Source organism: Dromiciops gliroides, chromosome 1, assembly GCF_019393635.1.
Source record: "Dromiciops gliroides isolate mDroGli1 chromosome 1, mDroGli1.pri, whole genome shotgun sequence".
NCBI lineage: Eukaryota > Metazoa > Chordata > Mammalia > Microbiotheria > Microbiotheriidae > Dromiciops > Dromiciops gliroides.
The window spans coordinates 437,457,880-437,602,058 of record NC_057861.1 but is presented as its reverse complement, the minus strand read 5'-3'; the positions used below and the strand labels follow the sequence as shown (position 1 = coordinate 437,602,058).

Genomic DNA, 144,179 nt, shown 5'->3' with positions numbered 1-144,179 from the left:
AAAACTGTTCATATCCTCTGACCATTTATCAATTGTAAAATAATTCTTATTTTTATAAATTTTATTCAATTCCCTATATATTTGAGAAATTAGACTTATAAGAAAGACTTGCTGTAAAATTCTGCCCCCTCCCCACCCCACCAGTTTTCTGCTTTCCTTCTAATTTTGGTTACATTGGTTTGTTTGTGCAAAACCCTTCTAATGTCATGTAATCAAAAATATAATTTTTACTTCCTAAATCCTTTCTATCTCATTTGTTTATAAGCTATTTCCTTATCCATATATCTAACAGGTAAATTTTTTCCATGCTCCCCTAATTTGCTTATAATAATCACCCTTTATGTCTAAATAATTTACTAATTTTGATCTTATTTTGGTATATGATAGAAGATGAAAGAGACTTTTTAAAGAACCACCATAATAAAATTCATTTGGAGGAATAAAAGATCCAATATGGGGACTTCTAACCTGGGGTCCAAGAAATTAAAAAAATTTTTTTATAACTATTTTACTATAATTGGCTTCCTTTGTAATTCTATGCATTTTATTCTATTATATTTAAAGGAATTCTTTTAAGAAAAAGGATATGTAGATTTCACCAGATTGACAAAGGGGTCCATGACACAAAAATGGTTAAGAACTCCTGATTCATAATATGAAGGAAACTAATATTAAAAGTTAGGAATGAAGGGGAAAAACTACTTTTACACTTCAAACTATATCATATAGCAATATTCAGTAAAACTATTTGGTACTGGTTAAAAAACCCCAGAAAAGTTGAAAATACTATACAAGAAAGAATTAGAAACCAAAAAACAAGTTATCTAGGAAAAAATGTTCTTTTTGGCAAGAAATGATGGGAAAACAAAAAAGTAGGCAGAAATTGGGTTTAGATATGCATCTTATGCCATTTACTACATACAATCAATTCAAAATAGATATGTGATCTGAATATTAAGGATCATTCCCTTAAAAAACAACAAGAAGACCAAATCTTATACTTTTGCATAGGGGGTGAATCCTTAACTAAACAAAGGATAGAGGCAATTGCAAAAGAAAAAGAAATAATGTTGACTATGTGAAATTGAGAAACTTCTACATAAACAAAATAAATGCAATGACTATAAAAAGGGAAGTGGTCAACTGGGAAAAATCTTTGTATCAAATATCTTTGATAAATGTCTAATTTTCAAAATATATAGATAATTAAGAGAAAGATATAAGATCAGAAGCTATTCCTTAATAGATAAGTGGTCAAAGAATATGAATAAACAGTTCCCAAAACAATTGAAAACTATTCATAATCATATAAAAGAATGTTTCAAATCACTAATTCAAAGAAATGTGAATCAAAATAACTGAGATTTCAGCTTACACCTAGCAAATTAGCAATATGAAAATAGTGTTGAAGGAGTTATGAAAAGATGGACACACAAATTGATGGAGCTGTGAATTTATTTAATCATTTTGGAAAGCAAACTGGAATTATTCTTGGAGAGTGACTGAAATGTCCATAACTTTTGATGAATAGATTTCTCTGCTAGATGTGTATCCCAAGGGAGGATAATAGTAAAAAGAAAGGCCTTACCTACTCTATATCTTAATATGCAAGGCAGCACTTTTTGTAGTAACAAAGAAATGGAGAAAAAGTTGAAGCCCATTTGCTGAGGAAAGACCAAACGATTTGTATATTAATTTAATGGAATATTATTGTTCTCTAATGAGTAATAAATATGATGCAAAGTGAAATAAGCAGAACTGTGAAAAAATATGCAAAATGACTACAACAATATAAATGTAAAGGACCACAATAAAAATAAAATAATAGAAACCAAATACTATGAAATTATAATGATCAAGCTTGATCTCCAGGAAGAGATATGAAAATGCTTGCTTCTTTGTGTGTGTGTGTGTGTGTGTGTGTGTGTGTGTGTGTGTGTGTATGTGTGAAGTTTGTGGAATATTACACCTAAGATCATACTTTTTCTACATTTTTATTAATTTGACTTATTTTCATCAATAGTCACATAAAAATGCTCTAAATCATTATTCATTATAGAAATGTAAATTAAAATAACCTTGGGATACTACCCACCTCACATCTATCAGATTGGCTAACATAACAGAAAAGGAAAATGACAAATGTTGGAGAGGATGTGGAAAAATAGGGACACCAATGCACTGTTGGTGTTGTTAGCTGGTCTAAGCATGCAGGAAAACAATTTGGAATTATGCCTAAAGTGCTATAAAATTATGCATGCCCTTTGACCCAGAAATAAGCAGCAGTAGGTTTATATATCAAAGAAAGAAAAAATACCTATATGTACAAAAATATTTATAGCAGCTCTTTTTTGTGGTTGCAAAGAATTGGAAAATTAGGGGATGACCATCCTTGGTGGAATGGCTGAACAAGTTCTGGTATATGATTGTGAAGGAATACTATTGTGCTATAAGAAATGATGAGCAGGATTGTTTCAGAAAAAACAGGGAAATCCTACATGAATTGACCCAAACCAAAGTGAGCAGAACTAGGAGAACACTGTACACAGTAAGAGTAATATTGTAATGATCAACTTAGCTACTCTGATCAATACAGTGATCCAAGACAATTCCAAAGAACTCATGATGAAAAATGCTATCCACTTCCAGAGAGAGAGAACTGATGAACCGAGTGCAGATTGAATCATGCTTTTTATACTTTATTTTTTCTTGTTTTTATGTGTGTTTTCTTTTATAACATGGCTAATATGAAAATATGTTTTACATGACTTCACATGTATAATCAATATATTGCTTGCTTTCTTGAGGAATTGCAGAGAGGCAGGAGGGAGGGAGAGTATGTGGAACTGAAAATTTTAAAAATGAATGTTAAAAAATTTTAAATTGTAGTTGGGAAATATTTAATGAAATAATATATATGTATATAATTAAATTTTTACTTAGCTTTGTTTCTTCCTGCTTTTTTTCTTTCTTTTTTTTTTTTTTTGCATGAAGCCTAATCAAAAAGTATTCCCTATTGATGCTGAGGTTCTACAAATGTTAGCAGAAGTGTTGCATTACTAGTCTTACTGAGCATCAAAATATTGAAAAATCTCTTTAGTGAAACCACTACAAAGAAAAGGAGATTATCCTAACTACCATGTCTGGAAAATAAGGAGTTTATATTGCCAGGTAGTCAATCAATATGTATATTATGAGAAAGTGTTTTCTAAATGCCAGTTATTATTTCTGGTTCTCTATTCCTCCCTCTCCCTCCTCCCTACCTTTCTTTCCATATACTATTCTCTGTCTCCCCCTCTCTTCTCTCCTCTCCTCTCCTCTCCTTTTTCTCTCCCTCTCCCTCTCTCCTTCCCTCCCCCCCACCTTCTCTTCTCTGTCCCTGTTCTCCCTCCCCTTTCTTTTCCCTAGCCCCTTTCCAAAAAGAAATCTCCACCAGCAGTTGGTTTGACCTAACCTGAAGTAACATCCATGCTGGACTGTGACACTCTGTACGATAACCTTGAGGACATTAACTAATTAGTTCATCCATGAAACCTGATGCCACTTTTCAAAGGTAGCTATGGTTACACCCATGTCCTGCTAGGAGATGAAACACACAGAGGCTGAAGAGAAGGTAAGGCCCTAAAAGCCTATAAATCCTGCCCCAGCTTTGCCAAATATCTTATTCCTCAATGCCCCAGTTTTTGGTTTTCATCCTGTGAACCTGAGCAGTGGTGCTGGCCTGTTGTGAAGGGATAAAGAAAGTTAGAACCTGGAGAAACCTGAGAAATCATCTATTCCTACTTCTTTTACAGGGAAAGAAACTGCAGCAACATCAGCAACTTCCCAAGCTTCACACTGCTAGTTATTGGTAGAGTGCTGGCTGGTCTTTTGGATCCCAGACAAGGGCTTTTTCCTCATCACCGTGTTTCCTCCCAGAATAAAGAACCTAAATAATGTAAAAAACATGTTACAAACATGTGATACTATAGAAAAGCTTAATTGGCATGTCAAGGCTTCCCAACCACTCCATGTTGGAGCAGGAAGCAGTTGATTCAAGGGGATGGACCCATGATTTCATTGATAAAAGGGACTCCTAGTGAAGAAACTTTCTTTACCAATACATGTCTTCACCATCTCATCAATTCATAGTCTTCTAGAGTTGCCTGAAGGCCCTAAGAAGTTAAGGATTTATTGTTCGGGGGTCCTAGAGACAGGAAGTATCAGAAGCAGACCTTGAACTCTCTTCTTCCTGATTCTGAAATGGGCTTTCAGTCCAATAAGAAACATTGACTCTCCAGCTGGTATTACTATCAGCATTACTCTTATTGGGAGCCCACTCAAATGCCAGGTACCTTATTGTCATTCCCCAAATTTGCCCCTGAGACTCCTTCCACAGACTCTTGCTACACCCTGCCTCCCTCTCCCCCATCAGGCCCACCCATACCATGCACAGCAATCTCTGCTTGGCTTGGCTTGAATTCTGGTACAAGATCAGAGATTTCTTTCATCATCTATTTAAGAGGGGAGCCAATAAAGATCTTTGATTCAAAGGATGTGACTCTATCACTTTCTCTGACATATAAATGGTATTCATCCAACGCTTCCTACAGCAAACCACACTGGGGCAACCTGACAAGGCTGCAGATGGACAGACGCTTTCCCCTGCATTGTTCTATAAACACAACCTAACCCCTGGGGGAAAGAAGAGAAATCTTTTGCTTCCACTTCCCCTTTGTTTGTTTGAAGGATCAAGAGAACACAGTTCCATTTTCAACAAAATTTAAAAAGGAAAATCATGAAAAGAGCCAACCATCTCCTTATTTTTTTCTTAATATATTGTTGCATCTAGTGAAGCGGAAATGGTGAGAGCTACTGATACTGAAGCCGCCTGGGACTCAAGGCGGTCCCTCCCCAGCTATCAAACAGGCATGTCTTCCTCCGCATACAGAACGAGTTTGTCATGTGTCTGGAAGTTGCTTTTGACTCTGTTCTGTTTCATAAGATAAAACACCAGAGCTTTGGCCTGGACTTTCACCTGGGGGCCTCCTGTGCATGGGCATTTTTAGCGTGAGGGCATTGGGGAAGGCAGGAGGGGTCCTGTGCACTGAAATTAGAGGACCTACATTCCAATTCTGACTCTGCTGTTTGCTACCAAGGTAATTTTGGGTAAACCAATTAACTACACCGAGCCTCATCTGTAAATTGATCTCTGAGATTGCTTCCAGTTTACTAAAGGTCCAGAGACAGGAAGTCATTAGCCGTGTTCTTGCTGGCCTCTGCCTACTTAGGGTGAACTTTGACCCACTCAAGGGCAGAGACCTTTCCTCTAATACTTCTTTTCAAGGCAGCTAAGTAGGGCAGTAGATAGAGCACCGGTTCTGAAGACTGAGGACCTGAGTTCCACTCTTAGCCTCAGGCACTTATTAGCTGCGTGCCCCTGGGCAAGTCATTTAACCCCAATGGCTAACCCAAACAAAAGTATTTTTTTGTTCCTTTCTTTCTTCCTACATTGTGTGATTCACTGAGAAGAACACTGAAACTTAGAGAGAGGAAAGATATGAGTACAAATCCTGCCTCAGTAGCTGCGTGACCACAGTCAAGTAAGTTATTTAAGATTTTGGTAGTTTCTTCATCTGTGAAATGGGGGTGATAATACGCGTAGGACATAGCTCAGAGAGTTGGTGTGAGCATGAAAAGAAATGATCTTTGTAAACCTTAAAGTGTTTTATGAACGTCAGTGTTTACTATTCAGTTTAGTAAGCCTGCGACATTTACTCATTAAGTGCCTTGCTACATCATCGTTATTTTTATCATCACCATGTTCTTACTGACTTTGGGGAGCTATCACATTACTGCAGTGACGTCTCATTCATATCCTCTTCTTTGTGCTCATTGTGCAGTCTGCCCCCAATTCCTGGAATGTCTTCTCTCTCAGCCTCTGCCTGCTCAGGTGCCCCATGTCCTCTTTCCTGAATCACCCAGCTAAAAGTGATCCCTTTCTCCTCAAAGGTTCCTAGATCCCTTTGTCTGGCACTCTCCAGTGTCTCTATCATATCTTACCCTCAGCCAGAACTGATTGTTAAATTTTCAATGTGAGCAATTGCAACTTGGAAATAGACAAACTACAAATCAATAATTTGATCGAGTTATCATTTTTTTTTGATTGTCCAAACTCCTGACAGTCTTAGAGAAAATGTTAATAAAGCAAATTAAAATGAAAGTGTGTCATTCATACATTGGCCCCCCAAGCCAGCTGTTAAATATTTACCAGCCCACCCTTGCCTACTTTGTATCATAATTGATATTCATTCACAGGGGTCAGGATGGCAGAATGAAAAGCACATTGGATTTGTGTCAAGACATATGTTCTAATTCCATCCCTACCTGTGTGACTTGGGCAAGTCTGAGTCTCCATTTCCTCATGTGTAAAATTAGGGGTTGGACTAGAAGATCTCTGAATTTCCTTCCAACTCTAAATCCTATGATGACGTTTGTCTTTCATTCTTGATGAAGACCATGACATGGAGAGGTGATGTCATGACTTTCAGTGAATTGGATTTAAGTGAGGGAAGGCTGTGCAAAGTCACCAATCTTACTCTCTCCTCCAAAGCCATCTGGGTCCACTGGCAAGATATACATCAGAAAGACTGGAGATGGCCCCTGATGGTTAAGGAAATTGGGGTTAAGTGACTTGTCCAGGGTCACACAGCGATTTTGTCTGAGGTGAGATTTGAACTCAAATCCTTCCAACTTCATGACCACTTAGTTGCCTCAAATCCTATAATATGTTGTATCCACCTGCTAGACCAAGGAATCTTCCCCCCACCCTTTTCAATATACAAAAAAAAAAAAAATTAAAGAAGCTTATACAAGAAACAGTGAGTTGCTATGTTGTTTATCTTTTAAGAAACAAGTATATGTTACATGTAACAGGGTAGTAACAGAATTGCTCCATTTCTTTCTTTCTTTTCTACCTTTTTGTTTCCTTTTGTGAATTTAGAAAAAAAAGTTTTAAGATAGAATTTTTTTGTTACATATCTATCACTACTTACCAATCTCCACTTCCCTTCCCTTCCACCTCCCACTCCTACCTTTGAAAACCAATCAACACATTATCCCAGTCTGAGGCCACCTATCTCACTTCTGAATCTCTAAGTGGTTACCTCTTTGTCAAGAGGTGGGAGAAATGATTCATCATCAGTCTTTTGATGTCATTATTATTTTCTGCTTTGATCAGAGTTCTAAGGGGTTTTTTTGTTTGGCAATTGGGGTTAAGTGACTTGCCCAGGGTCACACAGCTAGTAAGTGTTAAGTGTCTGAGGCCAGATTTGAACTCAGGTACTCCTGACTCCAGGGCCGGCGCTCTATCCACTACACCACCTAGCTGCCCCTAGTTCTAAGGTTTTAAAAATTACTTTTCTTAATATGACTTTTGTTGTTGTTGTTGCATAAATTGTTTTCCTGGTGCTGCTTGCTTCAATCTGCATCAGCTTATACAAATCTTTTCATCTTTTTCTGAATCAGTTATATGCATCATGTTATGGTACAATACCTTATGTTATGGTACCTCTCCCTTTACATTAATATATCCCAATTTGTTTGCTTTTTGTTGAGTCATTTTTTCAGTTGTGTCTGACCCTTTGTTGCCTCATTTGGGGTTTTCTTGGCAGAGATACTGGAGTAGTTTGCCATTTCCTTTTCCAGCTCATTTTACAGATGAGGGCACTGAGGCAACTTGCCTGGGGTCATACAGCTAGAAAGGCATCTGAGGTCATACTTGCACTCAGATCCTCCTTACTGGGCCACCAAGCTATCCCCTTTCCATTACCTTTTTTTTTTTTTTTTTTGGTGAGGCAATTGGGATTAAGTGACTTGCCCAGGGTCACACAGCTAGTAAGTTGTCAAGTGTCTGAGGCCGGATTTGAACTCAGGTCCTCCTGACTCCAGGGCCAGTGCTCTATCCACTGCGCCACCTAGCTGCCCCTCCATTACCTTTCCAGTAGATGTCCTCTCCCAAAGATGGCAGAGATTGACTAAACATTCTCTTAAAATCCTTTTTAGTGGTATCACTCCACATATAATAAAACTTAATTATCTACTGGATCATCTAAGAACCCAGGTATGCACAAAAATCGCCTCCGAACCCAATAAAAACAGTTGTCATAAAGTTCAGGCATTTTACTCATACAAACAGGACATACTTCACTTAATTTTACACACAGTAGTACTCTGGTTTTGACACTGGGCAAGTCACTTAACCTCATTGCCTCAAAAAAGGTAGGAGAAAGAGTGCTAAATCCCATTAAATTATAAACTACTTGAGGGCAGGGGACTTTTTGCCTCTTTTGATATCCTCGGGGCTTAGCACAATACTTATAACTTTTCAGTACCTCAATTACCAAGCCTACAAAATGGAAATAATAATGCTTATGCTATGTATGCACCTCACAGGGTTATTATGAAGGAAAGTACTTAGCAAACTTTGGGATATTATGTAAATATGAATTGTTATTATAATAGGTTTTCCTTCTGTACGTTTGGATAACAAGTCAGATGAACCAAAGAATGTAAAAACTAGAAGTGACTCCAAAGACTGTTTATTCCAACCCTCCCATTTTACACAAAAGAATGAGGTCAGGGGCAGCTAGGTGGCGCAGTGGATAGAACACCGGCCCTGGAGTCAGGAGGACCTGAGTTCAAATCCGGCCTCAGACACTTAACACTTACTAGCTGTGTGACCCTGGGCAAGTCACTTAACCCCAATTGCCTCACTAAAAAAAAAAAAACCAAAACAAAGAATGAGGTCAAATGAGCTTGAGTGACTTGCCCAAGGTTGCATAGCTATGATGTGGTAGAATCAGAATTAAAGTCTACATCTTTTAATTTTTTTGTGTGTGGGGAAATGAGGGTAAAGTGACTTGCCCAGGTTCACACAGCTAGTGAGTGTCAAGTGTCTGAGGCCAGATTTGTTGAACTCAGGTCCTCCTGAATCCAGGGCTGGTGCTTTATTCACTGAGCCATCTAGCTGCCCCCCTATCTTTTAATTCTTGATCTAGTATCTTTCCCCTCTCCCATAGCTGTATACTATCCTATCATTAGGTGGTACAGTGGACAGAGTGGAGTCAGGAAGACGTGAATTCAAATACAGCCTCAGACATTTACTAGCTGTGTGACCCTGGGCAAGTCACTTAACCCCAATTGCCTCACCAAAAAAACCCAAAACCAAAAAACCAAAAAACCAACCAAACAAACAAAAATAAAATGAATTAGAGAAGGAAAAGGCAAGCCAGTCCAGAAACCCAAAAAAGGAGTCACAAAAAGTCAGATATGACTCAAAAAACTACTAAACAACAATAAAAATCCTATTATTAGCAATTTGTACCTCCTTAGGTGGGAGAAATGGCAATACAAGAACACTCTGCTAGAGAGACGTTTGAATGCTAATCTTTTTTTTTTTTTTTTTTTTTTTTTTTGGTGAGGCAATTGGGGTTAAGTGACTTGCCCAGAGTCACACAGCTAGTAAGTGTTAACTGTCTGAGGCCGGATTTGAACTCAGGTCCTCTTGACTCCAGGACTGGCGCTCTATCCACTGTGCCACCTAGCTGCCCCTGAATGCTAATCTAAGATACACTTTCAGTATCCTTGGGACAATTTTGCATGGAGTGCATCCATAACGGACAAGAGCCTCAATCTCTCCTAGATTTTGCTTCCTACTCTTCCTTCCAATTTTAAGTCCTTAAGTCAAATCAACAAGCAGTTACTAACTGTGTTCTATATGTCACACATTGTACAAAGTGCTGGATTCCAAGAGAGGCGAGAATAGCCATTGACCTCAAGGAACTCCCTGTCTAATGGTATACACTATATACGAACAACCTTGTACAAATAGGAGATACAAAGAATAAAATGGAGGTCACTTGGTGGTGGTGGTGGTGGGGAGGCATTAAGATTAAGGAGGATTGGGAAGGGATTCCTGTATAATGGGAGATTTTTGTTGGGACTTGAAGGGATCCAGGGAGGCCAGGAGGTAGAGATGAGAACTGAGAGCACCAGTGAAAATGCCCTCAGGTTATCCTTCTCCGGGACCTCAGGCTGTCTTGCAATTTTACCCAGCAGCTTCCTTTGACCCCTAAGAGTCTTTGGGGGAGGGGGGGGGGCGCGATGAGGGTTAAGTGACTTGCCCAGGGTCACACAGCTACTAAGTGTCAAGTGTCTGAGGCCGAATTTGAACTCAGGTCCTCCTGAATCCAGGGCCAGTGCTCTATTCACTGTGCCATCTAGTTGCCCCTGACCCCTAAGAGTCTTGACCCAGGCTTTGATCCCAGGGGTAATGACCAGTGTTATCTTCTTTACTCCTCGTGGAGGTCTTCATGGCTCCAAGTGCTTGGGCGTCTTTCCCTTGATCTTGACCAATTTTCATCTGTGTTTGCCTGAATATACTTCTGGTTTTCTTTCTTGGGGAGGTTGGGGTTCTTTACCTCTGGTTCTCAGTTGTGGCCTCTTCAACAAATACCTGCTGCTGGTGTACATCACATTAGCTTCTTCCAGCATCCATAATCAGGATGCCTGTTTTGATCCCATATGCCCTGCTGGGATACCCTCCTAATTAATATTCCCAATATGAAAGATCCTTCCATCTCTCACCTTGTGCACAGAGCACACATGACTGACCTACCTAGGCCCAAGGAATGGCCATTTCTTTCCTGGATCAAATTACAAGCTCTACCCACTTCCCCATTGTCTCTTTGATAACTCAGATCTCTAGGTAGCACTGTGTTATACATAGAGTAAGGAGAAGCTGAGTTCAAATCTTGCCCCAGATGCATACCAGCTATGTGACCCTACGTAAGTCACTTACCCTCTGATTACTTCAGTTCTTCAACTATAAAATGGGGATAACAACAGCACCTCCCTCACAGGGTCATTGTAAAGGTCAAATGAGACAAATTTTAAAGCCCAATATAAATGCTAGCTATTATTATTTTTAAAAATTTTATTATTATTTTTTAATGTACTGGACATATACCTATATGGAAAAAGGAGGGGTGGAGCAGCTAGGTGGTACAGTGGATAGATCACTGGCCCTGGATTCAGGAGTACCTGAGTTCAAATCCGGCCTCAGACACTTGACACTTACTAGCTGTGTGACCCTGGGCAAGTCACTTGACCCCAATTGCCTCACAAAAAAAAAAAAAAGAAAGAAAGAAAGAAAAGGGAGTGGTAAGAAAAGACTTGGTTTTTCCATAATGCCATGGGAACGAGACACTGCTACAAAAGGGCACATGTCCTCATAATGGCCAGGGACTGTAGCATGGGCTCTGAGAGGAGAGGAGCAGGGATTTCTGGGAGCAAGAAGGGAAGTTATGGATCAGGACAGGAGAGCATGCTGGAGAATCATGCAATAGACATTTAAACATAAAAGCAGAGGTAGCAGCTGCTGGGTATCATGGCCAAGCAGATCCAGGGCCAAGCAGATAGGCCAGTGCTGCCATTTAGAAGTCAAGAAGCTGCCGGATTGGCCGATGACAAAGATAGACAGATTGGCTGCTTGGACAGCTCAGGTGAGGAAGAGAGTCTAAACCTAGGTAAGCATGGCACGAGGACATAAATGATGACTTCACTGAAGTTTCCAGTTCTATTTCTGCTTCTGAGACTTCCCCTATGAGTGTTGTGAGTTTGTTCAGAGGAAGGAGTTTTGTTGTTGTTGTTTAGTCGTTTCAGTAGTATCTGACTCTTCATGACCCCATTTGGAGTTTTCTTGGCAGAGATACAGGAGTGGTTTGCCATTTCCTTCTCCAGCTCATTTTACAGGTGAGGAAACTGAGGCAAACAGGGTTAAACGACTTGCCCAGGGTCACACAGCTAGGAAGTGTCTGAGGCCATGAAGACTTTTCTTGCTGACTCCAGGTCCAACATGCCACTTAGCTACCTTGGAGGAAGGAGAGTGACCCTCTGGGAAGGGAGAAGGGAAGGTCCTTGGAGGTGAGAGCCACATCTGTATTTCTGTGCTTAGTAATCAATGGGCTTTATATTAAAAATGTTTACTGATAGCCTTGGATGCTTAGAAAACACCAGACATGAGACCAATACAATGTTCTTGCAGAGAGAACATCTGGGGAGGGCTGAAAATGAGCCGTGGGGATTCTCAGTATTAACTCATCTCAAACCTAGCCCATGTGTCCTTAATCTGTACATTGGTTACATAAACATCAAAACTATGTAACACCTAATTCCCTACAGGAAAAAAAAGTAGAGGATAATTTTGTCCCTGTCAAATTGAATGTCTTCAGCCCAGCCAGCCAGCCCAATTCTGAGTGTTTTGGGTGGATGAGCACAGCTCCCAGGTGTTGCTGGAAAGCAACAGGGGCAAAAATTGAAAGTAAAAAAAAGTTTCCCACAAAAGAGAGGTATCTTTGTAGTAGCTAAAGAGCATGCCTTGAAGCCAGGAAGAACTCGGTTTAAGTCTTCCCTCTGACACATAGTGTCCGTTTGACCCTGGGCAAGTCTCTTAACCTCTCAGTGGTCCAGGCAACTTTCTAAGATTACAAGTTACAGAGAAGGTGCCGACATAAATTGAAGGAACTTTCTCCCCTGAGGCAGTGGTGTCCTGTAGCCTGTTTGGACAGGCTCATGGGATTGTCAAATTTTCCTTGTGAGCACTTATACCTTGGAAATTGGCAAATGCTACAAATCAGGGTTTGATTTTTTGTTTGGTTGATTGTGTAGATTTAAGAGGATGATGGAGAAAATGTTTAAAAATGCAGATTAAATTGAAAAGTGTGTCACATGTGGGGCAGTTAGGTAGTGGATACAGCACTGGCCCTGGAGCCAGGAGGAGCTGAATTCAAATCTGGTCTCAGACCCTTACTAGCTGTGTGACTCTGAGCAAGTCATTTAACTCCAATTATCTAAAAAAAGTGTTATATGTACACCCCCCCAAAAAAAAACAAAAACCCAATTGTTAAACATTTACCAGCACACCCTTGCCTGAGAGCTCCTTATATATCAATGAATGCACAACTCTAGTCCCTATCCTTTCCTCTAAAAAGGAAATCTCTAGTCTGGACTGGATTGGGAGACCTGTGATACATTGAAGAGGGAAATAACTCCTCCAGATATGAAAAAACTCTTCACTTTCTCCCCCTGTGCTAAAATAGAATACTCTTAGCTTTTTCCCCCTTGCCTTTGCCTGAGGGTACTATGCCAAAAAAAAAAAAATGTTGTGCTCTGCTACTGAGCTAAAGAACAAAAAGAGGCATGGGAGCAGCTGAAAGAGACCCCTCCAAAAACTAGCCGAAAGCAGCAGGAAATGATGAGACTCAAGGGCTGTCTCTGCTACAGGAATTTCATGTTTGAAAATGGAAGAGATGCACCAGCCCTGGAATCAGGAGTACCTGAGTTCAAATCTGGCCTCAGACACTTAACACTAGCTGTGTGACCCTGGGCAAGTCACTTAACCCCAATTGCCTCACTAAAAAAAAAAAATGGAAGAGATTCAGGATCTGTTCTGCGTGATTGTTGGGGACAAACGGTTGCTTATTCTAGAGTTTCTGTTGGTGTTTTTAAATCCTTTCAACAAAATTTTCACCTGCAAAATCATGAATTGTATGCTCACAAGTGGGAACATGATATCAGTGATGCAGGGTGGAGATATCACCAGTTCTTCTGGGTGGAGACACATATGGAAAGCCAAGAGAGGGGAAAAAATCACCCCCCCCCCAAGCTATATCCCCCATTCATCTCTGATACACCCTTTGTAAATCTCCTTTCCTTCATTAGAATGTGAGTAAGCACTTTGAGGACAGAGGACAGAGGTTTTGTTTTTGTCTTTGTATCTCTAGCACCTGGAATGCCAAAGGTCATTAGATAAAGGATGGTTTGTGAACAATTAGAAAGTGAAGTAGTAATCATCAAAAGTCAGCATGATTTCTTCAGGTCAGATCATGCCAATCTAACCTGCTTTCCATTTTTGGACACAGTTACAAGACGGGCAGATGAGGCAAATGTTGGCATACTCCTATTTCACTAAGTACTTGCCAAAATCTCTCCTGTTATACTTAAGAATAAAATGGAGAACTGTTCCTATTTTCCCTTATACCTCCCAACCTGGAACCAATAAGGTTCCTGGTTTTACATTGGGCAGAAACAAATAGGGGCTGCATTTGTTTACCTATAATCTTCTTGCCCACTTGACCCAAGAGGAAAGCACCTGAGAGAGGACTTTCCCAGACTAAAATGTAAGCATTTTTCCATTAAGGGTTATTCATTCTACTCATTGCATTTGTAGCCCCATTGACTAGCACAGTGTCTGGCATATATTATTGACTTACTAAATATTAGTTGGTTGACTGATTGATTGGTCAACCCAAAACGGTAGCAGCCAGGCCAGTGTTGGAGCAGGTTGTATTATAGAGGAACACATAGACAAAATTTCACCTTGTATCCATCATATTGACAAAGATGACCAAAGATGAAAATGGAAAATGGTGAGGTCTGTGGGAAATCAGACACACTAATGCACCATTTGTGGAGCTGTGAATTAGTACAGCTATTATGGAAAACAATTTGTATTACACTAGAAAAATCTCTAAACTGCATATATCCTTTGACCAAGTGATAAGAGGTCAAAGACAATCAATAAATAGAGGTCATATAGACAAAAATATTTATAACAGCTTTTTCTATGCTAGCAAAGAATTGTAAACAGTAAAGAGAGGTCAAACATAAAAAAACTATTTATAGCAGCACTTTTGTGGTAGCAAAGAAATAGAATCAAAGAATATGTCCATCAGTTGGAAAATGGCTGAAGCATCATGATACCCAAAAGCAACAAAATATCATTGGGCCTTAAGACATGATGAATATGAAGAATTTGGGGGAATTTATTAGGATTTATATGATCTGATACATGGCAAAAATTAAGAGAACAATTTACATGATTTTCCCAATAATATAAAAAATGACAATGTTGGAAGACATCAGAACTCTGATTAATTCAGTAATTATGACTTTCATAAAGTAGCTTTCATGAAACATGGCTCCCTCCCCTAGTGAAGTGATATTGGACTATAGAGCTAAAATGAAGCAAATGATGTTAGATCTGGCCAATGAGTTCATTGGTTTTCCCCTTAGTTGTACTTTATTGTGAGGGAAGTGTCTCTTGTCAGTGTGTGTGGTAGGGAGAGACATTGGGGATTGATAATCCTTTAAAGTACATTGATGAAGAATTTGTGGTTAAATTTTTTCAAACACATGCTACATGTGTGTTTTGTCAATGTGGCCTATAGTAGGGAATATCTATAAAGATTATTTCTTAACTTTAGCCTCCTGTGTAGACAAAGTGGGATTTTAAATTTTACTTGTCAGTGTGAACTCAAAACCTGATCTTCTAGCCAGAGAAGGGAAATTTGTGGTATAGCGTCAGTCTTGGGCATTGTGTAAAAAGCAACCCCAAGTTTGAAGATCTGCTTCTCCTCATACTTGTGCTCCAAACACTTATTTAAGATTTTTGCATTGATATTCATTAGGGAAATTGGTTTGTAATTTTCTTTCTCTGTTTTGGCTCTGCCTGGTTTAGGTATCAACACCATATTTATGTCATAAAAGGGATTTAGTAGAACTCCCTCTTCACCCATTTTTCCAAATAGTTTGTATAGTATTGGAATTAATTGTTCTTTAAATGTTTGGTAGAATTCAACTTGTAAACCCATCTGGCCCTGGAGATTTTTTCTTAGGGAGTTAATTGATGACTTGTTCAATTTCTTTTTCTAAAATGGGCCTTTTTAAGGATTTTATTTTCTCTTCAGTTAACCTGGGGAATTGATATTTTCGTAAATATTCAACCATTTCATTTAGATTGTCAAATTTATTGACATACAGTTGGGCAAAATAGCTCCTAATTATTGCTTTAATTTCCACTTCATTGGTGGTGAAATTACTCCTTTTGATACTGGCATTTTGGTTTTCTTCTTTCTTTTTTTTAATCAAATTAACCAAAGGTTTCTCTATTTTATTGTTTTTTTTTCATAAAATCAACTCTAAGTTTTATTGATTAATTCTATAGTTTTCTTGCTTTCAATTATATTAATTTTTCCTTTGATTTTCAGGATTTCTAATTTAGTATTTAACTGGGGATTTTAAATTTGTTCTTTTTCTAGCTTTTTTTAGTTGTATGCCCAATTCATTGATCTCCTCTTTCTCTTTTTTATTGATGTAAGCCTTTAGAGATATAAAATTTCCCCTAAGCACTGCCTTGGCTACATCATTGTCTCATTATTGTCATTCTCTTGGATGAAGTTATTGATTTTTCCTATGATTTGTTGTTTGACCCACTCATTCTTTAGGATGAGATTGTTTAGTTTCCAATTAATTTTCAGTCTACCTTTCCATGGCTCTTTATTACATGTAATTTTTATTGCATCACGATCTGAGAAAGATGCATTTACTATTTCTGCCTTTCCACATTTGACTGGGAGGTTTTTGTGCCCTAATACATGGTCAGTTTTTGAGTATGTGCCATGTACTGCTGAGAAAAGGCATATTCCTTTCTATCCCCATTCAGTTTTCTCCAGGTATCTATCATATCTAACTTTTCTAATATTCTATTCATCTCTTTAACTTCTTATTTATTTTGTGGTTAGATTTATCTAATTCTGAGAGGGGAAGGTTCAGATCCCCAACTAGTATAGTTTTGCTGTCTATTTTCTCTTGTAATTCATTTAACTTCTCTCATAAGAATTTGGTTGCTATACCACTTGGTGCATACATGTTTAGTATTGGTATTACTTCATTATTTATTATACCTTTTAGCAAGATCTAGTTTCCTTCCTTATCTCTTTTAATTAGATCTATTTTTGCTTTTGCTTTGTCTGAGATAAGAATTGCTACCCCTGCTTTTTTGAGGTCAGCTAAAGCATAATATATTCTGCTCCAACCTTTTACCTTTAATCTGTGTGTATCTCTCTGTTTCAAATGTGTTTCTTGTAAACAACATATTGTAGGATGCTGATTTTTAATCCGCTCTGCTTTTCCACTTCTGTTTTATACAAGAGTTCATCCCATTCACATTCACAGTTAAGATGATTAACTGTTTATTTCCCTCCATCCTCTTTTCCCCTTTGTACTCTTTTTTCCCCACCCTATTCCTCTTGACCAGTGTTTTGCTTCTGACCACTACCTCCCTCAATATGCCCTCCCTTTTATCAGCTGCCCTTCCTTTTCTTGCCTCTTCCCACCCCCCACCTCTGCCCTCCCCTCCCCTCTATCAATACCACCCTTCCCCCCCCCCACCCCTTTTGTTTCCTTAAAGAGTAAGCTAAGTTCCTTTATACAAATGGGAGTGTATTTTATTCCCTCCCTGAATCAAATCTGATGAGAGTAAGGTTGAAATAATGCTCACCCCTACCTTCTTTCCCTCTATTGTAATGGGTTCTTTTTGTGCCTCTTCATATGATGTAATTAACCCCATTTCACCTCCCCTTTCATCTCCTCTCCCTAGTCTTCTTTTATTCTGCCCCTTAAGTTTCTTTATATCATCACATCAAAGTCAATTTAATAACAATACCTTAACAGAAATACAGATCCCATGAGTTAAAAGTATTATCCTCCCTCATAGGGATGCAAGCAGTTTAACCTCATTGAACAAACTTCCCTCACCCCCCCCCATTGTTTGCCTCTATATATCTCTTGAATCTTGTATTTGGAGATCAAATTTTCTGTTCGGGTCTGGTCTTTTTCTCAGGAAGCCTTGGAAGTCCCCTAGTTCATTGAATATCCATCTTTTCTTCTGAAATAGAATGATCAGTTTTTCTGGGTAGTTGATCCTGGGTTGTAATCCAAGCTCCTTTGCCTTCCTGTATATCATATTCCAAGCTTTGCAATCCTTTAATGTTGAAGCTGCCAGGTCCTGTGCAATCCTGACTATGGCTCCATGGTATTCAAATGGTTTCTTTCTGGCTGCTTAGAGCATTTTGTCCTTCACCTGATAATTCTGGAGTTTGGCTATGATATTCCTTGAAGTGTTCCTTTTCGGGTCTCTTTTAGGAGGTGTTTGGTGGATTCTGTCAATGATGATTTTATCCTCTGATTCTATAATTTCTGGGCAGTTCTCCTTAATAATTTCCTGGAATATGGTGTCTAGACTCTTTTCTTGATCATGGCTTTCAGGTAGTCCAACAATTCTCAGATTATCTTTCCTGGATCTATTTTCCAGGTCAATTGTTTTTCCAATGAGGTATTTTACATTTTCTTCTATTTTTTCAGTCTTTTGATTCTGCTTGACAGATTCTTCGTGTCTCATGGAGTTATTAGCTTCCATCTGTTCAATTTTAATTTTTAAGGCATTATTTTCCTCAGTAAGTTTTTGCACCTCTTTTTCCATTTGACCAATTTTTTCTCCCATTTGGCCAATTGTATTTTTTAAGGAATTGTTTTCCTCAATCAATTTTTGTGCTTCTTTTTACAATGTAACTCATTTCTCTCATTTCTTTTTTCATTTTTTCTTCTACCTCTCTCATTTGGTTTTTAAAAGCCTTTTTGAGCTCTTCAAAGAAGGCTTTTTGGTCTTGAGACAAGATCATCTTCCCACTTGAGTCTCCACTTATAGGCATTTTGACACTCATCGGAGTTTGAGTTTTGGTCTTCCCTTTCACCATAGAAGCTGTCAATGGTAAGGGTCCTTTTTTGTTTCTTGCTCATGTTGTAGCCTATTTTTAAACTTATAAAGTTGAAGTCTGCTCCTGGGGTACAGGGGTCACTGTTGTGAGCTTCTTACTGCTCTCAGCTGCCCCCCTCTCAGATGTGTTGAATTGCAGCAGTGTCAAGCTGCCCGCTGAGCCACCATCCCCTTTCACCCAGGTGAGACAGACCTTTCCTGAAGTCTTCTAAATTATCTCAAGTAGGAGGATTGTGTCTCTCTGTCTTTTTGTAGGTTCTATAGTTCCAGAATCTGTTTAGAGGCTTGATTTAATGTTGTTTTTGAGGGAAACATGGGAAAACTCAGGCAACTTCCTGGCTTCTCTCTGCCATCTACTGCTCCAAACACTTATACAGTGTTTTGTTTTGTTTTGTTTTTGTTTTTTGTTTTGCAGGGCAATGAGGGTTAAGTGATTTGCCCAGGGTCACACAGCTAGTACAAATCAAGTGTCTGAGGCCGGATTTGAACTCTGGTCCTCCTGAACCCAGGGCTGGTGCTTTATCCACTGCACCACCTAGGTGCCCCTGAGATCTGCTTCTCTAGAAGCAACTAGGTGTCACAGTCAATAGAGTGCTGAGCCTGGATTCAGAAACAGCTGAATTCAAACTGGCTTCAGACACTTATAGCAGTATGATTCTGGGCAAGCTATTTAACCTTCATCTGCCTTAGTTTCCTCAAATTTGAAAGGTGGATAATAATAGTACCTATCTCCCAGGGTTGTTGTAAAGATAAAATAAGATAATAATTGTAAAGGACATGACAGGTGCTTAATAAATCCTTCCTTCTTTCCTTCTGGAATGATAAAGAGTTCCCCAGAAGTATAGCTCTTGGAGAGAGAAGAGTGTTGCCTCTAGTAGGAGTCAAAATCAAATAGGAGGGGACAGCTAGGTGGCACAGTGGATAAAACACTGGCCCTGGTTTCAGGAGGACCTGAGTTCAAATCCAGCCTCAGACACTTGACACTTACAAGCTGTGTGACCCTGGGTAAGTCACTTAACCCTCACTGCCCTGCAAAAAAATAAATCAAATAGGAGGAGCCTCACAGGCCACATGTTGACTTGGAAAACCACAAAATAACATTATATGGGTTGTATTGTATTTTTATTTATTTGGTTAAATATTTCCCAATTAAGTTTGACTCCTCTGGCTTAGAAGACACATCAAGCTAGAGGAGAATTAATGGGTTACAATATAGATTACAGAATACCTGTATTTTGCTCTACACTATTACTTAGAGTTATTCAGACAGTGCAGGTCCAATAGGAAGGATGGTTCTTGTCCAGAAGTGTGTTTTCCTTCCAGAGAAGGCTCCAATCATATAAAATAGACTGCACACCTAGGAGGAACTCTATAGCAGCCAGGATAGATCTAGGGATTCATTGTATTGGTAGGACATTTTTCGGCTGGCAAACTTAATTTCAGTTCATTTCTGAGGGGAGTCCAGAGGATTCTAAGATCTTAGTAGAAAACTAAGGCCCAACAGAGGAAGAGCCTGTTGATTGAACAAGGAAGAGAATCCTATTGATTACTCATAAGCTATTCTGAGTGTTTTCTGTATCTATTTATGGTCTTCTATGAGTCCTTTGCACTTTCTGAGTTGTCTTTGTGGGAGAAGAATAGGTATAATGGTAAATAAAAATAGAATATAGAAATAATATATAAAAATAAAGGTGAATGCTTAAACACTAATGCATAAGGTAAATGTAAGGCTCTTGTTACACACAATTGCTGAAACCTAGATATGAGTCATACATAAGCTATATATGAAGATTTCCCAGAGTAAATTCTTGAATAGGGGCAAAATAAGCTAAGAAAATGCCAGTCTTTTGGAGCCATCCCTGAATTAAGACCCAGTTTATGTGAGACAAAAGTCTTGTGGGTTGGGGGAGAATAACTGGACCAAAGTTTACACATGGAGAGCATGCTTTTTCAAGTTAATAAATGGTAAAAAGTTTGAAAGGGAAGAAGCTAGGTGGTGCAGTGGATAAAGCACTGGCCCTGGATTCAGGAGAACCTGAGTTCAAATCCAGCCTCAGACACTTGACACTTACTAGCTGTGTGACCCTGGGCAAGTCATTTAACCCTCATTGCCCTGCAAAACAAAACAAACAACAAAAGAAATAAAGAAATGAAAAAATAAAAATTAAAAAAAGTTTGAAAGGATAGGCAATGTATTGGATGATATGCCTGAATCCAAAAGGACTTTGGCAGACTAGAATAAAGGGCCAAATCAATTAATGTGAAATTTGATAGGCACAAATGGGTTCAAAAAATCAATTTCACAAGTTCAGAATGGGCAAGATTTGATCAGAAAATACTTACTCAAAAAGATCTGGTGGAGGAAAGAGCAAGGAGGTTTAGTGAATGATATTCTCAATAAGAATCAATACTATGTCACACATCCCCAAAAGCTGATGTTATCCTACTTTGCTATGAGAAACACAGATAGGGCCACTCTATGGCTAAGTGGTATTGTCAGAGGGTCGGACTTGGAGTCAGTTCAAACTTGACCTCAGACACTTTATTAGTTGTGTGACCCTGGGCAAATAAGCTAATCTCTCTCAGTCTTATGTTTCCTCTTATGTAAAATGGGGATAATAATTGCACCTAATCCCCAGGGTTGCTATTAGAATAAAACAAGATGACATGTGTACGGTGCTTTGCAAACACTATATTTGAAGCACTATGTAAACACTGGCTGTTGTTATCAATCTCTCTGGGCCTCAGTTTCATCATTTGTAAAAATAGGGGGTTAGTCTAGATGGCCTAAATCTATGGTCCTTTCTGCTTCTGGATCTTTATCTTCCTTAGTTTTTCTTTTCAGTCTTTCTTTTCTGGATAACACTTCTCACTGAAGAGCAAGAAGAGACTTTCTTCTATCTCCAGCTCAGCTGAAACACACTGTTGTCTATGAAGAGTTGAGGAGAAAAAAGATATCCCCAAACATTTCATGAAACTTCAAAGCCATTGCCATACCTCCTTAATATTCCTGTTGTTGTTTGCCCTTCATTGTTGAAGAGGACCAATGATATCATGGTGTTGGGGTAAAGGTACAGTGTGTTTGGCCGTGGCTGATCAGTCCAATGTGAATTCGGAAGCTTGGGCACAAGTAGTCCATTAGAATATTTGGGATGGAGATGTAACTGGATTTGTGTAGCTCATGTGTCATTTAAGTCACTGTGATTCTGATTTGCTCATAGGGCACAGCACCTTCTTTGTTGTGGGCACATCATGCAGGTGGTCCTGTTCCAGCATCTCCCATGTCTCATAATTGACTAAAGTTCTTCAGAGAGTGCTAGAACTTTAAGCTGAGTAGATACACAAAGGGATTTGAACAGGATTTCTCTGAAAAACATATCTACACTGAGACTACAGTTGATCAGATGAACAGACAATTGGAACACAAATTGAGCATTTCCAAACTTTGGGGGGGGGTAGGGCAATGAGGATTAAGTGACTTGGCCAGGGTCACACAGCTATTAAGTGTCAAGTGTCTGAGGCCAGACTTGAATTCAGGACCTCCTGAATCCAGGGCCAGTGCTTTATCCACTGCACCACCCAACTGCCATCCAACCTTTCTTTTTGCATAGACAGTTGAAAGCAAGCTTGTAGAAGATAGAGCCAAGATGGTGGAGGAGAGGTAGCAGCTCACTTGAACTCTCCTAACATTTCCCTTCAAGCAGCTTCAAAATAATGTCTCAAATTGAATTCTGGAGTGGAAGACAAAATGTTGAGACATTTTTTCCAGCCTAAGACAACTTAGGAGGTTTGCAGGAGAAGTCTGTGACACTGGGGTGGAGGCTGACCTGGAGCACACACAACAGAAACAGCATGAGTGGACCTTGGAGGTGGCCACAACAACAGCAGCAGCTTTGGGAGCTCTCAGTCCAGAGACACTAAGGGGATCAGAGAAGTGGTCAGAAAAAAATGACAGGAAATGTTTTGCTGGCACTGTGTGCAGAGCCTTGCACTGTCTGGCAACTTTGTTGTCCATATGCAGATTTTGGTCTCTGTTCTGGATCTCAGTTACAAGGCAGAGAGGAACACTAATATTTGCACTTGCAGGAGAGCAGACCTTACTCCCTGCTGCCCATCCCTCCAAGATAACAGGACAGACCAAGAGAGTAGTGATCACACCTCTCCCCAGCTCACACCACCTTGGAAGTACTATATATTTGCAGACCCTCACAATGAATTCTGAAAACAGTAGCACAAAAAAGCCTGAAGCTTGGGACAATGTCTCCCCACCCCTGGGTGAGCAGAGCCCAACTTTAATACAAAGTTCAAAGTCAAGAAACAGGCTGAAAAAAAGAGCAAACAACAACAAAACCACCACCATAAAAAGCTACAAATGTGACATGGAAGACCAAGACACAAACTCAGAAGACAATGACATGGACATAGCCTCAAAGGGGGAGGAAACATGCTAATTAAACCCAAGCCCAACAAGAATTCCTGAAGTGTTTTTGTTTTTTGGGGGGGCACTGAGGGTTAAGGGACTTGCCCAGGGTCACACAGCTAGTAAATGTCAAGTATCTGAGGCTGGATTTGAACTCAGGTCCTCCCGCATCCAGGGCCAGTGCTTTATCCACTGCACCACCCAGCTGCCCTCTAGAATTCCTGAAGTGTTAAAGAAAGAGATAAGAGTGATAGAGGAAAAATTGGGAAAGAAATGAGAGTGATGCAAGGAAATTATGAAAAGAGAATTAACAACTTGGTAAAAGAGGCACAGAAAATACTGAAGAAAATAACACCTTAAAAAACAAAATTGGCTTAATGATAAAAGAGGCAGAAAAAATTCACTGAAGAAAAGAATTCCTTAAAAAACAGAACAGGCCAGGGCAGCTAGGTAGCACAGTGGATAAAGCACCAGCCCTGGATTCAGGAGGACCCGAGTTCATATCCAGCCTCAGATACTTGACACTTACTAGCTATGTGATCCTGGGCAAGTCACTTAACCCTCATTGCCCTGCAAAAAATCCCCCCCAAACAAACAAACAAAAACAGAATAGGTCAAATGGAAAAAAATAGGTTGAAAAAAATTACTGAAGGAAATAATTTCTTTTCAGTTCTGGACTTTGGCATGGTGGGGGATTTCACATGGGCTGCTAGGAAAGGAAGGTTTTTTTCTCTCTGGCTATACTGAATAGATCTAAGCTAGGTTTTTCCATGCTATAAGGAATCTGTTTTCCTCTCTCACTCTCTTCACTAGCTTCTAATACACTTTAATAAATATTTCAAAGGCTAAACTCTTGCTAAAGCTTCTAATTTAAGGTGACCACTCATTAGATTTTAAACATCACAGCTAGAAATTTAGACCTTACAGAAGAAAACAAGATAGAGGGAAATATACAGTTAATCATAACTGTGAATGGGAAGAACTCACTCATAAAATGGAAACAGCTAGAATAGGTTAGAAACCAGAATCCAAGAAGATGTTGCTACAAAAGAGATTCAACTGAAGAAGAAAGACATATACAACACACAGAGTTAAAATAATAGGCTGGAGCAGAATCTATTAAGCTTTATCTGAAATAAAAAAGGCAGGGGGTAGCAATCATGATCTCAGAAAAAGCAAAAGCAAAAATAGACCTAATTACAAGAGATCATTAGGGAAACTACATTTTGATAAAAGGTACCGTAGACAATGAAATAGTACCAATTTTTTTTTTTACAGCAAGATTCTCAGAAAAAGGCCTTATTTGTCAAATACATAGGGAACTGAGCCAAATTTATAAAAATAAGTACTATTGCCCAAATGATATAGTCCAGGGATATAAAGTCATTTTTCTAAAGAAAAAAATCAAAGCTATCAAGTCATATTCAAAATGCTCTAAATCACTATTGATTAGAGAAGTGCAAATTAAAACAACTCTGAGGTACCACCTCATATCTATCAGATCAACTAATATGACAGAAAAGAAAATAGTGGAATTGTGAATTGGTCTAACCATTCAGGAGAACAATTTGGAACTATGCCTGAAGGGCTATAAAACTGTGTATACCCTTTGACCCAGCAATACCACTACTAGGTCTGTATTACAAAGAAATCAAAGAAAAGAGAAAAGAACATATTTGTACAAATATATTTATAGTAGCTCTTTTTGTGATGGTAAAGAATTAGAAATCAAAGGGATGTTCATCAGTTTGGGAGAATGGCTGAAAAAGTTGTGATATATGATTGTGATGGGATTTTATCATACCATGAGAAATGGTAAGGGGGTGGTTTCAGAAAAACATGACAAGACCTATATGAACTGATGCAAAGTGAAGCGAGAAGAACCAGGATTTCATTGTGCATAGTAATAGCAATGTTGTGATGATGATCAACTGTAAAAGACTTGGTTACTCTAATGCAATGATCCAAGACAATTCGAAAGGACTCATGATAAAAAATGTGTAATGACTGGAATGTCGCCACCTGCTGGAGACTGACTGTAGCAAAGCTCCACCATGAGGAGAATGTCTCTGAGGGCAAGCCATGTGGTCAAGGTCCTTAGCGTCAGGAAGTGACGTTTGCTCATGGGTACTGTCTATCAGGGCTACCAGCCAATCAACTTGAGGAGCCTCTCATTTCTGGGAGGAGAACACGAAGTAGGAAGCGATGCTGGCAGAGGAGTTCTGTCTTTTTTGGTTCCTGACCTCACCATGGTGGGTCGGATGATAGGGTCTCTTAGAAATAGTTAGATTTTTACCTTTCTCTTTGATCCTAATGCTCTTTAACAAATACTTAAACATTTAAATACTCTTGCTAAAGCTTATAATTTATTGGTGACCACTCATTAGATTTTAGATAGTTTAGCTAGAATTTTAGCCCTTACAAATGCCATCCGCCTCCAGAGAGAGGACTGATGAACTCTGAGTGCAAATTGAAGTATAATTTTCTCACTTTATTTTTCCTGCTTTTTCTGAGAGATGCCTAATATGGATATATGCTTTGCATGATTTCACATGTATAATGGGTATAATATTGCTTGCCTTCTCAGTTGGTGGGGAAGAAGGTGGGAGGGAGAGAATTCTGAACTCAAAAAAAAATTTTAAATATTAAAAATAATAAAATTTAAAAGTATCCCTAAACTAGGGGTTCAGATATACAGATCCTTAAATACAAAGCATAATCCACCCCCCCCCCACACACACAAAGGTAAACTTGGAAATGGATGGGACCTGAGGGTAGGAATGAAATGCTTATACAAGTCTTTTCATTGAAGAAGTTTACCTATTTAAGAAGAACAAACTAAGTTTTTAAGGAAGTCTTTATTTGCTTAAATTAACAAAATACAGGCTGCATGTTATTTTCAGGTAAAACTGCTTTAGCAGTAAGGCAGGAAGTTAAATATCCACAACTTGGGTTATACTGTACACTTGGCTTCTTTCTTTTAAATAGCAAACTGGCATTCTGTACATCGACATTTGGTGCAGTGTTTTCCAAATGTGCTATGAATGTTAGCTCTGTTATGTTCTATTCCTGCTTAGCAAAAAATTGTCATTCCAAACATGTTAATATCTTATTAAATACCTGCTTAGCTTAATATGGTGTGTGCATAATGCTTTTCTCCTACCTGCAGACCTACACACTTAGACCTTTTACACTCAAGAGTCAGTGCCACTGTGGAGGATGCAGCTAGTGACATATTGAGCCTCAGTTTCATAGCTGGGGGAGAGGAAGTAAAGAAGGACAGAAGTAGAGTTGACAAAAGGGATGAATGACAGATGTGTCATTCATTTGATTAATATTTGATCCCAACTATGTAATGGAAATGGAAAGTTTATACTAATGACCTACCTTCAAAATGTTATTAGGTAATGTTACTTTGTTGGCATGCTCCTTGAAGCCCCAACTGGAAATTCTAGAGTAGTGGCATCAAACTCAGGGGCTGCTAGGTGGCACAGTAGATAAGAGTGCTGGTCTTGGCGTCAGGAAGAACTGAGTTCAAATCCAGTCTTAGATTGGAAATATTTAACAAAATATTTACTTACTAGCTATGTGACCCTGGGAAAGTCACTTAACTTCTATTTGCCTCAGTTTCCTCATCTGTAAAATGAGGATAATAATAGCACCTGTCTCCCAGGGTTGTTGTGAGGATCAAATGAGATAATTGTAAAGCACTCAACACAATGGCTAGTATACAGTTAGTGCTATATATTATTATTAAATAGAAAAAGAGCCACCAAACTGTACATAAGGATCCCTGTAGGTGGCATATTGATTTGGAAAACCACTTATTAACACCTATGTTTTACTGTATTTTTTTCATCTTGTTAAATATTTCCCAATTACATTTTAATCTGGTTCCTGCTGCCCAGGCTTCATGTTTGACATCTCTGACCTACAGTATTTATCATCTACAATGGTTTCTGAGAATTGATGTCAAGTTCCCTAAATTGGGAACTCTGGTTATATTCCTTTGGTACCTAAAAATGGTTTTCTTGATGAACTCTTAAATTTTCATTCCAATGTTGGGTGGTCCATTGGAATGAGATGGCGAACACCAGGACATATGGCAAACCAAATGCCAGGGGGAAAGCATTATATTCTAGGACATCCTGAAGCACCTATATCATGGACATGACTCAATGTGCAGCCTGTGGTGGTCCAAAATCTAATCTTATTTTAGATTCAATTAATCCTTTTGAAGCCTTAGATCAGACACCAAATCATTGGCAAAAATGAACACAGCCCACAATATACTTGATTTCTAGTACCAAGTTTTTTTAACAACTACTTCTATAACTACTCTGTTCATATAAAAATTAGTCTAACTGTCAATAATCACTTCTAATTATCACTGTGTTGGTTGGAAATATCTACTAGTCTTTACTACTCACGCTTCTGGCTAGGATTTTTCAAAGGTAATATTTTTAAAAGGAACCACTAAGTTTATCGTCCTACTTCCAAACTCAAATATTTCGAATAAAAACATGAGGAGGGGCATTCACATGGAAGTCATATGCTCACTTAAGCCCCATCACTGTTGTCAGGTTTTTAGATCTGACTTGATAATTAGCGCCATGGGGGCTACACTAGGAATATGCTTGTGGGTCAAGTTTATGACAGCTTTCCATTGAATCCATTTAGCCTATACCCAATGCCCTCATATTCCATATTTCTGTAGCCATCATTCTCCAGCTGGTTGGAAATCAAAGAAAGGCATTTTTGTTCTGACATTAATACCAGTGAAATGGTTGATATGGTCAACAAACTGTGACCTGAAGGAAGAGAAAGGGAGGAAGTAAAATATTACATGAACTACTTAGGCCAATTGGTGCCAAACCCTGCTTCTTGGCTGATGGGAAATTTTGTTGTTGGTTGTTGTTTTGGGTTTTTTTTGAAGGGCTAGGCTTCTGTTATAAAGTGGTCCATTCTACTTTGTGCCTCTACCAGATTTCTGTTCTCTATGACTGTGGAATTTACTTCTGGAATTACAGAGGAGGAAGGTGTAGCCTACAGCTTGTGGCCGTATACTATGATTGGCTCCTGGCACCGTGATGAGCTGAAGGGATGTTGGTTCATTGAAATTTACAAGTCTGCCACAGGAAATCCTACCCAAAGGGATTTAGCCATCATGAGAAGAATGCATCTTGGGTCCAATTGCTTTGATCATTCCTTTTTGTGAAGAGTTTTCATAATGATGTGTCATCTCAATGAATTACTGTTCTTTCCTATGTTTTAGAACCATCCCCTCTCACTTAGGAATAGTCAGTGGGATGAGCAATAGGGTGATGTGGAAGACAGAAGGATGCTGGGCAGAATTGACCCCAGCCTTAGTATGTGAATGTGGAAGGCACTTGTTTGGATGTGGGAAATGCCCTGGCATCACAGGAACCTGAACCAATCTCCTGGGAGATCAGCAAAGAAGAAATACATTTTTCAAATATTTGGCATTAACTTACAAAGGTAACCGTAATGATGGTGTCTTGAGGTCAGCATATTTTCCTAGAGGCTTCGAGTGGAATTGTGGGCATAGTGTCCAGTTAGAAATCATCACCCTTAAGGTGGATCTTGCATTTTTTTCAATACAATTAAATGAAAACAGACACCACAAGCATCTTCTTATACAAAAAAAAGTGTATGTATGCACACACCTCTACATGTATATCAATATATAGATGTGTTATGTATGTACATATTCTAGCAATGATTAAAGCAAAGTAGACACATAATAGGAAACCTGTTTCTTTTTTGATGAGAAGGAGCCAAATCACTCATGCTGATGACTTGGCTCTTTAGAGGTCAGGGGGCAAGTGTTTCTTGTCCTACAGGGCAAGGGTTCCAAAGCCAGGTGAATAATACTATAATATTTCATCTGTGTTAGGCTTCTCTGTTCATTGCTGTAAAATCCCCAAAAGTCAGAGCTTAAATTTCAAGGGAGGACAACTTTCCCAGTTCCAGGCCTGAATTGACTGAAGCCTGAATAAGTTACTGCTCCCCTAGCAAAATGCATTCTTTCCCTACTGCTTCTGTTAGCATAAAGCTTAGGTGTGGTGATGGGCACATTTCTCAAAATCCTCTGATCACAGGATTGAGTGCTAGGAGGGGCCTTAGAGATCATCCAGTACACCACCTTTATTTTACAGGTGAGACAACAAAGACTCTTCTAGGGCGACCGACTCAAGTGACCAAGGCTGGGACTAGAATCTAGGATTGCTAAACTTCATAGCTGGTGCTCTTTGCTGTTATTCACATTGCATGTTTGGCTGGAGATCTAGAACACGTGGCTTATTATTAGATAGCCATGAAGATTTTATCTCCAGTCTTTTCCCAACAAAAGTGAGCTGGGGCAGAGCATTAGTATGTATAGTTAGGAATTTATTTGGGTCTTCCCCCCCCCCCAATCCAACTTCTCAGACACTGGACAATATAGAAAGTCTTATCTTAGATCATCTCACCCTTACAGCAACATCTTGGGAACATTCAGGTCCCATGACTAATTTTTGAGTTATCAGTCATTTCTGGTATGTATGGGAAGCTTTTAAAAGAATTATTAAATGCTATTGTCATATATGTACTTAATGATATTTTAGTCCATTTGGGGGGGAAAATATTTTCTTGAGATCTAATATGTCTATTTGTTACTAAATCATCATTAGTATGTTAATACCTGAAGAACTTTTGCTATTTGGCAACTAGAAAGAGAGGGCATGGGTGTGATGCACATAGAAAGAGGAAAACAAAATCTCTGTAACCAACTAACTGAGAATCCACTTGCAATTAAATATCCATGGGAATATTACATTGTTCTAATAGTAGGGATTATAATAACACTGAAGGAAGACTCCAGACTGTGCTATTGCCATTAAAGGGCCAACAGACTCCCCCTCGAGGCATTTACTTTGCCTTAAATTGTTCTTCCTGATTGGGTTCGATCATCTTTTTAAGGAGCTGCCCAAATGGGCAGTCCCCAGCAAATTACAGTTCCCGCTGAAAGCTGCATCTGAGGCCTGGCTTCTCATTTTCCAAAGGTAATTTCGAAGCTGTCCATTCAGATACCTAAAAGCATCGCTTGTTTTTCCATTTTCCTCTCCAGTAATTCTTTTAAACTCTCATTCCTGTGCTTAAAGTAAAGATAATCAGAAAAAGAAGGCTCGAGCCTGCTCCTCTGAAAAGCCCTGAAGCTGCGGAGCTTGTCTTTGCATGCAAAGTCCCTCTCCCGGCTTCCTTCTGCACCGTCACCGTCACCGTCACCATCACTGTCTTTCCCCTTTTCCTCCAAGGCTTCGTTCCCAGTGTCTTCCTTCTCCTCACCATAGGATTCTTGCAGAGTTTTCATCACTTGCTCAGTCTTTCTAGACAGGTCCTGGGGGGTGTACAGGGGCTTGTCCTGCCGGTACCCCCCAGGGCTGTATTGCTGGGGCTCATAGCAGGGGTCTTCCTCCTCCTCTTCAGGACATGAGCTGCCCTTGGCACTCTCTCCATCAGAGTGAAAGGGGGTTCCTTTCTCCCGAGGTTTCTGAGAAAGGTCAAAAGGCTCTTCTTGCTCCAAGCTCAACACCCCTACTGTCTGGGATAGGGCCATCCTTCCTCTTCCAAAACCTAATGAAAATAAGAAAGAATTGAAGTGTAACATAACTCAAGAGGCAGACAGAGCAGTTGAAAATAGGGCATTCTAGGGGGCAGCTAGGTGGCTCAGTGGATAAAGCACTGGCCCTGGATTCAGGAGGACCTGAGTTCAAATCCGGCCTCAGAGACTTGACACTTACCAGATGTGTGACCCTGGGCAAGTCATTTAACCCGCATTGCCCCGCAAAACAAAACAAAAAAAGAAAAGAAAATAGGGCATTCTGATGTCTTCCTTCCTTTCTTTCAGAGATGGGAAGACTATGGGTGTGGAACATTGCATATACTGCCAGGCTCTTGGTTAGTTTTGCTGAACTGAGCTTTTATCTTCTTTAATACAAGGGATGTAGGGCAGGGAAGAAGGATGTATATGAAAATGAAGAGGATTAAAAGACAAAAGGTATTAAAATTTTTTTTAAAGAAACTGGAAGCATTCTTTTTGATGCCAGGTTTAAAAAATTTTTTTGAAAATGCAAAAAAGGACATGTCCTGACCTTCTATCAGAGTAGCTGGACTAAGACAGAGAGTAGTCAGCCTTTCCCAGGATGGTAGATTGAGAGCTAGACATCATCTAACCTGAACCCTCTATTAAGAGGTGAAATGATGTCCACCAGCCCAAGGTCACCTGGGTAAAGTAACAAAGCCAGGATCCTACTTAGACTTCCAGGTCACCTAAGGAGACACGTGTGACCTGACCAAATGTTTTCCCTTGACAGTCCACCCCAATGCCTCAAGGGAAGAGTCCTTTGGAGACCTATGCTTATTAATTAGGGGCAAGACACCAGCTAGCTAAAACATTGTAGGGATATTATTTAGCCAAAAGCATGACCCAGAGAGAAGGGACACAGGGAAGGTAGAATCTGCTGGGGAAGAGATAAGGGAACATCAGGAATACAGAATGTTGTCTAGATTTGATAGAATGCCATGGGAGGTGAAGGAATTGTTTACTGGCATTTTAGGTGGAGCATTAAATGGAGTATTAAGATGTCCACTAGGAATGGAGTTGTTTGTCCTTCATTCTCAAAGACCATGACATCAAGAGGTGATGTCATAACTTGCAGTGAATTGGATTTAAGTAAAAGTCACCAACCTCCCTCTCTCCTCCAGAGCCATCTGGGTTCAGTGGCAATCAGGACAACTGGAGATGGCCCTGGATGTTTGAGGCAATCAGGGTTAAGTGACTTGCCCAAGGTCACACAGTTATGTAAGTAGCAAGAGTCTGAAGTCCAATTTGAGCTCATGTCCTCCTAACTCCAGGGCCAGTGCTGTTTCCTAGCTTCCCCAAGGAATGGAGAAGTACAGAAATGTTGCCTATGTTTCAGTTCTGTCAAAGTCCCATCAGACCATCCTGGTCATACCTTTGCCCTCTCAGAGCCATGATGAGGGGCATTTTCAGTTGAGTTTTTATTTGGGCTTTGAAAAGAAGAGTGTGGAAATATCACATTTTATAGACAAGAGCACTGGAATAACTGAAATCCCTTAAGAATAAATTGACAAAGCCAGTGCAAAACTGATATGCCTTATTTCTCTGGAAGTAAAAGCAAGCTATTGCATAGCACTTTATGTTGGAACATAAACTTAGAGTGAATTTTTATTATTAAATTATATTTTCAGAGGGTGGGTTAGTGAATCCACTCCCAGTTACTATGGTTGGCTCCATCATGGAATGTCTCTTTCTGAAGATGCCTTTCTGAAGTTATGAGGGAAAACAAGTGTTTGTTGTCTTTTTTAATTAAATATTAACACCTGTTTCAAAAGCCTCTCTTACTGAGGTTATACTTCCCCCCCCCCCCAGGGCAATGAAGGTTAAGTGACTTGCCCAGAGTCACACAGCTAGTAAGTGTCAAGTGTCTGAAGCTGAATTTGAACTCAGGTCCTCCTGAATCCAGGGCTGGTGCTTTATCCACTGCACCACCTAGCCAAATGGAATGCTTAGGATTTGGCAATTGTGGCTGGCAGTTTTTGAGAAATTGAGAAGAAAAAGTTACTATAGATGACTGGAGAGAAACTATGGAGAAGAAAACCAGAAAGAGGATGTAGAAAACTTCTTCCTTGGGAGAATTCTTAACTTATTTTTATGAAGAAGCATTATGACAATAATATGAGAAGTGAATCTAAACAGAAATTGTTAAGGGGATAGCTTGAGAGAAGCTCAATATGCTTTTTTCTGTCATAGCTGGAGATAAACTGGACAAGACAGAAAGAAGATAGATCTTTGTGAAACTATTGTAACCTTTATCTTGTAAAGAGGATGAAGAAGACTTGTAGGAAAAGACTAATTGTTTATACTTGAGGAACTTAATAATCTGGTATTATTGTATTTTTAGAAGTGAAGCTGTCTGTAGTTACAGAGATGGTTTGAGGTGATGCTGGCTGTGATCTTTCTCAGAGTTAAACTATTATAAATGATAATTTCTGGTTTTGTTCTTACTGATTTTATTGTAAATAAATCAAACACTGTAATCAGTAACTTTAATATGTATTAAATCCTAGGAAGCTAGTAGTTTTAAAAATTAAAATTTGGAGAACAATTAGAACATGACAGTTTTTTTTCCCCTCTTGAATTTTTCCAATTGTTTTTTTAATTGGCCTTCATATTTATGCCAGAAGTAATTCTTTACATTTCTAAAAGCCTATTTATTGAAGACAGATCTTCCCAGTCCTGACTTTCTTCCTGTCAGGGAGTCAGGTTTGACATCAACTGATCCATAATGTGTTTTAGCAATTATGACTCGACAAAATTTTTTAGTACTACTGTGATTTGAATACACAGAGGGTTATATTGCAGGAAAAGGAACCTCTAGGTGAAGTTTCTTTTCTTTATAGAAAAAGTTCCTGGAGTTTACCCAAAGAACAGAGGTTCCTTGAAGTCCTATGGATATTCAAAATCCTGAAAATAAACATTTCAGTACCATAGCCATAAACCTGGGGATTTGTGAGGTAAGAGAATCAAGAACTTTCCATTAGATCTGTTGTTAAGACTTAACCTTGGAGAAGTGCTTGTTCTATGAATAAGATCCATTTTGCCCAAGAATGGAGAAACATCTCTTGGATGTATTTTGCAAAAAATGGGCCAAGGAGATCTATCCAAAAATGGGAATGGGCTCCTTCCTGGCCCATGTGGTAGAGGATGGAAGAAGTAAACTTTTTTAAAAACTTTTTTCTTTTCATAACATTTTTTTGTTTTGTTTTAGCATTGATAGGGGAGGAAAGGAGGAAGGCAGAAGAGAATATTGGTTTTGTAATTTTTTTTCCTTTTGTAGGCATAGGCTTTTGTTTTGGGAGGATTATGGGCCCTGGTTACTCCATAAGTTGTCTGGGGAAGTCAAGGAACTTTTTCCTTGAAACCCCAGGAGTTTTCCCCTGAGGTCAAGGAGGCCTCTCCTTGAGTTCAACCAAGGACAGATACCCCCAAAAGAGATAAGCAGCACCAGATAGAACTGAGCAAGCTCCAGGACCACCACCCTATATTCCAATCCTCCTCACTACCTGGATGAGGTAATCCTGTTAGGTGTGACTATACCAGGAGAGGACACAGCAGACTGCTAGGACCCACCAGGATGAAGTTAATGCCCATCACCAGATTGCTCACGACCCATCATCAAACTACCCCAACCCACCACCCAATAAGGGACATTTTATCCACGCCATCTTAGCCCTATAAAAGGGCGTTCCCCAAGCTAGTCAGGGAGGAAAGCATTTTTTCTAAAACCTTCCTCCTGGCCAGTTTCTCTTGTACCCCAATAAACCTGTTCTTTTATTCCTAAATAGGACTTACTCAAGAGTTTAATTCTTTACAGAGGAATCCTAAGGACCCATGTGCTTTCTCCCCATATCATTTTGGCTCCCAATGTGGGGCCTGAGGATCTGAGTGTGGTTCAGATGTCTGGCTGAGCTTTTGGTGAGGGAGGGAGACCCAGGCTACCCGTCTGCTGTTGCGTGCAAAAGCTGACTATCTCTGCCTCTCTGTGACTCAAATGGGAGGCTGAGTCAGGTAGGAGAGGGAGAAAAGAAACCCAGAAGGGAGGTTCCTACCTCCAGGTTTTCTGTGCCAAGAGGAAAGAGGGAATTTCCTGTACCTTTCAACATTTGGGCACCAAAAATGTCATGGGGAAAATGGGGTAGGGGGTTAGGGATAGGGGTTTGGGTAGGGGTGGGGGTTTGGGGTCCTTAGTAATTCCTCTTTAAAGACTTACACCCTCTTACACAGAAAAGCAATTAGAATAAGATTTATTTCAGGTTTATTTCAGGGCTGAGGAAGGGAAGGGAAGGGAAACCATGAGAGAAATCCTTGGACTTCTCATGGGGAGAAAGGCATGGTACAGAGGTGGCTCTGAGATACCAATCTCCTCGAGCAGGAGACAGGCAGGTACTTTTATAGAGGACTGATGGGGGTGACCATCTGACTGTGGAAAGTTCCCTTAGTGAGGGAGGATCATCCCCCACTGGTGGTGGCTGGAGGAGTTGGGTGAGGGGTGGCTGCAGATCTCTCAAGCCATCTCCTCAGGACACAAAGGCAGCAGCCACACCTAATCTTATCTCCCCAGGGTTGAGGAAGACTAGAATGAAGGGTGGAGGTCCCGAAGCTAGCTCAGTCCGATCTGGTTCTACTTATCTCTTTAGGTATGTCTGTCCTTTGGTTTAGCTTCTCAAGGAGAAGGTTCCTTGATGTGCCCCAGAGAATTTCTGGGATAGTCTGGACCCATAACACTTTTGTTTATTTCAGTACGTGGAGTTTCAGGAGAATGATAGAGGGGAATGAAGAGGAAGTCCAAGCCCTTAAGTCATAAGAGGCCCACAGGGTTCAGGTGGTCCAGTTGTTACTGATTCAGTTGGTAAATGAGGCTAATTTGTTAGGATTATTTTTGAATACATATTCATTAGTGATGCTGATCTATAGTTGTCTGTCTTTCCTTTATCCTTCTTCCTTGGTTCAGGTATTAGGACTATACTTGTCTCATAATAGGAGTTTGGTAGAATGTTTTATTTTTCATGAGGGATAATTTGAATCTAATTTTAAAAAGGAGAGAGTGTATTTTTATTCCTATGACCTACAGTGCCCTAACTCAAAACTACTGCCCTCTACTCTAGAATGTTCTTAAATTCATTGCTGGAGATGTGATAGGTAAAAATAAAAATTAAATAAAACAAAAAACCTGTTTCTCTGTTTTGTTCCCTCACTTTCTATCAGGAAGGTAATAGAGAAATGGTGATACAGTGGAGACCAAATGGAAATAAAATCTGCCCTGAAATGTGGTTTAGCACAACATGTTTATATCAAATCCCAAACCTTTCTTCATTGTTAAATGGAGTTGATTTAGATGATTAACAAAGTTTCGATCAGTTCCAAATCATATAAAACTGAGTCAGTATCTACCTCATTTTTCCTCCTTTTTCCCTTCCACCCCTTCCCCCCTTCACCAGTCCCATACAATATGGCTGGAATTAGAATTATACTGGCATTCGAACAAACACCAACCCACAGCACTTTCACAATCGGATTCAACGGGGAATTCTTTAGCAGATTTAATAAACTCATTAAAGTGTGGGGCCCTCCTTCAAAGGAGATTGTGGAATCCTACAAAGTTTGAATCTTTTCAGCTCAGCCCCCAAAACCAATGGGCCTCCTAGAATTGTCTCTAGGCAATTAAAGCCTCTGGGGTTTTTTGTGTTTTGTCTTGTGGGGCATGTTTCTTATTTCAGATTCCATTTTCATTCACCATTTTCTGATGTTGCTTACTCTGATCTTTCACCAAAATAAAACCCCACTTTTGGCTGGGGGTGGGGGTGGGTCATAAGGTCATAGCTCTAGAATTGGAAAGGACCTTAAAGCTCACATGGTTCATCCTCCTCAGTTTACAAAGGAGGAAATCAATTTAACCCAGAGAGGGTAGGCCACTTGCCCAAGGTTACATAGCTAATCAAGGAATCTGAATTGAAGTCCTGTGACTCTAAATTCAAGGTTCTTTACACTGCCTCCCTAAGGAGAAAGTCTCTTAAAAGGAATCCTCAGTGGAAAAAAATAAATAATAGGATGCATCTGTTATCTTTCTGTGCTCTGGATTCCAGCTCAGTCATGGGGATCAGAAAAGCCTCCAAACAGCAGTGAGGGCTCACCTTGGGAGTGAAATCCTCTCTCCATGACTCCGTGTTTGACCTTCATGTGGCGGGTCAGATTCCCTTTCAAGGTGAACTTGCTGGGACAGTAGAGGCACTTGAAGGGTTTGCTGTCTGAGTGCAGGTGCATGTGGCCCATGAGATTATGCATTCGGTTAAACTCCTTCCCACACAGCTGTTTGGAAATAAGAGACAAAGTGCACACAAGTTACTCACAAGGGTCCCAGAGGAAAGCATCTCAAAATGAATGTATGCAGTATTTGGGGCCCCATATAAGGATGTGTCGCAGCCCCTACTGCTGCTGACTTGTTTTGAATCTTTAAACTCTGAACTGCTTCCAAGGAAAACGATGTTGTGGAAGTCCAGGGTGGGGTCAGATTCTGCCCACCTTCAGAGATGGAGCAGATAGGGGCACTGGGGTCAGATGCTCTTGGGTTGTTAGGTTTTGTTTTGTTTTGCTTTGTTTGGAGGTGGGGAGGGGGAGTTAACCATATGGTAAAAATCAAAGGACACCTAAATATCTTTCTGAATCAACAGCAGTCTTTGGGAGAAGAAGTAATTATGACTCAGGAAGTTCCAACTTGGAGTGTGTTTTCACTTTCAAAAATTGCAGGTGTTATTGGCGGACAAAGTCAGTCTTACTGATTTTTCAATCCAATACTTAATCAGTATCACTGCGAAATTTTTAAAAATGGAGAGAGACCAAAGGGCGAATCTTTTTTTTTATTACAGATTGGAAATCCTAGCGATGTCACCCCCAATTTGCCAAACATCCACACATACTGCTATTAGGATTTTTTTCTTTCTCATCTTTTTTTTCCAACTGAACAGTGGATTTGGACACAAGAGACATGGGTTCAAGTCTTGGTTACCCTCAAACCTAGGAGGCATCTCTTCATCTCTCTGGCTCATCTGTAGGATAATCGGGTTGAACTAGATCAGTGATGTCAAACTCAAATAAAAATGGAGTCCCCTGTCCATAGGGATCCCTGCCACCTCATACTGATTTAGAAAAAAACACATTAACATTATGTCCATTTTACTGTATTTTTATTTATTTTTTTGGTTAAATAATTAACAACTACATTTTAATCTGATTCAGGTATACCCAGTTGTTTGGGGGGCCAACTGCAAGTTTAACACCTCTGGAGTAGATGAACTCTAAGGTCCATTTCCGGTCTAAATCCTAAAATACTCTAATTGAATATAAGTGGGCAATAATTTGTAAAAACTTCTTGAAGGTCCTGTTTCCTACTTGTAGACTCCTGTGTCCAACAAATGTGGCTACATGGTAACTGCCCAGTAAAAACTTGCTGAGTGGACTTCTATCAGGCTCTGTCATTGATATAACTAGATTCCCCTTAGAATTCAATTTTCATTTTTGCTTCTGGACCCATCTATTCTGAAAGATACACAGACAGGGGTTGGACAATGAAAGGAGAGAACTGACACAGGTGCCTCCTGGGGTTAAGAACAATAGTTATCTTCAGTTTCTACTTCAAACAAAAAGCTTTGCTGTTGTTTTTTCTTTAGTTAAAAGGCTGTCCCTTGACTTCAGACTACAATGGTAATTAGTAAATAAAAGTATAATCTTGTTTTTTGTACCAGGAAGTCAAGCTCAGTCAACACTTTCTTATGGAAATGCCTGGGACCAAGGGATAAAACACTATTTAAATAATGAATGACTTTAGCTTTTGGAATTAAAGTATAATCAAAGAGATATCACAGATTTGCTTACTGTTGTCTCCACCTACCAAGTTACTGAGTTTGTCATTAGATTCGACTTCTGGACTCCAACTATCTTTCCAGGATAACTAACTACACATCATTCCCCGTCATGCTAAAGGGGCCAAACTGGCTACTGTCCACACAGGACTTTCCATCTCCTACCTGTGCCTTTGCATAAGCTGTCCACCAAGCTTGGAATTCATTCTCATCACTTCTCCCTCTGGGAATCCCTATTATCCTTCAAGGCTCCTGAGGCATGGAGTCTCTCCTGATTCCCCCAATTGTTAGTGCCTTCTCCCCCAATTACTAAATTTTATATTGATTTATCAGTGTACATGTTGCGTTTCTCTTTCCCCTGACCCATGGAAGGGATTTTTGTTTCTGTCTTTGAATACCCAGTCCTTTGCTCAACACCTGGAACAGAGTAGGCAATTAATGTTTGTTGAATGAATGGATGTGGCAACCTAGATATGAAAGTTGGCCTGTTTGCAGACCAGCATGCCTATCTACTTACAGGCACCATCAGCCTTGCCAAAAAAAGGGGAAAGTATTAAAGGTATTCAAAACTTGGAGGATAATAGGATTATTAATTTACAGCTAGAAAGGACCTCAAAAGCCAGATAGTCCAACTCCCAAGTTAACACCTGGGAGGCTACCACTTTCAGTGATTGTGTGGGACCCAAAATGGTCATGGTAGATTGGAATGATGAACTGAATCTGATAAGATGAAATATAAGAGGCATAAATATAAAATCTTACACTTAGTTTCAAAAACTCAAATTTATACAGGCAGGATGGGAATGGGGGGAGGCAGAGTCCACATGACAAAGAAGTATTGGACTGCAAGATCGAAATGAGCCCAAAGCATGACAGATGCTATTTTTAAAAGGCTAATTTGATCGTAGGTTACATTAATAGAAATGAAGCAAGAGAGAGAAAAATCCCCACTCTACCCTGTCTGTGTCAGAACATAGCAGGAGTACTATATTCAATTCTGGGTGCCTTTATTTAAGGAAAGACTTGGGGAGCAAGAGCCTATGCAGAGGATGATGACAAGAATGATAAAGGGTCATAACTGCATGTTGTACAAGGATCATCTAAGGCAGAGCCTCTTCACTTTTTTTGTATCATGGAGCCCTTGGACAGTCTGGGGAAACCTATAGCCTCCCTCACAGAATAATGTTTTTAAATATTTGAAGGAAATGCTCAGCTTTCAGTTAAAGGTTAATGAATATTAAAGATCTGATTTCTTCACCATCCAAGTTCATGAACTCCTTGAGATCTAACCATGGACTCAAGATGAAGAACTTCTGACCTTAAGGATAGGGAGATGGGGAGGTTTGGCCTAGAGAAGATTTGTAGGGGGTGGGGAGGAAGTGATAGCTGTCATGTGGAAGAGAAATTATATTTTTGTTGTTGTTCAGTCATTTTCAGTCCTGTTTGACTCTGTGACCCCATTTGGGGTTTTCTTGGCAAAGATACTGGAGTTGGTTTGCCATTTCCCTCTCCTGCTCATTTTACAAATGAGGAAACTGAGGCAAACAGGGTTAAGTGACTTGCCCAGGGTCACACAGTTAGTAAGTATCTAAGGCTGGATTTGAACTCATAAAAATTAGTTTTCTGGATTCCAAGCATCTAGCTGCCCTTTTTACTATAGGTAGCTAGATGGTATAGTGAATAGAGTGCTGGACCAGCAGGACTCAGGAAAACTTGAGTCCAAATCCTGCAGTAGACACTAGCTGTGTGATCCTTGGACAAATCCCTTAAGCACTACCTGCCTCAGTTTCCTCATCTGTAAAATGGGGATAATAATAACACATACCTCTCAGGGTTGTTGTAAGGATAAAATAAAATGTTTTAAAAGTGCTCTACAAACATTAAAGTACTATACAAATGCTTCTTCTTCATCATTATTATTAATAATATCTTCCCTTCCCAAAGAATTGAGTCATTTGAGAGTAGAGGGCAAGAGTTGCAGAAAGGCACATTTCCAATAAAAGGAGGGGAAAACCCCCTCCCTGACAAGGAAAAATGCAAAAGAAAAGTAGAATGGGCTGCCTCCGAGGGGACTGAGCTCCCCCAGCAGTGAAGCTCATCAGTCAGGGGCAGCATCATCGTAGAGGGCTATTAAGGTGTGGGTTAGACTCAGTAGCCTTTGAGATTCCTTTGAGTTCTGAAATTCTAATTCAGATTCGGATTGATTTTTTACTCTGATGAGCACTGAAATGTCAATACTCTTGGAAAAGGGTAGATTCGTGATCCAAACCTGAAGTTAACTGTGTGGGTGGGCCCAGAAACAGGAAATACAATGAGCAAAGGTATTTGTGAGACACTCATTCTCTTGAGAACAGTGATTTTGATGAGCTGGAGAAGCTGAGAAAGATTAGAAAATGAGTTTCTGTTTGGGGGGAGTAGGATATTCAGAGTTTTTTTGTCATCTGAGTGAAAAATCTTAGTGGTTTTTAAATGTCCATAAATTTTTCTACAATTTGGGTAGAGATGGCATATATACTATGTCTAAGAAAAGTGATGAAATTTCAGACATGCCTGTGTAGAAGGAAGGGAGAAAGTACAATGTATTTTGCAAGTAGGTACACTTGCAATCAAATCCCCACCAAATACCTCCCACCCCATACCATTTATTTTTAAGTATTAACTTTTTGGGGTGTGTGGGAGTGTGTGGGGGTGTGTGCGCGCGCGCACGCACGCCCAGGATCACACAGCTAGTGTCGGGTGTCTGAGGTCACATTTGAACTCAGGTCCTCCTGAATCCAGGGGCGGTGCTTTATCCACTGCACCACCTAGCTGCCTCAAGTATTAACTTTTTATGACGATTTGGTTATGGAAAGCTGAGGTCAAAAGACAGCATGGAGGGAAGCTAGGTGGTGCAGTGGATAAAGCACCAGCCCTGGATTCAGGAAGACCTGAGTTCAAATTCGGCCTCAGACACTTGACACTTAGTAGGTGTGTGACCCTGGGAAAGTCACTTAACCCTCATTGCCCGGGAAAAAAAAAAGAGCATGGGGGAGGGAAGGACAGAGACAGAGAGAGACACACAGAGACAGAGACAGAGAGAGAGAATATTCTGTCCAACCAGGACACTGGAAACCTCTCCAGTACCACTTGCATGAATACAAAACATTTGGTTACACTGCAGCTTGAGAAAGTAATAAACTAATAAACTATCATAGATAATCTATATCTTTCTACCTTAGATTAAGGAGTATGTGAATAGTAAGTCGGGGGAAAGAAAAACTAACATTTTTATTGATTAAGAATATCATCCCAGACTTAAATTTCAAATATAGACACTTGGGAATCAGGAAAACTCACCGTCTTGAGTTCAAATCCAGCCTCAGACACTAGCTGTGTGACCTTGAGTAAGTCACTTAACCCTGTTTGCCTCAGTTTCCTCATCTCTAAAATGAGCTGGAGAAGGAAATAGCAAACCACTCCAGTATCTTTGCCAAGAAAACCCCAAATGAGGGGCGGCTAGGTGGCATAGTGGATAAAGCACCAGCCCTCGATTCAGGAGTACCTGAGTTCAAATCCGGCCTCAGACACTTGACACTGTGTGACCCTGGGCAAGACACTTAACCTCCATTGCCCCCCCCCAAAAACAAAAAAAAAACCCAAAACCCAAATGGGGTCATGAAGAGTCAGACATGACTAAAAAATGACTGAACAATAACAACAAAGCCTGAACCTCTTAGGACACCCATTTTCTCTTTCATAAAGGAAGATCATTAGTACTCAGTGATATCTCACACCCTTCCAGCCCTAGTGTTTTATGTTTCTGTTAGTTTATGAAATTTGACCATCATGTAGAAGTTTTTTAATATTCCTTTAAAAAAGTCTAATGTACAAAAATAATAGCTATTAATACAGACACATTAACCTGGATATATAGTTCACAACATAAATTGTAATTGATTCCAGATAGGTCAAAGAAGTAGACATTTTTTAAAGTACACGTAAAAAAAACAGCCTCAAAGAAAACAGAATAGTATATCTATGTTGGAACAAGGAAATAAATTCTTAACTACTAAAAATATAGAGGATAATAGAGACAAAATAGATGAGTTAATTTAAATTATTCACTTATACATGCATACAAAAACATTTTTAAACCCCTTCTATATAATGAAATGCAATAAAACTAATATTCAAAAGAAAATAATAGAATGGGAAAAATATGGTAAACATAACTGACAAAAGCTCACTATCCAAAATACATAAAAATCTGATGCAAATACATGAGGTCAATACCCAGAGGACATGTGTCATATAGTTGAAGGAAATGAAGATTTTATATGCAATTAAATACTCATAGCAATTTATCACATGGAAAAATGCATGATCTCACTAGCAATGAGAGAAAAAAAACAAACTTACACAAACTTTTAATTTTTCCTAGATTTGTGATTTCATTGGTGTAAGGAGAAATGTTTCCAACACCAGAGGTTATATGACTTGTTCAGGGTCATATAGCCATTAAGTGTCAGGAGTAGTGCTTAGACTCAAGTCTTCCTGACCCCAAGCTTGACTTATCCACTATGCACATGTTGCCTCTCATCTCTAAACAATTAGCAAAAAGAAATAAAAAGTCATCTCCCAGTATTGCTAGAACATGGGGAGACATGCTCATTTCCACTAGCATTTTTTTCTGGAGATTAATCTTGCAATATAAGTCATATAATTGTCCATTCTTTAACCCAATAATTCTACTTCTACTTTGAGTAATTAACTTGAAGGCAATAACCCCAAAGTTGGGGGAGGGCAGAATAATTTACACAGAGATGTTCATTGTGACACTATCTGCAACCATGAAAAAATGAAACCACTCTAATATCCAACCATAGGATTAGGACAAAGCAAACTATGGTCTATTGATGGTATGGGATACTTGGCAGTGACTTAAAATGTTAAGAGATTAATACCTGGAAAGGCATGTAGTGAATAATATTAAGTGAAAGAACAGAATACAAGACAGTGTTTATGCAATAACTGTGACTGTATAAGAACATATGCATTACCCCAAGAGTGATCACAAGGAAAATTGGAATGCTACAAATAGCTCAAACTGAATGTTCAGTAGAATTTATGGTGGGATACTAATCCCTCAATTCCATGCAAATTAGTCTAGTTTATTTTTTACCCCTTAAGAAATCACTGACACCATCTTCAAGACTTAATTGGACTACAGGCCCTGGATTCAGGAGTACTGGAGTTCAAATCTGGCCTCAGACACTTGACACTTACTAGCTGTGTGACCCTGGGCAAGTCATTTAACCCCCATTGCCCCGCAAAAAAAAAAAAAAAAAAAGACTTAATTGGACTAGAGTGGGGGGCAGAGCCAAGATGGCAGAGGAGAGGCTGTGTGAGTCCCACAAGCTCCAAATAAACCCATCCACTTACTCTCAAATTATGCCATTTAAAAAGAAAAGAAAAGAAAAAGACTTAATTGGACTAAAGGCTCTGGCTATTGACGTTGTTTCCTGGATAGTCTGAGTACAAACAACCACTAGGAACCTCAGTGTGTCTCTGATGCTTGACTGGCAGACAATGACAGACAACCCAGAGGCAGGGGAACTTCAATCCACAGAAATGAATTCTGTTTCCTTGTTGCATATTCACATTGGATAGCTTTCTCTTGCTATGGCTTACAAATATATCTTATTTTCTTGATTGTTGAATGACTTACCAATTTCTCGTTTTGTTCCAATGTCAGACCTAAACAACCAGGGGACTGGCCTGAGTCAAGCAACAACCCCAAACAGGTCTTTTCTTAAAAAATTTATTAGAAATATTACTTTAAATAAGTCTTAGTTAAATTAGCCAAATGCCAGTGTATCATCAACCAAAAATTCTCTTAGCACTTTTGAAATACTGAAAAAAAAAAATCCAATAAAAATATTCTTCTGCTGGTGCTGGCAGAAGAACAGACGTTTAAAAAAATTCATCTTGTATCTTATTTTTTTTCCAGCAGGACTCTTCTCTCCCTCCTTTTTATGATAGGAGATGAAATATCCATGCTTATGTTCACTCAATCCCTTAGGCTCCTCTGCTGGACCATGCTAAGTATTATAATAATGTGTTAGCATCCAGGACAATCAGAACCAATTTTGGGTCTGTTGATGGGCACACTTCTAGTTTTTTTCCATGTGTCTGAAATGAATGTGTAAATGACTTGGAATAAATGATAGGCCACTAAAGGAAGCCAGTAACCTAGAGAAGTCTTTATTATCACCATTAGTATTGCAGGGAAGGGGTTGGTGCTTAGAACAGGGACCTCTGCCACTACTTAAAATGCAATTAGTGAAGATCATTTTCCATCTGGTTTGCTAAGGGAAACACTCATAGTATTTATAGGTGTTTGGCTCTTTTGTGGTGAAAAACCAAGTAATTCAGGGGGAAAAAGAGTCAGGCACGGCCAAATTCCCAAGAGCTACACCCCCCAAACCTGCACATTTCCAAAATCTGTGGCAAAATCCCATGAGTGACTGGTTTCCGCTGACCCTAGTCCCTATGCTTTCCACTAGTCTCTTTCTCCATCCCTCATCCCCCAAAGTGTGGTTCTCAAAAGTTTTACAATGTTTTCTTCCTCATGGCATTGTGCTATTCTTTGCAGTGCCCTTTATTGGAGATTCGTGAACCTGCAGTTGCAAGCATAAATTTCATACAATTCATGGCTCACTTAGCGAAACTCTGAATCTCCCATTGTCATTAGAGCATATGTACCTTGAGTCCAGGAGCCATCTCACATTGTTCTCCTGAGCCTCCTCACAGTGCAAGACTGAGAAATCTTGAATGACTACAGCATAACTCTCATTAGGACAAAGAATTATATACTTTTATATATAATTATATATAATAATATATATATATAAATTGTATACTAGAGGTACTTAGGGCAGCTCATTTGGTGCACCAGATAGGTCTTGTCTTCCTGACTCCAAAGCTGGTGCTCTAAGTTCAAATCAGACCCCAGACATTTACTAGTCATGTGACCCTGGACAAGTCACCTGTTTGCTTCAGTTTCCTCATCTGTAAGATGAGCTGGAGAAGGAAACGGCAAACCACTCCAGTATCATTGCCAAGAAAACTCCAAATGGAGTCATTGAGTTTGAAATGACTCAACAACAACAACACTAGAGCTATTATGGTATCTTAGCATTAAAAATCTAGAATTGGAAGGAACTTCAGAGGACATCTAGTCTAAACCTCTCATTTTATAGATGTGGGAATCTAGATGGAGAGAAGTAGTTTGTCTCTGGTTGCACAGGCAAGTCTCAGAGGCAGAATTTGAACTCAGGCCCTCCAATTCCAAAGTTGATGCTCTTTCCTCTATACCATAGTATCAGACAAACAGGAGGTGCTCTATATTTTCTGACTGGTTGAACACAGTAGGTGCATAAGAAACATCCGCTTATTGATAGGCATTATTTTTATTTATACTTTAAAATCTGAGCATTGTAGAGGCTCTCAGGAGGCATCCAGGCCCACCTCTACCTGACACTGAAAGTCCTGCATGAGATCTCTGACTAGAGGGTTGTCCAGACCCTGCTGGGCAAGGGCCAAATCTAGATAAACTTCCCTATGATACCCTGTGGCCAGTACACCCGCAAGAGGGAAAATAGGCATCTGCTTATTGAACTGTCCTTTAGACGGGAGTTCTCCCGTAATTTCTGGCTGGTGGCCTAAACCAATACAAAAATGTCACCTCTGAAAAGTAATCTAGGACTTCATATCAAAGGGATCTCTAATATTGTATCCATATATTCTTGGAATTAAAAAATTTTTTTTTTAATTTTTTGCGAGGCAGTTGGGGTTAAGTGACTTACCTAGGGTCACACAGCTAGAAGTATCAAGTGTCTGAGGCCAGATTTGAACTCAGGTCCTCCTGACTCCAGGGCCAGTGCTCTATCCACTGCACCACCTAGCTGCCCCACCTGGGATGTTTGGGTTTTTTTTCCCTTTGTATTTCTCCTCAGAAAAGTTGAACATACCCTGCCTCTATCCCCCTTTCTCCTCACAACCACCACCCTAATTCAAGCCCTTCTTCACCTCTCTCTCCTCTGGGACTATTGCATTAGCTTCCTAATTCATCTGGCTAACTCTAGTCTCTCCCCTCTCCAATCCATCCTCTACCCAGCTGCCGGAGTCATCTTTCCCCTACTCAGCTACCTCCAGGGGGTTCCATTGCCTTTTAGATGAAAAAGAAAAACTCAAAACTCTCCCATTTGGTATATTATTATTATTATTATTATTATTATTATTATTGATGAGGCAATTGGGGTTAAGTGACTTGCCCAGGGTCACACAGCTAGTAAGTGTTAAGTGTCTGAGGCCAGATTTGAACTCAGGTCCTCCTGACTCCAGGGCCAGTGCTCTATCCACTGAACCACCTAGCTGCTCCCCCCCCCTCCCAATTTGGTATTAAAAGGCCTTCACAGCCTGGTTCCAGCTTACCTGCCAAGGCATGTTATCTATTAGTCCCCTTCACACTCTCTTTGGTTCTACCATACTGGTCTTCTTGATATTCCTCTTACAGCACTCAAGCTCCTGTCTCTACTGTCTACCTTTGCAAAGGCTGTCTCCCATGCCTGGAAGGCCCTCCCTCCTCCAGTCCTCACCTCTTGGAATTCCAAGCTTCCTTCCAACATCACCTCCCACAGGAGGCCTTTCACCCTCTCCTCCCTCCTTCCCTCAGCTTCTAGTGCCTCCCCACCACAAATTATATTTTGCTTATTTTACATAAACTTATAGTTATATGTATTGCTTTCCCTGATCAAATATACGTTCCTTAAGAAAGGGACTCTTTTTTCTTAAACAAGATGACTAATATGCTGTTTTACATCATTGCACATGTATAACCTATATCTGATGACTTACCACCTCAGGGAGGGGGTGTCTAGGGGAGGAAGGGAAGGAGGGATAAAATTTAGAACTAAGAACTTTAAATAAAAATGTTTATTAAATGGCAATAAATAAATAAGGAAATGAACAAATGAATGAATGAATAGGAACTTTTAAAAAGGGACTCTTTCATCTTTGTTTTTGTAACCACAATACCTAGCACATTGACTAATTATTAAATATGAAAATTGCTTATTAAGTGATTGATTCCGATCCCCCCCACTCAAAAATCATAAGGTAAATCTTGTCAGTGGAAATGTAAAATCTAACTAACCAAGTCCCTTGCTGTTCCTTCAACAGTATCCTCTTGTATCTGTGGAGTCCCCTTAACACCTTTTTATGCACCTCTGCCCCTTCCCACAAAGTCCTTTGATCCTTCCACAGAAAGACCTAGCTTCTCTGCCTTCCCTGAATGACTGTTCAAGCCTACTGTCCACAGTGACAATATGTGGCATCTACAGGGGAATGATGCCTGTCACAGGGAGGTAACGGAAGAGATGACTCTTCTTATGAAGCATTAGGGAAGAGGAGGCAGAAGATGATGGTGCCTATTATTGAGAAAGTGCGGGGGTTGAGAGGTGAGCTGAAAGGAGTATAATAGCAGATGGGGAAGGAAGAGGGAGAGTGGGAGGAGCAGCAATGGAAGATCTATTCAACTGGGGAAAGCAGTCATGTGGGACAAACTTCTTTAGGAGGAGTGAGGCTGAGAGGTGCACAGCCCATGAATCACTAAGTCATCTGTAGCCCAGGCCTGATGAGATATTAAATTAGGGTGGATGTCGTGATTGCGACCAGGCTGGCTGCCTGACGGAGGAGAGCTGGAGGGTTTACTTCCCACAGAGTCAAGCAAATGGCTCACCGTTCTTGGCTTGGGTTCTCTGTCCCAGAATGCAGGCTGCTTTGAACCTCAGTTTCTCCATCCATACATTCTCTGCTGACTTATTCAAACGGAGTGGATCATCAGGATGTAGCATAGTAAACAGCTTTTCAGAGCTCTGAAGCATTTTGGTGAGCCAACCCGAGGGAATGGGCCACTAGGGTTAGCAGGGGGTGACAACGAAATCCCAAAGATGTACAGAAAAGGAGGGTGGTAGTCTAGAGATCATAGACCTGAATTCAATTCAATTCAAATACTCAAGTCACCAAATACCAACCAAGTGTCTGATAGGCACGAGGCTCTGCACTGGTGCTGGTCTCGGAGAAGGAGAGGAGTGATACCTTCCCGCAGGTGACAAAACATGGGATTCCTTATTCTTTATAGGTGGTGGTCCTGGCTTTCCTATCAATCAATTGATAAGCATACTACTATAGAAAGAATGTTGGGTTTGGAGTCAAAGGATTGGGGCTCAGATGCTGTGTCTGGCACTCAAATACCTATGTGATACTGGGGTTCAGTCGCTCATCTGAAAAATAGTGGGGCTGGATAAGATGTCTTCTAAGGTCCCTTCAGGGCAGCCAGGGGACACAGTGGATAGAGCGCTGGGCCTGAAGTCAAGAAGAGTCATCTTCCTGAGTTAAAATCCAGCCTCAGATACTTACTAGCTGTGTGACCTTGAGCAAGTCACTTAACCCTCTTTGCCTCAGTTTACTCATCTGTAAAATGAATTGGAAAAGGAAACGGCAAACCCCTTTGCCAAGAAAACCCCAAATGGGGTCACAGAGAATTGAAGAGGACTAAAGAACAACAACAAGGTTCCTGCCAACTCAAAATCCATGATCCTTTAAAGGGATAATCGCCAGAGCATTTATTCAATGTTTACCATGTGCCAGGCATGCAGGATATAAGAACAAAAGCCAAACATCCCTTGCCCTTAGAGAGCTTCCATTTCCATTATAATCTGCTACAATCTGCAAGGATCTTTGTCTCTTCTTCCAGATTAGGGAAAGCATCCTTTGGATGAGTGTCAAAATAGATTGAGAGTAACTAGGAGATGAATGAAGGTGAGTAAGTATTCCTTAGAAAGTGAAAGCCTGCCAGGGTATCAGTTAGGTGCAAACCAGAAAGGTATGTGAGTGTGCCCTGGGATTGGGTCAGGGAAATGGTGGAAACCGGGGTTATATCTTGGACTTCTAAGGGATCTAGTATGCTTCTCTCTCCAAAGAAGACTCCACATCTTCCCTTGTTCCAACACAATAGCTGTATGACTGTGGCCAAGTTTTGGTCTCCTCATTGTTAAAATCTCCCCTGCCCCATTTCCTTCTTTTGTACCTCCCTTTCTCCTGCATGATATAGGGTCTCAAATGATCCCCAATAGGATTTATCCCTAATTACAAAGCACAGTCTCCAAAAGAGAAGGCTGCTTCCTTGAGGGATGGGATGCAGAGTATCTATACAACTGTAGAAAAACATGTAGGCAGCCCAGTGAATAGAACACTGGACCTGGAGTCATGAAGACCTGAGGTTCAAATTCCTCAGATACTTCCCAGCTGTGTGACCCTGGGTGAGTCACTTCACCTCAGTTTTCTCATCTGTCAAATGGGGATCATACATCATAACACCTACCTCCCAGAGTTATTGTGAGGATCAAATAAAGACAGTATTTGTAAAGTGCCTTGCAAACTTTAAAGAGCTGTATAAATGCCAACTATTATATTTTTATATTGTTGTTGTTATCATTATTATTATTATCATTAAAATGGGAAGGCTGGAATTTCAGGGCCAGAAGGAAAACTGAAGGCCTACAACAGACTGCCTGCCAGATAGTTAAGTCCTTAACCTCTATTGGGATTGGAAGCCCTGTGTTTCCCTTCTCTGAGGGAAAAGGTCAAAGGCAGCTGCAGCAGCCTGCAGAGCTGGAGAAAGGCCCCTGCTGAGCTGACCTTCCCTTGCATTCTTCTCCCCCCCACACCTCCTTTTTAATAAGAAGGGTGTTCCTTTCCTCAAAGGGAGAGGGAGGGAGGGAGGGAGAGAGAGAGACTGTAAACTGTCCAAAAGGACCGTGAGAAAACAGGAAGCTTTGAAAAGTACAGAGAAAGCAAGATGAAATCTATTTGCAGGCGGGTCCCTGGGGACATGCGAGGCATTGTTAGGCAGGCAGTTCATACAGCTATATCCTTCCTTCTGTTGAGGAGGAATTTGGTGCCAAAAAGCTGCTATCTGGTCATTGCCTTAACCCCCTGACGACCAGCTCCAATCCTTGACCGTCTCGAGTCTCCTTCAGGGACGGGGTCACCGCCTGGAATAAGACCTTCAGAAAGTCCCCTGGCTGTTTTCTCCTTGAACGGTCCCCTGTCGGGGACATCCAAAGACCTAACCACTTGGTGCTGACCATGACAAGAAGCACACCCAAACCCTAAAGCTCACAGATCCGGCTGGGCCTGACCCCTGAGCCCCCCATGCACTCATGCGTTCATCCTCTAGTCTGGGTCTCTGTAGAGGCTGCAGATGACTTGGTGATTCATGACTTAAGCATCTCCCTTCTGGTTTCACCCATCTCAAAGGAGACTTTGTCCCGGAAATTCTGGATGGCTGCTTTTCCTGGACAGGTTTCCCAAAGACAGCAGCTGGTTCTTTGCTATTATGGAATGAAACGACTCCGAAGATAGCATCCAAATCAACCCCAGCATGCTTACGCAGAATCTGGGAAGCATATTCCTGAAACATGGCTCAAGACGACTTGCTCGTGTCCCTGGCTAATCTCCAAGTGACTCCAGCTAATAAGGACTGGAGAAGTAAAGCCAATGGCAAAAGAGCCCAAAGGGGCAATAATCTGTTTTCAGAAATAGAAAACAACAGTTATCCCATCAAAACTATTCCCTTCGATAATTTTCCATCCCATTGTTAATGCTGGATCCCACAGTGAGTGAGCTCCGCTGTGCGTCCTGAACAGCTGTTTCCACTGAGGACAGTACAAAATAGAAGAGGCTCATAGGAGCATAATTTAGAGCTGGAGAGGACCTTGGAAATCATTAACTCCTAACCCTTCCTTTACAAGATGGAGAAACGGAGGCTCAGAGCTCATAGGATCATAGATTTAGAACTAGAAGGGACCTACCCTAACCCCCTTCAGTCAAAGATGTGGAAATTGAGTCCCAAAGGTGTTAATTAACTTGCTCAAAATCATATGGTTACAGGGGGCAGCTAGGTGGTACAGTGGATAGAGCACTGGCCCTAGATTCAGGAAGACCTGAGTTCAAATCTGACCTCAGACACTTGACACTTAACTAGCTGTGTGACCCTGGGCAAGTCACTTAACCCCAATTGCCTCACCAAAAAGAAAAAAAAATCATATGGTTACCATTGGATTCAAATCTAGGTCCTCTGAGTCTGAATCCTGGGTTCTTTCTATTGCAATATGCATTTAGAGACAGATGGAGGGATTTAGGTCAGACACAAGGAAGCTCTTCATGGTGAGGGGCTTTAAAATCGATCATTCACATTTATCTAATGCTTCAACGTTAACAAAGTACTTATTTCATAAGACTCCTGTGAGGTAGGTAGCATGCATAGGATTTAAAATTTTTTATTTTCTAGTTTATGCAATAAAAAAGCATTTCTATAACATAGTATAATTGAAAAAGATGATTGTACATGAAACTGCCAATCTATTATGTACAACTTGCTATTCCTTTTAAATATATAATAAAGTTATTGTGTAATTTCTCCTCTTTCCCCCCTGCCCTAGAGTTGATTCCCATTAGACACAAATAGATATATATAATATATTAAAATTATTCTACACATACTTCTGTTTATCAGTTCTTTCTCTGAATGTAGATATCATCCTTCATATGTCCTTTATAGCTAATTTAGGTACTTATAATAGTCAAAATGACTAATTCACTCAAAATTATTCTTAAAACAATATTGCGGGGCAGCTAGGTGGCACAGTGGATAGAGCACCGGCCCTGAAGTCAGGAGTACCTGAGTTCAAATCCGGCCTCAGACACTTAACACTTACTAGCTGTGTGACCATGGGCAAGTCACTTAACCCCAATTGCCTCACTAAAAAAAAAAAAAACCCAAAAAAACCCAAAAAAAACCCAAAAAACAATATTGCTCTTACTGTATACAATGTTCTCTTGGTTCTGCTCATTTTGCTCTTCTTTATTTCATGCAAGTCTTTCCATGTTTTTCTAAGGTCACTTGAGCTCATTGTTTCTTAAAGCACATTAACATTCCATCACAATCATATACTATAACTTGTTCAGCCATTGCCCAATTGATGGGCATCCCTGCAATTTCCAGTTCTTTGCCACCACAAAGAGAGCTGCTATAAACATTTTAGAACATATAGGTTCTTTTCCTTTTTCCCTAATCATTGGAAATAGACCAAGCAGTGATATTGCTTGATTATAAGCATTTTAATAGATTAAATGACTTGTCCACAGTCATCTAGCTACTGCATATCTGATCAAGGAGCATCTCCCCCTATGGGCGCTTTTTGGTAAAAACAACACAGCTTACTCTCTGGGAATGCCTGGAGTACAGACCAGCTTCTTTTCCAGTTCTGATTAAATAACTCCTCCACAACATCAGAGCAACACTAGGTTAAGTGGCCTTGGTTGGTGCCCTAGAGCACTCCTTCAATTTACCTCTACTCTTTCACTGCTGAGTCCAAATCTCCTCCCATAATCTCCCATTGGCAGACTTCCAAGACTACTGTGGAAAATGTTTGATTATGTTGTTGGGAAAACATTAATTATTATACTGCTTAAAATCTAACTTTATGTGACTAGAGATTATTTGAATTCAGAATCTCACCCTGACCTCAGTAACTCTCCAGGAATGCTAGGGAGGGCTACAAAGAATTTTGGGTTCCCCAGGTCCTAGATTCAACCCCAAACATTTGTTTTTTGGGACCATTCACCTAGGTCTTGCTTTGGGTTTCCCTTGTTTTTGGCCTACCCCAAATTTTATGGAATATTTATATTTACTGAAATCCATCTCAACCTACCTTGCTTTCAAGTTGCCCTCTTGGCAAAATTGCTCAAATAGGCATGTGTGGCTTGTGTATGGGCATGGGATTGTTGTTGTTTAACTGTTGTGTCTGACTCTTCCTGACTCCTTTTTGGAGTTTTCTTGGCAAAGATACTGGAGTACTATGCCATTTTCTTCTCCAGCTCATTTGAAAGGGAAGGAAACTGAGGCAAATAGGGTTAAATGACTTCCCCAGGCTTACAATACTAGTGTCTGAGACTAGATTTGAACTCATGAAGATAAGTCTTCTTTATTCCAAAACCAGTGCTTTATCCACTAGGCCACTCACTAGCTGCCCTAAAGTATTATATAAATGTCAGCTATTAATATTATTGTGAAGTTGTTAAAATAGAATGATGGTATAAAACCAGCTGTGCAGAGCAGAATGTAAGCAACTTGAAAGCAGAAACTATTTTTTTATCTGTGTACTCAGTACCCCCCCACACCCTCATCCCTAAGCTCCTAAGCCAATTAAGTCTATGGCCAGTACTTAATTTGGCCACTTAGGGGGCATACTGGTTTGAGTGATGGGCCTGTAATCAGGAAGACTTATCTTCCTGAGTTCAGATCTGTCCTCAGACACTTAATAGCTGTGTGACCCTGCACAAGTCACTTCACCCTGTTTGCCTTGGTTTCCTCATTTATCAAATGAGCTGGAGAAGGAAATGGTAAACCACTCCAGTATCTTTGCCAACGATGGTCCAAATGGGGTCACAAAAAGTCAGCCACTACTGCAAAACAACACAACAACAGTACTAATTTGTTGAGTGTAGGTATACTGAATAATGCCAAAAACCAAATTGAAAGCACAACTTGTTGTTGCTAGTAGGTTTCCAGCATTGTCCCGGAGAGAGGGTGCTCTGATTCTAAATATCTAAGCCTTTTTTAGACTGATTATACTCAATTTAATCTACTTCTTAAAATGAAGAAAAGAATTTCCCAGAGCCTTATTCCTCCCTGGATGAAATAGCAAAACCGAGTCACCGAAACTGCAAAAGCTAAGGACCAGGTTGTGGCGACCCCACCAAGAGACAGATGACTTGCTTTAAGCAGCCAGCTAGCTTTCCCCATTATTCATTTGGGTCCATTTTGCTTTAAGTCTTTTAAGTCCACTCCCCACTGACAGAAGATCAATGTCCCACATTAATGCACATCCCAGGAGTTCCTTTTGGCTACCATCATGGTCCTCTTGGATCACAACATTGCTCCACACCCACCACAGCTCGCCTCTGTCCTTTTCTTTGGATTCCCCATGACTCATTAGGCTGAAATTTCCTGCCAGTTCTAGAAGCCCTTTCTTCCTGGCTTCACCTTACCTCTTGTTATAAGAAGGAGGAAGGTAAGCGGGCAACTAGACCAATGGGTGCATTATTCTTAATGAACTACAAGTTGAGATGAGTGCTCCCCAGTCCGTCATTCAGTGGAGTCTGTCCACATCGTGTTTAGTTGTAGACAGAACTGTTATTGGGTACCCATTGTTTGCATCAAAGCCCAAGTGCAAACCAGGTTTAGGCTTTGATGCAAACCATTTAAGCTATGGAGGAGGAGGAGGAAGAGAAGAGAATCCAGGTGTTATTTCATCATTGACAAGTGGCTCAGCCTAAATGGGGTGCATTTGCATTGGAGGGACATTTCTGTTGTAGATGTAGCAAACCAGTCTTGTCCTCTTGGAGAATGAAGGACAAACAACAACAACAACAACAAGCAAGCAAGCCCTGTCAAGAGGGAATGACTTGGCTATTTATGGACAGTCTAGGGGAAATGATTCAGCAGGGGAAAGTATATCATCATTATAATGGTGTTTAAGTTTTATAAAAAAAAGCTTTACACATACAGATTAAATTCTCTAGACAGTGTAAGGTGGATAATGTGAAAGTTAGTTTTCCTTTGTATTCCCAGGGCCTAGCATAGTATAGTAGACACTTAATAAATGCCTACTGGGGACAGCTAGGTGGTGCAGTGGATAAAGCACTGGCCCTGAATTCAGGAGAAACTGAGTTCAAATCTGGCCTCAGACACTTGACACTTACTAGCTGTGTGACCCTGGGCAAGTCACTTAACCTTCATTACCTTGCAAAAATAAATACATAAATAAATAGATAAATAAATAAAATAAATTGCCTGTTGAATCGAATCCTCATTTTACTAATTAAAAAAAGTGAGGCATGTTTGAAGTTAAGAGGTTTACCCAAAGTCATGCATCTATTAAGCGGCAAGGATTTCTAACACCCAAATTTCACTGACCACCAAATGTGAAAAGGAATGATTAAAAATGAGGATGGATTATACTCTCCAAAGGACTTTCAAAACTCTGGGAACATGCAGAGAATGCCTGTGAGAGAGCTGATTAACAAACTACTGCTTCGCCCCATCCCTCCAAGTCCCACATATACATGAGAGCCATTCATCCTAATTCCATCCCAGGTATGGCCATTACAAGAAAGGAGGTAACTTGATAAGTGTTTCCTAAAGCTGAACCCAAACTTCACTTGTTCAGTCATTTCAGTTGTGCTGAACAATTCGTGACCCCATTTAGGGGTTTTCTTGGCAAAGATGCTGGAGTGGTTTGCCATTTCCTTCTCCCGCTCATTTTACAGATGACAAACTGAGGCAAACAGGGTGAAGTGACTTGCCCAGGATCACACAGCTAATAAGTGTCTGAGGCTGAATTTGAACTTAGGTCTCCCTGATTCCAGGCACAGCACTGTGCCAACACCTAGCTGCTTACAATAAGTCATACTTTTACAGTGTAGATTAGTGATGATGCTAATGAAAAAGCATCTAATAATAAAGTACTAACAGAGAGAAAATTTTCCATCTTCAAAAAGAGTATTTCTATCCTCCAAGAAAAGTATCGCTATAAAACAAAATAAATGCTGCCGTTGTCTTCCTTTTCTCCACATTCACCTCCTCCTCTTCCTTTTCCTGAACATGATTATACCTGAAAATTCCTTGAATTAAACCCCACCAGACCTAGTTACTATTCTCTCTAGTTTTGTTTTGTTCTGAACCCGAGAGGACCACCATGTGGCAGAATCATGAAGACCAGAGGTCTGTGAACAGGGTTTTTGTGGCATAAGGAAATAAACCCTACATTCAAGTTAATTGGCAACATTTAATGATAAAGGGGGCAGCTAGGTGGCACAGTGGATAAAGCACCGGCCCTGGATTCAGGAGGACCTGAGTTCAAATCTGACCTCAGACACTTGATACTTATTAGCTGTGTGACCTTGGGCAAATCACTTAACCCTCATTGCCCTGCAACACCCCCCCAAAAAAACCCCCCAAAACCCATTTAATGATAAGTATAATCATTGTGCTGCTTGATAATTAGACCCAGAAAAAGGATCTTCACTTCCCTGATTTCCCCACCATGCCGCAGGAAGCTCATTATTGGGAAGACATCATCCTATAAGATCCCATCAGTCTTGGTACTCTGTCTCATGACTGCCCTCTGCCCCTGACTGACTGTGGGACCATGAACAACAAACCCTCCTTTTGGGCTCAATCATGTCCCCATTTCTCATCTGGCTGCCCTGCCAGATTCTTTGAATTCTTCACATGCTCCTTGTTGGGGGCCATCTCCCCGTCCAGCCTTGCAGCTTCCTTTTGGGTACTATCTTCCCCCATTCGAGTATAAGCTCCTTGAGGACAGGGACTGTGTCTGCAGTGTTTAACATTGTGCCTGGCACATAGTAGGTGCTTTATTAATATCTATTGACTGACTTATTACCTGCAAATCACTTTGCTTCTCTAGGTCTCAGTTTCATCATTTGTCAAATGCTGGGGTAGGACCAGGTGACCTCATAAGTCTTAAGAACCCTCATACTCACTAATGCCCATAAGGCCGGTCTGACGGATAAGACAAATCCTCCTTTTGACACTTGCCAGGAGTGTGACCACAGGTAAGTCATTTAATCTGAGTCTTAGTTTCCTCATCTGCCTAGGTGGGATAATAATAATACTTATACTTTATGGACAGTTAGTTGGTGAAGTGGATAGAGTGCTGGCCTGGAGTCAGGAAGACTCATCTTGAGTTCAAACCGAGCCTTGGACACTTACTAGCCGTGAGAACATGGGCAAGTCACTTTAACCCAGTTTTCCTCAGGTTCTTCATCTGTAAAAGGGACTGGAGAAGGAAATGAGAAACTACTCCAGTGTCTTTGTCAAGAAAACCCCAGTGGCAGCTAGGTGGCACAGTGGATAGAGCACCGGCCCTGGATTCAGGAGGACCTGAGTTCAAATCCAGCTTCAGACACTTAACACTTACTAGCTCTGTGACCCTGAGCAGTCACTTAACCCCAATTGCCTCACCAAAACAAACAAACAAACAAAAAAAACCAAACCCAAATGGGGTCAAGAAGAGTTGGACATAACTTATAAAGTATAAGTAGTTGTACCATTGTAAGGTCAATCTGCTGCTCAAAGGAGATAAAGTATTACATTTCATTAGTGCTATTTTAATTTTAACCAAAACCTGGCTCTCCCCTTAATGGATCACACCAATGTCAGTCCTTTCCACTAGAGTCTAGTTCTTCTGCTCTTTCCACCTCAAAGGAAGAGGGATAGGCATTCTTGTTCCCAGTTGCTTCTTCTGGGCCACTCCTCAGTGACTTCGTATTCTGAGGTCCATGTACTCCACACACATGCACACATTGAAAAGACTACTAGATATATACACAGAGAACCTGGGTTCCAATCCTACCAGTGCTACTCACTATCTATCTGACTTTTAAGCAAGTCACCTAACCTCAATGGAGGTTGCTCATCTATAAAATGGGAGCCTCCAAAGGTCCCTTCTAGCTCAAAATCCTGCCGTTCCATGACCACAGTCCCTCCACCTTTGACCTTGTGGCAGGCATCAACCAACTCTTAGCTCTCCCATGTGAGAATTGGAGTGCCACCAACCTGCTGAAAAAGACACTGTAGGGAAGCTCTGGCCTGAAAAGAAAACATGTGACTTTGGCGTCCAGAAGTGACCTTTTTGGGGTTTGGAAGGTCGGATTGGTGTCCGGAAGTTATGTCTAACACCTGTGGGTCTTGTCTATCAAAGTTACTAGCCAATTAGCTTGGAGTTGTGTGTGTGTGTGTGTGTGTGGACGGCCCTGTTTCCTGTTTCAGAGGGAGCTTCTGGGAGAAGCCGTGAAGGAGCATGATCTTTTCATTCAGGAACTGGCTGTGATTGGGAGGAACATACTCTTTCTCTTTAGATAGCTAGATGAAGACTGTTTTTTTCCCTCTCTCTTTGCTAACTCTTAATATATTTTAATAAATGCTTAATGCCCAAAGACTGGTGCTAAAGCTTTTCTAATTTAAGGCGACCACACATTAGATTTTAAACATCACAGCTAGAATTTTAGGCTTTACACGCCCCCACCATGATAGTCCATCTTCTACCATCACTCTCAGGTGTTTCAATATTCATGTTGACATACCCTCTGACAATTTGACCTGACTGCGCAACTCCTTATCTTCACCTACTCTGAAGGATTCCTTCTCCATTGCACTTCAGTTGGCCATACTTTAGACCTCACTATCTTTTTAATTTAATTTTTTAATTAAAAAAATTTATTTTTGTGAGGCAATTGGGGTTAAGTGACTTGCCCAGGGTCACACAGCTAGTAAGTGTCAAGTGTCTGAGGCTGGGTTTGAACTCAGGTACTCCTGAATCCAAGGCCAGTGCTTTATCCACTGAGCCAGGTAGCTGCCCCTCACTATCTTTTTAATGGCAGGGCAATGAGGGTTAAGTAACTTGCCCAGAGTCACACAGCTAGTAAGTGTTAAGTGTCTGAGGCTGGATTTGAACTCAGGTCCTCCTGAATCCAGGGCCGGTGCTCTATCCACTGTGCCACCTAGCTGCCCACTCACTATCTTTTAATATTCCACTATCTCCACTACCACTAAGATCTGGGACTTTTGAAATTCCACACCTTGAGCAAACTTTCTCTCATCTTCCTACCTTTCCTGCTCTTTCACTACATCCCCTCTTTGCTCTTCATTTCCTGTTTCCCTTGATGTATTCCTGGTCACTCAGGTCATTTCCCCTGGTCCACCATACTCAACCACCTTTAATCATATGGTGTACCCTGTTATTCTTCAGTGGCCCCGTGTCCTTTATGGTAGTCTATAAACCCTCCAGCTTGCCATTTTAAAGCTTTTCACAATCTGACCCTGGTCTTCCTTTCCCTTCGTGCTCTGTGTTCTGGTCAAACCGGCCTATTTACTACTCTCCAAACTTTGTCTTCTATCTCTTGCCTTGGTGCCTTTGCATAGGTTGTCTTCCATGATAGAGATGCACTCCCTCCTTATCTGTGCCTCTTCCAACCCTTCCTTCAATGCTCAGCTTAGTTGCATCTTCCCATGGAATTGGTAGTCTGGGCCAACTAGATTTCTAGGTTTGCTATTATTCTGTTGTAACATCAGTGTGAAGGGCTCTGGGTTGCTTAGGCATGGCAGCCCTGGAGAACACTGGGAAATTCCCAGCCTTTCAGCAGAATAATGAAAAACTTGTTCTATTTGCTCATGTTATTTTTGATAGCCCTGTTATCCATTAATGTTTTGCCTTTTTGCTGAATAATCTAGAAGCTTCCATAGTTTTCTAGGCCATAGCAGTTAACCTTTAAAATGTGTATTAATTTTGTGAAGAGTTCTACAGATATGCTGCTCTGTAGTCTTTCCCCTCTATCCTGCCCCTTCCATTCTTTGATTCTTTTACTCCAAGAGATTAAGAAGTTTTGATTAAGTATTTTGAGAGATTCTTGCTGTCTAGTCCCTCTTGGAGCTTCTTTGATGAGAATCTTCAATTTGGCCATGTGTGTCAACAAATGTTCCCTGGACTTGCATTTAGTAGAGAGATAGAAGTCATTTCTTCCAGGCTCCAAGAAATTTTTCCTCTTCCCTGTAGCTGCTAATATCTCATCCCTCCTCAGACTTATTTATATGCTTAGATGTCATATCCTCCAGGAGAATAGGGCCTCCTTGAAGACAGGAAATGGTTGGGGCAGCTAGGTGGCGCAGTGGATAGAGCACTGGCCCGGGATTCAGGCACACCTGAGTTCAAATCCGGCCTCAGACAGTTGACACTTACTAGCTGTGTGACCCTGGGGGCAAGTCACTTAACCCCCATTGCCTCGCCAAAAAAAAAAAAAAAAAAGACAGGAAATGGTTTTGCCTATGTACCCATTGGCCAGCACGTTTTTATGCACATAATATGTACCTAATAAATGTTACTTGCTATTATATTAACTCAGAATCCCTTTGCTTCTACCATTTCCCAACTTCAAATCCTCAGCCCTGGCCAACTGTCATCATCTGATTTCTCTGCTCCTCTACCAAGTCCAAGAAACACTGATGGATGAAATCCTGAAATTGAGCTGAACTCACTTCAAATTTATGGTCCCCAGCCTTAGCTGGGAACTTACAACTCCTTAATAATACTTCTCCTCTCACCTTATTGACTCTCTTTTCCAATTCTCAGAAGTTTGTTCCAAAACTTTCCCTTCTCACTACCATGCACTCATAACCCCAGGCCCCATATTTAGAACAGAAAATTACTTAGGTTACTACTTCTCTGAGAATACTGAGGACGCCCAATGTGAGCACCCTCAGCCCTTCATCCTTTCCTTAGAATTCAGCATCATCACCTAATTAGAAATCTCTGCTCATTAATGCTAATCCCTCTATTTGTGTCATTGATCCTAATCCCTCCCAGTTAAAGAAATAAGGAAAAAGCATTTATGAAGCATTTACTATGTGCTAAGACTAAACAAGGGAAATAGAGAAAGTGAGAAGTCCTTGCTTTCCAAAGGCTCACACTCTAATTGGGTGAGATAGCCCATAGAAAAGTACAGCTACAGGGTAGTTGGCAAGGCCCAGAAGTTTTAAGGGTACAGTTTCGGGGCAAATGGAAAGAACCAGGAGTCTTTAGAGTATATCACCTCCTCTAAAACCTTGCTGCTTACAATCATTCTCCCTTTACTGATTATTTCCCATCTGCTTACAACATACTTAGATATCTCTAATATATTTTTTTAAAGCCTTCTCTTGGCCCCATTTAGTTATAATCCTGTTTTTTCCTTCTCCATCAGTGCCTCTACTTCCTCACTCTTCAATTCCTTGCAATCCAGTATCTGTCCTTATTATTTTAGCAAAATCTTTTTTTCTCAAAAGTCACTAATGAGAATCCCTAATGACTCAATGAGGGTAGCTAGGTGGTCCAACATCTCCTGCATCTATCCCCACACTATTCTTCTCACTGTCACCACACCAGGGACCTTCCATTACCATCTGATGGTAATGGAATTGCCCAATTTCCCAATAGGTGATCTTGCCTCCAATCTGTACCTTCCTGCAATTTGTTGTTAATACTACTGCTAGGATATTTTTTCTTACACTTAGACTTGTAATGTCTCTCTTGTATTTAAAAGTCTTCAGTGGCTCCCTATTTCTTGAAAAATAAAATTCAAACACACCTCTATGATCAGGGACCTTTCCAAATTTGTCAAATGTTAATCCATTATTCACAGTCTTTACACCAGAGGTATCAAACTTCTAGCCCCCAAACTCTCCAGTATGCCCAGAATTAGACTATAATTGGGAAATGTTTAACAAAATAAATAAAAATATGTAATATTAATTTGAGGTTTTCTAAGTCAACATGTGACCCACAAGGATCTGTTTCTATTTGAGTTTCATACCACTGGCCCACATTCTAGCCAAGCTAGACTTCTCTCTGCCCTCTGAACACACACACTTTCCTTCCTCTGCCCTTAGGTTTACCCTTTTCCCTGGGCATCCATGCCCTGTTCCTCTACACCTTTTGAATTCCTCCGACCCTTTAAAGCAAAACTGCTTCATGAAGCCTTCCCTGATCCCTCCCCTTCAGACCTTAAAGAGTCAATTTTATGGCTTTCTATTAAACTTATCAATTTATATGGGGTATTACAGTTATCTGTGTGAGCTTTACCCCTTTCACTAGACTGTAAACTCCACGAGAGCAGGCACTGTGCCTTATCTAAATTTTTTACCTCCTGCCAGTATTCAGCATATCACTTGCTATGCCCATTGTAGGCTTAATAAATGTTTGCTGAATGCATGAATACAAGTTGTATCACCCTGCCCTTTTCTCCCTTGCAAGGGGCATAGCTCCTTAAATAGATCCACCAAATAGATATTAATTTATGTTAAACAAGCAAATGCCCAGAGGCAATTAGGATATTGTAGGGTGGCAGTGGTGGTGGTAGCTCTCGGTCACTTAACTAGAAAAGCAAACAGAAGAAACTAATTCATAACAAGGTATCCTTGGGGGAGGAATGTTAGTGTGGAACGGGGTGAGGTACAGCAGAAGGTAATTATGGGGGTGGCTAGGTGGCGCAGTGGATAAAGCACCGGCCCTGGATTCAGGAGTTCCTGAGTTCAAATCAGGCCTTAGACACTTGACACTTACCAACTGTGTGACCTTGGGTAAGTCACTTAACCCCCATTGCCCCGGAGAAAAAAAAAAAAAAAGGTAATTATGACTGGGTACTTCCATGCTGGAAGACAGGGCTAAGTAGGGCACTGAGATACAAGACTGAGCAATTAGAAGGCACTAACTGTTATTGCTGGGGGTTGATAACAGCTGTCATATGGACCCTCCCATTCAGTGGTATGGGAGAGGGGGCAACCCAGCTTTTCTAATCCCTAACAAGAGTTTTCCACCCCCTCCCTTCATCTTTCCCAAGCCCCCATTTTGATAATAACTTTCTCCTTTCCCCTCAGATCTAGTGCTTAATCCCATTTAAGAAGCTCACATGTCACTATGCTCTGGTTCTGTGTTGAAACAAGAATGAGTATTATTATCACTAACATTTTCAATGCCTTGAATTAATTTCCTCATATTATAAATGTATGTATATGATATATATAGAGAGAGACATATAGATATGCTTATATATGCATCGATCCCACATGTTATGTATGTTTATATCTAGCATATGGTTGCAGGCTATATATGTATTGCTAATGTATATGTGTGTATACATATATATATTTAAGGACTTTCTATCATGAGAGGTAACATTTTATATATATATATATATATATATATATATATATATATATACATACACATGCAACCATATGAGAAAGAAAGAAAGAGACAGAGAGAGACAGGATTCCTAAAGGGAAGGAATGCCTTCATTTTTGGCCTTTTATCCCCAGTACCTATCACAACGCCTGAAGATTGAAACCGTAGGTGCTTAACACTTGCCCATGGATTAGTTTGTGGTTTACCGCACACCCCTTCCTCACAGCAAGCCTGAGGTACTGTTCCCAATGACCAGAGGAGGAAATTGTGTCTCTGAGTGACCCAGTGACTTGCCCAAAGTCCCCCGAACCATAGGCCCAGGCCTACCTTGTGCTCATCACACAGGGAAGGTCACACAGGGCTGCTGTAGCTTCCATATTCTCACCTCAAAGGGAATTATGGTCCCAGCTTTGCTGCTGGTATTGGATGTGATTTAGAGCAACATTTCAATGTCTCTGGTGGTACTGTGAGAAAACAGTTGGACGTAGAGACCTCTAAGTTTGCTCCCGTCTCTCAGATGCTACACACAACTCCAGGATCCCTCTTCCAGCACCCCTGAGCCTAAGTAAGGTCTCTTTTTCCTCAGGGCGTTAGTGTCTGGTCCCTTTTGCTTCCACCCACAGATGATGCTGCCCTCAGCCTCTCCTCCCCCTCTGCCTCCCCCAGGAGCTCCTGACCTTGCATTTGAAAGGCTTCACATCGGAGTGCACGATCATGTGGGCCTTCAGGGTCTGCTTCTGCACGAAGCTCTTGAAGCACAGGTGGCATTGGTAGGCCCTGATGTTGGTGTGGATTAACACATGCCTCTTCATGTTGGCCAGCAGGGTGAACTCCCGGCCGCAGATGCCACATTTGTGTTCCTTTACACCCTACAGGGAGGCAAGGGGCAGGAAACAGAGTGGTTAATGGATTCGCTCCTTCCCGGATTCAATAAATACATTACATTCTCAGTGATGAATGCTGGGCTCTAAATACTCTGGCATGGCATTTTCCTCCTCCCCCCTTCCTCTCTTTTCCTTAAAGGTCACCCTGCTAACGGAGAGGCTGATTGTCATGTATCTCCTTCTGGGAAATCTCAGTGAGAAAGATTATTTGACATGGCTGGGATTAAAAAAAAAATGTTCATCAGCCTTTGGTAAGTCTACTCTTCTTAGAAGAGTCTGTTGGAGTGGGTTTATCAACATGAAAGAAATGCAAAAATGGAACAATCTCATGCCACAGGATGACTCTCAGAATCCTCAGTACTCATACCTACCGGGCATATAATTCAGTGCCTGCTATATGTGCAAACACTATGTGGGGCAGCCGGGGATACAGAGGTGAGGAGCCTACAGACATGATTTATAAGAAAGAATGGGAAAAGTAGGAGGGTGTTGTTGCTGTTCAGTTGTATCTGACTCTTTCTGACCCCATTTGGAGTTTTCTTGGCAAAGATACTGGAGTGGGTTCCCATTTCCTTCTCCAGCTCATTTGACAGATGAGGAAACTGAGACAAACAGGGTTAAGTGACTTGGCTAGGGTCACACAGCTAGTAAGTGTCTGAGGCCAGATTTGAACTCAGGAAGATGAGTCTTCCTGACTTAAGGATTGTCACTCTATTTTCACAACACCTTGCTGGCACTCAGGCAGTCCTTAGAATTATTTGTTATATTATTATTATTTATTATTAAGCAGCCCTAGACTTGAGTTGCTAACTCTACTGGTGGTGGGAGTTTCCATCCAAGCAGTTCCCCTCATTAATGAAATCACAGGTCCTTCATGTACTATGAGACTGTACCAGATTGTAAACTCCTTGAGGGTGGCCCTGTGGTGCCTTGTTCATCTCTATAGACCCCTCAATGACCAGCTGAGTGCTTTGCAAACAGTGTTTATTTAATAGTTGTTTCTTGAATGAATGAATAAACTGTCAACTTGACTTCTTGAACTCACAGTCTTCACTCAGTCACTATAGCCAATGTGCTACATGACTTCCGAGCCCCAAAAGAGACAGGCTGCCCGATTTCCAAAAAAGAGTTGGCAAGGAGAGGAATCACCCTCTGGGATTATAAAACAGTATGGAAGGAGTTGTTCTTGTTTCATTGTTTTTTGAGAAGTGCTTGAGTGCTTAAGTAATGATGCACTCAACTGAGAACATTTCCTGGGATTCATAACTGGGGTTTGGCCATTAGCTAACCCCAGCTAGTCATCATTCTCAAGAAAAGGCCTTTTTAGAGAGACCTTGACCCATTATAAATCACAGGAGCTGAAACTGGGAGGAAGGGAGCTTTAAAAACAACAACAAACAAATTTTGAATGTTTGTAAGCATTTTGAAGGCAAGGATTTTTTCATTTTTCTTTTTGTAGCATAGTACCTAACACATGGTAGGTGCTTAATAAAATCTTATTGATTTGGTTAATTGACTAGTAGGTTGTAAGTCTAGTCTTGTAGTCCTACTGGTGTAACAATATATGGGTTATCTGTGATAACCTACTGAAGTAGAACATGGGTTATTTGACATCTTTAAATTCCAAACTCATCACTGCCATTTCCTGTCTATGGGGGCTACTAGAAAGTATATAACAAGACAGCTGGATGGGGAATGGACAAAGCACAAGACTTGGATGTTCCCTAGCTGTGTGACTCTAGGCAAGTTACTTAATCTCTCTCTTCTTCAGTTTCCTCACGCATAAAATGGAGATAGTGATAATAACTACCTCATGGGATTGATATGGGGACCAAATGAGTTAATACATGTAGTTATCTGCAAATCTTAAAGACATATCAACGTTTGCTGCTGTTATTATTATCATTACTATTATTACTACCTATGACTGCATTTCCTCCTTAGAATCGCTATGATAAGGTACCATTTCTCAGAATGATTAAGATAAAGAATTCACAAAAACAATTAGGAGGTGGATAGATATGTTAAAAACTAAATACAGAAGCCAGCTCATCTTCAAAAAAAATAGTGCTTATAGGATGAGACTTGGAGCTGCAAGAAAGATAAGAAATTCAACACCTTCCATTTTATCAATAAAAATAAATTTTTAGTGAGTAACAAAATTCAGAGGGAAAAGTCTTGTAGTGAGTATTTAGATAATGAGTTTTAAATTTACAAAACAAATGTAACTACATTTATGTTTTACTTGGGGAGGGGGGAACTGGTGCCAGCTGGTACTGGAACTGATTATTAAATTTTCAATGTGAACATTTAACACTTCAGAAATCATCAAATGCTACAAATTCGGGCTTTATTTAATATTTTTTTATTATCTAGGCTTAAGAAAGTGAAGAAGAAAATATTAATGCAGATTAAACTTAAAAGTCTGTCTAGGTATATATAGGTAGACAGATATAACCATATCTATATATGTATTTTGTTGTTTAGTCATTTTTTTAGTCATGTCTAATTCTTCATAATCTCATTTGGAGTTTTCTTGACAAAGATACTGGAGTGGGTTGCCATTTCCTTCTCCAGTTCATTTTACAGATGAGGAAAGTGAGGCAAACGAGGTTAAGTGACCTCCCCAGGGTCTTGCAGCTAGTAAGTGTCTGAGGCCAGACTTGAACTCGGTAAGATAAGTCTTCTTAACTCTGGGGCTGGTGCTCTATCCACTGAACCACCTTTTCTTCCTTCCTTCCTTCCTGTCTCTATCTCTTCTCCAAATATATTTACAATTTCTTTTTTATATATCTATAGATTCTCTTAGAGCTAGTTGTTAATCATTTACCAGCACATTTCTGGTTTTAACTCACTGTAAGTATTATAAAGTATTTTGAGCTAAAAGCTGAAAGAGAACTTAAAGATCATGTGGCCAATCCCCTCATTTTACAGTAAAAAAAAAACTTCATTTAGGATTTCTCTGTAGTTACATCCTAAAATTATAATACCTCATGTTTATATAATGTTTATATAAAGCATTTTATAGGGGCAGCTAGGTGGCGCAGTAGATAGAGCACTGGCCCTGGATTAAAGAGGACCTGAGTTCAAATCCAGCCTCAGACACTTGACACTTACTAGCTGTGTGACCCTGGGCAAGTCACTTAACCCCAATTGCCTCACTTAAAAAATAAAGTATTTTACATCTGAGATCACATAGGAACCCCACAATAACACTGTGAAGTAGGTGTTAATACTCCACTTATTTTGTAGATAAGAAAACTGAGGCTCAGAGAGGTAGGTATAAGTGACTTGCCCAAGGTCACTCACCTGGTATCTGATGCAAGATTTAAAGCCAGATCATCTTTTGTTTGCTGAGGATGGCATAGTAAAAAGGGGACTGAAAATTGGAGTCTGGAAATCCAGGTTCTCAAGCCAGGTTCTGTTATTTATGACCCATCCATGTGACCTTGAACTTCCCTTTTCCTGGGCTTGTTCCCTCATCTGTAGAATGAGGAGGTTGGACCAGATTTTTTACAACCATCTCTTCTAGCTCTAAATCCTATGATAATTCGAGCCATCCCATTTGGAAGTGGGCTCCTTCCTGTCTGTGGAACTGAACACGTCCTGAGTATTAAGGCCTAATCAGAAACAGTTCAGGGTTCTTTCCAGCAAGGCAGAGTGAGACACTGTTCACAGGACCCAGGGCAAGCCACTATCCCAGTGACCCTTCTGGTACGGGGGAGGGGAAGGGAACGACACAATATGCCTATCTTAGAGGTATATAATAGTTGCTTATTTTTAGAATTCATAAAAACATTAATATTTTGTTTCTAAAAGGAAAATCACATGTGAAACTTCTTACTCCAGTATACACAATTCTGGAAACAAGGCCTAGAGAACAAAGGAAATGCTGTGTGTCCGATGGGCCCAGAATGATTATTGGAATGGAAGCCTTCAGATACTGCCAATGGGGGTGGGGGTGAAGACAGACACACAGACAGAGGCAGACACAGAGAGACACAAAGAGACAGAGATCTGGGGGGCACCTGAGGCAGGTGTATAGAAAAAGTAATTGTTCTTCTATTTTTTAAGTTGTTCATTTAAATGCATTTTGATTCCTAAATCAAATGAAATTTTTACTATGGGTACCTGGGACCATTTGTCCCATCTGGCCTTTTTTTGTTCCCCTCTTCCCCCGCTCCCAGACATCTCAAAGCCTATTTAAAAAAGAATGTTAGAAATTCCCCATCAGCTCCTTTTCAAGCTGTTTTGGGTCTCCTGAAATGAGCTATTCACCTCCTCTGTCTCTTGGTCTTTATTTAGGTCCTTTGTGTCAAGTTCCTGGATTTGGCAAGGCCCTGTCTCCCTGAATGATATCCACAGGTGCCTTTTGTTAATATAGGGCAGAAACTGTTTATGCAAAACTCACAAAGGGGCCACTCCTTGAGGACCCAGAAAGGGAGCTGGAGCTGGATCTTGTGCAGGCCTTTCAAATGGAACCAACCATTCTAACAGGGCAGCAATTTTATCTTGGTCAGGCAGGGGCCTCCCTCAACCCTTTAGTATTAAAGGATGTTTTTGAAACTCGGGCTTAGGAGAGAAGTCTGCCATCAAAAAAAAACCCATAAAAAAACCAGCTGAGGTCAAAGGGGTGGGAGGAGGCTCCCCTTCCCTTCCCAGGGCTCAAAACTGACCAAAACCACCTCAATTCAGGTTCGGCCACTTGGACCAGGGTTTAGTTCAACCCAAATAGATTCAGAGTTTTGGACCGTGGTGGCAATCGTTTCTCTTTCAGTGCCTGAGTTTGCTGCAGCCTTGGAGTGTGAGTCCCAGGGCAAGAAAGACAAAACCAAACCAAGAGACTGAGAAAAAAGGTTCTCAAATATAGTCTACACACTGAAACCTCCAGGTGACCTGGGTAAGTAGACAGCGTTGAATTAGTATTCAGCATAGCACTGAGCTGGGACAGGGCTTAACGCTGGGGAGCCACAGGCAGTTGTGGATTCAATCTGTGCCTCTAAGCCTCATGAAAAAGTGGTCAGGGGGGAGCAGTCCACTTCACTCCAGAGAGAAGGGAGAGCCTGCCTGGAGAGCCAGCAATAAGGAATTACTTGTTTGGTGGTCTTGCCCTTTCCACCAGAAAACAGCCAGCAAGGGAGGTAGATATGGGTCAGAGGGCTTCAGACAAGGAGACCAGGAGTTAGGACACATAGGTTCTGGTCCCAGACTGGACACTCACCAGCTCTATCACCTTGGACATGCTATTGACCTCCCTGGGACTTTCTTTCCTCATCTGTAAAATGGATAGGTTGGACTAATTTAAGTCAAAGGTCAGTTCTAGCTCTGAACCTATCTGGGGGACTTTGGGCAAGTCATTCACCTCACTGGGCCTCAATTTCCTCATTTATAATAAAAAAAAAATTTTTTTTGGTGAGGCAATTGGGGTTAAGTGACTTGCCCAGGGTCACACAGCTAGTAAGTGTGAAGGGTCTGAGGCCGGATTTGAACTCAGGTCCTCCTGACTCCAGGGCCCATGCTCCATCCACTGTGCCACCTAGCTGCCCCAATTTCCTCATTTATTAATGAACAGGAGAAAGTGGGGAGGTTGAGACCAGTGGATAACTAGAGCTTGCAGAAGCTATTTGCTTGTCTGCACTAAGTTTATAACCAATATATTGAGTGCTCAAGGGAGGATGGGGCACTTGGTTGTCCAAGGAGGGGTGAACCAGCCCAGTTCTGAAATGGGGCAGATCCAAGCTCTTGCACTTTGATCAGAGGTGTGACCAGGCCCAAGAGGGGCTGTTCCATTTCTAGTATGAACAAGATAGGGAGGCCCAGAAGATGTCAGAGAGAAGTCAGGAAGTTGCCTGAGTCCTCCTGAGTTTCCCTCAGTAACAACATTAAATCAAACCTCTAAATGGATTCTGAAACTACAGAACCTACAAAAAGACAGATACAATCTTCCAACTTGAGGTCGGTCTCACTTGGGCAAAAGGGGAGCACAGTGCAGCTCAGTGCAGCCCAGCATGGGGAGAGTGGTCTAGGCAAGTCAGCAGGAGGCTCTTGGTCACAGCACAGCAACTGAGGCCCCTTGGTCTTGGCTTAGCAGGCTGGTGGCGCAGCGGGCTAGTTGTGAGACCTGTCAGCCCTGGCCGAGAGGCCAAATTGCCAGCTAGAGAACCACCCACAGGACAGGTGAGAATTGGCCAAGACATCCCAGCACAGGGAGCAAGCACAGGGCGGTGAGGAATCCAAAAGCCACAGAGGTCTCAGAGCAGAAAGCCATTGACTAGGCCCCTATCCCCCAGCACAAGAAACATGCAACAGTGGCTCCTGTGCCCCAGGAGCAGACCTCAACTTTACAAGTTTAAAAATAAGCTACAGGGGCAGCTAGGTGGCGGAGTGGATAGAGCACTGGCCCTGGAGTCAGGAGGACCTGAGTTCAAATCTGGCCTCAGACACTTGACACTTACTGGCTGTGTGACCCTGGGCAAGTCACTTAACCCTAACTGCCTCACTAAAAAAAACAAAAATACCAAAAAACAATTGACCTCTATAGAGAACTATAATATGAGTAAGAAACATAAAAAGACCCTTACCATTGACAGCTTTTATGTCAACAGGGAAGAGAAAAACACACTCAGATGAGGGCAATATTCTCAAAATGCCTACATATGAAGCCTCAAGGGAGAAAATGAATTGGTCTTAAGACCAAAAAGCCTTCTTGGAAGAGTTTAAAAAGGCTTTTAAAGATCAAATGAGATCTGACCTTAGACACTTGACAGTTACTAGCTGTGTGACCCTGGGCAAGTCACTTAACCCTCATAGCCCCCCCTCCCCCAAAAAAATCAAATGAGAGAGTTAGAAGAAAAATGGGAAAAGAAATGAGAGATGAGAGTTACAATAGAGAATTATGAAAAAAAGTCAACAGCTTAGAAAAGGGAGCACAAAAATTGACTGAAGAAAACAATTCCTTAAAAAATACAATTTGGCTGAATGGGGGGAGGGGGAATTGGCCATATGGAAAAGGAGGTGCAAAAGCTTACTGAGGAAAATAATGCCTTAAAAGTTAGAATTGGGCAGATGGAAGCTAATGACTCCATAAGATACCAAGAATCCATCAAGCAGAATCAAAAGATTGAAAAAATAGAAGAAAATGTGAAATACCTCATTGGAAAGACAACTGACCTGGAAAATAGATTCAGGAGAGATAAATCTAAGAATTATTGGACTACCTGGAAGCCATGATCAAAAAGAGGAGTCTAGACACCATATTCCAGGAAATTATCAAGGAGAACTGCCCTGATATTACAGAATCAGAGTATAAAATCATCATTGAAAGAATCCACAGACCACTTCCTGAAAAGAGACCCCAAAAGGAAAACTCCAAGGAATATTGCAGCCAAATTCCAGAATTGTTAGGTGAAGGAGGAAATAATACAAGCATCCAGAAAGAAACAATTTAAATATCATGGAGTTGGGGACAGCTAGGTGGTGCAGTGGATAGAGCACTGGCCCTGGATTCAGAGGACCTGAATTCAAATCCGGCCTCAGACACTTGACACTTGCTAGCTCTGTGACCCTGGGCAAGTCACTTAACCCTTATTGCCCTGCAAAAAACCAAAAACCAAAACCAAAAAAACCACAACCACAAAAAACCAAAACAAAACAAAAAAAATTATCATGGAGTCACAGTCAGGATTACACAGGACCTGGCAGCTTCAACATTAAAAGGGTTGGAATATGATATTACAGAAGGCAAAGGAGCTTGGATTACAACCAAGAATTAACTACCCAGCAAAATTGAGCATGATCTTTCAGTGGAAAAGATGGACATTCAATGAAATAGGGGACTTCCAAGGTTTCCTGAAGAAAAGACCAGAACTAAACAGAAAATTTGATCTTCAAATATAAGACTCAAGAGAAGTATAAAAAGGTAAACAGAGGGAAAAGTTATTCAATGAGGTTAAACTGTTTACATCCCTATGAGAGAAAATAATTAAAAAAAATTTTTTTTGAAAATAATACTTTTAATTCTTGAGATCTGTTTCTTTATTAGGGTATAGTAACTAAATAGACTTTGATGTGATGATATAAAGAAACTTAAGGGGCAGAATAAAAGAAGAATAGGGGGAGGAGAGGGAAGAGGAAGTGGAATGGAGTTAATCACATCAAATGAAGAGGCACAAAAACCCCTACTACAATAGAGGGAAAGAAGGGAGGGGTGAGCATTGTTTCAACCTTACTCACATTTGGATAAAGAAATTTAGCTTACTCTTTAAGGAAGTAAAAGGGAAAGGGGGAAAAGGTGGTACTGACAGAAGAGAGGGCAGATGCAATAGAAGCAAAACCATATTAGTGGGGGATCATTACCTTCCCCTCTCAGAATTAGATAAATCTAGTCACAAAATAAATAAGAAAGAAGTGAAAGAGGTGAATAGAATTTTAGAAAAGTTAGCTATGATAGACATCTGGAGAAAATTGAATGGGGACAGAAAGGAATATACCTTTTTCTCAGTGGTATATAGCACATACACAAAAATTGGCCATGTATTAGGGAACAAAAACCTCACAGTCAAATGTGGAAAGGCAGAAATAATAAATGCATCTTTCTCAGATCATGATGCAATAAAAATTACATGTAATAAAGAGTCATGGAAAGACAGACTGAAAATTAATTGGAAATTGAATAATCTCATTCTAAAGAATGAGTGGGTCAAACAACAAATCATAGAAACAATAACTTCATCCAAGAGAATGACAGTATTGAGACAACATACCAAAACTTATGGGATGCAGCCAAAGAAGTTCTTAGGGGAAATTTTATATCTCTCAATGCTTACATAAATAAAATAGAGAAAGAGGAGATCAATGAATTGGGCATGCAACTAACAAAGCTAGAAAAAGAAATTTAAAATACCCAATTAAATACTAAATTAGAAATTCTGAAAATCAAAGGAGAGATTAATAAAATTGAAATTAAGAAAACTATAGAGTTAATAAATAAAACTAAGCTGGTTTTATGAAAAAAATCAAGATAAACCTTTGGTTAATTTGATTTTAAAAAAGAAAACCAAATTACCAGTATCAAAAATGAAAGGGGTTAATTCACCATCAATGAAGTGGAAATAAAAGTAATAAATAGGAGCTAGTTTACTCAACTGTATGCCAATAAATTAGACAATCCAAATGAAATTGATGAATATATACAAAAATATAAACTGCCCAGATTAACAGAAGAGAAAATAAAATCCTTAAATATGCCCATTTTAGAAAAAGATGGGGAGGCCCAGTCTCAAAAAGGAAGGAAGGAAGGAAAAGGAAGGAAAGTGGCATTTATGTGGACTAGATGGCTTCTGAGGTTCCTTTGAGCTCTATATTTTTTCTATTTCTATTTCTATTACTATTTCTATTATTATTATTATTTTTTTTTTGCAGGGCAATGGGGGTTAAGTGACTTGCCCAGGGTCACACAGCTAGTAAGTGTCAAGTGTCTGAGTCTGGGTTTGAACTCAGGTACTCCTGACTCCAGGGCTGGTGATTTATCATGGATAGAGATGTGGGCCTGGAGTCAGGAAGACTTGAATTCAAATCTGGCCTTAGACCCTTACTAGCTGTGTGATCCTGGGCAAGTCACTTAACCCTGCTTGCCTCAGTTTCCTCATCTGGAAAATGAGCTGGAGAAGGAAATGGCAAAGTACTCCAGTATCTTTGCCAAGGAAACCCCAAATGGGATCATGAAGAGTTGGACATGACTGAAATGACTGAACAACAACAAATTAAGGAAAAGAGCTCACTGACCGGTTGCTCCTCTACCTTTATCTCAAACTCTCAAAATTTAAAGTAAAAAAATCTGGACTTCTTTCTTCGCTTGGCTACAAAGCTAACGTTCGACTAGCCTTTGTACCACTGATAAAGTATGTCACCCACCTCTTGAAAGAGAGTTACTGAATTCAAGGTACAGAAAAAAAAATATTTTTTTGGACCTGGACCAAGCAAGACTTTGTTTTACACCGCTACGGCATGTTTGTTTTACTTTTTGAAAATAAGAAGGTGAAGTGGGAAGAGGAGAAGACAAATTTTTGTTCATTGAAAAAACACTTTTTTAAAAGAAGGCTTTTCTTTGCCCTAGCAAGCGTTCCCCCGGCTCCCTGCTGCGTCCTGCTTACCTTGTGGGTGAGGGAGTGTTGCTTGAGGTGATGGGGCTGCACAAACTCCATACCGCACTCAGAGCAGATGTAGGGCCGGATGTCTCGGTGTTTCATCATGTGGTTCTGGAGCTGACTGGGGTACTGGAAGGTCTTGTCACACTCGGTGCAGTTGTACTGGATGGGGCCGCGGTGAGTAGTGAGGTGCCTCTTCAGCTGGGCCAGCGTGGGGAAATCCAGGCCACACTCCACACAGATGTTCTCCCTCCCGCTCTCGTGCTTGGACTCATGGGCCTTGAGCTCGCTGGGGTAGGCGAAACCCCGGCCACAGATCCTGCAGTTGTAGGGCTTCACTTCGCTGTGCTGCATCATGTGCCTCTTCAGGTGGCTGGTCTGGGTGAAGGCCTTGTGGCAGACCTGGCACTTGTGGGGACGGGTCCCCTGGTGGGTCAGCATGTGGGTATGCAGGTGGCTGAGCTGCTTGAAGAGCTTCCCGCAGCGGGTGCACGCGTGGGGCTTGATCCCGCTGTGGCCCAGGATGTGAGTGACGAGGTTGTACTTGGAGGTGTAGGACTTTTCGCACATGGGGCACTGCCAGCGCTTCTGCTCGCCGCCCACGTCCACGTAGTAGCTGTCATCGATCTGGATGTTGACGTCCACCCGCTCCACCTTCTGCTTGCTCTCCTCGCTGTCCTGCCTCTCGGCTTTCTGGGGCACTGGAGGTTGGGTTGGACGCTTGGGCTGGAAGGGGTGCCGGCTGTAGGAGAAGCCTGGGGGAGGCATGAAGAAAGGGAAGACCAGGCCCGGGTGGACTTTGGGGTAATAGGGGTAAGGTGTAGATAGGAATGGTGGGGGAGGGGGGTGGGACCACATGGCGCTGGGTTTGATGGGCTCTTGCTTGATGGGTTTGGCCCCCAAGTGTTCTAGGGTACGGTAGAACTGGAAGCCGATGTTACAGAGGTCGATCATCTGGGCGTCATACTTGGGGCGTGGGGGTTGCTGGAAGAGCAAAGGCAGGCCGGGAGAGCCGTGGCTTTTGTCCTTATCAGGTTGGTGGGAAGTTGTGGCATCAGCCGGAGTGTGGTTATAGGGCATTTTAGTGGGCATGCTCTTCCGTTTCCGAGACCCACCTCCTTCTAAGATTCCTGGAAATCCATCCAGGTCTCCTGAAGGAGGTTCGTACCGAAACTGGGCAAAGGGTCCCCCGAACTCTTCGGTGAAGGGTTGTCTCTGGTGAGATTTCATCCTTGGGGCTCCCAGCTGCAGGCAATGGGGGAAAGGCTGCGCTCTCTTCATGCCCATGTTGAAACATACATCTTCGTCTTTGATCATCCTTGACTCGTTCTGCATTGTTGGTGGCTTCCTTCAAAAAGAAAGAAAAGTTTAATTGAAAACTCTTCACCTTCAGGTCTCAGGTGGATGAGCTCAGTACAGATTTATGGAGAGTAATACCCGCTTAACATTGACCTTAATTTCTTCTTCCCAGGGCCATTCATGATACCACTTTAACTTTCCCCATGCAAACAAGGTCAGCAGACTTACAGATCATTGGAGTTATGCCCTGAAAACTCAAAATTCTAAATCACCCTCAAGTCCAGTGTGAAATTGGACATAATCTTGAGTTCCTTAAATCAAATCTTCAAATATTTATTAAGCATCTACTATGCAAACTGTGCTAAGGCATGTTTCTTTGGTGGATGCACCTACATCACAGCATTTGGGGGTAAATCATATTAAATGCTCCTATTCCATAATAACCACTCATGTAATTTATAAGTAACAAGCCCCAAGCTAAAGTCAGGTAAAGGCTTGGAATGATAATGATTAACTCCTTCCTATAGCATGTTAAGGTTTACAAAGCACTTTCCTTGCAATACACCATTGGGAGGTAGGTAAGGGAAAACTCAGACCCCTCAATTATTAGCTTTGCAACCTGGGGCAAGTCATTTTTTGGTTTCAGTTTGTTGTTTAGTCTTTTCAGTACTTCCCTAACTCTTTGTGACCCCATTTGGGGTTTTCTTGGCAAAGATACTGGAGTGGCTTGCCATTTCCTTCTCCAGCTCATTTTTATAGATAAGGAAACTGAGGCAAACAGGGTTAAGTGACTTGCCCAGGGACATACAGCTAATAAGCGTCTGAGGCCAGATTTCAACTCAGGTCTTCCTGATTCCAGGCCTTGTACTTTAGCCACTGTGCCACCTACCTGTCCATGGACCTCAGTTTACTCATTTGTAAAATAAGGAAATTAGACTAAATGGTCTCTAAGGTCCCGTCATTGCTAAATCTATAATTAACAAATGTAGAAACTGAGGCTATAAGAGGTTAAGTGACTTGCCTGTGATCAAACAGGTAAAGAATATCTAAGACTAGATCTGACCCCAAGTCTCCTGTCCCCTGGTATCTGAAACAAAATGTCCAAGTTGGGAAACTTCTTCAGGTATGGCTTGCTCTCTCCCTATCCCTCTTTCCAGCTGTCTCAGTGATGGGAGGTAGAATGCAATCCATCTGGACTAGAGCTAAAGTGAGTCCTATCTCTGGTGACAGGTTTGCACAAGGGCAGCCACTGCCCAAGAACACCTGCCCTCTATCCAAAACATGCACTTTCATTTTCCTCAACCAAGAAAGTTGTGAGTCCTAGTAAACATAATGAATATGTGTGGGAAGTGGGGTGACTTTCAGAGATCTCAGCCAAGAGAATGGAAATGTTTCCTCTTCCAAATCACCTTAACCTATTGATGAACCAGTGATGAACAATCTCAAGTCACATGACTAATTCACCACATTCTCAATGTCAATGAAGCTGATCTATTACTCCAGCTGCAGGTAGGTTTGGGTTGTGAGGAGTCCATTCTTGGCAACTAAATTCAGCATGTAGTTCAGTACAACGGTGTCAAATTCAAATGGAAACTGGGGCCACTTTTAAGCCGTACTTAAGGATCCCTGTGGGCTCATATTGACTTAGAAAACCACATATTAACATTATCTATGTTCTATTATATTTCTACTTATTTTGTTAAATATTTCCCAGTTACATTTTAATTTGGTTTGGACCTTTTGTGTTTGACACCCCTGACTCTGTTGCAAAGAGAAGACATTAAATAGATGTTGCTGAATGAATGATAACTAACATTTGTATAGCATTTACTATATGCCAGACACTTTGCTAAGTGTTTTACAAATATTTATCTCATTTGATCCTCACAACAACCCTGGGAGGTAGGTGCTATTATTATCCTCATTTTACATCTGAGGAAAATGAGGCAAATTAGGTGATTTGCTGAGGAGTCACAAAGCTGCTAAGTGTCTAAGGCTGGATTTGAACTCAGGTCTTCCTGATTTCATGCCCAGCACTCTATCCACTAGGCCACCTAAGGTTCCCCTGCTTGAATGATGTAGTTAAGGCACAAATAGAGTCAGTCTAGCCTTGTGTTCCTCTCTGGCATGAGATTTAATGGAGACAAAGGATCCTGCTTATTGATGGGACTAGAGTAGGTCCCTAAAGGCAGCTAGAGCATGCAATGGGAAGAGCACTGGGCTTGGAATCAGGAAGTCTCATGTTCATGAGTTCAAAACTGGCTTCAGACACTTGCTAAGATTGTGACCCTGGGCAAATCACTTACCCTATTCATCTTAGTTACTTCATCTGTAAAATGAGCCGGAGAAGGAAATGACAAACCACTCCAGTATCTTTGCCAAGAAAACTTCAAATGGGGCACGAAGAGTCGGACCATAATGACTGAAACATCTTAACAACAAAGGGTAGGATCTTAGACAACCTCAGAGCCAGGATCCTCTACACTGTGGCCTAAACATTGGTCTGCATAAAATGGGTGATTTGCAAGGATTGGGAAGGCTAACTTCATGCTGGAGTCTCACTATAGTTCTTGGTTAAATAGTGTTTATCTCCACTCTAGGCAGGGTTTGAAAGCACACTGATTATCCCTCATTAGTACATAAGTGTCCTAATGAGATGTTTGTGGATTTTTTTGTACAATGAAAAGCTAATTTCCTTAACTACAAAGTGGGGTTTGTGTGTGTGTTGGAATGAAACACAAACACACACACACACACACACACACATTTGCACTCACACACAACAGCCAAACTGCCAACAATTCACATCTTTTAACTCCTGAGAACCATTGGGAGTTTCTTAAAACCTCTGAAAGAGGGGCAGCTAGGTGGTGAAGTGGCTAAAGCACCAACCCTGGATTCAGGAGGACCTGAATTCAAATCTGGCCTCAAACACTTGACACTTACTAGCTGTGTGACCATGGGCAAGTCACTTAACTCTCATTGCCCCGCCCCAAACAAACAAAAACTCAGGAGAGGACTAAGTATTAAAAAAGGATAGAGATTTTCCCTGCCTGCGTGAGCTTTAAGTAAGTTCCTTCTGAGCCTTGGTTTCTTCATCAATAAAATGGAGATGAAGTAGCATGACTTAAGGAGAGACAGAAAGACTGGACTTAGTTCATCACAACTGGCTGTGTGACTCTGACTAAAAGTCACTTAATTTTCCACTGTCCCAGGCCATGCATCGACTATAAAGTTCAAAGCAGTTGTGGATCTGCTGCATAAGGAGAAGGAGATTCTTTTTTTTTTTAGTTTTTTTTTTTAGTGAGGCAATTGGGGTTAAGTGACTTGCCCAGGGTCACACAGCTAGTAAGTGTTAAGTGTCTGAGGCCGGATTTGAACTCAGGTACTCCTGAATCCAGGGCCGGTGCTCTATCCACTGTGCCATCTAGCTGCCTGGAGAAGGAGATTCTTTACTTTGAGCTCTCTACGCCCATGAAATTTCAGGTCTAGAATTTCCCCAAATTATTCTTGTTATTCTTGTATTTGGCCCTTTTTTCCCAGTAGGAGTTGGGAAACCACACTGATTTGTCCCCCTGGGAAGTTGGAGCTTAGAGATGGAAGAGGGGCATTGCAAGAATAATCCTGCCAGGAATACTCAGGAATTCCATTTCCTGCCTTCCTTTTTCCAGAACATCTGATTTAAATAGTGCTTTATAGTTTACAAAACATCTTACATATACTATCACATGTATGGAATACACAGAGCAGTTATTTTTATTCCTCCCATTCTGCAGATGAGGAAACAGGCTCAAGGACAGTAAAAACTTGCCTAAGGTGACAGTGATAGTAGGAAGGAAAATCAGAACTTGGACCCAAGTCTTATAGGTCTTCTCGAGTTTCCTCATATTCTTAATGACATTATTTCATCATCTCTCACTCCTGCCCGAAATGGTGAAATTAGCATGAGCATTAAATTGATAGCAGGGAATATAGAGGGGACGATGACTGGGGAGATGCTGGAAGAGCAAAGGCATGGAGGTTTCCCCCCTCTTCTTCCTCCCTCACTCCTTTCTCTGTCTGGAGCTTCCTAGAACCCATCCCAGCTGCTTGATTACTCACAAGGCTTGGATAAGATGGGAGTCAACAACTCTTATCATTCCAGTGAGAGGAAGGACCACTAGCCTTTGCCATCTGTTCTGTCACCGAATCCCAAGGTCCTTTCAGTCTTATCATCTGCCCTAAATTTACACCCTGCAACATGCCCTCCAACACTAACAACTGACCTACTGGCATACTCAAACAGTCCCTGGCTCTTAGCATCTGATGTTCCACCCCAACACCTGTAGGATCTCTGGACTTTTCCATTGTTGCTTCCAATGACCTTTCTTTTATGTGTTGTCTCCCCCAATTAAAGTGAGAGCAAGGATTGTCGCCCTTTTTGTTTTGGGTGCCAAATGATTAACACAATACCTGGCACATAGTAGTGACTGGCTGATTGATTAATGAAGATAGTGACACTCAACTTTCTTGAATGAAGAAACAAGCATTTGATAGAAAGACAAAAAATGAAACAATCTCCACCCTTAAGAATCTTACATTTTTTAAAAATTAGAACTGGTGATGTGGACTCAGACTGAGAGACTCAAGCAGCACCCAAAATGTCTTGTATCTCTCTCCTCCCCTTTCTACCAATCCATGTAGTCCCTTAGACCTAAAGGAAATGGAAAATGGAGAATGAGAAGACCGATTTGACTGGACTTAAGAGTGTAGGAAGGGGAGAAATATATAGCAATATTGGAAAGGTAGGTTGGAGCCAGTTGTGAAAGCCAGTCTGATATAATGACTGAGGCCTAGACCTTATAAAGAGATTTTTCAAGGCACGGGATCTCTTGGTCATTCGGTCAATTTTCTTTTTTTCTTTTTGGTGAGGCAACTGGGGTTAAGTGACTTGCCCAGAGTCACACAGCTAGTAAATGCTAAGTGTCTGAGGCTGGATTTGAACTCAGGTCCTCCTGAATCCAGAGCCAGTGCTCTATCCACTGTGCCACCTGGCTACCCCCATTTGGTCAATTTTCAACCTAGCTCACTTGACAAGTACAGTATATTTCCTCTCAGGCCAGGAGATCGAGGATCCATACCTGTAAGGTACAGAATGTCATTCTGTATAAAAGGTTTGGCGTAGTTACCATCTGTCTCTCATGGGGTTGAAAGGAATAGGATCCTCTTGGCTCTTTGTACTCATGACAGGATAGCTCAGGCATAGCTGCCGACAGTTATTAATATCCCTGTCCTCGAACACAGTTGGAAGGTGTGGATATGTGGACACCAAGTGCTAAAGAAAAGAAAGGCCTTGGCAGAATTATGCAGACCCCATGTCTTTCTCCCTGCCTAACATTGCAAGAAGGCACTCTTTTTCCCCCCAAGAGAATTGTTTATTTTGTCATTGTGGGTCCTTTGTGATATTTTTTTTTTTGGCTTAGGGTACTAGAATTTTGACTGGATTCTAGGAAACCCCAATCCAGAATTTTTCTGACTCTAAGCTTGAGACTATTTATTTGCACTTTGGTCTTATTAGGACAGAGTGGAGCCAGTGAAGAATTCAGTGTCCTTGATCCAAGGAAGAATTGGGGAATGGAGATCCCTTCACAAAAAGTGCCCTTCAGAGATAGGCCCAGCTGCCACCAGAGAATACCAGTTCATTTCAGCTGGGGCAGCTATGTTGGGCAGTAGTGCATGTTCCTGGGGAGGCTGATGTTGGCGGGCAAACCAATAACATGAGTTACCATGGGAGTGTGAGGCCACCCAGCTGCCTAAGGAAGAATAAACTGGACCAGAAATGAAACACTAAAACTCCTGTATTAATTAGTAGTGGGACCAGACTTGGAGGTGTCCACTGGGGTTCCAGCCTGGTTAAGATAGACTTATTCTAATTCAAGAACAACAACAACAAAGACGTCATGTTTCCAATTAAGGGAAGCCGGTCAGGCTTTCATGTCAAAGGCATAGAGTTCCATGCCCCTTCACCTACACACAACTCAATGATTTCTTAGCCTTTGTAACCTCTGCCCTAACTCACTCCAGGTTTTTTGAGAACAAAGTGCCAATCTGATATCCTCGGGAATGCTGCCCAGCTCAGGCACTGACAGGCAAAACTCCTTGGACATTTTTCATAAATTTCATAATTTTCATAACAAATATAAATTTAGCATACATTTCACAGAAATAAATCTAATCAAACAGATGACTAACTCCTGGCTCCATTGGGGTTCCATCAAATCAATAGGCATGGAATTTGCCAAATGGGACCAAGAGGAAGGAGATGGAAGAAGTGACACAGAACTTTAGAAGAACTTTGGATATCCGGGGTATGTGAATGCTTGGAGAGAACCAAGGATCACAGGACCACGGATTTTGAGCTGGAAGAGAATCTAAAGCCCATCTAATCTAACCCCTTCATTTTACAGATGAAGATGTGTTCAACATCACACAGGTGAATGCAGTGCTCCATCAGAAGTGTATACTACGCTTTGGGGAGCACTAAGGGCATGTGTGTGTCATTTGTCCCAATAGTCTTCTTCCATTCCCATAGGATTTTCCCCTCTCCCCCCTCCCCAATGACACAAATTGGTTGATCTCCATCCTTAGTTCACACTTAACCCTTTGCTTTACATCTTTCTTTTATCCTTTATATGTAGTCATGTATGTGTTTGTGTGTATCACTCCTAACATTGGTTAACTATGTGAGGGTCCTTACAACAAGCCTCATAAAGGGTTATCATCATTTACCATATCAGGAAACTGAGGAACAGAGAAGCCAAGAGTCTTGCCCCATGCCGTACAAGTAGGGAGTGGTAAAGCCAGAGTTCAGACTCAGAATCTGATGCTTTCTCACCATCCCTACACAATTGCTCCTCATCTCGAGGTCATCTCCCCCAGCACAGTGCTCTGAACATGATGGGCACTTAATCCATTGTCTTGTGATTATGGCCTTTGGATCATATATCCCCAAGCCCCTGATCTCTGCCTTCTCCCATGCAACCCTGTCCTCCATGTGACCCCCATAACTTGCCTAAAAGAGTTGGGAGGAAACACAAAAGTGAGAGTGAAACTGCTTTATCTGGAACCTTTAGGTAATTCCTTTTGCAGAGTTGGGATGGGTTAGGAAGGCAGGGGATGAAGGCTCAACAACGAGAGGGTCAGTATAGATGGCAAGCTGACCATTGGGTCACCCCCAGGTCAGTCTGGGGGAACCAGAAGAGGAACCCTGGGACTGTATCTCAAAATGCAGTCATGTCCAAAGGTCAGTGCCGGGCACTGTGTTAATCACTTTATAAAGACTATCTCATTTGAGCCTATCCCTTGAGGTAAGTGCAGTTGTTATCCTTATTTCACAGTTAAGAAAACTGAGGAAGACAGTTAAATGGACTTGCCCAGGGTCATACAGTTATAAGTATCTGAAGCTGGGTTTGAACTTATTACATTCTGATTGTGGAAAACTTGCAATTAACTATGTATATATAAGATATATAAATGAAAGGCAAAATCAGAGAGAAAGAACAATGCCCTTTCATTGGGGATTCACCTACTGCACCAAAATGTAAATGCTCCCCAAGTAAATGTACTGGTATTTTGTGGTTATTATTTGAATCCAAAGTCATTCTGGGAAATGCTATTAGAAAAAAACCACAATGAGTCAGCAAGCTAGGAGCAGGTTTATTTGTCTCCACTAAAGCCACTGATTTCTTCTCAGCCTGAAGGCCAAGAGACAGCAAATTACTCATTCCTTGAGCTTTCTCCACAGGAGAATGTGGGCATTCCTTTATTACCTCAATTCATTGGGACAAAAAGGGGGGGGGGAATAAGTTTTCTTATTTAAAAAATTTTCTTCAATTACATGTAAAACCTTTTTTAAAAATTTTGATTTCCAAATTCCCTCCTTCCTCTCTTCCCTCCTTGAGAAAGCAAGTAATTTGATACAGGTTATACATGAGCAGTCATGCAAAATATATTTCCATATTAGCCATGTTGCAAAAGGAAACACAAACCAAGGAAAAAAACAACACAAAAACTCCACAAGAAAAATAAAGTATGCTTCAATCTGCATTCAGACTCTACCAGTTCTTTTTCTGGAGGTGGAGAGCATTGTAAAATACATTTTCCAGAATTATATGAAATGAGTTCATCACTGCTTCTTTCCCTCTTTCTTTCTTCCCTTTGTGAGCTGGGGAAGTGGTGGCTTGGTTAGGCCTGGCTCAGCACTGCCCACAACCCTCTCTAAAGGAAGAGACACAAAGGGGCAAATGAGTAAAGGAAGAAAAGCACAGAAAAAAAAAATTACCTTAGGAGGGGCAATTCTGGGGAGGAGGCTGGAGAGTGAGAGGGAGGAAGATGAAGAACTGAGGGACCAAGGGGTCAGGCCTCAGTCTGGGGAAAGGGCAAAGCTGCAGGTTCCTCCAATGGGCTTGGTTGGGTTTTCCTGCATTTATGTGAACTGCTTCAGCCTCTCCATCAAGAAGAGAACTTTCTGATGGGTCCAGGAAACTGTTTTCATTCTTACTTAAAAACATTGCTGGGTCTCTTCCCACCTGAAAGCGTTTGCCAAGCAATGCTCAGGCTCAGCAAGCCCCAGCAAGGGATGGGCAAGGACCAGTTAGGCCTTGGCAGAGGAATATGTAGAAAGCCTCAAAGAACTAGGCCATTTGTCCTGAATAACTTTGTCCTGAATAACTGAATGTTGCAGAGGCATAGAGACAAGGAGAGATCCCTGCTTGTGATTAGGCAATTCTTTCTCTCAGCTCTTTTATCCATCAGTCCTGCTTCTGATTTAATTCCCAGACCCAACTTCCTCCTTTCCATTACAAAGGAGCTCCCTTTGTTGACAGTGCTTGGTCAGGTGCCCTGGATCACAAAGGTCATTGTTCCCAACCTTTTTCAGTCCATCTCCACCCCGAAGCCCCTCCAAGTTTCCTTGTCTGTAAAATGATGGGATACTTCTAAAGTCCCTTTTAGCTCCAAATCTTTACTCCTCTGATCCTGGAGAGAAGAGGAGGGTCACTGGAGTTTGTTGATTGAAAAAAAGAGGTTTTCGTAAACCTTCTTGTACAATATGAAAGAAAATGAATACTAGGGTTTAATCAATCAGTCAACAAGCATATATTAAGCCCTTACTATGGCCTAGGCACTTTGCAAGCATTAGGGATACAGGGCAGCTAGGTGGTATATTGGAGAAAGCACTGGCCTTGGAGTAAGGAAGACTCATCTTTATGAGTTTCTATCAGGTCTCAGATGCTTACTAGTTTTGTGACCCTGGGCAAGTCACCTAACCCTGTTTGCCCTCCCTTTCCTCATCTGCAAAATGAGCTGGAGAAGGAAATGGCAAACTACTGCAGTATCTTTGCCAGGAAAACCCCAAATGGGTCATGAAGAGTTGGACACAACTGAACAACAACAAACGTGCCTGGCTACTTTGTTATATTATCTTTACTCTTCATTTTACATCTACTAGCTACTGTTTATCTTTTCAAGTGACCGTGGTTTGCCTCCCTAACTAGATTCTGAATTCCTTGAGAGAAGGGTCTCATATCTTTGATCTCTCTTCCCTCACCAACAACATGTAACACAGTGCTTTGTACATACTTTGTACCCAGTGAAAGTTGATTGATGGACAGGCACCATGTTCAGGGTAGATCTGGGCCACTGAACTCAACCAGGATTTTGATGTCCCCTGGAGGACTCCTCTACTCATCTGGGGCCCGTGCCAACCTGACTTTACACAATCCGCCTGCCAGTCTATTCCCAGGGTGCTAAGTAGGTTATTATGTCAAGCTCTTGCTCTACCCTCTTGGCCTCAAATGCATGGCCTTCTCCTGGCATTAGTATGGGGGTTTGGGGTCAGTATGACAGACTCCCATGGCTTGATTTGGGAGAACTGCTCATTTCAGTGAAATGGTGGGGATGTGGAAATGAAGGCAGGTCAGATATAAAGATGCAAAAGGTTCTGGAAAAGCCCATGATGACATAGGATGTATGATGGGACAGACAGCACAAAAGCAGCTGATTGTTTTCCTGTGATTCCAGGGCATTCATTCATCGACATTTCAGATGGGCTGAGATGTGTAAGAGAGAGAGGTAAGAAAAGCAAGGAGGGTCAAGAAAGGAACTGCTTGGGGTGGATGGGACCATGATAACTGACACCAGATGATAAAACTGGAACAGCTGCTCCATTCTTTCATTTCTTTTTCTCTGCAAGGAAAAATGACCTTTACACTAGAAATAACAGAACAACAAAGACTTAACAGGGAGGTGATACTCCTGATAAGATGAGTAAGAAGACATAAGTTTGCACTTACTTTTGACAAATCCTATCAGCCGACTCAGGGGAAAGAACTACACCATATACATATATGCAAATTGGTTGTAAAGAGTATTCACAGCCTGCTTCCAGTCAACTGATCAGAATCTCCGTCTGTCTCTTGATTTCTGAGTGTTAATCATAAGGATTATTTCTAGCTGCATCCCTGAAGGCCCCATCCTCTTACCCAACCTTCATGTGGCTGTGAACCCATGTCCACTTCTACTTTTGTGTTTATTTTTTTCTGATCTTTGGTATGGGGGTGAGAAGAATGGTCTCCTAAAACTAGTTTATATCTAAAATCATCATTCTTTTCCTCTTTCTGATAAAAAGTGAAGCCTTTTGTTTCCAAAGGTATAGTCTAGAGAGATGTCCATCAGTAACTGCTATTAGTTTGTCATAGAGTGCATAGCTAGAACAAACTTTAGAACACATAGTACAACCTTATTTTATAGATGAGAAAACCAAGGCTCAAAGAGAGATGGTATTATTTAGTGGAAAGAGCACTGGACAGGGAATCTAGTGGTCAGGGGGGGTTCTAATTTCTTTGTGCATCAGTTTCCTGATGTGTAAAGACTAGATGACCTTTAAGGTGATTTTCAGCTCTAAGATTTTGTGATTCTCAAGTAACTTGACAAAGGTCACAGCTATATTTTCTTGGGGAAACATAACTTGACAAGGATCGAATCCCCCCCCCCCATCAATTCATGGTGAACTTACTTCTCTCCAGCTTCATTCCTATCTTCTATGCTTCCACCTTTGATTATAACCAATTAAATAAGAAGATGGAATTCAGCCAGTGTTATTGTCTCAAAATATTTTTCTTTCTTTTTTTTTTTTTTAAATCTTGCTTCTCCTTTTGATTACCTTTCCTCCATTCATGGAGCATCACTGGAATCAGGAAGATTCATCTTCCTGGTTTTGAATCTGGCTTCAGACATTTACTAGCTGTATGACCCTGGGCAAGTCATTTAACCTTGTTTGTCTCATCTGTAATTTTTTTTTTTAGTGAGGCAATTGGGGTTAAGTGACTTGCCCAGGGTCACACAGCTAGTAAGTGTCAAGTGTCTGAGGCCAGATTTGAACTCAGGTACTCCTGACTTCAGGGCCAGTGCTCTATCCACTGCGCCACCTAGCTGCCCCTTGTCTCATCTGTAAAATGAGCTGGAGAAAGAAATGGCAAAACCACTTCAGTGTCTCTGCCAAGAAAACCCCAAATGGGGTCATAAAGAGTCAGACATGATTGCAAAACAACTGAACATCAACAGATGACTTTTGTTTAAGCATTCTCCCTTCCTCAAAGACCAATGCTGGGCTCTCATCTGTCACCCAAACTATCTATCCTTACTGGGCCATATCTCTTTAGTGCCCTTCCCCCTCTTCAAGTTTTCACTGCCAGTACCAAGTCCAGACCCTGGTCACCACACTTCAGCAGGCTCCTAGCTAATTTCCCTGACTCCAATCTATTCTTCGAAGCTCTAACAAACTAATATTCCTAAAACACTACTTTTACTGTCTCTTTTCCCCTTCTCAAGAACCTGCAAAGATTCCACATGTCCCACTGAACTCAAAGCTCCCATGTCTTGTTATAAGGCTTTCCATAGTGGGCCCCGCACCTTCTATTCAACCTTATTTTCCACTACTTCTGACAAACTTTACAACTTCCAGGTGAACTGGGCCAATCTCCTCATCAGTCTCCACATGTGAGACACTAATTTTTATCTCTGAGCTATCACAGACATACCTCATTGCCCTTTACAGATATTGCTTTTTTTTTTTTTTTTTTTACAAATTAAAGGTTGTGGCAGCCCTCTGTTAAGGAAATCTATCTATGCCATTTTTCCAATATCACATGCTCATATCACATCTGTGTCACATTTTGGTAATTCTTGCACTATTTCAATCTTTTTTATTATTATCACATCTCTTATAGTAATCTGTGATCAGTGATCTTTGATGTTGCTACGGCAATTGTTTTGGGGCACCCATATAAGACAGTAAACTTAATTGATAAATGTTGTGTGTTCTGACTGCTCCATCCACTCTCTCCCTCTCTTCTGGCCAGTTAAATAACCCTACAATGGTTTCTAAGTGTTCAAGTAAAAGGAAGAGTCAACCAATGTGTCAAACTTCATCATTGTCTTATTTTAAGAAGTTGCTACAGCCACCCCAACCTTCAGCAACCCCGACCCTGATCAGTCAGTGGCCATCGACATCTAGGCAAGACCCTTCACCAGTAAAAAAGATGACAATTTAGGAGCAGCTAGGTGGCAAAGTGGAGGACCTGAGTTCAAATTTGACATCAGACTCTTACTAGCTATGTGACCCTGGGCAAGTCACTTAACCCCTATTGCCTCCAAAACAAACAAACAAACAAAAAATATTACAATTTGCAGAAGACTCAGATGATGGTCAGCATTTTTTAGCAATAAATATTTTTCAATTAAAGTATGCATGTTATTCTTTTAGACATAATACAATTGCACACTTAATAGATCATAAAATGACTTTTATATGCACTAGGAAACCAAAAAAATTCATGTGACTGGCTTTATTGCAATATTCAGTTTATTGAGGTGGTCTGGAACCGAACCTGCAATATCTCTGAGTATGCCTGTATTCCGTCACTCTTCCAACTAGGAATATCTTTCTTCCTCTTTTCCATTAACCAAATTGTACTGCCTTTCCAGATTCACCTTAAAGTAGATTGAATTAATTGAATCAGCTTGAATTAATTTCCCCACAAAGCCTTTCAAACTACTCCAAGCCTAGTTTTTACCTCCCTACTCCTACTACCATTAATAATTATCATCATCAATTGGCATCGTTACTGACATTTATATAGTGCTTTGAGATTTGCTAAGTTCTACTCGCATTTTTCTCATTTGATCCTTACAACAACACTCTGAGGTAGTTACTACAGACATCGTCTCTACTTTAGAGATGAGTAATCTAAAATTCAGACAGGTAATTGATTTAACCAATGTTCGAATAGCTAGTGTCGCGGACGCCATTCACACCGAGATCTCTCCTGACCACAAGTCCAGCAGATTTTCCCAATATCAATGGACTCTGAACTCCTAAAAATCCTCCTCTATTTCACCAGCTGGTCTTGTCCTGTCTTCCCAAGTAGATTTTAAGTTGCTTGAGGACAAGGATCATAATACTCTTGTATCTCTTCCCCACCGTCCCACCCCCAGCTGACACTCCCTAGAGTGTGGACGATTTCTGATTGCTTGATTGAGATCACATGGACGGACTTTATTGTGTTTGCTTTCAAAACCAGAATCCTCTCTAGCTTCAATATAACGTGAATTCATGCAGCCCATCAGGGGAATAGTGCCTGCTTCTGCCAATTCAGAATCAGCTTGAATTAATTTGACATAGAGGCATTAGCAACCCCTTCGAGGTGGTGTCAGCTAGTCATTACCATCATTATTCAGCCAGCATCTAGATGAGTGTTTTCCTTATAATCCTTATAATATACTTGCTAGTAGTGTGTATCAGCCCCCAACCCCTTAAGCCTGGGTCTGGATCTGAAGCAGTAGTAAGTGAATGTGAATGAAATGGACCACGCATGATTATTTGCTCCCCTCTGCCTACCTCACCACACTCCTGCAGATCCCCCAGAGCTGAAGGGAGGCTGCTGGAGAAAGGACCAAGCAACATCTGGATGGGGGGAGGGGAGAGAGGGAGGGCCCAGAGAGCTGCTCAGAGATCATTGGCTGAGCTCGACTCAGGGAGGGAGGGAAGCTGCGGCGCTTCCAACCTATGAGAGCAAGCTTTCTTCGAGCAAAGAGCTCATCCTCTCAGCCAATAGGAAAGATGGGCAGAGGGGAAAAAAATGCTTCCCCCAGGTAATAAAGGTTTGCGATTTTTAATTACTTTTCTGCGAAATCGAAATGGTCCCAGGATTTAAATCTTCATGGGATTTTTAACTTCCTGCTTTTACATTATGCCTTTTAGCTGTGAAGATTAAAAGAAAGCAGGGAAGGGGCAGAAAGGGGGCTCCAGTGACTTATTCCCACACCTCTAGTTTTCCTGATTTAAACTTCATTCTTGCAAAAGTCATTGAATGCATCCTATCTTTTGCATTTCCTGGCTCCCAGGACTGGCCTTTTCCTCCAGTCTCAAGTCGCTTTTAACTCCAATCTAATACAAAGAATGAGAGCTGCTTTTCAGAGACATCAATTGCATCTACTTCTCTTCCAGCTCACCCCACCTCCACCTTCTTTTGAGGTCCTGGGTTCCAGGATATTGGGAGCATAGCTGGAAGGGACTTTAAAAAGACCGACTCCTTTTTACCATTGAGGAAACTGAGACCCGAAGACATTTGAACTTAGGGACTCTCTAAATCCAGGACTTTTTCCTCTTGCACCAGGTTACATCTTACTTTTGTTGTGGGGAAATAGGGTATGGGGTTTGGGGTCCTTAGGAATTCCTCTTTAAAGAATTACACCCTCTTTGCACACAAATCCAATAGAATAAGATAATAATAAGAATCCTTAGCTACAGAATGAAACTACCTGCTATTCAGTATTTTATTTAGTATTGCCTCTTTTGTTATTCAGTTATTTTTCAGTCCTGACTTTTTGTAACCCCTTTTGGGGTTTTCTTGGCAGAGATACTGAAGTGGGTTGCCATTTCCTTCTCCAGATCATTTGACAGATGAGGAAACTGAGGCAGATAGGATTAAGTGACTTGCCCTGGGATACACAAGATAGTAAATGCCTGAGGTCTGATTTGAATTCAGGAGGATGAGTCTTCAGTCACTATTTATGCTTGTGTGTAGATGGATGATATCTCTCCCCTCTGCTTCAAATCTCTCGTTTCCCTTTGTTATGCCTCACAACCCCTTCCTTTTCCGTCTTAAATTCAGCAGCCTAAACATAAGGAAGGCAGAGCTAAGTAAAATTTAGCTTTGGAGGACAGTAGGTATTTATATTGGGGCCATAGAAAGTCCCCTTTCCTACCTAGTTATTCAAATGTCTTAAAGAAAAATATCGCCATTACCTACAATAACACTGAATTTGGAGTCCCAGCTCCAATATTTACTTGCTGTATGACTTCATGAGCACATCATATTACCTCTGAAAACCTCTTTCCTCATCTGTAACATGGGCATTACTTAGCTCACAGACTTTTGGGACAAGACAGTGCATGTAAGGGGAAGATTACTGTTTAAAAACCAGTTGTTTTTAGTGTTACTATTGTACTTTGCTAGTCCCATAAATCTGAGATCTTCTCTATGTGGTTACTTTCTCCAATCCACCCATTCCCTGTCATTCTCTGGTGCATTTATCCATATCCTCTATAAGTCTTTCACAGGAGTGCCACCTAATATGTTGGAGGTCTTCCCCTGGATGGCTTGAGGTTTATGGAGATTACACTGGCTCCTTGAAGGCAATGCTAGGGATTCTGGCAAGCACCACCGTGTTGCAGAGACTTTAAGTACAGTTGTCTGCTTTCTGAGATTCAACCTGAAAATAGGCTCAGCAGCAGCAGGCAGGCCCCTTGGCTTGGTGATAAATGTCCTCATTCTCTTCTTAACTCTCAGTCGGACTTTCAGCCTTCAGCTGAAACTCCTCTCCAAAGTTACCAGTGATCTCTCTCTTTTGTTTTTCTTCCTTCCTTCCTTCCCTTTTTTTTTTTTTTTGGTGAAGCAATTGGGGTTAAGTGACTTGCCCAGGGTCACACAGCTAGTAAGTGTCAAGTGTCTGAGGTTGGATTTGAACTCAGGTCCTCTTGAATCCAGGGCTGGTGCTATATCTACTGCACCACCTAGCTGCCCCCATCAGTGATCTCTTAATTGCCAAATCCAAGGGCCTGAGAGAGGGCTTTGTTACAAAAGTGCTAAGCAGTGTGGTACAGTGGAAAGAGCACTAGCTCTGGAGTTAGAGGACATGGGCTCAGCTCCACCTCTAATTACTATCAGTGTCACCTTGAGCAGGTCATTTTGCCTCTCTGGGCCTCAGTTTCCTTATCTGGAAAATAAGGAGGTTGAGCTAGAAGGCCTCCATGGTACCTTGAAGCTCCTTTATTCTCATGGGATGACTTTTTTTTGTTCATAGTAACTCAGAAGTCTGTCCAATAAGACACGAAGGGCTTGCAATCTGAATCAGTGGAAGGACCATCAACACCCATGAAATCATAGGTCTTTTGAAGAAGTCTTTTATAAATATAACCTTTGAAAAGTTAATTAGCTCTCCACCATCCCCAGTCCTTTTTTTGAACTGGGAAGTAACTTATCAGCTCATTTTCAAACTTCTTTCTTTTCGAACTTCAAAATTTACTTTAAATAAAATTAACAAATGTTTATTAATTGCCTCCTCTGCGTGAGGCACTCTGCCAAGTGCTTCCTTTTTTTTTTTAAATCAACAATTTGGTTTCCCATTGAATTTTTTGCATGTACCCCATGGAAAAGAATGGGTTTTAGAAATGTCCTTCAAACCTTCAGCTCTTGGTCAGCTTCCCAGTCAAGTAGGAATATTTCTTTGCTGCTCAAAGGCCATTTGGTGATGTTATTTTTTTTTTTAGAAATTTGGGCAACTTTATTCTATATTGGCAGAAAGTTACCTTGGAAACAACTATTTAATTCTTCTGTGTTCTTTCCAAGTCAAAATCAGGCTTTTGTTTGTTTTTTGTTTTGTCTAATTAGGTCCTAATGGGCATACTATGTGGTGGGAAGTCTAATTTCTAAAAATCCAAAAGCAATCTACATTTCAATAGTACTTTAAAAAATATGTATGTTTACCTCACAACAACCCTTACATAGTTTAAATAATAGTATTCTAATTTTACAAATAAGGAAACTGAGACTCAGAGAGGTAAAATTGAGTGTCAGGACTTGGAATGGTTCCATTCTCTTTCTAGTAAACCTCAGCTATTTCCTTAAGCATCCTTTAAGCTGTGGATTAACCAGTGTGGCTTGTTGTTCAGTTGCCTTATTAAAACCAGAAAAGGCTTTATCCATAATGGAATGGGAGGCAGAGAATTATTCTGAGAATACATAGAATCCCCGAGGGGGGAAGTGCTCTTAAGAGACAAGCTGACTCAACCCTTATTCTCACCTTTCATTTTGTAGGTGAGGAAACAGATTCATGGAGGTGAAATGACTTAAAGTAGCAGAGCCTGGTCTGGAGTGCATCTCTTTAATGCTTTTGCCATGTATCCATACTATGGAATGCCTCTAATCATTAGTTTACTTCTTTTTCCACAAATGCTGCAATCTACAGAGGAAATGACCCTGAAGATTGAATCCTAGGGATCCATCCTTCCCATCTGTTGTATTTGTTGCCAATTTACAGCCATTCCTATCCTTCAGGTTCTCAGCTACATTATTGGACTAGCCTCTTGATTGGTCTGTCAGCTTCTAGTCATTAAATCCATCCTCCATACTGCTGCCCAAGTCATATTCCCTTAAGGAATAGGTCTTATCATATCATTCCCTTCTTCAGAAATCTTTAATTACCTCTATGATGAAGAATAGCTGAGCCTGGAATTTGAGTTCCTTCATAATATACTTTTTTTTTAAATTTTTTTTTCTTTTGGTGAGGCAATTGGGGTTAAGTGACTTGCCCAGGGTCACACAGTGTCAAATGTCTGAGGCTGGATTTAAACTCAGGTACTCCTGATTCCAGGGCCAGTGCTCTATCCACTGTGCCACCTAGCTGCCCCTATAATGTACTTTTTGAAGCCTTATTTTATATTATTGCCCTTGACTCTACCACCCAGCCAAATTAGACTTGAAGCAATCCATCTCACCTCTAGTTATGACTATCCTGTCCTCCCCATACCCACAGTAGTATACTTTTGCACAAAGTGCTTGCCTATCATCTCACAGACTCCCTGGCTTCCTTCAAGGTTCAGCTCAGATGCCATCCCCTTTGTGAAGCTGTCTTGGTCAATTCCAATCAATTAGGGCTCTCTCCCCTCCCCAGTCCATTTGTGTGTTTGATTAAAGGTAAGCTTCATGAGGGTAGGAACAGTTTTGCCTTTGTCTTTTTATCAGCCTAGGAATGTGCCTTGTAACTAGGAAGCATTAAATAATTAGTTACTCAAATGGATCTATGATCTCATCAATTAAACAGTTCCCTCAAGAAGGGCAACCCATCTATGTTTGTCCATCCTGCAAGAAAACACCTCTTAGAAGCCTGAATCTTTTCCCTCTAAAAATAGCACCAGATTTAATTTCTGTTTGTCTTATATAGTCATAGATCCCTGCACTCAACCTTCAAGGCATAAGGCCAGGATAAAAAAACAAACCACACTGGGGGCAACTAGGTAGCGCAATGGATAAAGCACCAGCCCTGGAGTCAGGAGTACCTGAGTTCAAATCCAGCCTCAGACACTTGACACTTACTAGTTATGTGACCCTGGGCAAGTCACTTAACCCCTATTGCCCTGCAAAAAAAAACAAACAAAAACAAACAAAAAAACCCACGCTGGATTTGAAATCTGAAGACCCCTGTGTAAAGCACAACACTGGCTAGTAAATAACTTTATAACCTTGGACAGATTACTTCAGGACCTGTAAGTCAGTTTCCATTTGACTAACAATCTGAATCCATAAGACAGGGGATTTGGAATGGATTCAAAGGATATTAGAATCCTAGATTTAGAGGTAGAAGGGAATTTTTAGGCCAAGCTAATTTTACAGATGAGAAAAAACGGAGGTCTACAGTGGTTAATAGGTAGTAAGTACCAAAGCAGAATCCAAATCTAAGTTCTCTGTGCTCTATATCCAGTGTTTTTCTCCTAGAAATGGCACAGAATGGAATTAATTAGAGTCCATGGAACAGAGCCAAGCTGACTGGGCTCAGACCTGTGACCTTGGGATCATTGGCTCCAACCAACTGAGTGAACCAAGAGTAGGGAATCACCGTGTTCCAAGAACAGAAGATGATTGATTTCATGGCAAGTCATGAAAATTAGGAACTCTGTGATTAATAGGGAACAGCGTTGACAAAATGAATTTTGTTCTCTTGCCTACATTCAGCCCTCCATCCTCAGCAGCCACCTTTGGCTTATTCTTCAAGCAAGAGGGACATCTACTAGGACTTTTTTTTTTAATGCCATTTTGTGATTAAGAGTTCCAGGCCAAAAGGGACCAGAAGTGCCTAACTCCCAGCCTGGTCTCGAGGGTGCAGCAGCTGAGGGGGCGCCCTGGGGCTCAAGGTCATGCTTTCAGAGCCATGACCTAGGGAAACTCAAGCGTTCAGTTTTGCCGTGGTGGTGGTGGTTGAAGGTTGTAATAAATCTTGTGTATATATGCAGTTAAGCCTTGAATTTTTGTTTATTTTGTTTTGGGCACCAGCTGCTTTATCTACCTATTCCCTTCCTCTTTCCCCATTTGCCAGCCCTGTAGGGATAGAGAAAGAAAGGCCAGAAAAATCTGCCAGAGCTAGAAATATGTGTGTATACACGTGTGCATGCACATATATATATATATATATATACACACACACACACACACACACATGTGCATACATACACACGTGTATATGTGTATTGTATGTGCACACACCCTAATCTGGAGAGATTGAAAATGGGGAAATAGTCAGGAGAAGACTTCTCTCCCTCCGTGAAGCTAATACTGTTGAAAGGTTGGGCTCCTTTTTTTCACTTCTCTCTGGGAAATTACCTTTATGTACTGAGTTGACTGCACGAGAATTAGCCTGCACGGGAGAAAACTTCTTCTTTCCAGCCAGAAGCATTTGCCATCAATATTTATGCTGCAAAGTGGGACCAGTGTTTTGTCAGCTCCCTTAATGGTTTTCCATATCATTTATCAGAAGGTTGGCTCTCCATTGTTTTGTGGCATGTTTTCTTTTTCTCCCCAGCAACAAACAATTAAGGAAAAAAAAAAACCTTCCCTTGTGCTTTGATTGACGTTTCATACCTTTGGAATATTTATTACTTACATTTAGGAGGAAGCAGCTGGTATTCTTGACATTTCGTTCCAACAAAACTTAACTATTCTTTCCCCTCCCTAGGAGATAAAACATTTTTTGGAGAATGTCCAATTATACTGATCTGAATTAAGTGGGATGGGGGAGGCATCTTGTGTTAATGCCTTGGAAGCTTGTCTGATGTCATTGAAATGATTATTTTCCCAACTGAATAGCTTATTGGGGGAAGGGGGCCTTGGATGGATGGATGTATTAACTGCTATTCTTTTTATAGCTTTTGAGATGGAAACCGTTAGAATGGGGTTGGACAAACTACAGAAGCATTGTAGTATGGTGTGTGAAAGAAAGGTCTGGACTTGGAGTCAGGAAATCTGGGTTCCCAACAATTGACAACTTATCCAAATTCTCTTAAGCCTCAGTTTCCCACTGTAATATAGGACTAAGAATTTCTTCATTACCTCTTTTTTTTTTTGGTGCGGGGCAATGAGGGCTAAGTGACTTGTCCAGGGTCACATAACTAGTAAGTGTCAAGTGTCTGAGGCTGGATTTGAACTCAGGTACTCCTGACTCCAGGGCTGGTGCTTTATCCATTGCGCTACCTAGCTGCCCCCAGTGTGGTTTGTTTTTTTTTATCCTGGCCTTATGCCTTGAAGGTTGAGTGCAGGGATCTATGACTATATAGTCAGGTCCTCCTGACTCCAGGGCCAGTGCTTTATCCACTGTGCTACCTAGCTGCTCCCTCTTCATTACCTCTTTTTGTTTGTTTGTTTTTGTTTTTGTTTTCGGTGAGGCAATTGGGGTTAAGTGACTTGCCCAGGGTCACACAGTTAGTGTCAAGTGTCTGAGGCCGGATTTGACCTCAGGTCCTCCTGACTCCAGGGCTGGTGCTCTATCCACTGCACCACTTAGCTGTCCCCCTTCATTACCTCTTGAGGTAAGCCTTGTAAGGATTAAGGTGCTATGTTAACATGGGGGGGGGCAGCTAGGTGGCACAGTAGATTGAGGGCTGGGTCTGAAGTCAAGAAGACTCATCTTCCTCAGTTCAAATATAGCCTCAGTCACTTACTAGGTGCATGTGTGGCCCTGGGCAAGTCACTTAACCCCTATTTGCCTCAGTTCCTCAACTGTAAAAATAGAGATACACTGGTGAAGGAAATGACAAACCACTCCAGTATCTTTGCCAAGGAAACCCCAAATGAGGTCACGAAGAGTCAGACATGACTTGACAACAACAGAACGTGGGTGGTAGCTGTGTTCATTGGGAAAGATTAGGTTTTGGGTTTGGGGTTTTTTTAGCCCCCAGAGCTTTGCTTAGACAGGAAGGGATATGGGGGGAGGGTGGTTCCCCAGAAGTCTGCAGCCAGAACTCCTTTTCTTTATGTGCCTGTGCTTCAACTTGTCTCCAATCTGCTAATGTGTCATTGCAAATCAGGCAGAAACTCCTACTGTGCCTGATTATATAGTGGTCACGTCTGTCTGCTAAAGCGCTGATCCAGCACTCTGCTGGAGTGCTGGGAGCCTGGCTCATATCTTCTAGTCTTCAACTCTGCTTCAGACCCTCTCCCTGCCCATGGGGCCTTGGCCTGCCTCTTACCCCAATTCTGCCATGAATTCATAAAAACCAAGGCGTGCCTCCTGCTAAGTTCCCAGTTAAGTTCTGAGAGGGAAACTGAGAAACTCCAGGGAATGTGAGTTGTGGAGCCGCTGGCAATGTTTTGAGTCCTCCAAGAGTTAAGATTAGTTGGTCGGCGGGTCTGAGGGACTGCTGTCTGTTACAAAATGAAAACAGAAATTGAAGGGGAAATGTTTCTGTTTGGGCAGCCTTCTTCCTTTCTAACATGAAACAGAATGGTTTAGTGGATAGAAAACTGGACTTGCAGTCAGGACGAGTTCAGTCCAAATCTTACCTCAGATGCTTACTAGCACTTTGACCCTGGGCAAGGCAACTTCTCTGTGCCTCAGTTTCTTCACCTGTAAAATGAGGGGGTTAGACTCAAAAACCTCTAAGGGCCTCCTAGCTCTAAATCAGTGGTCCTAAGAACATGGCTGAGTAAGGAAAAACCCAGGACTCCAACTGCTATGTGACCTTGGGGAAGCCAGTTAGCCACCATGGGCCTCAGTTTCCTCCATTATAAAATGAGAGGTTTGCACTAGATAGATGGGTGCTGAGGTGATTTCTATCTCTAGTTCTGGGATCTGATGATGCTTTCTGTACTTTGGTTTCCTGGACTGAAAAATGGAGATAATCCTTTAGGCCCTACCTCCTTTGAAGGACCCATATATCAACAAAAGACATGGTGAAGATGTTAAGCAATACCATATTTACATAGTATTTTATGGTAACAAAGTTCTTTTCTATTAACTTTTTTGGTCTTCACAACAACCCTATGAGATTGGTAGTGTATTATTTTGTTCATTTTGTAAATAAACACTCAGAACAATAAAACAAACAAACAAAAAAACAATATGACAAAATGAAATGAACTTAATGCCAGAAAACATAGGTTCAAAAAACTACTCATTCTCTTCCTCTTAAACTCCCTATTACTGCCAGGGGCACTACCATCTTCCCAGGCACTCAGATGCAAAATCTAGGTATCGTTCCCAACTCTTCACTTTTTAACCCACTATATCTAATGTATTGCCAAGTCCTGTCAATTCCACTTTAACAATCTCTCTCATATGTCCTCCTTTTCTCTTCTGACACTACTACCACCACCCTAGTGGTACATGCCGCCCTCATTACTTCATGCCTAGATTATTGCAATAGTCTACCCATTGATCTTCCTGCTTCAAGTCTCTCCTTACTTAGTTCCATCCTCCAGTCAGCTGTCATCTTGATCTTCCTAAGATACAGGTCTGACCGTGTTATTTCCCCCTCTTCCCTTTCCCAAGCCTCTTTCAATCAACTCCACTGGCTCCCTATCACCTCCACAATCAAATATTAAATCCTCTGTTTGACTTTGAAAGTTCTTCAGATCATAGCTCCTTCCAATCTTTTCCAATCTTCTTACACACCTTACATTCAGTGTCATTGGACTCCTCACTGTTCCTCCCACAAGACACTGATTCTAGGCACTTTTCACTGGCTATCTCTAATACCTGAACTTTCTCCCTCTTCATTTTCATCTCTTGGCTTCCATAGGTCCTTCATATCTCAGGTAAAATCCTACTTCTGCAAGAATCCTTTCCAAGTCTCTTTAATCATAATACCTTCTTTTGAGATTATTTCCCAATTTGATGGAAGAGGCTAAAAGTGGGTTAACAGACGACCTAAGATCTGAGCTCTAAGACCAGAGCTCTAAAAGGGGCTAATAGAAAATCCCTTTTAGCTACAGTTGATAGGATAACCTAAGATTTGATCAATAGTACCTAAAAGGGTTAACAGAAAAACTAAAGCTTTAAAAAAATCATCCTGCCCATTAGACTGAGCTCCTTGAGAGCATGGACTATTTTTGTTTTGCCTTTCTTGGTATCCCCAGTTCTTAGTACAATGCCTGGCATATGGTGGACAGACACTTAAATGATGGTTGACTTGCTAGCTTTGGCAGGTGTATAATCAGGGGCAAACCCCTTCAGCTTTGATCCAGCCTCCTGGATGTTCCCAAACAAGAAACTCCATCTCTATTTTTGTGGCACAAAATTAGAAATCTGGGGGATGCCCATTAATTGGGGAATGGCTAAAGAAGTTGTGGTACATGATTGTGATGGAATACTATTGTGCTTTAAGACATGATGAGTAGGATAGTTTCAGAAAAACTGAGGAGACCTACATTCAAAATGAAGTGAGCAGAACAAGGAGATTATTGTACACAGTAACAGCAATATTGATCAACTGTGAAAGACTTAGCTACTCTCATCAATACAATGATCCAAGACCAATTCCAAAAGACCCATATTGAAAAAAATGCTATTTACCTTCAGAGATAGAAATCATGAAGTCTGAATGCTGATTGATGCATAATTTCTAAACCTTACTTTTCTTGCAACATGGATAATATGAAAATGTTTTACATTATTTCACGTACAATTGGTATCAGATTGCTTGCAGTCTCAATGGTTGGGGGAGGGGCAGAAGGGAAGGAAAGAATTCAGAACTCAAAAAATTTTTAAATGAATATTTAAAAGCAATCATAAAATTATTTAAAAATAAATAACTGCACAGGGTGTGGGAATCTTGTATGTATGTAGTTGGATAAAGAGAAAGAAATAGAGAGTTAGGGGTAGGAGAAAAGAGAGGAAAAATGACATATCTTACTAATACCTTATTTTTCAGTGTTACTTGGATTGACATAGTCAAAGAATTTTTAAAATTATTAGACCTGGAAAAGATCTTAGAAATTAGGTGGTCCAACCCCATCATTTTATAGATGAGAAAACTAAGAGATGAAATGACTTGTGTAATGTCACACTTACTGCTAATGGCAGAGCTAGAGCACTATCCCTAGCATTCTGACTTCAAGTGCAATGCAATACTACTCTGTATTGTAGCCTCGTGTGTGTGTGTGTGTGTGTGTGTGAGTGTGTGTGCATGTGTGTGTGTGTTTTACCAGCAACAGAGTAATTCTGGTATTCAAGCCATTCACCTGCTTCCAAACTCCCTTTCCAAACTGTAAAAAAGACTATCCTTTTTCATCTTTATATCCCAAGCACGTAGTGAGGGGTAATGAATAAATTGATTAGAATTGAATTATTGGGGGCAGCTAGGTGGTGCAGTGGATAAAGCACCGGCCCTGGAATCAGGAGGACCTGAGTTCAAATCTGGCCTCAGACACTTAACACTAACTAGCTGTGAGACCCTGGGCAAGTCACTTAACCCTCACTGCCCAGCAAAAAAAAAAAAAAAAAAAAGAATTATTTCCCATTTTCTGTTTATCTAATAACCATCATTAATAGAATAACAGCCTTTTATGGAACTATTGGGCCATGAACTCTTTAAATTTACTTCCTGGTTGACTTGGGTTGAAGGAATTGTGAGAAGAGATTGAAGAGAATGAGTTTCCACTGATAGAAGAAAAATTATGAAAACGGGCAATGAATTATCTCTGGACTTGAGGGATCAAAATGAGAGACTTAAGTGAATGAGAACTGGGAATTTCCCTAAGGCATGTAAAATATGTAGTGTAAACTTCTTAAGGGCAAAAGCTGTCTTTTATTTTTGCTAGTATTTGTATCCTCAGCACTTAACACAGTGCCTGATAGTAGTAAGTGTTTAATAAAATGCTTGTTGCCTTGCGTCAAGGACCATTTTAATGGAATGGAATAGAATTATGGGAGGAATTGATTCCAAGGTCAAAGGGTATCTTGGAATTTTAAAATTTTAGTTTTAAGATTTAGTTATTTGGAGGAAGAAGTCATTCTGCAAAGGAAAATGAGATATTCAAAGGGACCCAGAAAAATTCCAAAATATGCAAATTCTTGGGGGACTAAAATAAACAAAAGTTTGAGAATGTAGGCTTTTCCAGAAGAAATGAACACTAGGTCAATAAATGTCTTGGTTAAAGAACTTATGAAAAGACACCATGTGGGATATTTAAGAAGGGAGTGAATACCATATGTGGATACCCTGAGAGTGGTAAATGCCTTAGCACTCCGGGTGCTATGTGGGCTAGCTGGTAAAGTGAGAGATTTAAAATTAAGGCCAACACATCATAACAGTTGGCAGGAAGAATATGGAAGGAAGTCACGAAACAGGCTGAGATGGGTGATGATAGAGGACAAGTAATTTACCATTGGGAGTAGAGACAAAGAAGAATCTTGAATCATTCATCTTTTAACTTATCTTTTAAACTTCTGCTTTCTCCCCATTTCTCCACTCCCTCATATGTGTGTGAACTTCTAAACTTGACCCAATATTGCAAAAAAAAAAAAAAAAGAGTAAAACCAGTTCCAAATGTAATGGGAATAGATCTTTAAAAATCTATGATACTTGGGGCATCTAGGTGGTGCAGTGGATAGAGCACTGGCCCTGGAGTCAGGAGGACCTGAGTTCAAATCCGGCTAAGACACTTAACACTTACTAGCTGTGTGACCCTGGACAAGTCACTTAACCCCAATTGCCTCACCAAAAAAAAAAAAAAAGAATCTATGATACTTTACAGAGATGCAGTTCAACTTTTGAAGAGTATTCTTTTATACCTGTTATCTCATTTGAGCAGAGAAATTCTTTGAGGTACACCAATGCCCCCACCAATAATGAATCCCCTCAGGTGTGTTCAAATTCATACTATTTGAAGTTATATAATGGAAATATGCAGTGAGGATTTGAATAATGCCACCACTTTGCTGGAATCCCTATTCACACTAAAGAAGACCTGGCCACTGACAGAATTGTAGCATTGTTAGAGGCAAGAAGTATCTTAGAGATCATTTAGACCAGGTATCATTCTCCCTATTTGATACATAAGAAAAAACAAGGCCAGACACTAAGAGACTTGCTCAAAGTCAAACAAATTGTCAGTGGCATAGCTAGGAGTAAAACCCCCAGTCCTAACTTTCAGGCCAAACTCTTCGGTGGATCAAGAAGCTCCTCACCCCTTCCCTCATGATGTCTTTACTGAGACATCTGAGTCTGTCCCCTCCCATATACTATCCATATCTATTAACTGGGAATAAAGTGGTCCTAGATTACACCCCTGTTCCACAGGCCACACCTATCTAAAGAAGTAGACAAAGACACTAATCATTGGGTGACCCAAAGGCAAGTGTGGCCTACATTGTATTCTGTTTTATTTTTGCGGGGCAATGGGGGTTAAGTGACTTGCCCAGGGTCACATAGCTAGTAAGTGTCAAATGTCCAAGGCTGGATTTGAACTCAGGTCCTCCTGAATCCAGGGCTGGTGCTTTATCCACTGTGCCACCTAGCTGCCCCCTTTATTTTATTTTATTTTAAGTGCGGCCTACATTGAACATTTGTGTGACCAAGATTATTTGGGGTTTCCATTTGTGATATATGTGGCAAGACAGAGAAGCTAAACTTCAAGTTTCTAGATGAGATCAAGTCACTGCAATTTGGTAGATAAGAGCAGAACTCAAGGGAATTCCATAAGCTGGAGAAATTATCTGGAGTTAAATGAAAGGAATACAATAAGGCTGAATACAGGGTTCAAAGTGTACCCCAAGGTCACAGAATATCAGAATTGGAAGGGAATGCAAAAAGTCATTTGATCTAGCCTAATGCCCCCTCAAGGTAATTACTCAGCCTCCACTTGAAGACCTACCTAGCTTAGCTGCCCCAAAAATAGTATAGGAAGGAATTTATTATGAATTGACCTAGATGAACTCTTATCACTTCCAGTTCAGTAATTCTGTGACTTTAATTGATCTGTGGACCAGGTGACTTTTGTTAAAAGAGCATAAAGAATATACAGGGTGTCCCAAAACAATTTTGGGGAATTTGTATTAGGTGATTTTGTATTAGGTGATCTCCTAAGGTTCCACCTGTTAAATTCAGACAGTCTATATTTCTTGAATGTTGTATCATGGCTATTGCACACCCAGGTATTATGTCAATGATATTTTTAAATGTCTCCTTATTGTTGTTTTACTTTTAGCCAGAGGTCTACTATGACCTCCAGGATGGAAGGTTTTTCTTCAGGGGGTCAAATTTCTTTCATTTGGCATTTTCAAATTGACATTTCCATTTATTTTTCAGATGTTTTTGAATTCCAAACCTTTATTTCCTAAAATGTCTGACATTTAAGTAAACCTGGCTCTAAATTTCTATCTATATAGTTAAGCATCACATATGAAAAAAGTAACATGGTTTTGTATATCATGAGCCAAGTTTTCCTCAAAATTTAAAAATTGTTCTATATTTTTGTGCCAAATCTTCAATATGCTTTTCCCCAGTGAATATGGGGGTGGGAGCTAGGAGGAGGGTGTTGTAACAAGGAAAATATTCCCTGGATGAATACTTTTAAAAAATCATTATTGTAGCCACCTTAGATTTAGAGTTATTAACAAATAGTTCATACTTTAATTCTTCCAAAAAGGGTAAGGCCTTCATCCCATATAGGACATTGGGAAATATGACCTGGAATGAAAAAAGTACCCACAGGAAATGGTCTTATACCCTAGTATACATGTTCTTTGCCATGCGATCCGATGTGCCCTCACTCAGTGGCAAAGTCCCACTCTTACTCTTTTCCCGTATTCTCATTACAATGACCTTACTAATGTCATGGTGAATAGGGATGCAGGCAGGGATGGGCCAGTATATGTTCAATAACAAGTTCTCTAGAGGGAAGAAATGTACTAAGGACACACTTTTCAGTTTGGTCTGCATTAATATTTTCTCCATCATTTTAAGTCCAATCAACAAAACATTATATCAAGCCCTGATTTTTCACATTTGCCAACTGCTGAAGTATACTAAAATTTAACAATCAGCTCTTACAAGCTAATAGCAGTTGACTCCAGTTCACCACTAGGTGTAGGTAAGTACACATTATGACCATTATTTCCCTTCTTCCTTCATTAAATAAGCATTTGGGGCAGCTAGGTTTGATAGAACACTGGCCCTGAAGTAGTAGAGAGGACCTGAATTCAAATTTCACCTCAGATACTTGCTATCTGTGTGACCCTGGGCAAGTCCCTTAACCCCAATTGCCTTAAACATCTGGGGTCATCATCCTGATATATTTCTTGCCACTGGACCCAGATGGCTCTGGAGGAGTGAGGTTGGTGACCTTGCACAGCCCTCCCTCATTTAATTCCAGTTCAGTGCAAGTAATGACATAACCCCAATGTCATGGTTCTCTTGGAGAACAAAAGACAAACAACACAAATAAGCCTCCTGTGTCCAAAGCACTTAATGGTTTGGACAACAGTGAATGTAGATCATCCACATTCTCTTTCTCGAACTTCTATTACTTGTGCTTCTTTCCTTGTCTCTCTCCTGTGATATTTCTTTTAGGCCTTCTATGTTCCTCCCATTCTTACTCCTTCACAATATACAGATTGGGGAAATAGGAAATTGAGCCACAGAGAGGTTGTGTCACATAGATATTAAATGTCATGGGCAGAATTTGAACCCTTCTCCTCTCAGAGCCAGTGCTCTCTCCATTGTACTTATACTGCCTCTCCTTATGGCCTAAATTGACCCATGCTTTGAACAAAATGGGGGCAATAAATAGAATTCTAAGTGTATAGAACCCTCTGTTTCAGATGATAATTTAATAAGGCACTTCTTGTTCATAAATCAGCTGTGTGTCACTGGAGAAGCCTGGACTGACTTGGAGAAGGGCCTATTTTTCTCAATTTCCAGTTCTGTGGAAAAGGGAAGGGAGGAGGGAGGAAAGTCATGTTACCACTTACTTATATCACCAGAGCAAATTAGACTATGATGAGAATTTGGAGCCCAACAGCCACATTCCACTGTAGTATTAAAAAGGGATTTTGGTGTTTCGCAATCTTCACCAAGAGCCTTCCAGCTGTTCCATGGAGTATGTGTGTATAATATTTTAGAGAAGAGTTTTATAGGAAATTATATATATATATATACATATATGTGTGTGTGTGTGTGTGTGTATGTGTGTGTGTGTATATATATATATATATATATATATTTATTTACCTTCTACTCACATGTCTAACACTACTAAAAAAAAGTAAAACTATTCTAATATATTAGGGCAGTTTGCTACTAAATATATTATTTTCTTTTCAGATACTGAAAGGATTGAAAGCTACAATGAAATTTTTTTCAAGAATGATGCTAAAGACAGTGAACTCTTAAGTTCCTAAAGGCAATATTTATGACACACTATCTGGAGCAAAAAACCTGGCAAAATCTTTGACATGAGTTCCAGAAATCAGCTATACAAGCATAGGATGGGGAAGGCATGACTAGGCAACAGTTTGTGTGATTAAAAATCAAGAGAGAGATTAGGCTTGCTATATAGGTCTGTGAATCATTCACAGAGATGAAAATTAATCTATGGGAGCTGACAAAATTGACAAGAATATAGAGAAAAAAGAGAAGAGGGTCAAGACCAGAGCCTGGAGGGAACACCCACAGTTGGGGGGCATGATATCCAACCAGCAAAGGGAACTGACAAAGAAATATCAAATAAATATGAGAACCAAGGGAGAACAGTATCACAAAAACCAAAGGGAAAGAGACACCAGTGTCACATCTCTCCCTTTGCATCCAAAACACATCTTAATTATTTCTGGCTAAATGAATCCAAAAGAATGACCATCATTAAAAATAGGTCTTCATGGCCACAGGAAGAGGGAACTATTTATTTCTTTTTGCGGGGCAATGAGGGTTAAGTGACTTGTCCAAGATCACACAGCTAGTAAGAGTCAAGTATCTTAGGTTGGATTTGAACTCAGGTCCTCCTGAATCCAGGGCCAGTGCTTTATCCACTGCGCCATCTAGCTGCCCCCAAGAACTATTTCTTTAATTTAGGTTATCCTAGATTAGTCACTTAAACACTATCTGGTTATTATTTAATAATAATAAAAACTATTTAAAACTTAATAACAACTTGATAACTCCTTAAGCTGGTTATTATTTCTACAACAAAGACTATAAATGCAATTTTTGTCCTATTCTTTTGGGATTACAGTAAATTATGCTTTTATTAGTTTAGGAATATCCCCTCTGAAGCATCCTGAACCTTAATGGCACAGAATTTGTGATTGGCTGGGTTCGCTCCATTATATTTTTTTTTCTTCTTTGCCATTGTAAGTTAGTCCTAACCTTCCATATTAACCATTTTCCTTCTATAATGGTACTTTGATAGCTAGAGTCAAGAACTGGTGTCAGTTAAGAGAAACACCAACAGGTGTTTTTATTTAATAATGCTTAATGCTTAAATTGTATTTTTTGCCTCTGAAGCATTTTGCAAACTTCCTCCCTCCTCCCCATCCACTGAGTTGATTGGTACCAGACTTCATGTTGTAGAGTTATGCCACAACAAAATGAAATATTTATTCTAAAGTTACAGATTTGTTCCACATCAGCATGTTTTGTTTTGCAAAGAAAGTTTTTTTAAATGATGTAATGAATAGAAGGTGATTGGTTAATAATTATGTTTAGAATCATGCTTATTGACTTGGGATTCTTCTCAGTGGCGTTCCAGAGTCAATAGCATGCTGGACTTGAATTCAGGTGGTATGGCATACCATGGGCAAGTAACTTACAGAGCCTCCGTTTCCTTATATGAAAGATAAGGCTAATACCTATAACAACCTTTATTATTGTTGTTGTTATTTCCTGGCTTGAAAGATGAAAATGTTTTTCTGGATGATGTTTAAGGCCCCTTACCACTCTAATTCAATTTGAATGTACATTATAATCTCAGGTACCTTATTTTTTTTTCAGGGCAATGAGGGTTAAGTGACTTGCCCAGGTCACACAGCTAGTTAAGTGTCAAGTGTCTGGGGCTGGATTTGAACTCAGGTCCTCCTGAATCCAGGGCCAGTGCTTTATCAACTGTGCCACCTAGCTGCCCCACAGGTGCCTTCTAACAGGAGCTTTCTATAAACAATGATTGAAATTGAAGGGATGACTTAAACAGTACAAATCCCCCACCAAAAAAAGTTAGACCACTAGGAAGCATCTTCATCCAACTAAGCTTCATTTATTAGACACAGGAAAGTAATGAGCTGGGAAATATGCAACATCAAAAATGTAATTAAAAAGAGAAGATGACACAGTGAAAGACTATAATGTTCATAATAGCTTCTATTACCAAGAATTTTCATGTGCATCATCTCATCTAGGGCTTATTATAATATTTCATTTTCGCAATGGTCAGCTGTAAGGAGTTAGTAACACTTAAGAATCAATAAATTGTTTATACTAAGCTTTAGGGTGTGTGTGTGTGTGTGCGTGCACCTATCCTCCTTCCTCCCCACTCTGAGTGCAGAGGCAAGAACACACACACACACACACACACACACACACACACACACACACACACACACAGAGTCTTAATTTGGCTTAACTCAGAATAGGGCCCACTTCAGAGTAACAGCCAGGTTACTTATAGAATCACACAATGATAAAACTGAAAAAGATTCTAAAGATCATCTAATCAAACCCCATCATTTTATCTGCTTGTTGGTCTGTCAGCTATCCATTTGGGTATGCATGTGTCCATCCACATATTTGACTGTCTGTGCATGAATGTGTCTATCTACTTATATATTGCCAGCTGTGACAAACCATCCAGCATCCCAAAGTCTCCCTTTCTTACACAACAGGAATAACCCATTCCCATTCATGGATAACCCCCTCACTTTACTGATGAAAAGGGGGAGGCCCAAGAGATGCAGTGACTTGCCCATGTTTACTTAGTAAGTGCCAAAACTAGGATTTGAACCCAGGACCACTGACTCCCAGCACAGCATTCTTTCTGCTATAGCATAGGTTACTGATCTGGCTTTCCCAATCTAGGTATGTTATCAGATATCTATTATTCTGGTCAGTGGTTTTACCAGAATTTCTAGGGGAAAGAAGGGAATCCAGGATCAAAAGACTGGACACATCCAAAGTCTAAATTTTTTTCTGGTCTCCCAAATTGCTTCTGCTTCTCCCCTGTTTTGGCAAGAGATGATAAGTTAGGGAGAGGAAGCAGGCCTATCTACTGCCTCTTCTTTAGTTGGGAAACTATAGTCTGTGGAGGCCATGGATTCAAGTACCTTTTAAAAGCATTTACATTTGCTTAGGGGGATGGGGAAGGTTCCCACTGAAAATAACTACAGGAAGTCATTTTGAGGAGTATGAGTGCACAGAAATGGGTCTCAGATGGATTCTGATTGATCCATTGATTAATTTCAGGAGTACCCTGGGTACACATACCAGAGTATCTTTGTGTGGTTTTAGCATCTGATTTTAGATTAAACTATGTTATAGGTGCAAGTAGAGCCCTAGTAACAATATTTTTTGTTTTGTTTTGTTTTAGGTAGGGTTGGACTTTTGCTTTTGAAGGTTTTGGAAACTCCCGAGTACAAAAATCTCCACTATCCGTTAGATTACCAACTTATCTGTTACACATAATTTTTGAAAAGTTGAAGAAGAGGTTAAATGATGAGTCTATACAAGACATAGCAGATTCTCTATACTTTATACTAAACTGCTTCTCAAACAATGTTAATTGGTCAAAATACATTAATGACATTGTTAAAGGGTGTTGGGTGGGGCAGCCTTGCAAGTGCAACTTGCTTAATGCCAAACTCCAGATAAATGTCCTTTCAGTGAATCCTTAGCATATCAAGAATGATTCAGGATTTGATACAGGCTCATAGAAACTACATTCTTTCCTTACATTTCCGGGTTGAGACTGGAGAGGAGGGAAAGAAAAGGAAATAGGGAGGCTAGGGTAGATTATGGCTAGGACTCTATGAAAATACCAGTGGGGCCAAGTCAAACCTTCCCTAGACTTTTCCCTGGAACCCTTCCTGCGTGGTCCCTAGAAGAATTTTAAAAAACCCTCCCTTTGCTTGAGCTCTGACAAGAATCCCTGGTAGGCAGACTGGAGATCTAAAGGGGAGAGGGTGTAGTCATCCTACTAACCATATTCCAAAGAGTTTGGTCACCTTTCTTTTGATTGGAATGACTTCTTGGAAGGAATTACAGAGAAGTGTTGTATAAAGAATGATGTCAGCCAGTCAGGAAACTCAGGACAACAGTATTTGTCTGTGTTCCAACTCACTTTTATCCGATCCCCACCCTCCCTTCCACTCCCTCTACAAGATCCCATGTTTTGCATTTTCCCCACACAGCATACTCTCAATATGCTTTTTAACTATCTATCCTCCTCTCTATAGTAGACAGACATTAGAAGCAGGTTGAAGTTGGAATCCCAAACAATGATCTTTACAGAGAGAAATCTGGAAATGAAAAAGTATGCTGGAAAATACAAAGTCTGATAGAAGAGGTCATTCTAACTTCCCTGGATACATTATATCTGTAGTCAGCATTTTTGCTTGCTATGTGAAAGCCTTGTATTTTCCCTCCTACTTAAAACATTTTAATGCTCATTTCCTCCTCAGAATTTTAATGAGGAATATAATTTTTTACTCCTATAAATGCCAGAGCACAAACTCAAGTCCCCTGGTCACTTTAATATATATCTTAGGTTGAGGTGGATGGTCAGTTGTACCCGGGAGCTATGCGCACACAGATCATACAAATCATACATCCAAGAGGCATGGGGGATGGGGTGCAAAGTGGACTGCTTCTCTGCAATGAGATCTGGACCAGAAAACTTCCTTCACTTCAAAGCACAAGACCAGAAAGTGCTGACGTTAAACAAGTCTTATATCTGCCAAGCTCAGGCTGCAGGATCTTTTGATGTTTCTGTGAAAGGCCTAGGAGGCCCTTCTTATAATTATTTCTGTGTATTTATTGTTATATTTTGTCCTGACTATTCTAGCCCACACTGATCTTCTTTCACCTCCCCATGATTTTGTGTGAGGTTTTTTTTCCCCCCTGAACCACAGATGTTTTCCCTCTGCTAACTTGGGGGAGGTAATTCCAACACCTTATATTTCAGAAGGTAGGAAAATCTGGGCCCAGGCTCTAAAATTGTAATTCTATGGAATTTGATAGTATACCCTAAAGGATAATGAGAACGTAAAGCAATGACCCATGAAGCAATAACAGCTTTCGATTATAACTGTTCATTATGCTGAGAGTCCAAAGGCCGAAAAGCCACTTCCATTTCTGGCTTTTGTTTAAGATAATTAATATTGGCTACTTCAATAAAGCGTCCAAATTTTCCCCAGTAAACTCAGAAACTCATATTTGCATACACTGTTTCACATGATTGTATATTGATTTACATAAATATTCAAGAAATGCTCCAGAAAGCACTAATTTCAAAAATGTAAAATAGTGACATCTATGTTATATGAATTCAAACTCAATCTCTGAGTAAGTCAATGAGAGCCTCTAGGACACTAGGCCTTGCTGGGTTACTCACAAATGATGGCTATCACTGAAGCAGCTTGCACTGAGGGATCAAAAGAAGAACCAGTCCTGCGAAGTAGAGCTATCTGGTACACTATAGCTGAACCTAGTCAAAACTAATTTTGATTTTGTGTTGATAAATTTAAATGTATCAACCAAATTAAACCTACAAATACTTTGATACTTATTCACTTCAATGAAAATATAGACAAAGGGGAGAATGGCAAAGATATGTTGGAGATTATGGCTCAGGAATAAGAAATAAGAGAGGTCATAGACTTGTAGGCATTCCATAGTCAACTGTGTATCATTGGTTAGGATGACCATCTTATTAGAGCAAAGATCAAAATTAATATAAAATTTGTTGTTCAGTCGTGTCCAACTCTTTGTGGCCCCATTTGGGGTTTTCTTGGCAAAGATCTTAGAGTGGTTTGCCATTACCTTCTCCAGCTTATTTGACAGTGGGGAAATTGAAGAAGCAAACAGGGTTAAATGGCTTGCCCAGGGACAAATGGCTAATAAGTGCCTGAGGCCAGATTTGAACTCAGGAAAGTGAGTCTTCCTGACTCCAGGCCTGGTGCTCTTTCCACTGTGTCACCTACCTGTCTATATAAAACTAGAAGAAAAAGATGTGCCATACAGTTAAAGCAAGTCCAACTTGACCTTTTAAATCAAGCAAATGGCAAAAAATGGTAATTAGATGGATAGATATTGACATCCATTCAAACAATTTCTTAAAGAAGTTTAACCAATGTCAACTAATTGCCATGATGAAGAGGCCAAGAGATCCTAAAAAGCAGCCTCATTCAACACGTAGTAAATGTCTTGGCAAATGGAAAAATATGGCAGCCAAAGGAAATACTGATATCTCATTTCAAAAACCTTATAGTGAATATGTTGCACTCTATCTCCTCATAAAACAATAAAAACAGTGGAAGGAAAAACACTATAAAGAAAGCCTTCGAAAAGGCCCAAGTAAGCAATGATCCTAAATACATCTGAATACGAAACTGGAAGGAGGACAGCAAAGAAATGGGAAAAAAAAATGGAAAGGATCTATAAAGGCTTTTAAAACAAACTATTTTCACAACTGAGGATGGTGAAGGCACCATATTTGTACTTTGACATCACAGTTTTCGTTGTATCTAATGAGAAAGGGGAAATGGTATAGAAGAAATAAATATGGGGAAAACAAAGGATAGACTGAGAAAGTCCATGCTAGAGATGACAGTTTTGAGGGTTGGCCAGTTAGATTCTCAAGTTATCTGAAAAGGGGGAAAGGGATACCAAAAGTATAGAAAGAAATCTAGGACCTTTCCTTCTGCCTCAAAAAGCAACCATCAAAAAAAAAAAAACAGCAACCATCAAGAAAACATAAAAACTGCTGAATTATAGTAGTCTTCTTTCACATCTATACGAAGCTATTCTAAGTGTAATCTCTACGACCATATCAAGGACATCATCCCTGATGAAGGTATGAGAATGAATAGACAAGCTTTGCAAGTGACATTCCACAGTAGACCACACCTTCAGTATCACAATATTGACTAAAAGGGGCAGAGAATACAAGGTCCCATTGTGATTATTGTTTGCCCATTTAAAAAAAATTTTGATTTGTTAGTGCAAAAGATCACTTTCAAGACACTCCGCGACTATGCCCAAAGGGCTATAAAGTTGTGCATACCCTTTGAACCAGCAATACCACTATTAGGTCTTTATCCCAAAGAAATCATACAAAAGGGGAAAGGACCCATATGTACAAAAATATTTATAGCTACTCTTTTTGTGGTGGCAAAGAATTGGAAATTATGGGGATGCCCATCAATTGGGGAATGGCTAAACATATCATGGTATATGAATGTAATGGAATAGTATTGTGAAACGATGAGCAGGTGGATTTCTGAGCAACTTGGAAGGACTTACATGAACTGATACTGAGTGAGATGAGCAGAACCAGGAGAACACTGTACAAAGCAACTGCAACATTGTGTGAGGATCAACTGTGATAGACTTTGATAATTCCAAAGGACTCATTATGAAGAATGCTCTCCACATCTAGAAAAAAGAACTGTGGAATCTAGATGCAGATTGAACCATACTGTTTCTACTTTTGTTTTTGTTTTTGCCATTTTTCCCTTTTGTTCTGATTCTTCTTTCACAAAATAACTAATGCAGAACTATGTTTACTGTGACTGTACATATATCAGATTGCTTGCTGTCTCGGGGAGGGAGGAGGGAAGGAAGGGAGGGAGGGAGGGAGAAAAATTTGGAACTAGAAATCTTATAAAAACATGTTGAAAACCATCTCTACATGTAACTAGAAAATAATAAAACACTTTTATGATTAAAAAAGACTCCTCCAACAAGTTATCGCCCACACATATGTCAAGTTCATACAAGATTCTTTGAAAGATGTAACGATAGAGACAAGCACATCTAGACATAGCACAGGGAGACATATGCTTGCTAAGGAATTCAACACTGTCACAGAAGGCATCTAACTCAGAGACTACAACAAAGAAACATTCTCTATCAATATGAGATTCTTAATCCAGGGACCGTGGATCCCCAAAGGGTACCTGGGATGGCAAATAATATATACTTTTCTCCTGCTGTTAACTGTTAACTAAAATATAGCATTTCTTTTAGTTATTTAAAAACATTAATCTGAGGAGTCCGTGGACTCCCTCAGATTGCCCAATGGGTCCATGACACAAAATAAGATGATGAAACTGTGCCTGCTGGAGCTAGTGACACCCTTCAGAGGATCTTATTTACAAACGACATTCTGACTGAATCGAGCCCTGTCATAGGGTAGAGTGTCCTAAAGGAAGCTCAGATTTATTCAAAAGAATTCACTTAACTTTTCACTCACTACCCTTGAAGTGTCTCCAGGCTATTTATAATTTGAAAGATAATTCATAGAGCTCCTCAGTTGGGACATGTGTCTTAGATACTGAAAACAGGCGTTGAGCTGTGCCCCAAATTGAACAGTAGGACAATAGGTTTTACGATCTTTGGAAAATTACAGGGGGCTTTTAAAATGTTTTACTAAAGCGTTTTTTTACATCATTGACATTCCTAATTATCTTCCCCTTCCCACCCCCAATGCCCAAAAGAACTCTTGTAACAAAAGAGTACAGCTAAGCAAAATGAACTGACACATGCAAGGGGAAAGATGACAAGCTCAGTTTTAGACTCTCGGAAGCTATCCATCCAGAACCCAGCAAGCAGTTAGCTGGTGATTCGTTGCTGGACTTCTGGAAAGAGATCAGGGTTCAAAATATGTACATTTTGGAATCCTCAGTATTGAGATGGTAATTGAACTCTTTTAGGAGCTAAAGATATAACCACAGGAATAGAGAGAAAAGAGAAGATGACCCAGAACAGAGCCTTGAGTGACATCCATGTCTAATGTGTGGAAGATGGATAATGGTAAAACTAAGGAGTATGATGAGAAGGAATGGTCAGACATTTAAGAGGGCAATAGAAAAGAACAATTATCCAAAGAATCTATGGGAGCAGAGAGCTTACTGGAGGAAGGAGTGATTTATCTCTAAAGCTGCAGAAGTCATGGAAGGGGTCAAGACTGAGAAATGGACATCAGATTTAGTATTTATAAGATTTTATATTTTATAGAATTGATAATATATACATTTAGATATAATATATAAGTATATTATATATATTATAAGATTGGAATAAATAGTTTAAGTAAACCCATATTGCAAAGGGTTGGGCTGTGGGTGGCAAGAAAATGGAAGCAGTAAGAGAGCCTGAAAGCAACTCTGTTTCACTCCAGGTTTAACAATATGTTTGTAGCCACCAAATTTCCTGATTCCAAACACTCTAATATTAGGGCAATCCAGAGCTGTTTATTAGAGATGAGTTTTCACATTTATCTTGAATTAATATGGATTAATGGATTAATTAACAATGGGTTAATTAATGGATTAATTAATAATGGATTAATCTGAACTGTTCCTGGAACTCAATTTTCTTTTTTTTTTTCTTTTGCGGGGCAATGAGGGTTAAGTGACTTGCCCAGGGTCACACATCAAGTGTCTGAGCTCAGATTTGAACTCCTTTCCTCCTGAATCCAGGGCTGGTGCTTTATGCACTGCTCCACCTAGCTGCCCCCTAAATATCTTCTTTAGAGCTATATAATAGGAGGTAGAACTCCAGCTGGGACATTATGAGCTCCTAGGGGAAAAAAAGGCTTAGATAATAACATGGGACCAAATTGCTATTTAGAGGTGATGCATCCGGCCTGGAGTCAGGAAGACTCCTCTTTCTCAGTTCAAATCCAGCCTCAGACACTTACTAGCTGTGTGACCCTGGGCAAGTCACTTAACCCTATCTCTGCCTCAGTTTCCTCATCTGTAAAATGAGCAGGAAAAGCAAATACAAACCACTCCTGTATCTTTGCCAAAAAAAAAACAACCCTCAAATGGAGTCATGGAGAGTCAGACACAACTGAAAAAATGACTTTGTAAAACCTGGCACCCTATGGGAGCAAATATTAAGATGGATCCCAAACATCTCCCAAGTGGGGGGAGGGGCAGTTTATCTCAAACCCTACCGTCTAGAAGGACTTGCCCCTAACTTGGCTTCTATTAGTCAAGGTTGTCTTTTGGGTTTTTTTGTTTTTTTGTTTCTTAAGATTGTCTTTTGTGAACAACACTGTGCTAAGTTCTAGAAATACAAATACAAGTAGAAAGAATCTAGGGGCAGCTAGGTGGTGCAGTAGATAGAGCACCGGTCCTGGAGTCAGGAGGACCTGAGTTCAAATTTGGCCTCAGACACTTGACATTTACTAGCTATGTGACCCTGGGCAAGTCACTTAACCCCCATTGCCCTGCAAAAAAACAAAAAACAAAAAACAAGAAGAAAGAATCTGCCCTCCAAAGAGCTTTGGTTCTAATGTGGGAAGATGCATAAAAAGAAGCTGAAAACCTTTCCCCTCATGTTTTTACCTCCCTCACTTCCCTCTGTGTATATCTTGTATACATTTAGTTATTTACATGTTACTTCTGCCCCATCCCCCACCCCTTTTGGTTTTTGCCTTTCTATAACCTTAACACAACAGGGTGCTTAGCACATAGTAAGCACCTGATGAATATTCACCAGCAGGGAAGTAGTACAGTGGACAGAATGCTGGGCCTGGAGTCAGGAAGACTCCTCTTTATGAATTCAAGTCTGGCCTCAGACACTTACTAGCTGTGTGACTCTGGGCAAGTCACTTTACCCTATTTGCCTCAGTTTCCTCATCTGTAAAATAAGCTGAAAAAGGAAATGGAAAACCATTCCAGTATCTCTACCAAGAAAACCCTAAATGGGATCATGAAGTAGGCCACAAATGAACAATAAACATTCGTGAACTTTTGAAACAGTGCAAAAATGAGTCACTTTGTTGAAGGTTATACTTGAGTTAAGTTCATCATACTTAGTAGGCTTTCATTTTCATATCATTTAGATTGTAAGCTCCTTGAAATCAGTATCTTCCACATCCCAAAGTATTTTTAGCATGGCTGGTACTCTGTTGTGTTTATTGATCAAGTGAATGTACCATAAGCCTCTCAAACAAACTAAAATCACTATTTCCTCCTACCCTCACTGTCATTTTTGATTGTTCCCTCTGTCTTATTGCCAGTATCCACTTCCTCAAAAAGTCCTATCATTTCTTCCTCCAGACTGTCTCTCCATGTCCACTGTCACCAACCTAGTGAATGCCCCCAGGTCCTCTTGCCTGGATTAATTATTGCAATAGCTTCCTAATTGATTTCCTGCCCCCAACCCCCCTCTCTCTTTCATGTTGCTTCCAGAGAGTTCCCCAAAGGATAGTTCTCATTATGACCAGATGAACCCTGGCTAGAAAACCTTCAAGGACTTACTGACAGGCATAAAATAGAATCCCTAATCCTTGGTCTTGGCATTCAAGGTCATCTACAATTTGGTGTCAACCAACAACTTTTCTTCCCTCCCACAAACCCTTTCCATGACAACCTTTAAACAAACTAGAATACTTAACAGTTCCCAGAACTTGCCTTGTATAGTCATAGCTCCATACCTCTGCTTATGTTGTACTGGCTGTACTTCTTCTGTCTAGCTCCTACTCATCTTTCAGGGAGCAACTCAACTGGCAGCTCTTCCTTGATCTTCACTGTCAGAAGTTACCCCCCACCCCCTTCTGTCACCACACAACCCTCCATCTTTTAATGGCTTTTTGAATTCTACCTACTCAAATGAGGCCATATTTGTAACAAACAAACAAACAAAAGGCTTAGCATAGTACCTGGCACGCAGTAGGTTTACAAGTAATATGGTTATTATAGTCATGCTTATAATAAATATATTAAATATAATCATGCTTGTAATAAATGTATAATTATGTGCCTGTGGTTATAATATATTAAATATATACTCATCTACTTGTAATTTTAATTTATTGGAAACATTTAGTTAATGAAATAGTTGATTTTTTGTTTAGTAGCTTTGGATAGAGGGGAGAGTGCTGACCTTTTCTTGGAGCTTCCTTTACCCTTGATCTTCCTCTTCATGATGCCAGCAGAACCAAGAACTCCCGAGATATCTTTCTTCTCTGCTGTAAGCTTAGTCCATCCTTTGCTAGCGGCTGGTTTCTCACTCCAGTCCAATTCAGAATCTCTTATTTCCTCAGTTCTGAGGAAGCTTCTCTCTTTTATACAAAGGGATTAAGGTATGGCCCAGTCTCTCACACAATGGCATTGATTGGATTCCAGGAGATGTACAGGCCCTAATCACTCTTAGGTCTGGTTCTGATTGTTTGATTTAATCAAGGAAATAGTTTGTACCTATTATTAACAGAACCAAATTGAGGGTTTCAACCCCCTTCCCCCTTATACACACACACATACACATACACATACACAATATAGATATAGATATATGAGTGGGAGACTATTTTTTCCCCATACAGACTGACATCTTCTCTACAACTTAAAATTAAAGAGTTAAAAGTTGGAGTTTCCTGGGGCCCTTGGACATTAAATGATTTTCCCAGAGTCACCCAGCAGGTCTGTGTCAGATGAAGGACTTGAATCCGGGTTTTCCTGGCATTGAGAGGCCACCTCTCTGTTCACTATACTATAGCTGATTCTTCTATGCATTTGGTTATAACATATACATGATGCTATTGTGAAAGGATGTTAAGTGGGGTATGCTTGTACAACTATTAATTTCTTTACCTGACAGCTCACTGGCAATCACTCAAGATGTTTACTAGCTGTATGACCTTGGGCATATCACAATCTCCGTCTGCCTCAGTTTCCTAATCTGTAAAATGGGGATAATGTAAGCACCTACCTCTTAAGGTTGTTGTGAGAATAAAAAAAAATAATGAAGTGATATTTGTGATGTGCTTTGCAAACTTTAATTTGTTGTTGTTGTTGAGTCATGTTAATCACGTCTGACTCTTCATGACTTCATTTGGGGTTTTCTTGGCAGAGATACTGGAGTGGTTTGCCATTTCCTTCTCCAGCTCATTTTACAGGTGAAGAAACTGAGGCAAACGGGGTGACTTGCCCAGGCTCAACACAGTTAGTAGGTACCTGAGGCTGCATTTGAAACCAGGTGTTCCTGACTGCAGACCTGCCATGGTATCTGCTGCACAACCTATCAAACCTTAAAACATTATATAAATTCTAGCTATTGTGATGAATGAAGAAGAAGAAGAAGAAGGAGGAGGAGGAGGAGGAGGAGGAGGAGGGGGAGGGGGAACAAGGAGAAGGAGGAGGAAAAGGAGGAGGAAGGGAGGAGGAGGAGGAGGAGGAGGAGGGGGAACAAGGAGAAGGAGGAGGAAGAGGAGAAGAAAAGAAGATGCAATTACAGGTGTAGAACAATAGAATGTAAGCTACTTCAGTTAGTCTTTTACTTTGTGTGTTTGTATTCCCAGTGCCAAGCACAGTGTGTGTTGTGAATGAGCCCTCTTCACCTTGCTCCTGAACAATTGCAGTAGCCTGATGTTTGGTCTCCCTGACTCAAGTATCTCTCCACTCCAGCCATCCTTCATTCAGCCATCACATTAATCTTCTTAAAGTACAGATCTGATCATGTCACCTTTCCCTCACCCCCACCCCCAACCCCCATCCCATTTAATAAATTTCTGTGGCCCCTTATTACCTCCAGTATTATATATAAAATCTTCTCTTTGGCATTCAAAGCCCTTCTTAACCTGGCTCTTTCTATATTACATCTCCAAACTCCTGATACTTTCATTGGCTGTTCTCCAAGCCTGGAATTCTCTCTATCCTCCTGGCCTCCCTGGCTTCTTTCAGTAGTAGGCTTCCACCAGTCGGGGGCAACCATGGATCAGCGCCTTGAAGAGCCACAGGCCACAGTGTGGCTGTGCAATCCGATACGGGAGCCGCAGCTCCCCAATTAAAATCCCACCTTCTATAGAAAGCTTTTTCCCAATTCTCCTTAATGCTAATCCCTTCCCTCTGTTAATTGTCTCTGATTTATCCTGTTTATATCTTTCTTGTATATAATTATTTGCATATTGTCTCCCCCATTAGATTGTGTGCTTTTTGAGAGCCGGGATTGCCCAATGCCTTTCTTTGCATTGCTAGTGATTCACACAGTGCCTGCCACAGAGTCGGTGTTTAATAAATAAATGTATATTGACTCGGTGGGGTGATTTGTGGCTAAATGACTTGAAGAGCTAGAGACTTACAAAAGGGTTCCAGCTTTAGGACCCGCTCTATTGTACTATCCTGTCTTTACCACATGGGTATATTGTGTGCTACTGGGCACAGAACTTTAGATTTCAGTCCTATAGCAAAGGCTTACAAAGTCACCCCCTCACTTGGATTCCAAACTTTCCCTTACATGGGGTGGAGTGAACCTCTTTTCATGACTTCCCTGTTTTTATATGGTAGGAGAGCAAAATCATCTCTTGAAAGGAAAGTAGGTATTTGAAACTCAAAACTTTAAAAAAATGTTAAATTGTTTTGACATGTAACAGGAAAAATAAAATATTATATATATTTTTAAAAAGGAAAGGAAGGCAGCCTTTCCTCATTGAGAACTCTGGAAAACAGGATGATTCTCTCTGCATGGGCACGAGAGTTTTAAATCCGTGGTAGTATGCATTCAGTCTTAATATTAATATTTAATGATATTTTGATGCAGGTATAATTTAAAGCCCATGCATCATACAAATGGAACCTCTGTTGTTTAAGTTAAGTGGCTCCATCCCTCTGCACAGCAGTATTATTTTACAATTCTACAGCCTACATTGATCATGGTTTCTGAATAAAATTGACTCATGGGGATAGGGCCTTGGGAAAAAGAATTATCTTCTATGACCCAGGGCACACAGGCTCTGAAATTTATTTTAGACTGTTTCTTCCCTTTGGAGAAGGAACAGTTCCATTCTCACTCCCAGACCAGCAAACTCTTGGTGCCTTATCAGCAAGCAACCCAATGATTTAGTGAACCATCTCCTGCCCAGCCCACCAGAAAGAGGAGTCTAGAGTTGTTCAGGGTTTGGGGGTGAGCAGGCTCAGTGATCTCTATGCTTTTTTTTTTTTTAATCTTTCCTTTCTGTTGCTGTTACTGGCAAAACAGATCAGTGGATAAATCACTGCCCTTGAGTGAGAAAAAGAATTGAATTTGAATTTTGTTTGACTCTTACTAATAGCATTTATGCAGCACATTCAGGTTTGCAAAGCAATTTATGAATGTTATCGAATTTGATCCTCACAACAATCCTGTGAGATATATATATGTATATATGTGTATGTATATGTGTGTATATTATATATATATATATGATCTTGGGCAAGTCACTTAACCTCTGTCTCAGTTTCCTCATTTGTAAAATAGAGGTAAATAATAGGATCTACCTCAGGGTTGTTGGGAGCATCAAATTATTGCATTTAGTTCTTTTCAAACCTTAAAATGATATGTAACTGTTAACTTTTACTATAAATATGTTGAAAATACTGCCCCTGGGGAATAGTTGTCTCAGTGAGAAACAGCATCCTGGTGCCTTGGCCTTTGAGTGTAGGATTTGGTGACTTCAAGTCAGGAACAGGCTGTGAGAAATGGAGAAAATCTAAGAGATGTGATTTTCTGGCCTGGTCTTTAACAAGTATCTATAACTGGCTTTTTCTCCTCTTTATTTTTATTCTTAAAATGGTTTAGTCAGGGGGCAGCTAGATGGTGAAGTGGATAGAGCACTGGCCCTGGAGTCAGGAGTACCCGAGTTCAAATCCGGCCTCAGACACTTAACACTTACTAGCTGTGTGCTGGGCAAGTCACTTAACCCCAATTGCCTCACTTAAAAAAAAAAAATGGTTTAGTCAGCTTTCAATTATCTGCAGGGAGATTATCCACTTTGTCAGTGGTCTGCAGTCTGGATTTCCACTGAGCTGCCTTCTTAGATGTTTGCCCCTGCCATGGCTTTATGGAAGAGTTATATATTACTACTTATTTCATAATTAATGAATAACAATACATACTTAAAGTACTGTCCCTTTATTTCTGTAAAACCTTTCTTTCCCAATCTCTCCATCTCTTCTTCCTCTGAATTTCCTAGGCTCCTAGAAGGGAAGACTAGTTAATCCTTGCCTTCTGTTGGGCTTTGGACAGTCATATCTGTACTGAGGAGATTTACCTTCCTAACTAAAATTGTTTTTTAAACTGATGGGAAAATATACTTGTGTTTTATGTGGAATATGTTTGTATTATATATTTTATATAAATATGCCTGTATTTTATACATTCTCTATAAACACACATATATGTGTACATAGCATGTTTTCCCATCAGCTAAAAACATTGTATTTAGGATATATTATATAAATATGCTTATATAAATATTACATATAAAATACAAGCATATTTTCCTAACTATAATTTTTATTTTATATTTTATATCACACATATGATAGATAGATATAATAATATAAGTGCATTTCCCATCAACTTAAATATATATAAAATATAAACATATGTTCCTATTTGCTTTAAAACATGTATTTAGGATACATATAAATATATCTATATATATAAATACATAAATACCATATCTATAATACAAGCTTATTTTCCCATCAACTTAAAAGTGTAATTATTATATGCATGTGTGTACACATGTATGCATGTGTACATGCATGCATATGTGTGTGTGTGTGTGTGTAGAGAAAGCATATTTTCCCATCAGCTTAAAAAAATTATAGTTAGGAAGATAAATCTCCTCAGTACAGATATTGCTGTGAAAAGCCCAGTAGAAGCAAGGCAGGGATTAGCTAGTCTTCACTTCTAGTAGCATAGATAATTCAGAGGAAGGAGAGATGGAGAGATTGGGAGAGAAACATCGTACAGAAATAAAGGGACAGTGCTTTATTAGGTTAAAACAGGGAATTGAATTTCTCTGATTTGGAGGGCAAAGAAACTCCCTACTTTATGGCTGGTGCTCAGTCCTCCTAGTCCTTCTGGGAAATGATCTGTCCTTAATTAAATGCCCTTTTCATCTGTACATTTTAAGTGTGAGTGAGGTAGCCAGCTCTTCTCCCCTTGCTAGCTGCAAGGTGCAGGGGGAGTCCAAAGGAGCTGACAGGAAGCAATTTTAAATGGCTGGATGAGCTTGGGCATGTGTAGGCTGGGAACACATACCAAGTGGGATTTCACACTTCAGAGTGAAGTATTATTAAAACCGAGCCTTTTTCTCTCTTAAAAAAAAAATCTGTTTTTTTTTTTCCTTTCCTTCTAAATCCCAAATATGACCTCGAGGCTAGGCTGCAACAACAAGATAAGAGTTCCCCATCAACAACCCAGGTCTTCTGTCCTCTGGAAGGTGTTGGTGATGAGAGATAGGGGGGTATGCTTGGCATTCAAGGGAGTCAGTATCTTGAGTGTTGTGCCACAGACACTGTAGATGCCCAGCGTTTGTGCGGCAGCCTTGGAAGAAAGCAAAGAGAAAATCTCAGCTTCTTATGGTTTATGTCACTGGAGGCCTCTCTCCATTCTCTGATGTTTATTACCTGTGTGGCTTGGGCAAGTCACTTAACTATCTTAGGCCTGGTTCCCTCATCTATAAAAAGAGGGTGTTAGAATAACTGGCTTGGGAGGTCCTTTTCACAGACCAGACAAGTAAACCTCTTCAGAAGGATTCTTCCTTTGCCTATCTCATAAAAAGCCTTTTGTGGGTCAGGAATTATAGACCTCAGCCATGACCTGATTACAACTTATAGAACTGTCTATCCTCTCATTCATTCAAAAAGCTTGTAATAAATACTGACCATGTTCCAGACCCTGGGGTTACAGAGACAGAAACAAAACAGCTTTTGTTCCCAAGGAGCTCTCATTTTATAGAGGGGAAACAACGTGTGCACATATAAGTTAATGTAAAGTATAAGTAAATATATGAAAAGTGATTTTTAGGAGAGAACTAGCAACTGGAAACATCTAGAGATCCTCTAGTAGCGGACTTTGAAGGAATCTAGAGATTCAAGGTGAGAAGGGAGGGCATTTCAGGCATGGGGGGACAGTCTATACAAAGCCACTGAGGCAGGAGATGAGGAGACAAATGGTCCTATGGAGGAAAAAATCCAATAGGATAGGTTGGATAGAATATAGGATATGTGAAGGGGAGGGAAGAGAAGTGAGCCTGGAAATGTGTGCTGGAACTAGAGGGTGAAGGGCCTTCCAATATGGTCTAACTATCTTTGGAATTCAGGTACCCAGAGACCAGGGGCCACACCTTGGTGTATTTGGCACAAATCCTAGTACAATGTGATTGTTCAGGACTTTATGATGATCAGAATCATGGAATCATAGAATTATAATCAAAGACTCAGAATTGGAATGGGCCTCAAAGGACATCTGCCTGTGATACTTCCCTTGGTGATCTCATAGGCTCCTGACCATCTCTAGACTGATGATTCTCAACTCTACCTTGTTGTTGTTCAGTTGTTTTCAGTCATGTTCAACTCTCCATGACCCCATTTGGGGTTTTCTTGACAAAGATGGTGGAATTGTCTGCCATTTCCTTCTCCAGCTCATTTGACAGAAGAGGAAACTGAGGCAAACAAGGTGAAGTGACTTGCCTAGGATCATACAGCTAGGAAGTAGCTAAAGCCAGATGTGAACTCAGAAGATGAGTCTTCCTGACTTTAGGCCCAGCACTCTAACTACTGCTCCGAAATCTACTTATCCTGCCCCAAACTTTCTGCTGCCCTCCAATCACACATCGCTGCCTTTCAGACATTCAGACTGGATGTCCAGTAGATATCTTGAACTCATTATGTCCAAAATGGAACTCATTAGCTTTCCCCCTAAACCCTCACCATCCCCTCCTACCTTCCTTATTACTGTAATAGGCTGCACCCATCATCCTCTCAGGTTAGCAACCTGGGTATCATCCTGCACTCTTTATCTCGCCCATATCCATTTCGACTCTAGACCCGTCAATTTCACCTTTGCACCATCTCTCCCATACATCCCCTTCTCTCCTTTGAGGCTGATACCACCCTGGTATAAGCCCTCATCACCTCATGCCTCATTGCAATAGCTACTGGGGGGTTGGTGTGCCTCAAATCTCTCCGCACCCCCAGTCTCTCCCCCATTCAGGCACCAAAGTGATTTTCCTAAAGAGTAGGCCCTACCAAGTCACCCCCCACTCAATAAACTGCAGTGGCTTATTCATCTCCAGTATCAAATGAAAAATCCTCTGGCATTCACAGTCTTTCAAAACCCATCCCCCTCCTTTCTTTCCAGTCTTCTTGCATCTTACTCCCTCTCCCTGTCAGGTGCTCTTCAATCCAGAGATAATGGCCTCCTGGCTGTTCCACAAACAAGACACTTCATATCTCAGCTCCAGGCATGTTCTCTGACTGTCCCCCGTGCCTGGAATGCCCTCCCTTCTCAACTCTATCTACTGACTTCCCTGGGTCCCTCTGGGTCCCAAGTAACATCCTTCCTTTTACAAGAAGGCTTTCTCAATCTCTCTTAGTTCTAGGGCCTTCCCTCTGTTTATTATTTCCATTTTTTCCTGTATAAATAGCTTGCTTTGTATACATTTGTTTGCATGTTGTCTCCTTCATTAGATTGTAAGCTCCTTGAAGGCAGGGGCTGTCTTCTGCCTCTATAAAAAGAAGACATAAAAATCCCCAGGGCTTAACACAGTGCCTGGCACATAGTAAGTGCTTAATAAAAGTTGTTTGATTAATCTAATCCAACTTGTTCCTGAGCAACAGTCCATCTTATAACATACTCAAAATTTTATCCTCACCTCCATTTTTTCTTCCCCAGTTCCCCTAACTAGTTTGCTATGGCAGCATCTTAAAATCTTCTGCCATCTTGGTTGCCATCTCTAGATGCTCTTAATCAATTTTCTTCCTGAAGAGCTTCTTCCTCCACCTGGGAACAATGATTAAATTGATGCCACCTTCCTAGAAAGATCAAATTAATCAATTGTTCTATGGCTTCTCTTGTTGTTGTTTGTCCTTTGTTCTCAAAGAGGACCATGATATTGGGATGATGTCATGACTTGCAGTGAATTGGATTTAAGTGAGGGAGAGCTGTGTAAGGACACCAACCTCACACTCTCCATCTGGGTCCAATGGCAAGATATATATACATTAGGATAACTAGAGATGACCCCGAATGTTTAAGGCAAATAGGGTTAAGTGACTTGCCCAGGGTCACACAGCTGGTAAGTGTCTGAGGTGAAATTTGAACTCATATCCTCTTGACTCCAGGGCCTGTGTTCTATCTGCTACACCACTCAGCTGCCCCATGGCTTCCCTTACCCTTACTGTGATCTCTCAGTTCAAATCACCCCACCCTGGTCACTGCTCCTTTATATGTGCCGTCTTCTCTCAATAGAATGAAAACTCCTTAAGCACAGCTTAATGAAAAAACAAGCTTAAATGTAAGCTCTCTTTCCTTTTTTATTTGTATTCTTAGAATTTAGTACAGTGCTTTGCACCTAGTAAGTACTCAAGAAATGCTACTCCTTAATCAATCAATCAATTAATAAATTGATTGATGAATTAATTAATTGGTTCATTCATTCATTCATTCATTCATTTCTGACCGATACCAAAAACTGAACATATACTTTAGGTGCAATCTGGGAGAGGGCAGAGCAGAGTAGGGAGACTGGCATTTTGTCTAAAATTTCATTAACTTTTGGTTTGCCATTGCCCACTATCACTCATATTGAGTTTGGAGTCCTTCAAAATTACTGGTTCTTTTTCAGATAAAGCACTGTCCTGTATAAATAGCTTGCTTTGTATACATGCCTCTCCCATCTTATATTGGTGATGTGAAATTATTTTTTGTTCCAAATTTAATCTCCAAACTTAATTCTAGTCCTTTACATGTATGCATATTCAATTTAATTTAATTTAATTTGATCATTTCTCTTCTTCCTCTTATTAATTTCTTACCAGGCTCTAGAATCCAGATTCCTCCATAAGAAAAAAACCTCTTCATTCCAGGAAGATCAGTCCTGGAATTCACACCTGGAAAGCCCCCTCTGGCCCTTCCTCTGAATGGATGGCTCCTCCAAACCTTCATTTTTATTTTTATTTTTTGCAGGGCAATGGGGGTTAAGTGAATCATTGCTCTTGGGTGCAGTTTTGTCAGTTCTTCCTTCTTCCCAGTTTTCTGCCATTTGCAAATTTGAATAAGTGTGCTTTCTGTGCCTTCATCCAAGGCAATGATGGTATTAACAGCACAGGACCAAGCACAAACCTTTGGGGCGCCCCATCGCGGACCTCTGTCCAAGATTACATCAAACAATTCCAGATTACTCCTTAGATCCAGCTCTTCAACCATTTCCAAATATATCTAACTACTGTTGTTTAAAGTACAACCTCCCTATCTCATCTGTAAATTATTGTTCAGTCACCTCAGTCATGACCTACTCTTCGTGAGCCCATTTGGGGTTTTCTTGGCAGAGATACCGAGTCGCTTGCCATTTCCTTCTCCAGCTCATTTGACAGATAAGGAAACTGAGGCAAGCACGGTTTAAGTGACTTCCTCCAATACAGATAAAAACGTAAACATTTTTGTTGGCTTTAGCTTTCCTTACTAGCCTCAACTCATTTGAGCTTCAACATTCCCAACTGTTTTGAAGGGATCACATCACTCTTTTTTTATTTACCTACTCATACGCCCTTGCTTCTATCTTCTGTGCATCTTTGTAAAATCCAAGTGGGTAAGGGGAATCCCTGGTCCTCCATCTTCATCTTTTTGAGAAAGTCCCCCTTTTTCCTCCTCCTCAGAATTGTTTTCCTTTCTATCTTGAAGATTTCATTCTCATTCTGGTCTAGCTCCCCCTATACAATTTTAATCCAAGGGACTCTTCCTCTAATTTCTCTGAATCCTTGGAAATCTTCTCTTCAAAATCTAGGGACCATGTCAGCCCAGACAAGAGGAGACAAGTCAAAATTCCTGTGGTGGTTTTTTTTTTAATTCTTTGTTGAAAATGTATCCTAAGAGAAAAATCAGGGGAACACTGAGAGTTGGGCAGGAAATGGGCAAAAGCAAGGTGGGGAAACCAGTGATGACAGTCTATACTGGTACTCATTAAAGAACTGATGAATTGCCAAAAACTAAAGGTCTCTCTTTCCCCTGAAACCTTGACTCAGAAGTCAACATCTTTAGGAATAGGCAACTTTAGAAGAGAGCTAAGGGAAATGTCGAGGTGTTACCAGTTAAGACTTTGGATGGTTTTTTTCTTCTTCCTACACTCCTGACAATTATACCAGGCAGGTAGACATATCCTAGGGCAGCTGGGTGGTGCAGTGGATAGAGTGTCGGTCCTAGGGTAAGGAAGACATTTTCCCGAGTTCAAATCTGGTCTCAGACACTTACTGACTGTGTGATCCTGAGCAAGTCACTTAACCCCCTTTGCCTCAGTTTCTTCATCTGTAAAATGAGCTGGAGAAGGAAAGGGCAAACCACTTCAGTATCTTTGCCAAGAAAACCAAAAAGGGGTCACAAAGAGTTGGACATGACTGAAAAAATGACTGAACAACAACAAAAGGCATATATATCCAGACATTCCATCTCACTTCAAGATCCTTAAAGCTTCCTAAGAGCAAGAAATTTTTTTTGTCTTTCTTTGTATCCTCAGCACTTAGCATGCTGGAGGCACTTAATAAATGCTTGTTGACTTGAAATTCTGGGTCTGAGACATGATCTGATTGTGAAGATTGCTCATTTTAAATTCAATTCTACAAGCATTTATTAAGTACTGACTGCACTGGGCAATGAAAATTCAAAGCCAAAAATAATGCTCCAAAGATTGCTTGAAGAACTTACTGGGGACTGTGAAGGGATCTAAAATATAAACAGATAAATAAGTGCAGGATAATTTAAAGAGTGAGAACATTAACAATTATGGGGATTGGGAATGGCTTTCCAAGGAAGTGCTTCCTGAGGCAAGCCTTGAAGCAAGCTCAGTATTCTAAGAGGCAGAGACAAGAATGATCTGCATTCTGAGGATGGGGAATAGTCTACACAAAGGAATGGAGATGACCTTTTCTCAAGCTCCATCTGTCTTTCCCTCTCTTCAACCTCTGACACTGTGGATCACCCTCTTGATACTCTCTCCTCTTATTTCTCTCTACCCTTTTTTTTTTTTTTTTGGTGAGGCAGGGGTTAAGTGACTTACCCAGGGTCACACAGCTAGTACAAGTGTTAAGTGTCTGAGGTCGGATTTGAACTCAGGTCCTCCTGACTCCAGGGCTGGTGCTCTATCCACTATGCCACCTAGCTGCCCCCCCGCCACCCTTTTTAACTCCTATTGCTTCTACTTAGGGGACTGCTTCTTCTCAGTCTTCTTCCCTGGATCCTCTTCCGGGTTGTGCTCATTAACTGTAGGTGTCCCTCAGAGCTCTGTTGTGGTTCTTTTTCTCTTATCCCTCTAGGCTACTTCACTTGGTGATCTCCTCAGGGCCCATGGATTCAATGATCTTCTCTATGGAGATAATTCTCAGGTCTATTTGAGCCCTAACCTCTCTCCTGACCTCCAGTCTCTCATCTCCAACTTTTGTTTGTTGTTCAATCATTTCAGTCTTATGGAACTTTCCATGATGCCATTGCAGGCTTTTCTTGGCAAAGATACTGGAGTGGTTTGCCCTTTCCTTCTCCAGCTCATTTTACAAATGAGGAAGCTGAGGCAAACAGAATTAAGGGACTTTGCAGAGGTCACTCAGCTAGTAAGTGTATGAGGCTTAACTGGATATCTTGAACTGAATGTTTTATAAATATTTTAAATTCAACATGTCCAAAAATAAACTAATTTTCTTCTTCTCTACCCACAGCCCTTCCTTCTTCCTAACTTCCCTATTACTGTCAAAGATACCACCATCTTCCAACTCACCCAAGCACAAAACCCAGGTGTCCTCCTCAACTCCTCGCCCTCTCTCATCCCTCATATCCTATTGGTTTTCAAGTCTTCTCAGTTTTAGCTTCATAGCATTTCTCATATGCGCTCATTTCTCTCCTCTGATTCTGCCACCATCATGGTGCAAATCTTTGTCACTTCATGCCTAAACTATCACAATAGCCTACTGGCTGGTCTTTCTAACTCAAGTCCCCCCCACCCCCGAGTCCATTCTCCACTCAGCTGTCAAACCAATCTTCCTAAAGTGCAAGTATGATCATGTCATCCCATTCTCAATAAACTCTGGTGGATAGCTCCCCATTACCTCCAGGATCAAATATAAACTCCTCTAACTTTTAGAGCCCTGCATAACCAGTCCCCTTGCTACCTTTCCAATCTATTTACACTTTACTTCCCCCGCCCCATTCTCTGTGATCCAGTGACATTGGCTTCCTTGTGGTTACTCACTAGGCATTTTCACTGGCTTCCCCCATGGCTGAAAATCTCTCCCTCTTCCTTTCTACCTTCTGACACACTTTTTAGTATCCACTAAAGAACCACCATCAGCAAGAAGTCATTCCTGGTCCTCATTAGTCTTGGCACCTCCTCTCTGAGATGACCTCCAGTTTCTCCTGAATATATCTTATTTGTACATAGCTGTTTGCATGTTGTCTCCCCCATTACACTGTGAGCTTCTTGGTAGGTAGGGACTGTCTTTTGCCTTTCTTTGCTTATTCAGTGTTTAGCACAGCACCTGGTACTGAGCAAACACTTCATAAATGCTTATTGACTTGACTTGAAATGGAGTGCCATGTTCTGGGAAAGTCAGGTAGGCCAATCTGCTTGCAATGTAGAATGCACAAAAGGGAGATGTATAAAATAAATCTGAAAATATAGACTGGGACCCAATTGGGCCACCTTTAAATGCCACTGAAAAAGTTTATATTTTATGGTAGAGGCAATTAGGGAGCAGTAAAAAATCTTAATTGTGGGAAAATAGGATAAGGCTTATACAGGGGCAGCTAGGTGGCATGGTGGATAGAGCAACGGGCTTTGAATCAAAAAGACTTCTCTTCCTGAGTTCAAATCTAGTCTCAGATATGGACTAACTGTATGACCCTGGGCAAGTCACTTAACCCTGTTTGCCTCAGTTTTCTCATCTGTCAAATGAGCTGGAGAAGGAAATGGCAAACCACTCCAGTATCTTGCCAAGAAAATGCCAAATGGGAGTCATGAAGCATCAGAAATGACTGAACAACAATAACAATGGTGAGGTTTATGCTTTAGGAAAATTATTTTGGGCCAGATACTGCTAAGAACAGAGATTAGAAGCTAGGTGACCAGTTAAGACTCTATTGTAATAATTCAGGTGAGACTTGATGAGGGCATGAATTATCATAGTGACTTTGTGGGTGCAGAGAATCACATAGATAGAAGAGATGATGTACAAACAGAATCAATAAGACTTGGCAATTGATTGAATATGGGGGAGAAAGAGAGGGAAGAGTTGAGGATGAGTCTGGGTGTCTAGAATGACAGTGATGGCCTGGACAGAAATAGAGATGGGGTGGGTTTAGGAGCAGATAATAAGTTCTTTTCTGGACATGTTGAGGTTGAAATTCTTACAGGACATTAAAAAAGAGACATACTGGGGCAGCTAGGTGGCACAGTGGATAGAGCACCAGCCCTGGATTCAGGAGGACCTGAGTTCAAATCAGGCCTCAGACACTTAACACTTACTAGCTGTGTGACCCTGGGCAAGTCACTTAACCCCAATTGCCTCACCAAAAAAAAAAAAAAAAAAAAAAGAGATGATACGGGGCTGAATTCAGGCTAGATTTAGGGGGTAGATATCCAGCTTCTCAACCTATCCTCATCTTTCCCTTGCCTTTCCCAACTTTTTTTGGCTGTAGTGTCTTCATGAATTTTGTTCTACACATTGAGTGATAAACCCATGGTCCAAAGTGTTTCATAGGGAATAGGGCACTTAAATCCAATTCACTCACAAGTCACATCACCCTCATCAGTGGTCCTCTTGTAGAATGAAGGATGAACAACAACAAGAACAAGGACTGTTCTTATGAATTAATTTGTATAGGGGACTCCCACATGAGGAAACTGTCCATCAATACTAGTCATCAATTTCTCTGAAACATATAGTCTGAGTTGCCTAGAGCGCTGAGAAATTAAATGACTTGCCCAGGGTCATAGAGCCAGTATGGGTCAGAGGCAAGAGTTGAATCCAGATCTTCCTGACTTTGAGACTAACTCTTCATTCAATACACCCTGATGCCAATGAAGCCATAAATAAATGAAGATATTTAAGTGCTTTTTAATTTTTTAAAATAAATGTCAAAAGTGGATAAAGCACTGGCCCTGGATTCAGGAGGACCTGAGTTCAAATCTGGCCTCAGAAACTTGACACTAGCTGTGTGACCCTGGGCAAGTCACTTAATGCTCAATGCCCTGCAAAAATAAAAATAAATATAAATGTCCAAAGTAGGGGTATAGATGCTGGCAGTCTGTGGGAGATTTTCTTTTCCTTGTTCTGAAGAATATGTGGGAAACACAGATAGGATCCCAGTTAGAGGAACTTATCTTTCCCTTGTGTACACTTGAGAGTGTGAAGCCTCTAGTCATTCATTCATTCACTCAACAAATGTATATATGATCTACCTTTTCTCCCTGACTGAGCTTTATTGAGTTCTCAGCTTCAGTATTAATTGAAAATCCCTTCTCAAGCTAAGTTAGGACTAGAAAAGCCATCCTGGGCATGAGAGGACATGACATTCTCAAAACAATTTCCCCCACCAAATGCCATCCCACCTGACCTCCAGTTTCCTGGCCCCAGACTGTGGACTGTCTGTTTGAAATTTCTAGGAGCTCTTTGCATGATGATGGGCAGAGAAGAGACCATTGAAGGCTGAACAAATCCAAGCCAGCCCGTGGGATACTGCTTAAGACACACTGGGAAGTTCCTTTTCTGCTGCTGCCAGAATAGGCACTGAATTTGAAGTCAGAGGTGTAGGTTTGAATCCTGACTTGGCCACTACCTGTGTGGCCTTGGGTGAATCATTTCACCTTCGAGGGCCTCAGTGTCTTCCTCTGCAAAAAATAAGGAGGACAATACTGACATCTAAAGTTTCTTCATTTTCTAAATTCTATGTATCTTTGTACCTAGGCTTATTTATTCTGGGCTAGATTTGTGATGAGGGCAGCTAGGTGGTGCAGTAGAACACCAGGCCTGGAGTCAGGAAGACCTGAGTTCAAATCTGACCTCAGATACCTCACTATACCCTGTTTGCCTCAGTTTCCTCATCTGTCAAATGAGCTGGAGAAGGAAATGACAAACCACTCCAGTATCTCTGCCAAGAAAACCCCAAATGGGGTCACGAAGAATTGGATGTGACTGAAAAATAACTGAATATTTGTGATAGAATAGGGAATATTTGACAAAAAAGGATTAAAGACAAAAAGCTTCCATCTCAAAGAAGAGCCACCTGAAGTAACTAGAGTAGAACAAGGCCAAAGCATGAGGCTCTAGGCTTATAGAGGGACTATGAGACTTAGATCTTTTGGGGGTCCTGAGAGGATGCAGGTGTCTTTGGATGGCTACAGTAACTGACCTGAGGGACAGGAGCTCTCTTCATGTATGAACAAGTAGAAAGAGATAAAGAACTAAGGGGAAACCCCCACCCCTGTCAATGAGAAACTTCTAGGCCCTTCTTATTGTTGTTGATCTGTATCCAGCTATTCATGACCCCATTTGGGGTTTTCTTGGCAAAGATACTGAAGGGATTTTCCATTTCCTTCTCCAGCTCATTTTGTAGATGAGGGAATGGAGGCAAACAGGGTTAAAGGATGTAACGATTGGAATGACGCCACCTGCTGGAGACTTACTGTAGAAGAGTTCTGCCCATGAAGCGAAGGTCTTTGAGGGCAAGACCAGGAGTCTTTTCTTTGGCATCAGGAAGTGACGCGGGCTAGTGGGAGGAGGAAGGAAGAGACTGGCGCTCGGTCTCACGCTCTTTCCTTTGGACTCTGGTGGAGACCGGAGCTAGAAATGTGCTCTCCCTTTAATAGATAGGAATCTAGGCCTTTCTCTCTCTTTACCAAAATTCTTATTCTCCTTAATAAATGCTTAAAAGTCTAACTCTTGCTAAAGCTTATAATTTATTGGCGACCACTCATTAGATATTTTAGACAGTTTAGCTAGAATTTTAGCCCTTAACAGGGACTTACCCAGGGTCACATAGCTAGGCAATGTGTGAGGCCAGATTTGAACTCATGAAGATGAGTATTCCTGACTCCAGGCCAGGCACTCCATCCACCGCACCACCTAACTGCCCCAATGTTGTTTTGCCAAATAGCAGTTATCTTGCATTCATTGTTTTCATTGAATTCAACTAAGCCTTATTATTTAGCATCGATATTTAGCACTTCGAATTTTCCATGTGCCATGAAAGTCCACCACACCAGCCTGTCACTTGCTCATTCGGGTTTCTTTCTAGGTATCTTATTTGGTCTAATCGAATAAAGGAAAGTGGATTGCACATAGCAAGTATGTCATTGTTTCCCTCACCAGGTTGACCCAGCAGCTTTTATGTAAATTAAGCTAATCAAGAACAAGGTATTTATTTTAACTTTGTTTTTTATCTTATTATGGCCTGGTTTAGTGCCTGGCATTTTGTTGTTGTTGTTTGTCCTTTGTTATCAAAGAGGGCGATGACATTGGGGTGATGTCAGGACTTGCACTAAATTGGATTTAAGTGAGGGAGGGCTGTGCAAGGTCACCAACCTCACTCTCTCCTCCAGAGTCATCTGGGTCCAATGGCAAGATATACATCAGGACAACTGGGGATGGTTCTGCTGTTTAAGGCAATTGGGGTTAAGCAACTTGCCCAGGGTCACATAACTAGTAAATGTCTGAGGTGAGATTTGAACTCAGGTCCTCTTGACTTCAGGGCCAGTACTCTGTCTGCCCCCTGGCATATATTAGGCACCTAATAAATGCTTGGTAATTGACTCAATAATTCCCTGTTGGTTTAAAAACCAAGAAGAATTCTGGGTTTTTGCTACAAGGTTCCCAAGCTTACAACTTTTCAAAAAAAGGTGTACAAATGGGGGCAGCTAGGTGGCACAGTGGATAGAGCACTGGCCCTGGATTCAGGAGGACCAGAGTTCAAATCCGGCCTCAGACACTTAACACTTACTAGCTGTGTAACCCTGGACAAGTCACTTAACCCCAACTGCCCCACAAAAAAAAAAAAAAAAGGTATACAAATGGCCACCTCCACCTTCCAAATACTGTCCTTTCCCCCACTCCCAAAAGCTTTGTACTTCATCCTCTTTCCAGGACGGTGTGACTGACATCAGGGAATTAACACTGAACTAGGCAACCAAAGATGTGGGTTATACTTCTGGCTCAAGCACTTCCTGGTTGTGTGACCCAGGGCACATCACTACTCTGAACCTCAGTTTCTTCAGCCATAAAATGGGAATGATGAAGTTGTGATTCTAAGGTAAATTTGTTACTTGTTCTACCCAAATCAAGTAGGTGCTTCCTGAGGATGCACTTTCATGTACAGGGACAGGTGGTATCACAGTAATCCCTGACATTAAAGTCTATTCCCTGGGGCAGCTAGGTGGCGCAGTGAATAAAGCACCAGCCCTGGATTCAGGAGGACCTGAGTTCAAATCCGGCCTCAGACCCTTGACACTTACTAGCTGTGTGACCCTGGGCAAGTCACTTAACCCTCATTGCCCCACAAAAAAAATAAGTAAATAAAGTCTATTCATTGGAAACAAATCCACCACACCAAAAAATACCCCTCCAACATCTTCACTGATATTTTCAGTTTTCAATTGCTTGTATTGGCACCATGCCTACACAGCCTACTCTGATACTATAATACTTACCCCCTCAAAGTTGTGAGGGTCAAAGTTAATAACCTGGCCCCCTACTTTTCCAGTCTTCTTGCAGTTTACACCCTTCCCTCCCCCTACCAGGTACTTTGCAATTCAGTGACACTGGTCACCTTGTTGTTCTTTGAACAAGGCATTCTATTCCCCATTTGACTGTGAGCTCATTGAGAGCAGGGACTGCTGTTTGCATTTCTGTGCCCAGCATACATATAGTAGGTATTTAATCAATGTTTATTGACTGATTATTATTGACTGAGAAAATGATTTATAATGTGCAGATATCACCTTATAAATGTGAAAGCACTATCCTATATAAATGACATATATCATTATAATTATTATGACTACTCCCCTGAAAGGCAGTATGGTGTAAGAGATAGTGGAATGGGGCAGCTAGGTGGCACAGTGGATAGAGCACCGGCCCTAGAGCCAGGAGGACCTGAGTTCAAACCTGCCCTCAGACACTTGACACTTACTAGCTGTGTGACTTTGGGCAAGTCACTTAACCCCAATTGCCTCATCAAAAAAAAAAAAAAAAAAAGACTGCATTACAGATGATGATTAACTGTGAAAGACCTAGCTATTCTGGATACAATGAATGATCCAAGACAATTCAAAAAGACCCATGATGAAAAATGCCATCTGCCTTCAGAGAGAGAACTGATGAATTCCAAGTGCCAATTGATGCATGCTTTTTAAAATTTTTTTTTTTTTTTGGTTTTTAGGTGAGGCAATTGGGGTTAAGTGATTTGCCCAAGGTCACACAGCTAGTAAGTGTTAAGTGTCTGAGGTCGGATTTGAACTCAGGTCCTCCTGACTGCAGGGCCAGTGCTCTATCCACTACATAAGGATGCTATTTTTCACTTTATTTTTCTTACCTTTTTTGCGGGGGGGGTGAGCAATGTGACTAATATGGAAATATGGTTTGTATGACTTCACATATATAATTGATATAACATTTGCCTTCTCAATGGGGAGGGGTAGAGGAGGGAGAGAATTTGGAACTCAGAATTTTAAAATATGCGTGTCAAAAGAAATAAATAAATGGATGAATGGATGAGCAAGCAAATAAATAAATAAGTGGATGAATTAATAAAGAAATAGATAATGGGGAGGGGGAACTGTTACAGAAAAATTGTCAATCTGCAGCTATGGAAAGAAAGGTTTCCTATCTAGGTAGGTAGAAGGGTTTTCTATACCAATTAAATCATAGGTCCAGACCCCCACCCCTCTAAATATCTATATCTATCTATGAAATTTACTAGACTTGCTTATAAAATGCATAGTATGAAGGGCATGGTGGCATGCATGTGTAATCCCAACTATAAGGGAGGCTGAGGCTGGTGGATTGCTTGAGTTCAGAGGTTCTGAGCTGCAGTATGGCTAAAGCCTATCTCATGTCTGTTAGCCCCCACACACCCTTGGGAATGAGGAGCCACTAGGCTATCTAAGGAGGGGTGAACTGGCCCGGGATGGAAATGGAGCAGGTTAAAGGTCCCATGGCGGGGCAGCTAGGTGGCGCAGTGGATAGAGCACCAGCCCTGAAGTCAGGAGTACCTGAGTTCAAATCCGGCCTCAGACACTTGGCACACTTACTAGCTGTGTGACCCTAGGCAAGTCACTTAACCCCAATTGCCTCATCAAAAAAAAAAAAAGGTCCCATGGCAATCAAGAATGGAACTGGGCTGGCAGCATTTCCAGGCTTGGTAAGATAGGAGAGAGACAGAAACAGAGACAAAGAAAGAGAAACAGAAAAAACAGAGACAGAGAGAGGCACAGAGAGACAAAGAGACAGAGACAGAAAGACAAAGAGAGAGAGACAGAGACACAGGGACAAAGAGACAGAGAAAAAGGAAGAGGGAGAGAGGGAGGAAGGAAAGAAGGAAGGGAGAAAGGAAGAAAAAAGGAAGGATGGGGAAAAGGAAGGAAGCAGATAAGTGAATAAATAAGTAATAAATGGATAAATAAGTTGATAGATAAATAAATCCACAATAGACAGAAGGCCATAAAATGTATATTTGCTATCAGGAGAAACTGGGCCAAGAAAGTTTTTTAATCCCACCAATAGAGCAATGAAAGCTCTAAAGATGACTAAAATGAGCTCCACACTGTTCTAATAGAAGCAGTTTCAGATTTCCCAGGGAAGCTAACTTCTCAAAAGCCATTAGAAGGGGTTGCTGTACATTTAACTCCCCCTGCCCCAATCTTTGGGACAAAATTTAAATGTCAGCAGCATCAGCTCAGATCATTTCATACACCCTGCTAAAGGAAAAAAAGAAACAAAATCTTACTCACTTTAAACTTCTAATGGTTTAAAGAAACAAAAAGAAAATTTCATCCCTGTGGAATTGCAAATTTTGTTTTATGGATCTAAGTAATACAACTGTGTCTTTGACACATTATAAGACAGTTTTGCATTTTCACAATGATCAGATGAAATTTTGAAGAATTTCTATAATAACTATTTACCTACTCCTTTTTCCTTCCTAAGAAAATAGCCCAAGCCTAATTTGGATTCCATTTCAAAGTATGTTTCTCTGGAAAGATATCTATATTTAAGGTTGCTTTACATTATAAATGAGCTAGAATTATATGCATAGCAACCGCTAATGAAATACCAAAGAAACAGGAGCAAAAAGAACCCTTGAAAATCAATTTGATAGAATGATAGAAAATTGGAAAGAAAAGAAACTTTAGATGCCGAGCCATTACTAGGCTGAGATCAAAGGATTTAGGATTCTGGGTGCAGAAAGGTATAGGGTATAAGAGCACTTAAACGCCTTCAATAAGGAGAAATGACAGCCCAATACCTACTTTTTTTCCCCCCAATACCTACTTAGTCTGAAAAGGTTGTTGAAATGGGAAGCTAGCTAAATGACTGCTTACACCCAAGGCAACCTCCTCCCCAGTCCCTTCCCCACCCTGCTTTTTTCCCCAGTAGAGCACTCTTTGGTTCCCTTAAGGTCTCTGTCTCTCCATCATGGGGTTATGTCCCAGTATTCCTCCATTCTGCCTGGTGTCAGTTAACAGTCAATACACATTTGTTAAGCGTTTACTCTGTGCCAAGAACTGTGTTAAGCACTGGGGATACAGAAAAATTGAAAGAATAGAAAAAACAGGGGCAGCTAGGTGGCACAGTGGATAGAGCACCGGCCCTGAAGTCAGGAGGACCTGAGTTCAAATCCGACCTCAGACACTTAACACTTACTAGCTGTGTGACCCTGGGCAAATCACTTAACCCCAATTGCCTCGCCAAAAAAAAAAAAAAAAAGAATAGAAAAAACTGCTCTTGCTCTTAAGAAACCTACGTTTTAATGAGGTAGGCAACATACAGCAACATACCTAAGTTCAAATTTGGCCTCAGACACTTGACACTTACTAGCTGTGTGACCCTGGGCAAGTCACTTAACCCTCATTGCCCTGCAAAATAAATAGATAGATAGATAGATACATACATACATACATAGATGAATAAATAAATAAGCAAATAAATAGATAAGCAGATAAATAATGAATAATGAATGAATGAATGAAAAAATAAATAGATAAATGATTGAATGAATAAAAAATATATACAATTTAAAGGGGGACAGGGAAGGGACCACCCCAGAAAGGATTTGAGCTGAGTCTTGAAGGAGACCAGGGAAACTGGGAGGCAGTGGTTAGGGGAGCGGCATGGAGTTGGGAGATGCCTCGTGAAGTAGTTTTATGGAGTATCCTGTGTGAGCATAGCAAGTAGACCAATGGGATGGGATGCAGAGTTCATGAAAGGAAAGAAGATGGAAAAATACTAAGAAGCTAGGTTGTGAAAGGCTTTAAATGTTAAATAGAAGAGTTTCTATTTAATCCTGGGTGTGATAGGGAGTTTATTGAGTAGGAGAGTTACATAGCCAGATCACCAACTAAATTTGTCTTTTTAAAGACAGGTTTTGAATCAACTTTTAAGATGATCTGAGGATACCTTTCATGCTTGCCCCAGGCAGGTTTTGTGTCGCTAGTCAGAATTACTAGTTACTTACTGATCTACTTTGAGAACCTTTTGTCGAACCCCATTGTTTTAGAACCACCCTGTCTAAGGATCATAGAAATTAAGTGATTTAATGACCTCAGCCACCATCTATCCAAACCCATACCTGAAAGAGAAATCTCTTGATTTCTATCAACATCCTTGATATTATCCAGCTTCTGCTAATTCAAGATCATACAGTCAATTAGCTATTGCTGGGAAGGGCACGAAGGCACCCCTGACTTGAAGTTTGTTGCTCTTTCTATCAGATCTGGTTGCCTCAGAAGGCACCTCTTGACCCTTTATATAACATAACTCAGCGTCATTTCATACTAGTAGAGATGTGCCCAGACAAACCACCAGATAGATCCAATCCCTTCTATTCTAACAAAAAGTTTAATGGGAAGTGAAATCAGAAATGGACAAAATTTTACCTAAACTGGGATACCAATTAGACCAGGCAAGTAAATCAACATATGTGTTTCAATAGTTCAAAGTGTAGGAAAAACAAAGCTGGACATATTCTTCTGATCTTCCACACAAAAGTGGTAGCAAGGGGGCTGATTTTCAATCTTGAACTGAATTTCTCCTTTGTTAAGATGCCCAGGAGAGTGTTATTTTGCTCTATGAAAAGGGGCTAGGAGTTGGGGGAGGGGGGAGGGAGAGGGGAGGGAGAGGGGAGGTGGTAACAGTGGGAGGGGCAGGAGGAGAAATGCTCAGGTTATTGACAAATCATCTCGTCTGAGTCATGGAAGAGAGCTGGTGGGCTCTAGAGAAGACTGCATCCAGCTCTCTGTAGCTGGGGGAAAGGTCGCCATAGACACAGGACTGGGGAGGATGGGGAAGTGGGGGAAGGGGACAATAGAGCTCTAAAAATAGACCTGAGCAGCTTCTTTTCACATTCATCTAACTTGAAAGATTTCATCTCCAAGCTACTGTTTCTCCACATTGATCTCCGCTGGGCACCACGGGTACAATTTATTCTGGAGTGGAAAGATTTGGCTTTTCTGCAATGCTGAGAGCTAACCATCAATATTTGAAAGCCCATCTGTAATGATTTCACAAGAGTTCCGAGTACAGAAAATCTATGCTCAATGTGTATTTAGCCACAAAGCTACAAGAAATAATTTAGGCTCAGACAGAAGTGGTATCATATTGATCAAGAATTAAGCATCCGGGGCGGCTAGGTGGCGCAGTGGATAAAGCACTGGCCTTGGATTCAGGAGTACCTGAGTTCAAATCCAGCCTCAGACACTTGACACTTACTAGCTGTGTGACCCTGGGCAAGTCACTTAACCCCCATTGCCCTGAAAAAAAAAAAAAAGAATTAAGCATCCAAGGGATAGGGAAACTATTAAAGGGGCAGATCTTTGCATATTGGTTCATAATTCCTAATTTCTTTGCCATTAAGCATCAGACGTGAGATTTGAACCCAAGGCTACCTGATTCCAAGTATAACATTCATCACTTCACCACTTGGCCTCTCTACTTTACACCCAGGAGGGACATAATAAATATTTGTTAAAATATTGTAAAGACAAACAACTTTGAAAGACTTAAGAAAGTCTGATCAACACAATGACCAACCACAATTCTAAAGGACTCATGGGGAAACAGACTAGCCACCTCCAGATAAAGAGATGATGGCCTCAGAGTACAAATTAAGACATATTTTTGGACATGGCCAGTAGTTGTCCAGTGGATAGAGCACTGACCCTGAAGTTGAGAGGACCTAAGTTCAAATCTCACCTATTACACATACTAGTGACCCTGGGCAAGTCACTTAACCACCATTGCTTTAAAACATCCAGGGCCATCTCAGTCATCTTGATGTATATCTCACCACTGAACCCAGATGGCTCTGGAGGAGAGAATGAGGTTGGTGACTTTGCACAGCTCTCCCTCATTTCAAGCCAATCCACTACAAATCATAACATTACCCTGATGTCACGGTCCTCTTCGAGAACAAAGGACAAACAACAACAACTTTATGTTTATAACAGGAGTTTTGTTTTTCTTGTCTTCTCAGTGAGGTACAGTGGAGGTGGGAATAAGAAAAAGCAGATCACAAAAATAAAATTAATTTTTAAAATTTGTTAAATTTAATTATCGTATATTGTAAGAAAAGAAAGGACTAGGCAAGTATTAACTTGACATAATAATATTGTAGAACTTCTGAATAATTGTGTACTCCAGCTGAATGTATTTTTGTAGCCCTGTGTGCTTAGATCCAGTTGTCAATTTGTAACATAACCATACAGGGCAAAGATGAATTAAAACCAGACTTTTGGGGTATTTGGAATTCCAGGTGAAAACTCTCCATCTTGGCACTGTGAAGAACCATGTCCACACCTCGGTTGAATGTGCTCATTTGGCAAGGTATGGTGTCTCTAGACTATAGGTTAGAAGCCATTCCAACAAACTATATAAAATGATGGCCACAGTTTCCCATTAGGTTATTGGAGTATTTTTTTTTAATTTAAGTAACCAACAGATATTTTCATGTGACTCTCTTGCCCATTTAAATGGAAATACTAAACATGTGACCTTTTTCAAGAGAACAAAAGAACACTAGAGAGTATTAATCTGGGGCCACAAATGGGAACAAACAGGCAGATTATAAATTGTGTTCATCTTGCTTTGGGGTCATCCAGGTCTCTCCCTCTATCTACATGTTCTGTAGACTGCTCTCTGAATCATCAAGCTCTTGCTTTTACATTCCATTCCATCAGAAAACATGTAGTCATATTTTTACTTTTCAACATTTGCATCTTCACATTCTCATATTTCAACAACCAAAAGTTGAGGGGGTTTTCTGTTGTTGTTTCCAATCCAGTATACAGAATCAAACAAAACTGAAACCAAAAGGCCCAAGTAATGGAGATCGTGGGTCAGAATTCACTCCTGGAGGTCATGATTGCTGATAAATTCACAGTGCCTTTATTATCACTCTATGGTCCCTTTTCAACTTCAGATAAACTGAGGCAGTTAAAGGCGGAGGGGCGGTATCTTTATACCATGACTGATAGTTATTAAGCTGATTACCACACCACCAAGCTCATAGTTTTAAAGACAGAAAAGGATATATTGGAGTATAGTAATGAGTGGCCACAAAATAAACTTTCAATTCCAGTATTCCGCAAGTTACTCTGTTTTGTAGAGCTACCAAGGAAAGTCTACAGAGCAAAGGAAAAAAAAAAAAGAAAGAAAAAAGCACAGGTCTTTTCACATAGACGTCTCCCAACAACCCACTGCGACTGTATTTTACCATTTATTAAGGTGATGGCCAGATTTCTGATGCAGGTCTCATTCCTGCAGTGAAGTCTCAAGATTAGATCCTTATTCTTGTAGATAAAAAAACTTGCTGTTTGAGTCTCATCACTACCCACAAAGCAACTTCAGTCAGCAAATTTCACCAAAAACTAATATAGAAAAGAAAGACACAATAGCCCTTGCCCAGTGAGTGCTTCTTTCCCTGTATTGTGTTGTTAAGTTTCTGCAAAGACATATGGTCTTTTCATGTGACCTAACTGCCCTATTTTTGCCGATGTGGTCTCGGATCCCTTCTCAGCCTGTCATGATGGACTCTCAGTAATAGTATTCTTACTCATTAATTTCAGGTTTGACCCCTCATGAATGGTTGGTCCAAATGTCTGCTAGCAGGTTATGCTTGACTAGTGGATTACATTCCGCTTGGTGCCTGGAAAACAACTAGCTATTACAATGGGCTGAGTGAAAGTATTAACATGAGCTTGAAGTGTAGTCTTGGATCAAGTTATTGTTATGTAATATCAGTCCTTTTCTTCCAAACCAGTCCCAGGAAGATGTTCTTGACTGAAAGCTGAGTACTCCAGGTTTAGTGTGTCCACACATATATATGGGCCACAGGTTCATAGTCAGTTTACACCTATGTCCCAAACACCCAGTCCTCCTAACACCATGCAGTCCTCTTCTCCTTCTCTTAGTTTAATGACCCAGAATGGAGCCTAATTATGACCGTGCCTAATTTCGAGGATATCTTCTGGGAGTGTAGGGAGAAAGGGAAAAGAGATAAGGGGGAAGGTATTGCCATTTCTATTGCGGTGATATCCCACAAAACCCTGTGGCAAATGGCAGTGCTTGGCAGATGCACCCAACAACCAAGCTGACTGAAGCCACAATAGAGAAAGATAACAAAGCTTCCAGCAGGAGAGGTAACAGAGCCTAGTGACTAGTGGTTTATTTATCTATGCCCAAATCCGGATCGACCACAGTGCACCTCCTTATCCCCAATGCAATACTCTCTTCATTGTTGCCAGAACTTGGACTCTAAACATCAGTATTCTTTTTTTTTTTTAAAGAAAAGAAAAATCTAACTTTAATTCTGGGTCAACCATCCTTCATACTCTCTGAGTCAAGGATATGGCTGGCCAGTGAGACATCTTAGTCTAGAGATGCCTAGCATCAAAGATGCCTAGCAGAAAATCTGTGTTAGTTACATTGAAAAAGAAGCAACAATGATTCAGTGGGTAACTTACCAGCTCCTGAGGTCTGAAAAGCAGTAGCACCAAGCTCTTTCTTTACCTGCTTTCTGCTCTCATGCACTCTCTCTCCCTCTCCCTCTCTCTCTTGTGTACAGATTGCAGTGAACTTAAACAAGGAGCTGGGACAGTGTTTCAAATGACTTAAGAAAGAGAACAGGAACAATTACTTCGTTCTCTTTTTCTCAGATGAGTACCTTCGGGAAGAAGGAAGGAAGGGAGGGGAGAGGGAGGAAGTCAACAACCCTTTGCTTTCCTGAAAAAAAATAAGGAAACAGAAGATAGACATCTCGTTTTCTCTTAAACAAAATGTTGGGGGGGGGTGGCAGCTTGGGGAAAAAAGAAAAGAAAATCC

The 144,179-nt window shown here is 40.7% G+C and overlaps 1 protein-coding gene across 1 annotated transcript; it reads right to left on the bottom strand.

Annotated features, from left to right (window-relative positions):
* Positions 1–26,761: 26,761 nt before the first annotated feature.
* Positions 26,762–143,967, bottom strand: ZNF366 (zinc finger protein 366). The gene is made up of 5 exons (XM_043980692.1): positions 143,822–143,967; positions 74,520–75,861; positions 64,162–64,353; positions 36,852–37,026; positions 26,762–30,710 (listed from the first exon to the last, which is right to left on the bottom strand). The coding sequence occupies exons 2-5, from the start codon at positions 75,846–75,848 to the stop codon at positions 30,160–30,162; spliced, it is 2,247 nt and encodes a 748-aa protein (XP_043836627.1). The 5' UTR covers positions 75,849–75,861; positions 143,822–143,967; the 3' UTR covers positions 26,762–30,159.
* Between the last annotated feature and the right edge of the window lie 212 nt (positions 143,968–144,179).

What these genes read in the sequence shown, in the direction of transcription:
- ZNF366 (XM_043980692.1), bottom strand. Translation starts at nt 75,848, where the DNA reads ATGCAGAACGAGTCAAGGATGATCAAAGACGAAGATGTATGTTTCAAC. An exon ending in AACACTCCCTCACCCACAAG is followed by an intron (nt 64,354 to 74,519) that starts GTAAGCAGGACG and finishes GCCTCCCTGTAG; the next exon opens with GGTGTAAAGGAACACAAATG. An exon ending in TGAAGCCTTTCAAATGCAAG is followed by an intron (nt 37,027 to 64,161) that starts GTCAGGAGCTCC and finishes ATTTCCAAACAG; the next exon opens with CTGTGTGGGAAGGAGTTTAA.